This window comes from Pogoniulus pusillus, chromosome 13, assembly GCF_015220805.1.
Source record: "Pogoniulus pusillus isolate bPogPus1 chromosome 13, bPogPus1.pri, whole genome shotgun sequence".
NCBI classification, from domain to species: Eukaryota; Metazoa; Chordata; class Aves; order Piciformes; family Lybiidae; genus Pogoniulus; species Pogoniulus pusillus.
The window spans coordinates 4,439,160-4,545,642 of record NC_087276.1 but is presented as its reverse complement, the minus strand read 5'-3'; the positions used below and the strand labels follow the sequence as shown (position 1 = coordinate 4,545,642).

Genomic DNA, 106,483 nt, shown 5'->3' with positions numbered 1-106,483 from the left:
CTGATCAATGTCTATAAATGTCTGAGGGGTAGCTATTGAGTGGAGGGAGTCAAGCTGTTTTTAGTGGTACACAGTAATAACACAAGGAACAATGGATACAGGCTTGAACCTAGAAGGTTTCACTTCAACATGAGGAGCAGCTTCTTTGCAGTGAGGGTAACAGAGCACTGGAGCAGCCTGCCCAGAGAGGTTGTGGAGTCTCCTTCTCTGGAGACTTTCAAAACCCAACTGGATGCATTCCTGTGCAGCCTATCCTAGGTGATCCTGCTTTTGGCAGGGGGGTTGGATTTGATTTCTGGAGCTCCCTTCCAACCTCTTAAGATTCTATGATTTACTACTGTTACCTAGAGTTGAAATGGTGGAACAAGCTCAAACTGTGATACTACTTCATTAAAACAGTAACCTCAGAAGGCCCCACAGCCTTTTGGTGTGTTATTTGTGTGCATTAATGAGCGAAACCAGCTGCTGACTTCCATAATCATGCCTCACTTTGCCTAAATGTTAGGGGGGAGGGGGTGAAATAAGTAGAAATTGCTGATACTTCTTCTAGGACTTTACCAATTCTCTTTTCTGTTACATATCTTAATGCATGTATTAAGTCAAGTATTAGGTAGCTACTTCTTTGAGTAGATGGAAAAATACATAGGAAGGTTAGCAAGTTATCTGAAGCAGTGTGATTCTCTTTTCATATGCACTGGCCTGTAGCACAGCACTCTCCAAACCCCAAGTGTGTTGCAGACAATTACAAGGTGTGTTCTTTCTTAGTGAGGAGAGAGATAGAATGAATGATAGAATCATAGAATCAGTCAGGGTTGGAAGAGACCACAAGGATCATCTAGGTCCAAGCCCACTGCTATGGTCACAGACATCCTACCCTAGAGCAGGCTGCACACAGCCTCACCCAGCCTGGCCCTAAACACCTCCAGCCATGGGGCCTCGACCACCTCCCTGGGCAACCCATTCCAGCCTCTCACCACCCTCATGCTCAACAACTTCCTCCTCACAGCCAGCCTGAACCTACTCACCTCCAGCTTCCATCTAGTCCTGTCACTCCCTGACAGCCTAAAAAGTCCCTTCCCAGCTTTCTTGTAGTTTGTATCAGTAAAAGTCACCAGTGACATCATTTGCAAAGGCCTGTAGTGGAGAGGGACTTCTACAATGGCCAGGAATTAGAGGATGAGTGGCATTGGTTTCAAATGAGGGAAAAGCAGATTTAGGTATGATGTTAGGAACAAGTTCTTTACCAGGAGGGCAGTGGAACACTGGGATGGATTGCCCAGGGAGGTATTCTTGGAGATATTTGATGTGAGGCTTGACAGGGCTTTGGGCAGCCTGATCTGGTTGAGGATGTCCTTGCTTATTGCAGAGGAGGTTGGACTGGATGAACAAGGGGACACAGTCTCAAGTTGTGCCAGGGTAGGTCTAGACTGGATATTAGGAAGAAGTTCTTCACAGAGAGAGTGATTGGCATTGGAATGGGCTGCCCAGGGAGGTGGTGGAGGCACCGTCCCTGGGGGTCTTCAAGAAAAGACTGGATGAGGCACTTGGTGCCATGGTCTGGTTGACTGGCTAGGGCTGGGTGCTAGGTTGGACTGGATGATCTTGGAGGTCTCTTCCAACCTGGTTGATTCTATGATTCTATGATTCTATGATAGAGGTCCCTTCCAACTGAACCCATTCTATGATTCTCTGAATTGAGGTATCAGATGCTCCAAATGTCTTTCCCTGCAAGGAAGTGAATCCTTGTGGTGCCTTTGGGCATTCATTGTGCTGAAAAACTTGACAATTTCTCTGAAAACAAATGTGCTGTTGCCTGTGGGTGATCACAAACTATTCACTTCCTTCCTTTCATACACTTGGAAGTAGTATAATTGGTGTACCCGGTGTAATTAGAAGCATAGGATCAGTCAGGATTGGAAGGGACCATAAGGATCATCCAGTTCCAACCCCCCTGCCATGGGCAGGGTCACCCTACCCTAGAGCAGGCTGCCCACAGCCTCAGCCAACCTGGCCTTAAACACCTCCAGCCATGGGGCCTCAACCACCTCCCTGGGCAACCCATTCCAGCCTCTCACCACTCTCATGCTCAACAACTTCCTCCTCACCTCCAGCCTGAATCTCCCCATCTCCAGCTTTGCTCCATTCCCCCCACTCCTGACACTCCCTCACAGCCTAAAAGGTCCCTCCCCAGCTTTTTTGTAGCCCCCTTCAGATCCTGGAAGGCCACAAGAAGGTCACCTGGGAGCCTCCTCTTCTTCAGACTGCACAGCCCCAACTCTTTCAGTCTGTGCTCACAGCAGAGCTGCTGCAGCCCTCTGAGCATCCTCCTGGCCCTGCTCTGGACACACTCCAGCATCGCCACAGCCCTCTTGTCCCAGGGGCTCCAGAACTGGATGCAGTACTCCAGGTGGGGTCTCAGCAGAGCACAGTAGAGAGGGAGAATCCCCTCCCTGGCCCTGCTGGCCACACTGCTCCTGAATCAGCCCACGCTCTGCTTGGCTCTCTGGGCTGCAGGTGCACACTTCTGGCTCCTTTTGAGCTTCTTGTCCAGCAGCACCCCCAAGTCCCTCTCCTCAGGGCCAGTCACTGCCCAGCTACCTTTCACTTTTGTAAGTAGTAGACTTTGTTTGTTGTGTCACCAGAATCGGTTGGTAAGGAGCTTAAAGAAATATTTCAGCTGGCAAACTGTTTCTAGTGAACAGATTGTCTCCTGATGCAAAAGGGAAGCCAAGTGGAGATCTTTTGTTTGTTTTTCTGCAGAAGGATGCAGCCTCTCCACACATTCTGTCCTGATTTTCAGGCAGATTTGAACAAACCCTACTGAAAAGCATAGAGAAGCCTCAGCTTATCAACAGAAATGGGGCACTAACCTGCCAAGTACAGGGAGATGAATAAAAGGGAGAACAATAAAAGTCAGTAAAGTGAGAAATCTCCTGCAGTGTGAATGATTTCCTATGTAGCATAAGCAAAATTTTCTGCTGTTTATTTCACACAGCTACACTAAGGAGGCATAAATTTTTGTCACTGAAGCAGTTATGAAGAGCAAGCAAACTCCAGAGATCACACTGGCTAATGGATGGAATTGCTATTTTGAGAGGAAGAAAGTCAGTTTTCCTGTAATTCCCGTTCACATCCTCCCTATGTGAGATGACAATTTAGTGCAGGCTTAGGCAATGAAAATGTTTGCTTTCCAGGTGCACTAAAGAGGTGCTGAAATTAGCAAAGGTGAAGCTAGGTGGAATTTCTCACTGCACAGCGAGAGTCAGCAAGATGGCACTGTGAAATATCCTCCGAAACACTCAGTTAGTCTGCAGGGGATGAGGTCAGAGAAAGGTTAGCAGCTGACATCAGATCAGAAGCCAGCTGTGCTGACCCTTAATCACAGGCTTTTTTGGGCTGCAATTCAGCATAACATTATTGGATTCACCTTTAGATTAAGCTGGTCGGCTTTGACACATCTAAAGCCATATGCAAGTTAATGGCTGTCACCACTTCATTATGCAAGCTCTGATGGCAAATCAGCAAGGTGATTACAGCAAGCTCTGCTTCTCAAGGGCCTTCACTATTTGCATTTGTTGTGGTAGGCCTAACAGGCCCAAAATAGGCTTACACATGTCCTGCCTTGCCTAGGCATGTTTTTCTGCTCCATCAGAGAGGCAGGCGTGGGAAATGGACACAAAAGAACCTGGAGCCACTGAGTCTGGCTTGCCCAGGGCCCTGTGGTGTAAGGTACACACACTTGGCTTGTGCCTGCCTAGTGCAAGGCCTGAGCTTTGCCCAAATTAGGGAAAAGTGAGCCTGTGGCTTTGCCTAATATTATAAAGTTTGGCTAACTGCCATCCTGACTGGCTACTCTTGTGTCCAAAGGGCAATTAACCTCAGCCCACACTGATAAAAGCAGATATGCAGGTGAACAACCTGCTTTGCTTCCCTGCTGTGCTCCCCTGCTCTTTGCCTGCTCTCTCTGCTGTGCCCAGCCCTGCTGCTGTTGCACTCTGCCTTACTGCTGCCTGCTAAACTCCACTGCTGCCAGTTACCAGGAGCAGACCCTGGATGCCTGCACATGATCAGCCTGTGTGCCCAGCTGACATCCTGCTGAGAAGTCCTGGATATGGATTGTCCACAAGAAGGCAACAGACAAAGTCAGAGATTGTCTGCATCCTTTCCCCAGAAAATATCCTGGGAAGAATTAAATCTCAACGTCTGACAAGACAGAGTTCCCTGAAAGCATTTGGGCACTGTCTGGACTGTGGCTAAGCCCCATGAGTGGGTAATAGTAATTTGTGAGTAAATGCTTAAATGCCTCTTTGTAATTCTCCACTGCCTTCTGCCATAAGCAGAAAGAGCTCCTTGAGTCCAGGAGGTTATTCTGCCCCTGTACTCTGCACTGGTTAGACCACACCTTGAGTACTGTGTTCAGTTCTGGGCCCCCCCAGTTTAGGAGGGACATTGAGATGCTTGAGCGTGTCCAGAGAAGGGCAACGAGGCTGGGGAGAGGCCTTGAGCACAGCCCTACGAGGAGAGGCTGAGGGAGCTGGGATTGGTTAGCCTGGAGAAGAGGAGGCTCAGGGGAGACCTTATTGCTGTCTGCAACTACCTGAGGGGAGGTTGTGGCCAGGAGGAGGTTGCTCTCTTCTCTCAGGTGGCCAGCACCAGAACAAGAGGACACAGCCTCAGGCTGTGCCAGGGGAAATTTAGGCTGGAGGTGAGGAGAAAGTTCTTCCCTGAGAGAGTCATTGGACACTGGAATGGGCTGCCCGGGGAGGTGGTGGAGTCGCTGTCCCTGGAGCTGTTCAAGGCAGGATTGGACGTGGCACTTGGTGCCATGGTCTGGCCTTGAGCTCTGTGGTAAAGGGTTGGACTTGATGATCTGTGAGGTCTCTTCCAACCTTGGTGATAACTGTGATACTGTGATTAGAGCTATTTAATGCAGCACTGTTACGATAAAAGTCATCCGCAAGTCATTTGCATCTGGTGCAAGATCTTTGGCTTCCCACTCCAAGAAGTGGAACCTTTCCCACTTTCATAGACCCAGGGCATGATCAGAATTTTTTTGAGGGATTGTGGAAATGCAGAATGCAGAAGAGTTGTGGGGTGCAGGTGTAGGAGAGCTGTGGGAACGGGGTGAAGAGAGGTGACAACAGGCAGATCCTTGTAATAACAGACCTTGGGTCTCACATGCAGCTGGCCACCTTATCTCAGAAGGGGTAGATAATGGACCTTCACTAACGAGAATAACAAGGTGTGTCTGTTTGCAGATGTGGTTGGAAGAGACCTCCAAGCTCATCCAATCCAACCTAGCACCCAGCTGTATCCATTCAATAGACCATGGCACTAAGTGCCTCATTCAGGCTTTGCTTCAACACCTCCAGGAACGGCAACTCCACCACCTCTCTGGGCAGCCCATTCCGATGCCAATCACTCTCTCTGCCAACAACTTCCTCCTAACATCCAGCCTAGACCTCCCCTGGCACAACTTGAGACTGTGTCCACTTCTTCTGTTGCTGGTTGCCTGGCAGAAGAGACCAACCCCACCTGGCTACAACCTCCCTTCAGGTAGTTATAGACAGCAATGAGGTCTGCCCTGAGCCTCTTCTTCTGCAGGCTGCACACCCCCAGCTCCTTCCGCCTTTTCTCATAGGGTTTGTGTTCCAGGCCCCTCACCAGCTTTGTTGCCCTTCTCTGGACACATTCCAGCACCTCAACAACTCTCTTAGATTGAGGAGCCCAGAACTGGACACAGGACTCAAGGTGTGGCCTGCCCACTGCTGAGTACAGGAGCAGAAGAACCTCCCTTGTCCTACTGGCCACACTGCTCCTGAGCCAGTAGTGTGCTTCCACAGTGCAAGACTGTTGTGGGGTTCCATAAATGACCTGGAAACCCACACACAACATTACAATCCCAGCTATAAGCATGGTTTCCAAGTTCTCAGCTACTGAAACCACAGAACTCAGTGCTCTGATCAGCTCTGCTCATAGGGTGAGGGCAGGCATAGGAATGCATCAGGTTTTTCCATGGCGAGCTTCAGAGTCTTCTATTTCATTTTTGTATTCTATCCTTTGTTCCTACTAACTGTTGCTGTGGGAAAGCACAGTTAAATCATTCTAACATTTAAACCTGCTCCTTCTGAATTCATCTGGGTAAGTAGTTTAAACCCAACAAGCTTTGGTGGCCTTGTCTTCTGCTCTAAGGAGTTGTCACTTCATTTCTGAAGAATGCAGCTATGGCAGGTAACTTCCCTCACAAATTAAAACTGAGTCTTTGCTTTGTAAGGCTGCTGCCACACAGCCAACTGCAGTTCTCCAATTCCCATGACAGGCCTCTGCTTTTTGGTGAAAGCTTCACACTTCTAAACAGATTTCACCTGCAAGTCATAAAACATCCAAGCATATATCTATTTGATAGAAGTGCACTTTCTCTTTCAAGTCTCATGGGCAACAGTGATAGATAAAAACAGAGGGGCTAGAGACCATAGGATAGGCACTCATATTGTGGTTCTTCTCTGCTGGGGTAAGAAGCTCTGTGCAGATCTACAAATTGATGGCAGAAGAAGATGTTGCAATCCAGTTCACCAGCTCTGATCCTTGTGAACAGGGCACCTATGGAGCAACTGATGGGTCTGTTCTCATTCTGAAGTGACTGGAAGGCCACTCTAAGGTCTCCTCAAATCCTTCTCTTCTCCAGACTGAAGAGCCCCAACTCTTGTAGCCTGTCCTCATAGCAGAGCTGCTGCAGCCCTGAGCATCTTTGTGGCCCTTCTCTGGACTGGCTCCAACAGTTCCATGTCCCTCTTGCGTTGGGGGCTCCAGAACTGCACACAGGACTCCAGGTTGTGTCTAGGGTTTTCTCCAGGCTAAACAATTTCAAATTCCTTAGCTGCTCCTCACAAGACCTTTTCTCCAGGCCCTTCACCAGCCTTCTTGCCTCCCTTCTCTGAACCCACTCCAGCATCTCAATGTCTTTCTTGCAGTGAGGACCCCAATACTGGACCACTGGGTGCAGCCTCACCAGTGTGAGTACAGGATGAGAGCCACTGCCCTGGTCCTGCTGGTATAACAATAAATAATGTAGCTATAAACCATCAGGTTTCCAGGTCCAGCTGGGAGGGAGGGCATAGATAATACCTCTTCATACCTGGGTTTTACAGGAGTAAAATAAAGGTAGTGAGGGTGATTCCTACTCAGTCTAGAACGAGACCATGGCTGGTTGATATCATGCTCTACTGTAGCATGTGGACATAGAACTCGAGGCACATATGCTGAGGACCTGGGCCTATGGTTTCTTCCAGATTTGTTACAGCACTCTTACTGTAAAAAGAACCTACAGCAGCTTAATCAAAGTTAAAATAAGGCATTTGCAGTTGGTTAAATAGGAAAGTCTCATAGTAAAAATGAATTCCTCTGGGATACTATATTTTTATTACTTTTCCCACCACATGGACAGTTTTGGACTGGAGGTTAAGAACAAAAGCTTGATGCTTCTGCTGAAATTCTCCCTATAGAAATAATTACTGAGGGCAACATCTTAGCTTATCTTTCAATTCCAGACTTGACAACCCTTTTAGATGGCTGGGGAGAAGCAGACCTCTCCATTAAATGCTTTCAGGTTGTTCTACAGACTCCAGAAGATATTTATCCTCTGTTCATGTATTTAAGTTGATCTTTGTCTTTGTGTGGCCAGAAACATCTGTTTTAAACAGAAGCTGAGATTATTAATCACTATTCTATAGGAAGGAATTAATTCAGTGAAGAACTGTGTAGCTATAGAATCATGCAATTATTGGAGCTTTGCTGATAGCACGGATAAAACGAGGCTTTCATTGTGTGGAGATGTCAGTCTTGCATCTGTCATTACTGCTAAATAATTTTTAAAGGCTTAAAAAGCTCAAGAGGTATCCTGTCCTCATCTGAAATGCAAAATTCATTTGTTCTTGTCTCCTAGGTGCTGTGTTTAGAAATAGCAGGAGAAACAGGCAAATCGGTCTAGAAATTACAGTCATGTTTATAGTTTAATCCTTTGACAGGGGGAAGAAGTAAGGGAATTGTCATCTGCAGAAATCAGCATATCCTCAGGAGTGTGTTCTTGGTAAGAATATTCAGATTGGACTATTATGCTATCCTTAAAGATTTCTGCCTGAGACATAAAACAGGGGACACAGAAGGACTGTCTGGAGGCAGCTCTGTGAACACTGACAGGGAAATGATAGGGTGCAAACCAGACTGAATAAAGTCAAATACTTTACTTCACAGTATTTACATTGGTTTTGTACTTGTGACATGAAACAATAAATACACAAGTGATACAAACAGCAGATAAATCTAACTGGTGCAAACTTTGAGGTCTGGAGTGAGAAAATAAGTGGAAGTGCTCTATATTTACTTGAAATCTGGTCCTTGAAGTAAGAGCCCCCAAAGAAAAGGAAAACCAAGATAGGATTCCTGCAGGGAATTTATTATGGGGGAAAAAAAAAGTATAGAATGAGGAAATCTCAGCTTTAAGTTCTGCAGCTCAGAGTTTTAGACCTTTAGCTTTGGCTTTCTTCAGATATAAGATGTGAAGTGAAAAGTGCTGCCCTGCCTGTCTGCACTGGGCTGAACAGCACATCTGAGCATGCAGTGGTTACATGAAAGGCAGACTGAAAATCAAATATAATCAATCTATTTACCACTTGCTCCCCCTCACTTTACAATCCAGATTTCCCCACATTGGGCTCTCCTGACTTCTTTCAGTCTGCCTAAATTCATCAGTTGTTAAATGACAGTTTCTTCCTGTCTATATGAGAGAAAAAAAATCAGATGCTACCCGTGTTGAGACCCTCTTGTCCAGAGGTGTTTTCATGTCATGGATGAAAAGCAGCTGACTGCTGTACTTACAGTTGTGAACAGCAGCATGTGCATCTGTACAAGGAGACATGGAAACAGGATACTCTTCTTCTGGACTGTATGGCAGGGGCAATGTTTTCTGAGCATGTGAGAGTCACCCAGAGAGCCCCTAAGGTGATTAAGGGGCTGGAACGTCTGCCTTACAAAGGAAAAAGGCTGAGAGGGTTGGATCTGTGTAGCCTGAAGAGGTTAGTGTGGGGCAGAATCTCCTTAATACTTTTCAATATGTGAAGCATGTCAGGTGCATGGAGCCAGACTCTTCCCAGTGGTGTCCAGTAACAGGACAAGAAACAATTAACACAAACTGGATCATAGGAAATGCCATGTAAACATATGGAAAACTTTCTTTGAGGGTGACAGAGCACTGTAACATGCTGCCCAGAAAGGTTAGAATAGAGTCATAGAATCAACCAGGTTGGAAGAGACCTCCAAGCTCATCCAGTCCAACCTAGCACCCAGCCCTAGACAATGAACCAAACCATGGCACCAAGTGCCTCAGCCAGGCTTTTCTCGAACACTTCCAGGGACAGTGACTCCACCACCTCCCTGGGCAGCCCATTCCAATGCCAATCACTCTCTCTGACAACAACTTCCTCCTAACATCCAGCCTAGACTTCCCCGGCACAACTTGGAACTGTGTCCCCTTGTTCTGTTGCTGGTTGCCTGGGAGAAGAGGCCAAACCCATCTGGCTACAGCCTCCCTTTAGGTAGTTGTAGACAGCAATGAGGTCTGCCCTGAGCCTCCTCCTCTGCAGGCTGCACACCCCCAGCTCCCTCAGCCTCTCCTCACAGGGCTGTGCTCCAGGTCCCTCACCAGGTCCCTTCTGTGGACACCTTCCAGCACCTCAACATCTCTCTTGAATTGAGGAGCCCAGAACTGGACACAGCACTCAAGGTGTGGCCTGACCAGTGCTGAGTACAGGGGCAGAAGAACCTCCCTTGTCCTACTGGCCACACTGCTCCTGAGCCAGGAATGAAACAACACAAACTGGAACCTGGGAGATTCCATGTAAACATAAGGTAAAACTTCTTCACTTTGAGGGTGGCAGAGCACTGTAACATGCTGACCTGAAAGCCTGGGAAGTCTCTGGAGGCATTCCAAACCTGCCTGGATGTATTCCTGTGTGGTGCTCCTGTTCTAGCAGGAGGGTTAGACTAGTTGATCTTCAGAGGCCACTTCCAACCCCTGTAACTCTGTGATTCTGAATTAGTTGCCTGGGTTTCTGTAAAGATCTGTCTTTTGGTGTTCAACAAAACATGGTCTTTTGCCATAAATGGATTTGTCAGCTCAGTTTTTAATTTAAGTGCTAGGAGGTGGAAACTCTGCTCTGTTACCTACATCGCACTAAGCAGAGCATCAGGGCAGCAAGCAGTGTTCTGTAATATTAGCATACACACCAAGGCTTTGAGCAAATGCCACTTAGGTCATTTTTGAGGAAGACAATTGCTGTGACAATGACAGCAGATAGTCAGAATGTGTTTATTTATAATGATAGCTGTAGGGTTTGAGATGCAGGTTCTGGCTTACTGTAGATCCTGGCTGAGAAACAGGAGAAGGGAAGAGCCTAAGAAGTCACTAAGGCTCTGGCCAGCCTGCTCTAGGGTAGGGTGTCCCTGCCCAGGGCAAGGGGGTTGGAACTAGATGTTCCTTGTGGTCCCTTCCAACCCTGACTGATTCTATGATTCTAAGTCCTCTAGAAAAACAGCTGAGCCTCTTCACCTTGGCTGTGCTCTGGAAATGGGCCATACATGCCATACATCTTCTATGAGACCTATCAGAACTGAAGACATTACACTATGAAGCAAATGCTTGATCTGTAACATTTGTCTTGCAGTTAGTGGTCTCTTTGTTTCATTCTGCTCAATGAGATTTTCCTTAATTCAATAATACAGATAAACACATGTGCAGAAATTAGTATTTCCTTTCCTTTTTATCCTGCAGTTTCATTCTGCTGGAATCCTTTCACTGCAGACAGAAAAAGTTTACCTTGGCCCTGGAATGAACAGGAACTTGGATCTCTTCAGTTTACTAACGAAACAGAGTTGGAACTGATATACAAAAAAATTACAATTTTAATACTAAAAATGAGCTAAATAATAGTTTTATGGTTAGCTCAGCACTGTGCTTGGATGGCAGGCTGTTTCCTGTCTTCTTGTTTCTGATATTCAGGGCAGGGAGAGGGGAGAGAAAAAAAAAAGGCTATGTATTTATTATTAAGCTCCCCACAATCTCCAAAGATTGTTTCTGGAAGGAAGTTCCAGTTTCTGTTAAATACCAGTATCTGTTAAATACCAATTTGTCAAAGTACGTGCTAGAAACAAAAGATTTATGGCACTGTTTGCCCAGGTGGGCAGCAGAGCCAATGGCATCCTGGGCTGGCTCAGGAGCAGTGTGGCCAGCAGGACAAGGGAGGTTCTTCTGCCCCTGTACTCAGCACTGCTCAGGCCACACCTTGAGTGCTGTGTCCAGTTCTGGGCTCCTCAATTCAAGAGAGATGTTGAGGTGCTGGAAGGTGTCCACAGAAGGGCGACGAAGCTGGTGAGGGACCTGGAACACAAATTGTATGAGGAGAGGCTGAGGGAGCTGGGGTTGTTTAGCCTAGAAAAGAGGAGGCTCAGGGCAGAGCTCATTGCTGTCTACAACTACCTAAAGGGAGGCTGTAGCCAGGTGGGGTTGGTCTCTTCTGCCAGGCAACCAGCAATAGAACAAGGGGACACAGTCTCAAGCTGTGGCAGGGGAGGTCTAGGCTGGATGTTAGGAGGAAGTTCTTCACAGAGAGAGTGATTTGCCACTGGAATGGGCTGCCCAGGGAGGTGGTGGAGGCACCGTCCCTGGAGGTGTTTGAAGAAAAGCCTGGATGAGGCACTTAGTGCCATGGTTTGGTTCATTGGCTAGGGCTGGGTGCCAGGTTGGACTGGATGATCTTGGAGGTCTCTTCCAACCTGGTTGATTCTGTGATTCTGTTTGATAGGTTGATTTAGGGGTAGAGCTACATTCTCGCTCGGTAAACAGCTCTTAGTTGCACACAATCAAGTTGCCTGCTTTGCTCATGAAATAAAAAACCTGGACTTTTTTAATGCTAGTCCTAAGATTGTCTCTAATTCAAACCACCTCAGGTGGAGGACTGAAGACAAAAATCAAACCCCATTATTTTATCACATTCTATCTTAAACGTGGTAGATCTTAGACACATCAGAAACCAGCTCCAAGTACTACAGTAATTTAATCTGTGTAGAATTCTGCAGTAAGTGAAAACAACCTTAGGTATTTTACCCTATAGAGCAGAACTGCTGGATTCATGTGACTAGTGTCTGATTTGTTTGCTCAAATCTAAACCATCTGACATACTAAGACTAATGAAATCATGTTTAAAGCAGGCAGATAACGTTTCTCTCCATTTGATTTTCTTACCCATCTGTATTTCAACCCAAAAGGTTGCTATGACCATTACTAAATCCTCCACCAGTTTCCATTGGTGTGTTTCTGGATTGTCTGAGATCAGCCATGAAAATGTTGAGTGATAAAAAGAGGAAGAAAATCAAATAATGTGAAAATAGGATTTAAATCCTTCCCCTGCTTTCCAGCAGTGTGCCCAGGTGGCCAAGAGAGCCAGTGGCATCCTGGCCTGCATCAGGAATGGTGTGGTCAGCAGGAGCAGGGAGGTCATTCTGCCTCTGTACTCTGCACTGTTTAGACCACACCTTGAGTGCTGTGTTCAGTTCTGGGCCCCCCAGTTTAGGAGGGACATTGAGATGCTTGAGCATGTCCAGAGAAGGGCGACGAGGCTGGGGAGAGGCCTTGAGCACAGCCCTACGAGGAGAGGCTGAGGGAGCTGGGATTGGTTAGCCTGGAGAAGAGGAGGCTCAGGGGTGACCTTATTGCTGTCTACAACTACCTGAGGGGAGGTTGTGGCCAGGAGGAGGTTGCTCTCTTCTCTCAGGTGGCCAGCACCAGAACAAGAGGACACAGCCTCAGGCTGTGTCAGGGGAAATTTAGGCTGGAGGTGAGGAGAAAGTTCTTCCCTGAGAGAGTCATTGGACACTGGAATGGGCTGCCCGGGGAGGTGGTGGAGTCGCCGTCCCTGGAGCTGTTCAAGGCAGGATTGGACGTGGCACTTGGTGCCATGGTCTGGCCTTGAGCTCTGTGGTAAAGGGTTGGAGTTGATGATCTGTGAGGTCTCTTCCAACCCTGGTGATACTGTGATACTATAATACTGTGATCACACACCAGCAGCACATCTTGCCTGGAAGTAATCAGCCCAGAGTCAAGAAGAAGCAGTGAAGGCTGCGTCCTTGCAACTCAGTGAAGGATCTCTGACTATGCTGCACACTTCCCATGCAGCTTCTGGCCTCTGGACCCCAAAGCACAGTTAAACCCCCCATTAGCATGTGGTAGGAGCAGATTGGGCAGCACAGCCTGGGTCTTTTCTCTCCAGCAGAGTGAACCTCAGAAGGCTCTCACCCATGGGATCAGCACCTTGTCTGCTTTATTTTTGTGACTGCTAAATACCACTGATATGCATGCTGCTCTCTGCTTTGTCTGTCATTCATGGTTCAACGTGGTGGCAGCTAAAAGATGAAAGAAAGCTGACACTGAGCAAGGCCACAGCTTGCTGCTATCACCAAGTAACTACAGGCAAAGCCTTCCATTTGGCTTTCATTTTCATACCTCTGTGGACTTTGCCACAACAGTAAAACTAAAACCAAACCCTGTGGACTTAAAAAACTCCTTCCTCAGTCAAATCTGTCTGAGACCATTGCTTTAAGCCATGCTCAGACAAAAGTTATTAGAGATTGGATAAAGATTCTGTAACTTCTCTTTTGAAAGTTATGCTCCAGGCAATTGTCTGTGCCGAAAGAGACAGAATTAAAGGGGGAAAAAAGCATCTGTGAAGTGTCAAACCTTTTCTGAACATATCACTGTCTAAACGTAGTAGCTGCAGAGCTGAAAGTTGATCAGTGTAGCCTGGGAATTACCTAAAAAGCACTGCTTAGCTCCTGTTGGTTTAGTGGTGCTGCAGGAGAATATCCACATTCCCTGGTGGAAAGCAGTGGAATACTCCTTTCTTTTCTGGCCTCTTTAAATAGAGATAAATGAAGACACATAGGGAGGCAGGGAAAAAAAAAAGAAAACAATGATCTGTATGAATTAATAGTGTGAATTTCAAAGTGAAAGCTGATCACTATAACTATTTCATAGCATTCATTTTAAAGTGAAACCTGATCACAAACTATTTCATAGCATTCATTTTAAAGTGAAAGCTGATCATTGTAACTATTTTGTATCATTAATGTCTGTGGTCTAAATGCTGAGGTAGAACCTGAAGGGAGGCTGTAGCCAGGTGGGGGTCGGTCTCTTCTCTTAGGCAAGCAGCAACAGAAGAAGGGGACACAGTCTCAAGCTGTGCCAGGGGAGGTCTAGGCTGGATGTTAGGAGGAAGTTGTTGGCAGAGAGAGTGATTGGCATTGGAATGGGCTGCCCAGGGAGGTGGTGGAGTCGCTGTCCCTGGAGGTGTTTGAAGCAAAGCCTGGATGAGGCACTTAGTGCCATGGTCTGGTTGACTGGCTAGGGCTGGGTGCTAGGTTGGATTGGACAAACTTGGAGGTATTTTCCAACTTGCTTGATTCTATGATACCAGTAAAACTTTTCCCACACAAACTGGAGAGGTCATTATGGAAAAAAAATCCTAGTGACATGTGGAAATGGTGACTTAAGGCTTTTCCAGGTTGTGTTAGTGTATTAAAGTGGAGTAGATCTGCTAACAAATACATCTGGAGATTCCAGTTAGTCATTCCATGTGTGGTTTTGCTTTGCCTCAGAGATGGAGCCAAAGTCAAAGATGTAAGAGCTGTTGCTTTGTGTGTCCACTGCAATCATACTACTGCCATTGCTTTAATGGAGAAATCAAACAAGTTGTTTACTTAAGTAATGGTTTAACTAGAATCAACTGCACTATTTCTGGAGCAGGAGTTACACCGGTTTCATCCTTACTGTTGAAGGTAGAAAAGTAAATACTACAAATAAGCTTAAGTAAATAAAACATGCAATCAGATCAACCTTGGAATGAGAGCCAGAACATAGCTGCGTGGATGTGCTGGGAGGGACAGAGAGCCCGGGGCTCTCGCCTGGGGACAAAGGGGAGTAGGCACAAGCCAAAGTACTGGGCATCGTGTTTAAACGCAATGTCATGCCTCAACGGTGGTCAAAAACGAGCCCAGGGAGGCCGTGGGATCTGTATCTGTGGAGATATTAAACACTGCTGGACAAGGATCTCAGGAGCTCGCTGCGTTGCAAGGGAGATCTGGAGTAAAGAGACGATAGGGGTAAAAAACGCCGTAGAGTCGAACCCGAGCGCAGGTCCCTCCTAAATGCGGGAGACCACCTGGCCCTGTTCGGAGCTGTCCTGGAGATGGCAGCATCGAGCAACGTAAGTCAGCTTTGGCTTCCCGCAGCAGTCCCGCCGCCTCCCGAGCTGCGCGCACGGTACGCTGCGCTCCGCACGGTACGCTGCGCTCCGCACGGCAGCAGACCGCGGCGAACGGTCCGTGTAATTCAGCGTATCGTGCCGCGGCAAACACCGTGGGCTGCACGGTATCTCTCACGGGGACCCTGCCCCACCGCCCGCTCTGAAGGCCCTGCACAGCCCGCGCGGCTCGCCCGGGACGCGCCGATTCGCGGCACGTCTCAGCCCGAAGCGAGCCCCGAGCGCACGGGGAGAGGGGACAGCACAGCGATCCCCTCGGCCCGGGAACCTCCTCGAACGGCGGCAGCCGTCAGAGAGGAGCAGCGATTAATGGCGGCGGCTCCTCCGCGCTAGGGCCTGCCCCACCGTGCAGGGCTGGCGAAAACGACTGTGGGAGAGCGGACGGGAGCAGGCTGCCCCCCGGGCCACGCAGCGGATGCCAGCACCAAGGCCAAACAAGGCGCCGCTCAATGGCGGCTGTGCCGCCTCTCGCTACGAGGGCCCAGCCGGGCACCGCCCCCCGCCGCCCTGACGGACAGGCGGCGGCGCCAATGGGGGCGCGTCCCTCGGCGGGCGGTGCGCTGCGGCGGGGCCGGGCCCAGCGGCGGTGGCCCCCACGGCCGCGCTGAGGGAGGGCGGGGAGCGGTGGGGCGGGCTCGGGCTGCTGCGCTGGGCTGGCCGGGAGCCCGGCGGCGGCTCCGGGGATGGTCCACGCTCTGTCGCCGTCACGTGTTTTTCTCCTTGGAGCGAACCGGAGCGGCGGCGGGTGGAGGGGGCTGGAGTGGCGAGCGCGGTCCCCGCCGCTTGCTTCGGTTGCGAGGCGTCGGGAAACTCCGTGAAGAAGCCGGCGGAGAAGGAGTCGGCGCTGCCCTGCCGCGCTGGGGCACGGGAGGGGGCCGCGCCGCCGGCCGCTGAGGCGCTGCCGCCTGGAATGAAGAGGAGGAGGAGAAGAGGATGTTCCTTCGGCGCCCGGGCTGCCTCCGCTCCCCTCCGCTGCCCTCCCCTCCGCCGCTGCTGGGTTGCGCCGTGTCGGGAGACGGCACTTTCTCCGCCTAACGAGATGGGACTGAATGGGGTCGCCAGCCTCCTCCGCATGGCCGAGTGGGAGCAGCAGCCGCAAGCCCGGCACTGATATTTGGGGAAGGGAGGAGGGGGTCGTGTTGCGGGCGGCTTTTTGGGGGATTTTTTCTGAAGAAGGAGAGAAAGCAGCGTGTGTTTTTGGGGGCAAACCCTGGACTTTGCAAAACAACCTCCGCCCCCACGAGGATATTTAATCAGCAGCAGGAATCGCTTCTCGCCGAGGCGAATTCGGGACGGGGAAGGGGCGCGGGGAGCCGGGGAAGGAGGAACCCCCAGTCCCGGTCCCGGCCCGGCAAAGCCTGACCCCGGAGGGAGGAAAGAAGGGAAAGATGCGATTTTATTTTGCGGCGGCTGCTCTTGGGACGGGACTTTGGTTTGGACTGATCGGAACTGGAGTTTTTAAGGACGTGCTTCCCCACCTAAGGGCGATTTGGGCATAAACAGCCAAGCAAAGTCTGATTCGGTGCTGGAAGCTGCCTCTGAACAGCTGCTCTCACCCTGCTTGTGGCCATCCCCCGTCCCACACTCAAACGGATCCTGAGCTATTTTGCTTCATTTTTTTTTTTTCCTTCTTTGAATTGCTGTTGCATGAATTTTATTTTAGGTGGCTGTCTTTTTCGGCTGGCTTGGCTGCAGTGGGGTCTCCCGGACTGCTGGCTGTAGTAACAGCTCCACCGCCTCTCACCATGGCCAGCCCCACGGATAATAACGAGGGCTTCTTCTCGGATGTCAGAAAGGTGGGTTACTTGCGCAAACCCAAGAGCATGCACAAACGCTTTTTCGTGCTGAGGGCAGCCAGCGAGTCTGGACCCGCCCGGCTGGAGTATTATGAGAATGAGAAGAAATGGAGACACAAGTCGGGGGCCCCCAAGCGCTCCATCCCACTGGAAAACTGCTTCAACATCAACAAACGGGCTGACTCCAAGAACAAGCACCTGGTGGCCCTCTACACCAAGGACGAGCACTTTGCCATTGCAGCTGACAGTGAGCCTGAACAGGAGAGCTGGTACCAAGCACTGCTGCAGTTGCACAACAGGGCCAAGGGCCACCACCACCTCCATCACCATCACCACCACCACCACAGTGATGTCACCTTTGGAGGCAGCAATGCTGGGCTGGGGGAAGCAGGGGAGGACACCTATGGTGAGGTAGCCCCTGGCCCAGCTTTTAAGGAAGTTTGGCAAGTAATTCTGAAGCCTAAGGGCCTAGGCCAGACAAAGAACCTGATTGGCATCTACCGCCTGTGCCTGACTAACAAGACCATCAGCTTTGTGAAGCTGAACTCGGATGCGGCTGCTGTGGTGCTGCAGCTGCTCAATATCCGCCGCTGTGGTCACTCTGAGAACTTCTTCTTTATTGAGGTGGGGCGCTCAGCCGTCACTGGGCCCGGCGAGTTCTGGATGCAAGTGGATGACTCTGTGGTGGCACAGAACATGCACGAAACCATCCTGGAGGCTATGCGAGCCATGAGTGAGGAGTTCCGGCCCCGCAGCAAGAGCCAGTCCTCCTCAAACTGTTCCAACCCCATCTCTGTGCCCCTTCGCAGCAGGCACCATGTCAACAACCCTCCACCCAGCCAAGTGGGGCTTAGCCGCCGGTCCAGAACTGAGAGTGTCACTGCCACCTCTCCTGCTGGAGGTGGAGGAACAGGTGGCAAACCAAGCTCTTTTCGGGTGCGAGCATCGAGCGATGGGGAAGGCACAATGTCAAGGCCTGCCTCTGTGGATGGTAGCCCTGTAAGTCCCAGTGCCAACCGGACCCATTCACATAGGCACCGTGGAAACTCCAGGCTCCATCCTCCGCTCAACCACAGCCGGTCCATCCCTATGCCCTCCTCACGCTGCTCTCCTTCAGCCACCAGCCCGGTCAGCCTGTCCTCCAGCAGCACAAGTGGCCACGGTTCCACCTCCGACTGCCTGTTTCCACGAAGATCCAGTGCATCAGTTTCTGGCTCCCCTAGCGATGGTGGATTTATTTCTTCTGATGAATATGGTTCCAGCCCATGTGACTTTCGTAGCTCTTTTCGCAGTGTGACCCCAGATTCATTGGGACACACCCCGCCAGCTCGGGGTGATGAAGAGCTCAACTACATCTGCATGGGGGGCAAGGCCACCTCCTCATGCAGCAGCCTGGCTGCCCCCAATGGCCACTTCATCCCACGCACCTGCCACCCACAGCAGCAGCCCCGTTACCCTAGTACACCGTGCTGCCCTCGAGGTGGTGGTGAGGAGGTGGCCGATCTGGAGAAGGCATTCAGGAAGCGGACTCACTCTGCAGGCACTTCGCCCACCATCTCCCACCAAAAGACACCCTCACAGTCTTCAGTAGCCTCCATTGAGGAGTACACAGAGATGTTACCTTCTTACCCCTGTGGGAGCAACCGTCTGCCCTCCTACCGGCACTCAGCCTTTGTGCCCACGCACTCCTACCCAGAGGAGTGTCTGGAGATGCACCACCTGGACAGTGGTCATCATCGAACCAACTCTGCACCACACACGGATGATGGCTACATGCCGATGTCACCTGGTGTCGCCCCTGTGCCCAGTGGTGGGGAGCCCCCCAAGGGCGGTGACTACATGCCCATGAGCCCTAAGAGCGTGTCAGCCCCACAACAGATCATCAACCCGGGCAGGGGGGGCCGCCACCCTCCAGCCACGGTGGACTCTAATGGCTACATGATGATGTCCCCCAGTGGCAGCTACTCCCCTGACAGCGGCTCGGCAGGCTATGGCAAGATCTGGACGAACGGTGGTGGTCACCACCCCAAACTCTCAGTGGAGAGCAACGAAGGGAAGCTCCCTTGCAGCAGCAGCGACTACATAAACATGTCCCCAGCCAGCGGCTCCACCACCAGCACGCCACCTGACTGCTACTTTGGGGGTGCAGGCCAGCCAGGCGTCGAGGAGGCCACCGCCACCCACCACAAACCCATCTACTCCTACTTCTCGCTGCCGCGCTCCTTCAAGCACGTGCACCGGCGAGGCGGCGGCGGCGGCGCAGCGCTGGCAGGGGAGGAGGGCAGCCCGCAGCCCCGCACGGCGCTCGGATCCAGCCGCCTTCTCTACGCGGCCGAGGACTCATCCTCGTCGACCAGCAGTGACAGCCTGGGTGGCGGTGGCGGCGGCAGCGGTGGTGGCACCGATGTTTGCCCCTTGCCACACTCGCAGCCCCCGCGCAGGGTGGACACGGCCGTGCAGACCAAGGGCCGGCTGGCACGACCGACGCGGCTGTCGCTGGGCGGCCCCAAGGCCAGCACCTTGCCTCGGGCCCGGGAGCAGCCCCCGCTTCTCTTGCCCCCGGAGCCCAAGAGTCCCGGCGAGTACATCAACATCGAGTTCATCGCCGGCGAGAAGCCGGCCTTCCCCTCAGCCGCCCTGGGGCTGGGCAGCGAGGCCGCTGAGGAGTACATGAACATGGAGCTGGGCCCCCCGCGGGCCGCCGGCTCCTCGACGCGGCCCGGCCGCGGTGCAGCTCCTAGTTCGAGAGACTACGTGGCGATGCAGCTGGGGGCGGCCGGTGGCTCCTGCCCGGATTGCGCCGGTAGTGCTTCTCCTTGCTCGCCCGCCCTCCTGCTCGGCTACGCCGACAAGCCCCCGCCGGCAGCCGCGACTACGGCGGTGGCTTCCCCGGAGATTCCGCGGCCGCCGGCCGAACTATCGGCGGCCCCGCCGCGCTCCTCCTCCCTGTTGGGGGGCCCCGGCGCGGGCAGCGCCTTCACCCGCGTCAGTCTTAGCCCCGGCCGCAACCAGAGCGCTAAGGTGGTGCGGGCCGACCCTCAGGGCGGGCGCCGCCGGCACAGTTCCGAAACCTTCTCGTCCACGCCGAGCTCCGCTCGTGGTCCGGCAGCCAGCGGCGGCGGGGGGACCGGGACTGCTTTGCCGTGCGGCGGCGCGGGGGGAGTCGAGGAGGTGAAGCGACACAGCTCGGCCTCTTTCGAGAACGTCTGGCTGCGCCCCGCCGCGGGGGAGGCGGCCCGGCGGGAGCAGCCCGCCCTGGAGAACGGCCTCAACTACATTGACCTGGACCTGGTGAAGGACTTCAGCCACCGCCGCCATCGCCATCTCCACCCGCCCGCCGAGGCCGGCGGGAAGCAGCCAGCCAAGCCCCCGGGGCAGCCCCGTGGGAACGGCCATGCCGGCGACGACCTGAGTGCTTACGCCAGCATCAGCTTCCAGCAGCGGGACGAAGTGTAGGAACCCGCCGGGGAAGGTGAGCCGGGGCTGGGCTGGGAAGACCTCTGGAGATGCCTCAGTCCAAACTGTGGCATCTCAGGTGTGTTTCCCTAATACCTGCAGCACGTTCAGGTGGGAGAAGCAGCCAGGAGCGCAGCTACCTTGCGGGGATCCCAGCTGCTGCCTCTCACCTGCATGTCCCAGGGATGTTGCTAAAGCACTCCCGAAAGCCCCTGTCGAGGTGGGGATGTGATTGTGTGGTTACCGTGTCGCCACATCTCACTCTGAGAAATGCAGAGAAGTGTGTATGGGAGGTGAAGCCAAAGTGAGTTAGCTGTAGTGTTGGACTGGCAGTGGGACACTCTCGTTGTAATCCTCGTTTTGCCAGGAATCACTCTTCTGGCCAAGAGTGGAGTAGTCAAGCATGCCAGATCGTGCTCTCCCGTGTGCAGAACACAGCTAAGGGCACCTGCCTCACTGGGCTGTGATTAAGTGTGCTTTCAATTTGAAAACGGACTTCAGAGTCCTCAGAATGTTCTGTTACTTGTGTTTCAGATGGTACCCAGAGTCCCTTACTCGGATCAGTTACAAACTGTGTGAGAAACGGGCTGTATGAATTGTAGCTTTAGCCTTGACTGGTGTGTTCCCTTTTTCCTTGGAATTTTTAGTTTTAGATTTGGGGAAAACTTAATGCTAGGCCGTTGCAGGTTGGTTACAGATGTGTAAGGTAAGAGCACTGCTGCAGACAAGGTGATGTTTCTGCTATGTGAGAACTTTGTGCAGCACGTAACAAATGCAGGTTGTGTAGAGCTCACAACTTTGTGAGCTCTCTCGTGGAAGTTGAGGACCATTCTGATCAGTTTAGAGCAGCTCTCTACACCCTTGAGCAGCAGCGGTCACAGTCCTTTATGTAGTTGCTATGAACATGAACAATGTTGTTAGGAGACGAGTCTCATACTATAGTTTACATTGTCAGTGTAAAGAAACTTACTGCTTGTGTCTGCTACCCAAGGGAGTGGTGATGGCCTGGGATCATATGTTCACCATTTTTATACCTTTTTCCATTCTAATAACCCGAGCAAAAGCAAAACAATCTTCACATTTGCTGCTTGCCACTTGCTGCTGTTCCCTGTTAGAGCAGTGCAGTATTAGGTGTTACTCTGGTGTGACCTGGGAATACCCAGGCTCTTGTCAAAGTCCTGGTGAGGTTTAAGATCGGTGCAGGTGTTGCTGGTGTGATTTGAATTATGGCTGGTAGGAAACGGTTATTTTTGTGGGTATCTAACCAGAGTGTGCTGGCTGTCACAGTTCCTGCTCTGTGACCAGATAGGCTGCCACACCCATTCGCTGCTCTGGGATGTGCTTGCAAGAGCCTGTCTGGACTGTCCTCGAGATGCTTCTTGCGACCTCGGGAATCCACTCTGCCCAAGGCAGCTTTGCGTTCTGAACTTCTCAGAGGGGACTTTGGCCAGTGGGTACAGTGTGTTGTGCTAGTAGCCACACTGATGGGAACACCACCTTTTTTCCTCCCTGTGGTGTGCTAAGATTGAGGGAGCAAATGTGGAGGAAACCCCCTGTCAACACGTGGGTAAATAGTCAATGTGTCTGAGGGCAGAAGAATGCAGATCTGGAGTATCACAGTATCACCAAGGTTGGAAGAGACCTCACAGATCATCAAGGCCAACCCTTTACCACAGTGCCCAAGGCTAGACCATGGCACCAAGTGCCACATCCAACCTTGCCTTGAACTGCCCCAGGGACGACGACTCCACCACCTCCCCAGGCAGCCCATTCCAGTGCCCAATGACTCTCTCAGTGAAGAACTTTCTCCTCACCTCGAGCCGAAATTTCCCCTGGCGCAGCCTGAGGCTGTGTCCTCTCGTTCTGGTGCTGGCCACCTGAGAGAAGAGAGCAACCTCCTCCTGGCCACAACCACTCTTCAGGTAGTTGTAGACAGCAATAAGGTCACCCCTGAGCCTCCTCTTCTCCAGGCTAAACAACCCCAGCTCCCTCAGCCTCTCCTCGTAGGGCTTGTGTCATAACTGTTCATAAACACAGAGTAGTTCAAAATGCAGTTTCCTATTCCTATAGACAGCTTCTCCAGTTGGTCGATCCTCTGTGTCACCTTTGGCGTAGAAGTTCTGGCAATGTTCTCCATCGTGGTGGTAGGTAGGTACCTGCTGTGAGTGTGCTGCTCAGGATCAGCATGTGGAAGACCTGATGCAGGAACATGCTGAAAATGTTATGCAGATGTTTTTCAGGGCAGTGTTGTGAAAGGTGGTGTCTAGCGGAGTGATTGCTGTTTGAAGTCAGTTCTTACTTCCCCAAATTAGGATTGGACTGAGCAAACACAGCTTCTACTGGGAGGCAGAAGAGGCAGGCTGTAATTATATGGGGAGTGTGTAGCCATGGCTGTTCCTTTTTCCTTCCCACTATAAAGCTCTGTTAGTTGCTTGTAGTTTTCTCAGGGATTAACCCTTCAGACTCCTAGTTCCCAGGCTGGATTTCTCACCATCAGCTAAAACTTCCCTGGCAGAATTCAGCCCAACTATCTTGTCTGCTGTTGAGTGTGTTAAGGTTGAAAAACAGCAACAATTTGTCCATGTTACACCATTTTTTAGGTTGTGGGTTTTTTTGAGGTGTCCTCATACCTTCTTTGCTTTGGAGGTGGAACTGAGCTTTGGCAGGGCAGTTGGCCCGTGTAGGTTGTACCTTAAGACATGTTTGAGAAGATCTGCCTGGAGGTGAGTGATTTATGGGCCTGCAAATGTCTGTTTGCACATGCCTGAAAAAGCTGTTGAGCACCTTCAGCTAAACTGTTCTCCTGAAGGCTCCCTGTGCAGTGAGGGTGATGCAGCTTCCTGAAGCTATGCATGCCCTTCCCAACAAGCAGCTGAGCAGGCTGTGTGGCCTCAGCCTTGGCCAGCTTTCCCCTGTTCCTCCTGGCAGTGAGGCTTTTTAGGCTCTGCTTGCCGTGGTTGTTTCTCCTGCTGATGTCACAGCAGCGTGAAAGATGGAGAAACCTCTTGGTATGTTTTCAAGTACTGCAGAGAGGAGAGAGCATTGGGACCTGGGAAGGGAGAGGTGAAGCTGCATCTGTCAGAACAAGGGAGGGGGAGGCTGTATTGAGTACCCTTTCTTTGCTCCTCATCTCTTTCCTGGGCTATTATTTACAGTTTTAGTCTCTGAAGTGGCAAAGGCAGTTTTGTTGTTTTTTTCCTCTCCAAAGAGCAATCTTCTACCCCAAAGGCCCAAATTATGTGGATAATTCTTGTTTTATCCATTCTGGAATTTTCTGCTGTTCCAGACTACGAGACAAGGACCCCCAAATGTTTGTCTCCTAATGGGTAAAATGATTGTTGCTGCAAGCTAGCTAACTCCTCTTCTCTTCCCTGTTTCCCTGGCCTCCCTTCAGCCACTTCCAGGTTGCTCAGGCATTACTCTGTGAAGTGCTTTTTACTTCTTTCAAGTGTAGCTATTTCTCCTAACATTAAAGATCTTGGCTGAAGTAACCACATTGTTTTCCAGATTTTATTTAAAGCCATTTCTCTTACACCCTCAGCATTCCTTTGTGCTCTCCAATCTCACTGCCTTCCCTGTCGATGTTCTTGGCTGTCTCCTGGCCCTGCCTTTCTGCCTCTCTTCTCCCCTCCTGTTAGAAGTGCAGCAGTTGCAGTGCAGTCGTGTGTGCTCCCCTGCCCAAGTGCTCCCCTCTTCTTCAGGGAGCTGGGTGCTGCTGTGTGTGCCTGGCCTAGCTGGCAACTCTGGTGCTTGGTGCCTCTGATGAGTGGACTTCTGTGCTCTAACTAGGAGGTCAGGTCGCAACAGGTGCCAAATAATGCTGGGAAACCCCAGCCTAAGACATGGAGAAGGTGAGGTGAGCTAGGGAGGGGAAGAGCAGTGCTGCTGTGAGGCATTTCCTCCCACTTAGAGTCTTGAATGCACTCATGTAGTGGGTTGAGCCTGGCTGGATGCTGGTGCCTATCAGAGCTGCTGTGTTGCTGTCCTCAGCTGGACAAGGGAGAGAAAATAGAATGAAATGCTTGTGGGTTGAGATAAGGACAGAGAAAGATCACTTGTTAATTACCTTCATGGGTGAAACAGACTCTACTTGGGGAAATCAATTTATTACTAATCAAATCAAAGTAGGATAATGAGAAATAAAACCAAATCTTAAAACACCTTCTCCCCACCCCTCTGTCCTTCCTGAGCTCAGCATCACCCTCAAATCCTGTACCTGCTCCCCACCAGTGCAGCACAGGTGGGTGGGGGAATGGTTGTGGTCAGTTCATCATGCTACTTTTTTCTCAAGGGGAGGACTCCTCACTACCTTCTCCTGCTCCAGCATGGGATCCTTTATCATTGAGTCCACCAGTCCTGCCTGGAGCCTGCCTCAGTGTGTGCTTCCCATGGGGCCATGGTCATAACCTCCTTTGGATGTGTCCATCTGTTCTGCTGTGGACCTCCATGGGTTGCAGGGGGACAGCCTGCCTTAATATTGTCTTCACCACAGTTTCAGGGAAATCTCTGAAATCTGGAGCACCTCCTCTCCCTCCTTCTTCTCTGGCCTTGGCGTCTGCAGTGTTGTCTCATGTATTTTCACTCCTTTCTCTGGACGAAGTTGCTTGGGTATTTCCCCTCCCCCCCTTCTTAAATATGTTGTCCCAGAGGTGCATTCACTGTCATTGATGGGCTTGGGCTTGGCTGGTGATAGGTCCATCGTGGAGCTGGCTGGCATTGGCTCTGCTGGAAGCTCCTGTCAGCTTCTCACAGAAGCCACCCCTGTATCAAACCTTTTCCATGCAAACACAGTACAACAGGTGAGCAGAAATTGTGGCTATGCTGTGGATTATGCTTTTGGGACTGTTGTGAGGAGAGAAGGCTCCTAGAATGAGCAGGACTTATGAAGATGGATTGCTAGTGACTTGTTCTGAGTATATAACCAAAATACTCCAGAAAGGAAACTATTAGCTCTTGGCTCCAGGTAATCAGGAGAAGCTGTAGTAGGATAGCTGCATGAATCCAGATACGTGGCTTTGATCTTGGAAGCTTCAAAGTGAAGCCATTACTCCCCTGCCTCACTTTCATTTGGTTGATGAGCTTGAGAACTCTTGAAAGCCAGCACTAATAACACTGACTAGAATATGTGGAATGGGACCAAGATGTAGCTTGCCACACTCACAGCCTTAATGATCCTGACTTACCCAGAGCAGGGCTGTTTGGGGCTTTTTTGTTGATGTAGGAAGACACAACACAGTACAGTGGGAATCAGTGCAATGGCATCTGCCCTCTTGCTATGACTTGTGTCTGATTCTAGAGCAAAGCACTAAGAGCTGACCCTTTGGATGTGATGAAAATACACGACTGTAAGCAGAAAATGCCTTCTGTAGTTCTTGTGTAATACACCTGGCTGAGGTTTTTTGTTGTTTGGGTTTTTTTTGGTGATGCAAGAAGACACAACACAGTACAGTGGGAATCAGTGCAATGGGAATGGGTGCAATGGCATCTGCCCTCTTGCTATACCTTGTGTCTGATTCTAGAGCAAAGCACTAAGAGCTGACCCTTTGGATGTGATGAAAATACACGACTGTAAGCAGAAAATGCCTTCTGTAGTTCTTGTGTAATACACCTGGCTGAGGTTTTTTGTTGTTGTTTGGGGTTTTTTTGGATGTTGGTTGCTCTTTTTCTTTCTCTAATAGCTTTCAATGTTTCATTTCCTCAATTTAACCAATGGAACAACTGAAACAGCAAATGCCAACGTGAGATGTTGTGATGGTTTGGGTGTTCCATGCCCTCTCCCTCCCCCCGACTTTGTAAATCACCCAGACTAGACTCTGGAAATTGTATGCAGTTTTATATTTACAACCTAGCACAATATACAAGCAGGTATTTATAATATATAGAATCATAGAATCAAGCAGGTTGGAAGAGATCTCAAAGATCATCCAGCCCAACCTAGCACCCAGCCCTAGCCAGTCAACTAGACCATGGCACTAAGTGCCTCAGCCAGGCTTTTCTTGAACACCTCCAGGGACGGTGCCTCCACCACCTCCCTGGGCAGCCCATTCCAATGGGAAATCACTCTGTCTGTGAAGAACTTCCTCCTAACATCCAGCCTGTACTTCCCCTGGCACAACTTGAGACTGTGTCCCCTTGTTCTACTGGTCGTTGCCTGGGAGTTATATACAGAGATATACAAGGTAAAAGGTAATGCAGAAACACAGCAGCCCTCCCAGAAACCTGAGTCCTCAGGAGGGGCTCTCAACCACCCTTCCACCTTCTTCCCACCCCTCTACCTTACCCTAGTTCTTTGCCTTATGCCCAAGGTAGATTGGAGGGTCCTCCAGGGGGGTTAGGAAGCAAGTGAAATAGTCACAGAGATGGCAGGTTAGGTTAGAGAGAGAGAAGTGCAGCCCACAGAGCTCAGAAAGCAACTCTTATCTGTATTTATGTTGTTCTTCTTCTCCATCTCAGCAAGCCTATGAGTGCAGTAGCCATCACCATTGTTGCCTTTTCACAGCCTGTAATCTAATTCTTCTCACCAAAACAGTCTAGCTAGGCTCAAACTAGCACAGATGTGTACCATTAAATCAAGGTTTTTGGGGGGAGGTTGTTTCCAGAACTGAAAGAACAGAAGTTTGTGTAGTTTAGGGTGAGCATCTGGGCAAACAGCAGAAAGTTCTACAAGGTGTCTGTGTTTTATGGGTATGACTGCAGACAAAGCAGCAGATTTCCTACTCCACACACACCCATACCTAATGATTTTGCCAAAATTGAGCCTGTGTCTCCATATACCTGTGTATTTGCAGTTCTCTTTAACAAGACCACAAGCTTATAATTAATGGGTTTTAGGGTTTATGAGGGTTCGTTGGCTTTCTTTTGCTACTTCACCCAGTGGATCAGTTCCTTTTAATCTAGCTACACTAAATTGTGTTATTGATTATTTCCCTGCCTTGATTTTAATGATAGGTTTCTTGGGATTTTTTGTTATTCTGGCATGAAATTGGAACTGCATGATTCAGGGATGAATTCAGTTGATTATGAGGTATTGTCTGGACTTCTATAGCACAAAGGTTTCATATTTAGTGAGTGTTTACTTTCTGAATGTGGTTTACATTTGAAAAGGAAAGGGCAGTGATGATGCTCAGTTTTCACTAGGAACTGCAAAGAGATCATTGTCATCCTGGGATAACATTGGTAAATAGGGAATTACAGCTCTTAAATGCAATACAGCAAGCAGCTGTGAAGTGGGAATATTATTTGATCAATATCTTCAGGATGTTGTTTTGGGAATGCTTTATAGTAGCTGAAGTTGTTGGTAGTTGACAGAAATACAGTTTTAGTCACTGTAAATATATGATTTCAAGTAATGCAAGCAAAATATATTGAATATTCTTTTGAAGATGTTGCAGTAACTGTAGAACAAGTTGTGTGTGAGGAAACTGGGGTGGCTTTGGTGCCCACAGATGGGGAAGAGAAATAGATATTCTTTTCCCAAGTTGATCTGGTACTAGATTTAACCTCTGCACCAAGTTTCATTGAAAACCAGTTAGTGCAGCTGATTGACAGAGTTCTGAAATACAGCAGCCATAAAGATAGGAGAGAAAAGAGGGAGGATGCTGTTCATGGACCTGGGTTGTGGCTAGAGGAGAGACTGGGAATACTGAGGTAGATAACAGAGAATTAGGGGAACAGGTTGAGGCACAGTTGTAGAAGCTGGTATGGGAAGGAGATGGAAATGAGAGACAACAATTCTTTGGGGGACACAGAAACTGTGGTATGGTGGTGTGAGTGAGGGAGTGGCAAGATGTGTGTGATCTGAAGTGAGCTGGGATGTGGTTTGTGCAAGTATGAGGGCAAGTACAGGAGAGCAGCCAGGAAGAAAGGGATCTAGTCTGAACATGAGCCAGCAGTGTGCTTAGGTGGCCAAGAGATCCAGTGGTATCCTGGGCTGGCTCAGGAGCAGTGTGGGCAGCAGGACAAGGGAGGTTCTTCTGCCCCTGTGCTCAGCACTGCTCAGGCCACACCTTGAGTGCTGTGTCCAGTTCTGGGCTCCTCAATTCAAGAGAGATGTTGAGGTGCTGGAAGGTGTCCAGAGAAGGGCAACAAAGCTGGTGAGGGGCCTGGAGCAGAGCCCTATGAGGAGAGGCTGAGGGAGCTGGGGGTGTGCAAACTGCAGAAGGGGAGGCTCAGGGCATTCCTGTCTACAACTCCCTGAAAGGAGGCTGTAGCCAGGTGGGGTTGGTCTCTTCTCCCAGGCAACCAGCAACAAAAGAAGGTGACACAGTCTCAAGTTGTGCCAGGGGAGGACTAGGCTGGATGTTAGGAGGAAGTTGTTGGCAGAGAGAGTGGCACTGGAATGAGCTGCCCAGGGAGGTGGTGAAGTCACCATCCCTGGAGGTGTTCAAGAGAAGCCTGACTCAGGCAATTAGTGCCATGGTGTAGTTGATTGTCTAGGGCTGGGTGCTAGGTCAGACTGGATGATCTTGGAGGTCTCTTCCAACCTTCTTGATTCTATTGTGAATGAGGAGAGCCTGGGTGTACACAGAGGGTGTATTTAGAAAATACTCATTCTGTGTGAGACTGCAGTTTTCTGCAAGTATTTTTACTTTTGTATTTTACTTTTGCTCTTTATTGCTGGGATAGATGTTCTGTTTAGAAAGCATGTGTGTTCCTTACTTGATATTTGGATGTTCTGCTGAGCTTCAGAGGGTGATGTGCATAGTAAGATAAGCAGACCTTGCCGCTGGCTCTTCCCTGAATCCTTTGTCTTCTGGCATCTCTATTGCAACCACAGCAGTAAAGCCCAGGTAGGAATCTGAATTCAGTGAAAGATCAATGAGAACAAGTGAGTCTCAATATTAGAACCACTTGGGTTTGTAAAATACATATTATGAAAGGAGATCCATACTCTCACAGGATTTTTAACAGCAATATTTTGTTCTTTATACTCTACAGGTATAAATTTGATTAAAAATTATGGTCATTAGTTTCACTGTTTGTCTTAAGAATTAGTAGTTATAGATTTCCTTAAAACCATTTAATTGTAGAATAGCTTGTAAAAGGAAATTTCAGATGGCAAAATTATTGTGGCTTGGTGCAGCAGGTCTTATGTTTTTCATTTTGTGGTAAGAGCTGCAACACAAAGAAATAAACATTAACAAATACACCTGAATGTACAATTTGCCAGCATGCTAAAAGCTGACATTTGGTCATCTGTGCAGTCTGATGTGTTAGGGTGCCTGCCTGGGATGGTTTGGGTGTTCCCCCCCCCCCCCCCCCACTGAAGTAAAATCACCCTGACTAGGCTCAGTTGATCTGGAAATTGATTGCAGCTTTATATTCACAGCTTAGCACAATATACAAGCAGAGATTTACAATAGATACAGAAATATACAAGTTAAAAAGGTAATAGAGAAACACAGCAGCCCTCCCAGAAACCTGAGTCCCCAGGAGGGGCTCCCAACCACCCTTCCACCTTCTCCCCACCCCTCTACCTTACCCCAGACTTTGCCTTACACTCACAGTGAGTTTGGAGGATCAGCCAGGGGGATTAGTCAGACAGCAAGTTAGGTTAGAGAAGTTCATGCAGCCCCAGAGACAGAGAGCAGCTCCGTTTTCTATGTTTGTGTTCTTGTTCTTGTTGATCTCAGCAAGCCTATGAGTGCAGCAGACATCAGCATTATTTCCTTTTCACAGCCTAGCATCTAATTCTTCTCACCAAAACATCCCATCTAGGCTCAAACTAGCACACTGCCCATGGAAGTGAGTAGCATTGCTCTCTTTTAACATCATTCTGAGGGTTTGATTAATGGTGATGATGATGATTATTGTTTTGGTGGATACATAAGAAGGAGGTAGTAAAGACAGGATGTATGTAACTTTAAGAGTCTCAAATGTAACAGCTTCACTCTGCTTGCAGAAATGATGGAAGATAGAACAAAAGCCAAGGTGTGAACAGATAAAGGGGAATTTAAATAAGCCTGGCACTCTTAACTAACTAAAAGATGCCTTGAAACATATCTCTCTGATCATGTTTGACATATCTAGGTCATGTTCTGTGAAGACTGTTATTAGTGATTTAACCTTGGGTAATTGTAAAGTGTATTTTCTTCAGAGCAGTTTTTGATCAGGTGAGTGAGACAGTGAAAGTTTGTTTATGTTCAACTGCTTGTAATAATTTGGGAGCCTTAGTTAGAAGATGTGGTGTCAGGCACCTGAGCTGTCAGGTGAAATGTGCCATTCCCATGGTGTGTGACAGAAGATTTACCTCTCTACCTTTTGTCAGCTGTTGTAGAAGTCTGGGGTTTTTGGAAGCTGTGAAGAAATGACCTGTTAAATTTCCAAATGAGATATGCTTGAGGAAGAATGGGATTACATTGTGCACTCCACAGCTAGTAGAGCTGTTGATGTGTGTGTTTGAGCTGTGATATGGGTTATAAAATGCAGGAATGTCAGTCTGGGAGCACATACAGCTTTAATAGGTTGTATTTCTTCCCTCTCCTGCCCCCAGTCTGTGTAGGTCAGGTATATGTAATCCACTACCACACCTGAGCATTGGATGAGCCTTCTTTGAAATACAGAATCAGTGTGAACAGAAAAAAGAATGCAGGTTGTCTGTCAGCCTTGCTTATTGTCCAGTATAGCAGTCTGGCTTCCAGAACCGTGCACAAATATTTGTTAAGACATAAATATGGGGCAGGAACTCCATAAGCTGGATTTGCCAGTCAATAAAATATGTAACTGGTCTCTGCACAGGAGCTTTCCTTTGCTGGCATTGTTCCCTGAAGGAGTAGAAACCTCAAACATGTGGAGTGGAGGAGACTAAGCCAGTTATTGTAGGAGTTCCTCCTGCCCCAGCCTGTGTCAGTTGGCTGCTTGTAACTCACTGCCCTTACTCCTCTGATTTGTAGAGTGAAGAAAAATACCAAACAAACCCAAGCCGATCCCTTCCTTCATTCTCCTGGCAAGAGACTGGCCATTTGGATGACACTAATAATGTTCATGTTTAAACCCTGTGCCCAGAGCTATGGAGAAGACATGTGTCTTGATGGAGACAGTAAAAGAACTTGAGGAAGTGCAGAAAGGAGGTAGAAGATTGAGTGCATTGCTCCTCTTACTGCATATCTCAGCTGGAGTCTTGCTCTTTGTCAGTGTGTAAGTGACAGCAGAGAAGTGGAAGGGAGGTGGGGAGCTCCAGATGCTGTGGCTGAAGCTGTGACTTGCTTGGGTTCGGAGTCGAACTTCCCATGGCCTGTGTTGCCTATGAGAGATGCACAAAGACATCTAGAGTGACAGCTGATGTGTATCAGTGAGGGAATCTTGGAGATTAAAGCATGGCATGGTAATTCATCTTCAACAGAGCTGGCCTTCATTTTGTGGAGAAGATTGCAACGGTAGAGAAGGAAATGTTAACCCTTGGAGAGCAGGGAACAAGTGACAGGGGAGACTTCTCAGCTTTGAGACAAACCCAGGGCTTGGCAGCCCTCTGTGTGCACTGCACACCAGAGCTGTGCTGGTGCCCAGGTGTAAATAACCTTAATGTGCTTTGCTGATGCACCCTGACAATCACTAGAGCAAGGAGCCACTGTGGTCTTCCTCTAACTCCCCAGTTTAGTTTGCTGATTGCTATGCAAGTAAAGGACAAGGTGTTCAGGCATCGGTGTCAGCAGTGAGGCATGTGGTGTGCCTTCACAGCAATACTGAGAAAGGGAACTACAAGTCCTCTCTTTCCTGGAGAAGATCTGGGTGCCACAGAACTGCTCTGCTGTGCCTGCACCTACTGCATCAGCAGGCTTGTAGAGTCTGCTTCCCGGCAAGGCACAAGCTGCTTTTTTGTGGTGCTTGTTTTGTAGTGGAAGTACCTAGAGAAATAAAAGTCTGTTCTTTGTGCTGAAATGACAGCTGCCTGTCCATTTCTGACTCCTGCACGTCCAGAGAAGGGCAACAAGGCTGGTGAAGGGCTTGGAGCACAAACCCTATGAGGGAGCTGGGGGTGTGCAGCCTGGAGAAGAGGAGGCTCAGGGCAGACCTCATTGCTGTCTACAACTCCCTGAAGAGAGGCGGTAGCCAGGTGGAGTTGGTCTCTTCTGCCAAGCAAGCAGCAACAGAAGACGGGGACACAGTCTCAAGCTGTGCCAGAGGAATTATAGGCTGGATGTTAGGAGGAAGTTGTTGTCAGAGAGAGTGATTGGCATTGGAATGGGCTGCCCAGGGAGGTGGTGGAGTCACCATCCCTGGAGGTGTTCAAGAAAAGACTGGCTGAGGCACTTAGTGCCATGGTCTAGCTGGCTGGCTGGGTTGGACTGGATGACCTTGGAGGTCTCTTCCAACCTGCCTGATTCTATGAAATTCTGTGATGTGTGCATCTGTGCACTGAGCACGGACGCTGGCATTTAAACACATAAATGGGGAGATTGTCCTTCAATGAATTCACATAGCTGGTCAATTTATATGCAAGACAGCCTCGAATGCTTGAAACAATTTAAGAGCTCTTAAAAATAAACCAAAGCTCTTACTTCTTTCCTGTAAGAAACTTTTTTTCCCCTGGCAAGCTCCGATAGAAGGGAAAAGCCCTTCTGAAGGTGTGCAGACATGTAGCTAGGGCATGTTTTTTCAGGCGTTTGAACTGGGTTAGGAATGTGTCTCAAGCTGGAAGCATGAATAATTACTTGGTGCTTTTAGCCTCCGGGCTTGAAACTGGCGAGAGGAATGTTATTGTGTCTTCAAAGCCTGTTTCACACAAGCCTTTGTTGAGCAGGAACTCGGAGAGCCTTTGTATTATCATGCACACAACAAAAACATCCAGCCACCCAATTTGATCTAGTTGGGCGGCGATGGTGAGCTGTTGCTTCTGTCGGAAAGCTCTGGAAAACGGGGTGCCCGTTTGTCATGAGGAAATACTCTTCAAAGCAAGGGATTGCCTGCCCCAGTGTTTCCAGCTTGCTAAAGCTCTCTAACGGCACCCATGGGTTCCTCCATCTGCACATCCCTGCTTTCCCCCTCCTCTGTGCTGAGTGCTTTCCCAGCAAGACAGCAAATATTTGCAGTATCACAGTATTGTCAAGGTTGGAAGAGACCTCACAGATCATCAAGTCCAACCCTTTACCACAGAGCTCAAGGCCAGACCATGGCACCAAGTGCCACGTCCAGTCCTGCCTTGAACAGCTCCAGGGACGGCGACTCCACCACCTCCCCGGGCAGCCCATTCCAGTGTCCAATGACTCTCTCAGGGAAGAACTTTCTCCTCACCTCCAGCCTAAATTTCCCCTGGCACAGCTTGAGGCTGTGTCCTCTCGTTCTGGTGCTGGCCACCTGAGAGAAGAGAGCAACCTCCTCCTGGCCACAACCACCCCTCAGGTAGCTGTAGACAGCAATAAGGTCTCCCCTGAGCCTCCTCTTCTCCAGGCTAACCAATCCCAGCTCCCTCAGCCTCTCCTCGTAGGGCTGTGCTCAAGGCCTCTCCCCAGCCTCGTCGCCCTTCTCTGGACACGCTCAAGCATCTCAATGTCCCTCCTAAACTGGGGGGCCCAGAACTGAACACAGCACTCAAGGTGAGGTTTAACCAGTGCAGAGTCCAGGGGCAGAATGACCTCCCTGCTCCTGCTGACCACACCATTCCTGAAGCAGGCCAGGATGCCACTGGCTCTCTTGGCCACCTGGGCACACTGCTGGCTCGTGTTCAGGTGGGTATCAATCAGCACCCCAATGTCCTTTAAATTCTGCTGTGACCCTGAGGTGCTGGTAGCAGATCCCTGGAGAAGGCAGGCTGAGAAAATGGGGGAGAGGTTCAGGTTCAGTCATTTTTGTTATGCTTGCTCAAAAAAGAAATGTCTTTTCAGGACTAGATATGCTCTAATAGCCTAATAGTACCTAAATTAAGACAGACCTTTCAATCAGCATAATTTTCAGGAGTCTAGAGGAAGTGAAATAATTTCTCTAATGAACACAGTTGGTGGAGTATCTGGAATGGGGGGGGGGGGGGGGGCGGTTTGAGGTGTTAAAATCTTGTTTTTTGAGAACAAGAGCTTGGGTAGATATCCAGAGAAACTGATTTCCATTTTGGAATGTGAGTAGACTAATTACATGGCTATTCAAAGCTATGTGAGATCAACTGAAAGGATAGGAAAGCAGATTTGCTTACTAAAGTTACTTTGTGTTTAAAAGAAAAGGCAAACGTGACCTCTACTAAATCCCAGGTTTTGAAGTCTGCAGCAGCCAAGCCCACCCAATTTCACTTATTAATAAAGAAGAGGCTTCTAAAAAAGAAGGAATTGCCTTCAAATGCAATGTTTGTTTTGTTAAGCAGCTTCTCTGTGTTGAGGCTAGTTTGTTAGTTTTCAGTTAAGTGATAACTAGGTAAAGACTTGGTTTACAACTCATCTTGAGCTTCAGGCACAGCTTAAAAAGTTGTAAGATAAGTGATAACTAAGTAAAAGCTTGGTTTACAACTCATTTTGAGCTTCAAACACAGCTTAAAAAGTTGTAAGATTAAGTGATAACTAAGTAAAAGCTTGGTTTACATCTCATCTTGAGCTTCAGGCACAGCTTAAAAAGTTGTAAAGTAAGATAAGTGATAACTAAGTAAAGATTTGGTTTACAACTCATCTTGAGCTTCAGACACAGCTTAAAAAGTTGTAAAGTGAGATCATATTATAGAATCATAGAATCAGTCAGGGTTGGAAGGGACCACAAGGATCATCTAGTTCCAACCCCCCTGCCATGGGCAGGGACACCCTACTACTCTAGATGAGATGTAACCAGATAGTAAATAGTGAACTGTATTGGTCATTAATTATATGTCAAGAATTAATGTACATTAAAGTCTACATTAATGGTATTGTCTAACTAGGGCTATATGAAATACTAAACCAAAAGGTTGTTTTGTAGATCAACATGATTGAGTGGTTATCATCCTTGGACTGTTAAGAGCTTAAGAAGATAAATTTCCTCCTTTGCTAATCTAAATTTGATTATTTTAATCACTTTAGTTTTTAATCCACCGTGAAACCAAGTGTCGCTATATACATGATAGTTAAATATGTTTGAGTGGGTGTGATCATGTGGAAATAAAGTGTAGGTACAAAGGAAACCTGGTTTCCTGGGCTGCATCAAGAGAAGTGTGGCCAGCAGGTCAAGGGAGGTGATTCTCCCCCTCTGCTCCACTCTGGTGAGACCCCACCTGGAGTACTGCATCCAGTTCTGGAGCCCCTGGGACAAGAGGGATGTGGAGATGCTGGAGTGTGTCCAGAGCAGGGCCAGGAGGATGCTCAGAGGGCTGCAGCAGCTCTGCTGTGAGCACAGACTGAAAGAGTTGGGGCTGTGCAGGCTGGAGAAGAGAAGGCTCCCAGGTGACCTTCTTGTGGCCTTTCAGGATCTGAAGAGGGCCTAGAAAAAAGCTGGGGAGGGACTTTTTAGGCTGTCAGGGAGTGACAGGACTGGGGGGAATGGAGCAAAGCTGGAGGTGGGGAGAGTCAGCCTGGCCGTGAGGAGGAAGTTGTTGAGCATGAGAGTGGTGAGAGGCTGCAATGGGTTGCCCCAGGGAGGTGGTTGAGGCCCCACGGCAGGAGGTGTTTGAGGCCAGGCTGGCTGAGGCTGTGTGCAGCCTGCTCTAGGGTAGGGTGTCCCTGGGCATGGCAGGGGGGTTGGAACTGGCTGCTCCTTGTGGTCCCTTCCAGCCCTGACTGATTCTACGATTCTATGGTTACTGTACCTTGTGTGGTCAGAGGAGGAGCAGGCAATGAGTAAGATGATGGAAGGTTGGGAGGGTGAGAGGGAAGGACAGAATCCCAAGGACAAAAAAATGGTGGTGAGATGCATGGACTGATGAGAGCGAGAGGCTGTGTGAATCAACTGTGTCATGTGTAAGAGAAGTTTCCTCAGGTTAGAGAGTCTGAGCAGCAGGAGAAGCTGGAATGAGGCTGAGAAGCTCATATTTCAGTTGGTGTAATTGGGCTTTAATGGTTTGGATGATTCATAATCTCTTAGTTTGCTAGGTTGTTAGAGAATGTTAAACTTAGGTGCGAACAAACTTACCCACGCTGATAATGTCGTGGGAGTGGCAAGGAGCATCCATGTGCCAGGAACTTGGGAGTAGGGGGGAATGTGTAAAGATGTTGGTAACACTTGTGTAAACATATTGTGGAGGAAGGTTTAACTGATGATCACATGCTCACAGGATGTTAGGGTTTGGAAGGGACCCAAGGAGATCATTGAGTCCACCCCCCCTGCCAGAGCAGGACAATTCTATCCAACACAAATCACACAGGAACACATCCAGGCAGGCCTTGAAAGTCTCCAGAGAAGGAGACTCCACAACCTCTCTGGGGAGCCTGTGCCAGTGCTCTGTGACCCTTAACAGCAAAGAAGTTCCCCCTTGTGTTGAGGTGGAACCTCCTGTACTGCAGCTTACACCCGTTGCTCCTTGCCCTACCTCAGGGAACAGTGAGCAGAACCTGTCCCCCCTTCCTAGCAGCCTTCAGATACTTATAAACATTTATCAAACCCCCTCTCAGTCTTCTCTTCTCCAGACTAAGCAGCCCCAGGTCCCTCAGCCTCTCCTCATCAGCCATGCCCTCCAGTCCCCTCATCATCCTCGTAGCCCTCCACTGGACTGCAGGAGTGTGCTATGAAGATGTCTCATGTTGCTAGGGAAGAGGAGGAATCTTCATCTCATCTAAGTGGCTGTACCTGCCTGCAGTCGATGGGTCTAGGGCAGCTGCCTGTTTACAATGTGTCCCTTCACAATATTTTTTCTCTTTTTCAGTAAGCTGTTACTACACTGTTCTGTTTGAATTAATAGCAAGACCCCATTAATTTTAATTAGCTATAGTAATGACTTAGTTCTCAAGTGCTACAAAGTGATCTGTAATTCAGTGTCTAATTTATCTCCTGCTTTGGGTATTTCATATTTTCCAAAAATGCCTCTCCTGCAGGTTACTGTTATGTTTGATCTGCCTTGAGTCAAGCTTGTTTATTGCTCTGTTAGAGTAGCTGATCAGCTTTTATTCCTTTATCAAACAACTCCTATGATGTTAATTGTGCTGCTTGGATTTGGGTCACGTTTCAGCGTTTGCATTTGGGTTGAAAGAACAGGTGGAAGCAAAAGGCTGTTAGCAGGATTGTGTCATGCTTAGAATAAGCAGGGCTGCAGAGTACTGACAATCTGTATGGCAGTAGGACTCCTCATGTTCATTCCTGGAGCTTTGCAACCCTCTTTGTGTTTAATTGATCATAGAATCATAGAACGGTTTGGGTTGAAAGAGAACTTCAGAGGTCATCTAGTCCAACCCCTCTGCAGTGAACAGGAACATCTTCCCCTAGATCAGGTTACTCAGAGCCTTGACCTTGAATCCAATGGGATGGTGTTCAATAGCTCCAAGTGCTGGGTGCTGCACTTTGGCCACAACAACCCCATGCAGAGATACAGGCTGGGGTCGGAGTGGCTGGAGAGCAGCCAGACAGAGAGGGATCTGGGGGTGCTGATTGATACCCACCTGAACATGAGCCAGCAGTGTGCCCAGGTGGCCAAGAGAGCCAGTGGCAACCTGGCCTGCATCAGGAATGGTGTGGCCAGCAGGAGCAGGGAGGTCATTCTGCCCCTGTACTCTGCACTGCTTAGACCACACCTTGAGTCCTGTGTTCAGTTCTGGGCCCCCCAGTTTAGGAGGGACATTGAGATGCTTGAGCGTGTCCAGAGAAGGGCGACGAGGCTGGGGAGAGGCCTTGAGCACAGCCCTACGAGGAGAGGCTGAGGGAGCTGGGATTGGTTAGCCTGGAGAAGAGGAGGCTCAGGGGAGACCTTATTGCTGTCTACAGCTACCTGAGGGGTGGTTGTGGCCAGGGGGAGGTTGCTCTCTTCTCTCAGGTGGCCAGCACCAGAACAAGAGGACACAGCCTCAAGCTGTGCCAGGGGAGATTTAGGCTGGAGGTGAGGAGAAAGTTCTTCCCTGAGAGAGTCATTGGACACTGGAATGGGCTGCCCGGGGAGGTGGTGGAGTCGCCGTCCCTGGAGCTGTTCAAGGCAGGACTGGACGTGGCACTTGGTGCCATGGTCTGGCCTTGAGCTCTGTGGTAAAGGGTTGGACTTGATGATCTATGAGGTCTCTTCCAACCTTGGTGATACTGTGAGACTGTGAATATCTCCAGGGATGGGGCCTCAGCTGCTAACCTTGGGTAACTTGTTGCAGTGTTCCACCACCCTCATGGTAAAGAACTTGTTCTTAACATCTAATCTAAATCCACTCTTCTCTAATTTCAAACCTCTGTCCCTCATCCTATCCCTGCAGGCCTTTGTAAACAGTCCCTCTTCAGCTTTCTTGCAGGTGCTCTTCAGGTGCTGGAAGGCTGCTATTGGTTCTCCTTGGAGCCTTCTCTTCTCCAGGGTGAGCAACCCCAGCTCCCTCAGCCTGTCCCCACAGGGGAGGTCTTCCAGCCCCCTGATCATTTTGTGGTGCTCTGGACCCACTCCATCAGGTCTGTGTCCTTCTTGTGTGGAGAACTCCAGAGCTGGATGCAGTACTCCAGCTGAAGTCTCACCAGAGCAAGCAGAGTGGCGGAGTTGTCTCTCTGGATCTGCTGCACCTGCTTCTTTTGATGCAGTCTAGGATGTGATTTGCCTTCTGAGCTGCAAGCACACTGTCTGCTCGTGTCCAGCATACTCAAGTCCTTTTCTGCAGGATACCCTCTTAGAGTGTCTCACTAATCTTCACTAACTTTTGGAAAGTTACTGTTTTGATTTTGTGAAGTCAAGAGTGACACAAACCACATTCTGGAATTTGTTTTCATGTGTCTAGCTGCAGCTGCATTTTGGGACATTCTCTGCTTGGAGTCTTTAGGTTCAGTTCATGCAGGTTGATGTGACAGTTCTAAGGTCAGAAGAGAGTTGTGGTAAGTATAGGTAATCCTTCCACTTCAGAAGCAGAATGCAGGGCGCAGCTTTGCCATCAGCTCAAAACAGTTGAAGGTCACCCTGTTGTTGCTGTCTCCTTGATCATGTTTCCCTGGAGAATTGGTTTGGAGCATCATCCACAATTGCTCACAGGGAATGGTGCAGGGGAGCACTTAGAAATGTCTTGGGGAGGGAATGCCAGACCATTTCTCCAGGCAGCACCTCGCTCTCCATTTGGTTAAAACCAACTGTGGAATCTCATCCAAATACTCTTTCAGGAAGCATATGAATTTCTTTTTTACCTCAGTGTGCACTTGGGTTATTTAAAAGTAGTAAACTTTATCAGAGGGAAGCCATCTTTTACTGGCAAACCTGCACCTGCTCCTTTAGTAGCCATACTCGTTTAGCTGTCTGTGTTAGTCAACTTCTCAAACAATCCTTTACCACCAAACTCTAAATCCACAAGGACAAATTAGCCTTTCTAGATAAGGTCATATGTCTGCGGAAAACATTTCCAGGTGAGAATGACAAATACTTGTAATGGCCTCAGACAGCTGTTTCTCAGACCTTCTGATACAGTTATTCCAGATGCCATCTGAGGTACAAGTAGGGCTCTTACCTTCCTACCCTCATTTCTCCTTCAAATCTAGTGGTTACAGGAGGATTCAGTAAGTAACTGGCTCTGGTAGAAGGAAACGTCAGTTTCTCTGAGACATTTCCTATTGATCTCATGGCAACTCAGATGAATCTGTGGAAGAACATTTCTCTTCTTTTATTATCTTTTCCACATTGTCCCCTGTGGTGATACAAAACTGAATGTGTTGTCCAGGAGATGCATGACTGCAAAAACAAACCTTGCTTTTAACTCTTTGTTGACCTGACGTTATGAAGAAACCTGTTAAAGATCACTCTGCCTCTTGGCTGCTCTGTGCAGCGTTTCCAGATGCATTGGAGCACAGCTGGAGGATTAAAATGATCCAAGAGCATTTACTGTCATAAATAGCTTGATGTTTTCTTTTCTTTGCCTCAGTTTTCTGTAGATTTCTGGTTTAAGTCAAATTCATTAAGAAGTGTTATTGCCTTCTAATTCTTCAAATACAGTCTCATTTACTTGGCAGGACAGAGGGAAGGTTAAAGTTCCTCCTTACCTCCTCCCCCTCTCTCCAGTGACATTTTTGATTGTTCTGCTTAATGAGTCATGTTCTCTGCAGCTGAAGTTAATTTTGTGGTTCATTCAAACAATGAGTATTTTCTGAGCAGGAAATGAGGGAACTTTAGTTCTTTCCCCCCTTTTTTTTATAAAGCAAAGGTATGTCTTGGGTGTTTCAAAAAGTGGAAGAAAACTTAGAGACAGGTTTCTTGCACCTTGGGATCAAGAACTTTAAATCTTGTGGTGTGTGAGCTTTACTGTGATGTCTTCCTCCTCTTCACAGACTAATGGAAACCTTGCAGTCCAGATGGATGAATGGTTTTCTTCCACCTTAAGTATCACTGGCAGTGCAGATGTTCTTCTAGTGGATCTGCTTCTCTGTTAGAGACAGGATTCTCCCAAGCTCATTGTGCTTCAACCACTGAAGGTCACACAGTTCCCTCTTCTCAGTTGTCATGTGGCAGTTTATTGTTAGCAAAGGCATGGAAACCAGAAATAAGAAAAGCTAGACCAAAACATTCAGTTTATTGCACCAGATGTTCAGTGCAAGCTCAGTTCTACAACGTGTGTTGGCATCTCCTTTCCAAGTGCCATCCAGCCATTTGTTGTCTGAAGCAGTTCTAACTACTGCTTGAGGTGCATCTCCCCAGAGTTCCTTCCACGTATCCACAACTGCCTTTGAACCTGTCTGCAGTTTGAATTGCCATAGCATAGGAAAATAGGCTAAGGTTTTATCCCTTTGTAGCAGTTAGATTTCCTTTGTACCATTATCTTGAAGTGAGCTGGAAGAGATGGGTTAGTGAATGTGTGCACACTGATGGAGTTGCCTTCTTTAGGAACTGGGAGCACAATGCCTCTTGGTTTGACTGGAGCAGAATTTCCTCAGTAGCAGAGATATGGGTCACTGATATGGGCCAAGAACTTGCTGGAGGGCCAGGCCCAGAGAGTGGTGGTGAATGGTGCCACATCCAGCTGGCAGCTGTCACTAGTGGTGTGCCCCAGGGATCGGTGCTGGGCACAGACCTGTTCAATATCTTTATTGATGATCTGGAGCAGGGGATTGAGTCCAGCATCAGTAAGTTTGCAAATGACACCAAGCTAGGAGCAGGTCTGGAGCTGTTGGAAGGTAGGAGAGCCCTGCAGAGGGACCTAGCCAGGCTGGATGGGTGGGCAGAGGCCAGTGGGATCAGATTGAACAAGGCCAAGGGCAGGGTTCTGCACTTTGGCCACAACAACCCCAAGCAGGCTACAGGCTGAGGACAGAGTGGCTGAGAGCAGCCAGGCAGAGAGGGACCTGGGAGTACTGGTAGAGAGTATTTGAAGATGAGGCAGCAGTGTGCCTAGATGGGCAGGAGAGCCAATGGCATCCTGGGCTGGCTCAGGAGCAGTGTGGGCAGCAGGACAAGGGAGGTTCTTCTGCCCCTGTGCTCAGCACTGCTCAGGCCACACCTTGAGTGCTGTGTCCAGTTCTGGGCTCCTCAATTCAAGAGAGATGTTGAGGTGCTGGAAGGTGTCCAGAGAAGGGTGACAAAGCTGGTGAGGGGCCTGGAGCATAACCCTATGAGGCGAGGCTGAGGGAGCTGGGGGTGTGCAGCCAGGAAAAGAGGAGGCTCAGGAGTGACCTCATTGCTGTCTACAACTCCCTGAAGGGAGGCTGTAGCCAGGTGGGGTTGGTCTCTTCTGCCAGGCAAGCAGCAACAGAACAAGGAGACAGTGTCTCAAGTTGTGCAGGGGGAGGTGTGGGCTGGATGTTAGGAGGAAGCTGTTGCCAGAGAGTGATTGGCATTGGAATGGGCTGCCCAGGGAGGTGGTCAAGTTGCTGTCCCTGGAGGTGTTGAAGAAAAGCCTGGCTGGGGCACTCAGTACCATGGTCTGGTTGACTGGCTGGGGCTGGGTGCTAGGTTGGACTGGATGATCTTGAAGGTCTCTTCTGACATGGTTGATTCTATGAAAGAGCAGATGGAGGGAGGTAAAGTTTGCGGTGCTGTATGTTCTGAAATGCTCTTTTTCCAAGGGTTCCTTATCAGTTTGAAAACTGATAGTGAATGCCATTGAACTCTTATCTGCTCCTGCTCTTTCTTTCCTGCTGGAATGTGTGCGTGCATTAGCGAGAGGTGTGTGCTTTGCGCCGCTCCAGCCAGTCTGCCAAGGAGCAATGCAAGGGTTGGCATCGAGCTCCCTTGTGCAATATTTCTGACGTGTCTGTCATAGATTTGTCAAATCTATTTTAGACTTCTGTTTGCTGAGCATTGGGTGTTCTGATTTGGCTGAGGCTTTGATTAAGCAACAAACAACTGCTATGAGATTAAAGTCTGGCCTACCTACAGACTTGCAAGGAGAAACAAACAGTATGAACTAAGAAAAGTAGAGTTTTCATACAAGTCTTAGTATACCATGCATAATAGTGACTGCATAATAGTGACTGGTCTGGGCAAAAGAAAATGATGGCATAAAGTGAAAGATGCATTTACAGCTTTGGAGAAGGCACAGGGATGTTTTGTTAGCAGTTCAGTGGTTTTGTTTGGTCTGCTGGTTTTGTCACTTGGTTTGGTTTTGGGTTTTTTAACAACTAGGTTAACCTGGCTAAGTTCAGTGAGTTTGTTCACCTAGGTGGACCACAGGTATGAATGGCTATTCAAGGTTCAGCAGTCATCTCAAGTTCCATTGGACTGAAGCAGATTTTCCCCTCTCCCCATGAGCCCTTTGTGTTTTCACTCACAGTGTATGATGTGATATTGGTGAGTAAGGCTACAGAGCTGAACATGCTGTGTGATTTGGATCTCTTTTTTTCCCAGGAAGGAATAGTTTCCTGGAGCAGGTACAGTTAACAGATCCATCTCTGAACAACCTCTGGATAAGGCAGAGTTTGTGCCGTGTCAGTTCATGCCATGGATTTAACTCTACAGAGGACCCACTGGAACCTCTGGGTGTGACTGTATGCCATCTTTCCACTACTGCCTTTTAGACTGTCATTGCTTACTCCTGCTCCCACACTTGCCACCTCCTTCATCTGAGTACAAGTATGCCTGCTCCTGAGCAAGTAGCTATACCTACTCCAGGCTCAAAGTCACCTGGCCTGGAGAGGGGAGAAATTAATGTTTAATTTGGATACAGTTCATCGTGCAGCCCTGGCCAATAAGGGGGGATGGTGTGTTGGTGGGGCTGTGTAAAGAGAGGGAAGCAGCTCAGGCAACAGTAGAATGGCTCCAAGTAGGCATGAGGCTGTGATCATCTTTTCCTTTGTAATGTTTTCATTCATTTTTCACTGGCTGGACTGTAACTGTGCCTTGAGGCATTGTACTGCTGGTGGGAGGCAGAAGGAGCTTGGTCTTTTCCTGCGTTAGGATCATAGAGTCTTTTTAAGTCTAATGGCCAGGACTGAGCCTTATGCACAAAGGTTCTTTTGTTTTGTTTTTGTATAAACCCATTTGATATTAATCTCATCCTTCTGATTAGTCTAGAGAACTTTATTGCTCCTGGGTTTCCTGTTTAACTTTCAGCAGGGTATGCATCTTGTGTCCTCAGGAGACAGAACTTGTACATGGCAGGAATATTGACCAAAATGGCACTGGGTGCTCCTGGTTAGAAACCTGCATTTTTGCTTAGAGGTGTTAATTTAGTGATTTTCTTTCTTTCAGCTGTGGAGAGTTCTGTGTGTGGATTTTTGTTGTTAACAGAAATTCCAGTTGCTGATAGGACTGGGAGTGATTGTGCTAAATTATGCAGTGATGTGAGGGGGATTGCTCTCATTCTGTGTCACCCCTAAGCCTCCTCTTCTCCAGGCTAAACAACCCCAGCTTCCTCAGCCTCTCCTCATAGGGCTTGTGTTCCAGGCCTTGAAAATTGTGCTAAGCTGTAAATATAGCTTCATTCCTTAACCTCCAGCCAGCTGAGTCTAGTCTGGGTGATTTCACTGTGTGTGGGGGGTGGGTAACTCCCAAACCATCACAAGGGCAAGCAATCGTACATGGCTTCCCAGTTTCCATTCCTTTGTAGTTTATCATAAACCTCTTCAGTCTTTCCTTAGGCTGAGTTTGGAAGAGAGAATCTCTTGTCCTCTCTAACCATTTATTACAGCCCTAGGTGTTACTTCACTGTGATTGCTGTATATGGAGTGCTAAGTCTGTTCTTCCTGTCCAGGAGCTGGTGACCAAGCACACTATGAAAGAGGATTCAAAGTGCACCTTTCTTAAGTATCAGTTTAACTTATCATTTCAATATATCATTCTGAGTATGGTAAAAGTTAGTAGTGTTCTCCCAGAAAAAACAGCTGTGTATATGAACTGCTGTTCAATCTAAACAGAACAGTCAGTGTGGGAGGTGGTGGAGTCACCATCCCTGGAGGTGTTCAAGAAAAGACTGGATGGGCACTTGGTGCCATGGTCTGGATGCCTGGATAGGGCTGGGTGCTAGGTTGGACTGGCTGAGCTTGGAGTCTGTTCCAGCCTGGTTGATTCTATGATTCTCTTGCACTTTCTTGTGGCCTCTTCTTGCTCTTTGGGACGTGTGTCACATAAACTCTTGGTAACAGCTAATAGAACAAATCCACTGTTTGTGGTTGTTTTGTAGGCCTGTCATTATCAACAACAGATGAGCTGGTGGTTTTACCTTGCCCAGCATACAGCTTTGGCATGCAGTGAGTAGATCAGTAATTTCCTTGGCCGTTAAGCACTGGAAGGCCACATGCTGTTTTGTGCCAGAAGGCAAGTTTTGTTCCTCAGATCTATAACCAAGTATTTTGATTTGGATTTCTTACCATCATACTCGTTTTAGAGTTAGGAACAGATGTATTGATTAATTGTGTTTGTGACAAGGCTTAAATAGTTCAAGGTGTTCTTTAGAAATTATTTTTGCTCGTGCTTCAGAAAGACTCAGAAAGGAAAAGATAATGAACTGCAAAGAAGAACCTGACAGATCTTTTCAGGAAGTGCCAAATAGGTCTCAAAGACTGAAATTAATTAATGAAATTGTTGCTTTAAAGGAGAAACTTGGAAATTCACATCTGGGATAGCTGAAGGGTCATCTCTGCAGTGGGCTCAGCGAGCTGAGTTAGGAAGTTATAACCATATCATCTAAGGCTGAGACCATGAAGGAATTCATAGCAGCCATGCCTCTGTAACCCATTGCTGGCCATTATCTGTGGTTATCACTTCAGTTCCTGCACTGGGTGTAATATTTTGCTGCTGCTGAATCATAGAATCAACCAGGTTGGAAGAGACCTCCAAGATCATCCAGTCCAACTTAGCACCCAGCCCTAGCCAATCAACCAGACCATGGCACTAAGTGCCTCAGCCAGGCTTTTCTTCAACACCTCCAGGGATGTTGACTCCATCACCTCCCTGAGCAGCCCATTCGAATGCCAATCACTCTCTCTGACAACAACTTTCTCCTAACATCCAGCCTATAATTCCCCCAGCACAACTTGAGACTGTGTCCTCTTGTTCTGTTGTTGCTTGCCTGGCAGAAGCAACCAACCCCACCTGGCTACAGCCTCCCTTCAGGGAGTTGTAGACAGCAATGAGCTCTGCCCTGAGCCTCCTCTTCTCTAGGCTGCACACCCCCAGCTCCCTCAGCCTCTCCTCATAGGGTTTGTGTTCCAGGCCTTTCACCATCTTTGTCGCCCTTCTCTGGACACGTTCCAGTACCTCAACATCTCTCTTGAATTGAGGAGCCCAGAACTGGACACAGCACTCAAAGTGTGGCTTGAGCAGTGCTGAGCACAGGGGCAGAATAACCTCCCTTGTCCTGCTGGCCACACTGCTCCTGAGCCAGTCCAGGATGCCATTGGCTCTCCTGCCCACCTGGGCACACTGCTGCCTCATCTTCAGCCTACTATCTACCAGTACCCCCAGGTCCCTTTCCTCCTGGCTGCTTTCCAGCCACTCTGTCCCCAGCCTGTAACGTTGCCTGTGTTTGTTGTGGCCAAAGTGTAGAACCCTGCACTTGGCCATGTTAAGCTGAGATTCACCGACTTCCTAATCCTCAAATCGATAAGCCTCGCCTTGCTCACAAAAGTTGTCAGGCTTTCCCTCCTCCTCCTGAGAGCTGTTTCTGCTGAACCTTGACCAGAAGTGCTAGCAGTGGGATGTTTCTCAAGCCTACACCCTGAAGGTTGTGGCCGGGAGTATGATAGGTCTGCCACTTCCACCTCCTCTGCACTGAGCTTTCAATCGTGCGTGTGTGTGATGGCTTTCCTTGCCCTGTCGTCTGTCCTGCTGATTGGTATTTAAGGATAACAACAGTCTTCCATGAAAGGCACATCTTTCATTATTAAATAAGAAATGAATCCTCTGTAACACCAAGTAATACTTTGTCACAAAGCAAATGACAGATAATCTGCCTTTTTTTTTCCTCTCCGCCGTGGCTGTGTGATGTGCTCCTTATGTCTTCTGTGAGCTACACCTAAAACTGCTTCTCAGCGCAGCAGATCTGGGACAGAGCTGGTGGCTTCCTGCAAAGCAACCTGGAACTGTTGCATTTTGAAGAAAGGGAAAAAGTTTCTAACTCTTTATGCCCACAGTCATCCAAATTAAGCTCTTCAGTGACTTCAGACAATCGGATCGCTCGAAAGGTTCCTTTCGAGGGGCACTAAGAGAGAGCACCAGCAAGACAACTGGTGCAGATGAGAAAGAGGCATGGAAAGGCACAGCACAGGCTCTTAGGGAGAGCTAAATTTAACAGATATGAGTGCTAATAATGAGCCTTCAAAGAGAGCACACCCTTTCCTTCCACAGCTGTGCTCTCCACACACAGAGACAGGGGACCGTTCCAGTGGAAGTCTACTTCGTGTCTTTGCCTTGGGGAAGAAGTTCAGAGCTCTGAAATTAGCTTAGAATTTCAGAAAGGCAAAAGGGAGAGAGAAGATCCAAGGGTAATTAGGAATTTTGGTGCCAAACCCATCTTTCTGAAACAGAAGAGGTTTTTTATTCCATTTTGTACTTCAGGGGATAAAAAGGTTTGGATTTCCCCCCCCCCCCCCTCTGTTTTTCCTTTTACTATGAATTTTCAGTAGCTTTTTTCACCCACTGCCAGTAAAAGATCCCCTCTGTTTCTTGCTGCAAGCTGTTTGCTTCGTTCTATTGAAGCACAAATAAACAGTTGGACTATCTTTTGGACAAAACATTCCCAGTCCTTTCATAACTGAAGCCTTTTCCATAAGGTAAGGTAGTGCTTTGATTCTGTTTATTTTCGAGTGGTTTTTCCCCTCGCAGATGAAGCCATAAACTGTAAAGGGAACTTGATATACTTGTACTGTATTTGCAATTTAGATTGTAGAGAGTGTTTTGGAGTGCACGTTTGGCTGCCAGTGAAACCACTGGCTGTGAGTCAGGAGGCATCGAACGCTGTTTTCAAACGTGTCCTTAAGGATGAGGTCATGTGGATGGTGGAAAAATATTTCAGAGTGTTCTGAGAAGCAGTAGAAGGCTATTTCAGATGCTATGAGTGGTGACCTAGGGGGCTGGAGGGTATGTGTCAGCTTTCCTTGCCTACATCAGCCTGATTAGATTCCCTGTTATTTCCTCTAAACCAGTTAAACTTCTCTGGGCAAGGCATTAACTCAGGCTCCATTTTCTAGGCACCTTTCCTTTTTCTTTCTCTCTTTTTTTAAAGTTAATTAAACTATTTCTACATCAAACTTAACAAATTTTAAAGTTTTCTTTTGTGATTTGGAAATAGGGAAGTGTTTTCGTTGTTGTTGTTGTTGTGGCTTTAGAGGCTTTTAATTGCCTCGTCAAGAACTGCAGGGTGGCAGGGTAGGAAGCACAGCAAAGTTGTTAAATGAGGTTTATTTGCTGCCCAGCTTGGCTTTTTCCTTCACAGATGTATTTGATGAAAGGGCTAAGGTGGCTGTGATGGTTTGGGTGTTCTCTGCTCCCCCCGCCCCATATTAGAGAATCACCCAGACTAGACTCAGCCAGCTCTGGAAATATGAATGAAGCTTATTATTTACAGCTGGTACAATATACAAGCAGAGATGTACAGTATAGACAGTTAGAGATAAACAAGGTAAAAGGTAACACAGAAACACAACAGCCCTCCCAGAAACCTGAGTCCCCAGGAGGGGCTCTCAGCCACCCCTTCACCTTCCCCCTATCCCTCTCAACCTTACCCCAGTCCCAAGGAAGAATGGAGGTTTGGCCAGGGGGTTAGGAAGCAAAGTGGATTAGTCAAAGAAATGGCAGAGAGAGGCTAGAGAGTGATGCAGCTCAGCCAGCAGCCCCAGTGAGAGTGGTGCCGAGTGCGATATCTATGTTCTGACTTATGTTTTTATCCATCTCAGCAAGCCTATGAGTGCAGCAGACATCACCATTGTTTCCCTTTCACAGCCTGCAATCTAGTTCTCACCAAAACATTCTAGCCTGCTTCAAACTAGCACAGTGGCTTACTGAGGGGCAGAACAAACATCTTTTTTTTAGTGCTACCTACTCTGCTGGTTTGGATCCTAAGCTAGAAATGCATCACTTCGATGTGTTAAAGGTTAAGAAGGTTCCCCATTGCCTTTGAGGATGGGGACTGTTTTGTTGCTGCCACCTCCCTGGAGCTGGATCACAACTTCTGCTCTCAAGCTGGCTCTCCAAGGTGTATGCTGTCAGCATTTTAAGTTACTATCATTTAAAAAACTTTATTAGATGCTAAAGCTGGCTGCCAAGACAACTGACAGCTTTGGGTTTGGCTGCTGCTGGAGAGGCCAAAAGAGTTTTGAATGAGTAGGAGGAACCAGCTGTTGGAGGAGAACCTGTTCCATGGCTAACCAGGGGATTGCATTCTCCTGAGTCAGCACAGGCTGGAGCAAGCACACTGCTCCTGAGCTCTGAATTACCTCTTTTTGTTCGAAGTGCATGTGCAGTGTTGGGTTTAATTGTCACTGGCAGGATATGTACTGTTTCTGTTGCAACTTGGCAATTTGTTTTACATTGCAGTTCTCTTCAGACTTAGTACTGGAATTCCTGTCCCAGGCTACAATGTGCCACTTCTTTAGACTACTGTATCTTGTTTTGTGCAAACCACATGTCTGGTATTTCATTAGAGCAAGTGGCAGGCTTGTCTGTGATAGGACACTGCAGCACTCCACCTCTGTAAACATAACTCACAGCAGGATCCATGCCACTTGCATGTGTGGTCCAAGCTGTGCCTGCAGTGCTAATGTCTTGTGTTGTCTCAGGCAGAAGTGTCTTTTGAGCAACATATATTGGCACATCTCTTATTATACAGTCTCTCTAAAGGCTTTATATGTTCCTGAGGCTTGGCCCCAAGCTTGTACTGATTTACCAGCAGAACTCTTTGTCATATACTTAAGAGATACTCTGAGTAGATAGGCAGAATGGTGCAGTTTGGTCTTGCTGGGAGTTCTTGGATGAAACTGTTCAAGTTTACTCCTCTAGACTGTGTCTGTTACCTTGTAGCTGAGCATGACCAATTCATACAAGCTGTAGGATAATAGATAATCATCTTAGATTCACTAACCTGTCATCATCATGTGCTTCATCCTCTGTAATAACTTAATACCTTAATAGATGACAGTCCCAGCCCAGGGAACCTCAGGTCAATGATTAGAGCAAATGGAGTAGAAGAGGTAGAAGTGAAAATGATTAAGCACTATTGATCAGGTGAGGATCAATACATCTTCCATTCTGATGTCCAGGCTGTGGTTTGAGATTAGACTGACTGCTATGAAGTGCCCTCTGAAGATAGCAGAATGGACTGTGTTCAGCTCAGACGTTCCTGGGGCAGCATCTTGGAGCCTCTGAACTGAGTGTTTCTTTGCCACCGTGGATTGAAGGAAGAAGTATCCATGATAGGAGTGCAGCCTTAAGGCAGCATCTTAATTTTGTTTGTCAGCAATTCAGTTTTCTCTTATTAAGTAGTGTATGTTTTAAAGGGAGATGAATGGTTTTATGGCAAATCAAGATCAGAGAGATGGAAAGATGTGATCTGATGACTAGAGCAGGGAATTGCAAAGATACCTGAAACGTTTGACGCATAGACTTTGCCTGTCTTAGATTACAAACAATGTTATGTATTGCCTCTGACTTAAGTGTGCCCAGGTGGCCAAGAGAGCCAATGGCATCCTGACCTGGCATCAGGAACAGTGTGGCCAGCAGGACAAGGGAGGTTCTTCTGCCCCTGGACTCAGCACTGCTCAGGCCACACCTTGAGTGCTGTGTCCAGTTCTGGGCTCCTCAATTCAAGAGAGATGTTGAGGTGCTGGAAGGTGTCCAGAGAAGGGCAATGAAGCTGGTGAGGGGCCTGGAGCACAGCCCTGTGAGGAGAGGCTGAGGGAGCTGGGGGTGTGCAGCCTGCACAAGAGGAGGCTCAGGGCTGACCTCATTGCTGTCTACAACTGCCTGAAGGGAGTTTGTAGCCGGGTGGGGTTGGTCTCTTCTCCCAGACAAGCAACAATAGAACAAGGGGACACAGTCTTAAGTTGTGCCAGGGGAGGTCTAGGCTGGATGTTAGGAGGAAGTTGTTGGCAGAGAGAGTGATTGGCATTGGAATGGGCTGCCCAGGGAGGTGGTGGAGTTGCTGTGTCTGGAGGTGTTGAAGCCAAGCCTGGCTGGGGCACTTAGTGCCATGGTCTGGTTGATTAGCTAGGGCTAGGTTGGACTGGATGAGCTTGGAGATCTTTTCCAACCTGGTTGATTGTATGATTCTACAAGTGGGGCAGACTGTTTTTAGGTGAGGTCTGTGCTGAGGTAAATGTGGTATCAGTACTCTTTTGTGCATTACTAAGTTACACAGGCTGGGGATGTGCAGGGTAAAGACCCAGAAACCCAGATTAGCACTTGCTGCTGTCACAAGAGTGTGTACACTGGCAACTTGCTGGCTAACGAGTTCTTGTTGCATATACAGGTTTCAAGATGTTTTGAAAATAGATTCTCTGGACTAAAGCTGTAAGGAAAACAAAACCTGAAACACTTAAATGGGAACTGTGTCAGTGTTAAAAAGTAGAAACTTGTCTCTTCAGACTTCAGCTGTTCATCAGGAAAAGGCAGTGGGCATCATATGAAGTTAGCTTGGGAACTGCAGTGTTTTCTTCAGTCTGTGAAATTGCATCTAATATTTTCTGATGTCTTCTGTGATCCAAGTGCACAGAACACCTGGAGTTGAGCAAGACAGGAAAGGATTTGTACGGTGAAAGGAACAACATTTGAGAATAGCTTCATTTCCATGAACTGTTTACACCTTTGGTTAAAAATATGGAAACAGACTTCATCTGGGCACAAAGCTTCTGTGAATTGCTTGGGAAGTAGAAGATAGACATTTTATATAGGTAGGAGTGTTTGGAGTTTTTAAAAATGGCTTTCCTTAAATGTTAAGGTAAGCACCATTCCCTGTTGTGAGTTGGAAACCAATCCACATTATGAGAAGAAGCAGTGCTGCAGCTGAATTAGTCTTTCCTGACAGTCACCAGAGGAATTTGGAGCTGCTGATTCTGCAGTAAAGACTGAGAGGCTCCAGTACACAGCACCATGCAGTTTAATGCTTTGAGCTGTTCTCCCTTAAGTAGGCTCTGCCATAGCATTGAAATCCACTTTGTAAAATTCCATATTCAACAGATCCTGCCTTTGTTTTCTTCTTCCACAAACTTTCTGATGCTTTCCACGTTTGATAGCTTTAATTTGCTCCTGTTCTGAACTGTTCTGCTCCTTCCACAGGCAGGTTTGCCTTTTTCATCTGCCTGGAAATTGAAAGGCAGCTCTGACTTCTTCAGACCAATCCTCTGACCACTGCTGCTGGTGGTGGAGGAGGAGAGAAGCTGAAACATAATTCCAAGCAGAACAGCACTGGATAAGAGGTTTTTTCTTCTTCTGTGGAAGTAGGTTATTAATAGCAAAGTCCCTTATTACTTTAAGAGTGGAAGCATGTTTTAGTTTTCTTTCTTTCTCCTGGAGTGTTTTTTATCATCCAGATGACAGATGTGTGAGGCATGTGCTGAGTAGTCATGGTCAAGTAGCAAAATGGTCATGATTATGGTGAAGTGTGACTTTATTGCTCTCTACAACTCCCTGAAGGGAGGCTGTAGGCAGGTGGGGTTGATCTCTCCTGCCAGGCAACCAGCAACAGAACAAGGGGACACAGTCTCAAGTTGTGCCAAGGGAGGTGTGGGCTGGATCAGGAACAGTGTAGCCAGCAGGACAAGGGAGGTTCTTGTGCCCCAGTGCTCAGCACTGCTCAGGCCACACCTTGAGTGCTGTGTCCAGTTCTGGGCCCCTCAATTCAAGAGAGATGTTGAGGTGCTGGAAGGTGTCCAGAGAAGGGCGACAAAGCTGGTGAGGGGCCTGGAGCACAGCCCTGTGAGGAGAGGCTGAGGGAGCTGCAGCCTGGAGAAGAGGAGGCTCAGGGCAGAGCTCACTGCTGTCTACAACTCCCTGAAGGGAGGCTGTAGCCAGGTGGGGTTGGGCTCTTCTGCCAGGCAAGCAGGAACAGAAGAAGGGGACACAGTCTCAAGTTGTGGCAGGGGAGGTGTAGGCTGGATGTTAGGAGGAAGTTGTTGTCAGAGAGAGTGATTGGCATTGGAATGGGCTGCCCAGGGAGGTGGTGGAGTTGCTGTCCCTGGAGGTGTTGAAGAAAGGCCTGGATAAGGCAGTTAGTGCCATGGTCTGGTTGACTGGCTAGGGCTGGGTGCTAGGTTGGACTGGATGATCTTGGAGGTCTCTTCCAACCTGGTTGATTCTATGATTCCATGTACCTATATCTAGGAACAGTCTACAGCTCTATGACTGATTTGTTGCAGGTGTTGTACTGTTCTCTATCATCAGACATAGAGGTGTGATGTGTGGGTTTTTCTTTCACTTTGGTTAAATCCTGCCTTTGATTTCTATCCTGCTTAAGTCTCCTCTTTTGAGTGATTTTTCCCACAATGATAAAACCAGCTCTTGTAGACTTAGTGGATCTGAGGTGCCTTCCCTCTGGCTTCTAGACATCACATAGATCAACAGCTTGATTTGTTAACTCACACCATCCTCAAAATGGTTCCAGTTCTGGTGAGATGCTTTGTCAGTGCTGATCAGTTCCAGAAGGCCATCTCCAACTAAGTCACCAAACCCACAGTAGGCAGATGTCACTGTAGGTAAACGTGGGGGTTTAATCATACTTTTTTTTCCACTAAGGAAAAAAATATACTAAACCACACCTGTGTGATGCTGAACTCAGAACTGAGGGTTGCACCTTGGGAAAGAGCCATGTGGATGTCAGTAACCTTTCTCCAGAGTCACTGTCTAGACTATGAAGCAGCAGCAGCAACCCCCTCCCCCCCAGAAAAGCCAAAAAGCCAGAAAAGCATAGGCAGTGCCTTTTAGGCATCATCAGAAAAGGGCAGTAAGGATAGGAAAAAGGTGTCATTTTGTTGGTGTTTAAAATACTGCCTTGAAAATCACATTTTGAACACAGAGCACAGGCTCTAAGTTCAGTTAGTACAGTGTAGGGAACGTACAGAGGGACAATCCACAGGTGTGGTATCACAGTATCACCAAGGTTGGAAGAGACCTCACAGATCATCAAATCCAGCTCTTTACCACAGAGCCTAAGGCTGGACCATGGCACCAAGTGCCACATCCAGTCCTGCCTTGAACCAGCTCCAGGGACGGCGACTCCACCACCTCCCCGGGCAGCCCATTCCAGTGTCCAATGACTCTCTCAGTGAAGAACTTTCTCCTCACCTCCAGCCTAAATCTCCCCTGGTGCAGCTTGAGGCTGTGTCCTCTTGTTCTGGTGCTGGCCACCTGAGAGAAGAGAGCAACCTCCTCCTGGCCACAACCTTCCTTCAGGTAGTTGTAGACAGCAATAAGGTCACCCCTGAGCCTCCTCTTCTCCAGGCTAACCAATCCCGGCTCCCTCAGCCTCTCCTCGTAGGGCTGTGCTCAAGGCCTCTCCCCAGCCTCGTCGCCCTTCTCTGGACATGCTCAAGCATCTCAATGTCCCTCCTAAACTGGGGGGCCCAGAACTGAACACAGCACTCAAGGTGTGGTCTGAGCAGTGCAGAGTCCAGGGGCAGAATGACCTCCCTGCTCCTGCTGACCACACCATTCCTGATGCAGGCCAGGATGCCACTGGCTCTCTTGGCCACCTGGGCACACTGCTGGCTCATGTTCAGGTGGGTATCAATCAGCACCCCCAGATCCCTCTCTGTCTGGCTGCTCTCCAGCCACTCCGACCCCAGCCTGTATCTCTGCATGGGGTTGTTGTGGCCAAAGTGCAGCACCCGTCACTGTTGCTGCCTTTCGTGGTGTCATCATTTAAAAGGCTTGATTTAGGAGATGTGAGGCTGAGAGGGACAAAGTAATCAAGGGTTACAAAACCCTGACGTTGGTGGGTAAGGTGAATGCAGAACTTGTTGACAGAAACCTTGCAGGACCAGAATTACAGGACACCTGATGAAACTGGTTGGGAATGGGTTTCAGACAGATTAAAGACAGTGTTTGTTTACACAGCAGGTAGTGAATTTATGCAACTTGCAGCCCGAGGATGTTTTGAAAACAAGCAGTGTAGGCAGGTTCAGAGCAGGGTTAGGAGAGTTCATGGTCAGCAGGTAGAACATGAGGGCAGCGGACCACAGGATATGGTTGATGAGGTCTCCCTAAATAGCATTTTTTGTGCTCTGTTGAGACACATTCTACACCATATGAACCATTGATCTGACCCAGTTGGCAATTTCATGTATTCCTGAGCTCTTGGGCTTTATGGGAGCTTTTTGTCATTGACTCAGAATTCTGTTCTCATGCATTGAAGGGTTATATGAGAGGCAAGAAGCTTCTCTTTCTGGGTGATGCATTTAGTGCCATGGTCTAGATGACTGGATAGGGCTCGGGATAGGTTGGACTGGATGATGGAGGTCTCTTCCAATCTGGTTGATTCCATGATTCAGGAAGTTGCACCTCTGAGGGAGACCCTTTGTCTACTTAAATTCAGTGGTGCTGCATGCTGAGATGGCTGTTGCTTCATAGTGAGCTGAATAAGTTATCCTTAGAGTTAACCAAGTTGGAAGAGACTTCCAAGCTCATCCAGTCCAACCTATCCCCCAGCCCTATCCAGTCAACTAGACCATGGCACTAAGTGCCAGATCCAGGCTTTTCCTGAACACCTCCAGGGATGGTGATTCCTTCATTCCAGCCAGGGAAGAAAGTACTGAGAAGTCTATCTGGGAATGTGATTCTTCTGGCTCACACTCTTAGTTTTTCTGTCAGGTTACAACACAGAGGTTCAGAATGGTGCTCAGCTACTAGTGTTAACATTTTACTTAGACTTGGCTGTCCTCAGTGTGTGGTGACAAGCAGGTTTATGCAACAGGGCTCCAAACACCCTTCTTACCACTCCATCGACGTGATGTGTTTCTTGGTGTGTGTCGAAAAATGTGAGTTCTTCATGCTCTGCCTCATCCCAGTGCTGAGATTAGTGAGCAAGAGTAAAACCCACAGCTAGGAGGCATTGGCTTATATCTGAAGAACAGGAGTAGTCATTGTGCCAGAGTCTGGGGTAGTATCTTACACTGTCTTCAAGAAAAGAGTACTAAATCCTCACAAAATTAGTTTCAGCCTAGCAGTGGTGTGTCGGATGGTAACCATGGGTAATTGGAAGACAGTGAGCCCAGTGCTGTTAGTGGTTTTCTTTGTTATATTTTTAGAATTAATTTGAGTGGAAATCGTCTAAAAGACAGATTAATAATGAGAACTTGGAGCTTTTTCCTGATTTTCAGACTGGAGAGACTGCAAGAGTGAAAAATAGCAAATTCGAGCAAGCTAAAAATGGCCTAATGAGGAAAAAAGGAAAAATGAGGAGGGCATTCCTTTCAAAGTGCTGGAGTTTGGTTTATTTTTAGCTTCAGTTTCTTACAACAGTGAAACAAGTGGCCTATTTTTAATCTAGTGTTCTATATTGCAGGAAGAAGTTCATTAATGAAAAGAGTTGGGTTATATCTAAAGCTGGACAGAGTCAAGTTTTGTGTTAGTCCAGCGTTGAGCTGCTCTGGAATCTGTCACCAGCAAGGCTCTGCTAGCAGTGGTCATTGTTCATGTGGATGTATTCATCTGAATTTCATTGCTGGGACATAGTTGTTTTGGAAGAACAGAGAGTATGAGCCCCGTGAGAGCTTCTGCTTTCTTCCTGCCTTCCCTATCCCCTCTTGCTCTTTCTGTAACCGTGCAATGCAATTTGATAGCTCCAAGTGTAAATCGATCTGAAGTTACATAAAGGTCTTTCCTTGAAAGAAACCACAGATATCCACAATACACTTCTACTCCCAAGAACACAGGAAAAAAAGTGGCTGTTTGGGGAAAGAGGAGAAGGGCATTGATTTTCTTTTACTTTAAATGTTGAATAGAAGTGTGTAAGTAAAGCTTGCTCAACAATTTCAGACCAACCAACCAGTATAAAAGCCAAACCAGCTTTTCTTCTTTTAGTCTTTCTTAATAAATTGTGAGGTACTTACATCAAAATTGTCAATATTTACTATTCTGTGAACACTTAGGTACTGTTTGAGGCAGCTCTGTGCCTTTTTTTGTCCAGTTTTGAGTGTCTGTTGTTCACACCTGATGCAATGAAAACACCCTTGAAATGTCAATCTGTATTTAGTGATTAAAAGAATCTTTTAATTTGCATTAAACAAGTTTGATGAGGCAATCTGCAAACTGCTATTAGTGGGTGAAAAAGAAAGCCCTAGAAGAATACAGAGTTGCTGATGATTCAGAGTGCACTGGCACTGAATGCCTGAGCTTACAAGTATTAGGATTTGGGTTGGTTTGTTGCCAGGCATGGCATGCAACAAGAAAAAACAGCAGGCAGAAGACCTCTCTTGCTGCTTCTCTCTCTCTGGGGTGCACCTGCTCAAGTGACTGGAGGACTGACTTTCCCCACTTACATGTTAATGCTCTAGTAAGCAAGATGATGGTTATGCAGGTTGTTTGTGGCCAGGAGGAGGTTGCTCTCTTCTCTCAGGTGGCCAGCACCAGAACAAGAGGACACAGCCTCAAGCTACGCCAGGGGAAATTTAGGCTGGAGGTGAGGAGAAAGTTCTTCCCTGAGAGAGTCATTGGACACTGGAATGGGCTGCCCGGGGAGGTGGTGGAGTCGCCGTCCCTGGAGCTGTTCAAGGCAGGATTAGACGTGGCACTTGGTGCCATGGTCTGGCCTTGAGCTCTGTGGTAAAGGGTTGGACTTGATGATCTGTGAGGTCTCTTCCAACCCTGATGATACTGTGATACTGTGATATATCAGCTATAAAGAGTGAAGGAAGGTGGAGGGGGAATGAAGTCTTCCTCAAACCTGTTCAGCCTTTTATGAAAGGCCACAGTATAAAGCTCTGTAGGGAGAGTCCTGGTGACAGGAGGCCAAACTCTGAGGATGACACAGAGCCAACTTCTGTGTGCAGGGGGCCACCTGAGCCTGTGCATTGCATGCAAGTACGCAGGGGTATGTGTCTACATCTTTCAGTCAGGGGGAGGTGAAGGTGCAGGTCAGAGTGTGCTGAGAGAGCATTTAACAAATGCAGCAGGAGAGGAAGTGTAAGATGCTGAGGCCATGTAAAGTTGTAAAGTGCATGCCAGCAGTGGTAAATTCAGTGCTGTCAGTATCTATTCAACTGGCCTTGCTACTAAAAGCATAGGTGTGAAGGATGCTTACAGAGAATGTTGGAGCCTGCTTACTACTAGAAGAAGAGAGCTGGAGCTCACAGCCTACACAATGGTAGCAACTATGCTCAGATTCTCTGTTTCTATGGAAGTTGGTTTTTTCCCACCACTGTATTTGTGTAATTGAATTCCAGCCCAACCTCCCTATATGTTTGTGTTCTTAGTGGTAACTGGATTGGAGGCTATGCTTGGTTATTTAGCTTTGAGAGGCTGGCAAAAGGTGTCCAAAATACTCTTCTCTAACTGACCGTAGTCTAGCATGTCAGTAAGGCTTTTTGGGCAGCTGCATCCCAGGAGCAGCCAGAGGCATGGGAGAGGCACTAGAAACTGCACAGCTCCAAACCAGCCAGAATGAGGGCACAGACTATCCACAGCTGCTGCAGGCTGCTGGACAGTACCACAGACTGAAAAGGGACAGTGTGGTTGAATCAAATGGAGAAGGAGCCTGTTAGAAAGGGAGCAAACTACCTTTAAGCTGTCAAATAAGGTGTTAGACTGCCATGCCCACACTAGCTAGAACTCCTATCAGCTGCATTCCAGGGTAGAATGGAACAATTACTGTAATAAAAAAGGTCAATTCCTGAAGGCTGAAAGCCTCTGGGTGCCAGTCCTCTCTCTGTATCAGTTTGCTGGTGCTGCAGAACACCAAACAGGGTGGTATTCCCATGGCAGCCTTGCTGACTGAACTTTGCAGTGAGGAGTGACCAGTCACATGTGGAGATTATTAGAGCCATTAGCTAGCTAAAGTCTTGCTGTTGATACTTTGCCCAGTCAGGTTCTCATCCCTTAAGTTCTGTGAGCAGAAAATTCCTTGTTTTACTCTGTGAAAAATATGTGAAGTATCCACATAATCTCATCAGCCTCTCTGTTCCCACAAGTCACAGGGTGCCTTGATGGGCATGGTTGTTCTTTCCTGGGTGTTCTGCAGTGATGTAGTCACTTTGAGAAGGCCAACGTCTTGCTGTCTGGTTTCAGAGTTAGCTTTAACACCTCCTTGGAAGTTACTGCAAGCTGTGAGATTTGTGTCTTCTTATATGTAGCTCAAATTGTCTGCTATAACTGGCGTTTAGACTAGTTACAGACGGGTAGCTGGCCCCCTGTGAAGTCTCCTTGTATCTCCTGTTACTTGCAAACATGCATCTGTCCCTTTGTCATTTCAAAATCAGTGTCAGATTTATTGGCTTAACTCTTTAATTTACTTTCTTTATTTCCATGCTTGAGTGAGAATGAGCTCAGGCTCTTCTGGTGGCTTCTTGCTTGGTTGCATACTCGAGCTGGGATTGTTTAGCCTGGAGAAGAGGAGGCTCAGGGGTGACCTTATTGCTGTCTACAACTACCTGAGGGGTGGTTGTGGCCAGGAGGAGGTTGCTCTCTTCTCTCAGGTGGCCAGCACCAGAAAGAGAGGACACAGCCTCAGGCTGCGCCAGGGGAAATTTAGGCTGGAGGTGAGGAGAAAGTTCTTCCCTGAGAGAGTCATTGGACACTGGAATGGGCTGCCCGGGGAGGTGGTGGAGTCGCCGTCCCTGGAGCTGTTCAAGGCAGGACTGGACGTGGCACTTGGTGCCATGGTCTGGCCTTGAGCTCTGTGGTAAAGGGTTGGACTTGATGATCTGTGAGATGTCTTCCAACCCTGACGATACTGTGATACTGTGTGATACCATCCCATGATGTTGCTCGGCTTGGTTTCTAGTATGACATCTGCAGCCGCCCATGGATCTCAGAGGGTCAGCTCTGCAGAGGGACCTAGACAGGCTGGATGAGTGGGCAGGGGCCAATGGGATGAGATTGAACAAGACCAAGTGCAGGGTTCTGCATTTTGGCCACAACAACCCCAAGCAGTGCTACAGGCTGGGGACAGAGTGGCTGAGAGCAGCCAGGAAGAAAAGGACCTGGTAGATGTTAGTTGAAGATGAGGCAGCAGTGTGCCCAGGTGGCCAGGAGAGCCAATGGCATCCTGGCCTGGCATCAGGAACAGTGTGGCCAGCAGGACAAGGGAGGTTCTTCTGCCCCTGTACTCAGCACTGGTCAGGCCACATCTTGAGTGCTGTGTCCAGTTCTGGGCCCCTCAATTCAAGAGAGATGTTGAGGTGCTGGAAGGTGTCCAGAGAAGGGCGACGAAGCTGGTGAGGGACCTGGAGCACAGCCCTGTGAGGAGAGGCTGAGGGAGCTGGGGGTGTGCAGCCTGGAGAAGAGGAGGCTCAGGGCTGACCTCATTGCTGTCTACAACTCCCTGAAGGGAGGCTGTAGCCAGGTGGGGTTGGGCTCTTCTCTTAGGCAAGCAGCAACAGAAGAAGGGGACACAGTCTCAAGTTGTGCCAGGGGAATATAGGCTGGATGTTAGGAGGAAGTTCTTCACAGAGAGAGTGATTGGCATTGGAATGGGCTGCCCAGGGAGGTGATGGAGTCACTGTCCAAGAAAAGGCTGAGGCACTTAGTGCCATGGTCTGGTTGACTGGACAGGGCTGGGTGCTAGGTTGGACTGGATGATCTTGGAGGTCTCTTCCAACCTGGTTAATTCTATGATTCTGTGTGAGAATACAGCTGCACTGTGGCAGTATGCCCTGTAATTAGAGATGAAGGCAAAATCAGTTGCAAGTAGAAAAAACAAAGTTGCAAGAAAAAAGCAAAGTTGGAAGAATAGAAGTTAGCTGCCAGAAGAAGGCAAAGTTAGTTGCTTGGCTTGGAGTTTTTAAGAAATGTGAATCTATCTGTACAATTATGGCTGTAATTGTTACTGAGCTGGAGGGCTCAGTTCCACTCCTTGTTCAACTGCAGTCTGAGAATAATTGTTAGTGCACACCAGAACTCAGTGGAGGTGCAGCAAGGTTCTGCATTGGATCTGCTGCAGCTGCTGTGCCATGGTTGCCACGTCCAGGTGTTTGCCAGGTGCTGAAGGGTACACATTGACACATGGCACAGGCAGCTGCATTCCCTTAGTGTGCTGCCTGGGGTTTAGTGCTCCTTCTGTGCTTCAAACCCCAGAATCTGTGTGTCCAGAAGGAAGGTGTGTGTGAAATGATATGAAAAAAGTTCCTGGAGGTGCTGAAGCAAAGCCTGGATGAGGCACTTAGTGCCATGGTCTGTTTGACTGGCTAGGGCTGGGTGCTAGGTTGGACTGGCTGATCTTGGAAGTCTCTTCCAACCTGGTTGATTCTATGATTTTGGCCACAACAACCCCAAGCAGTGCTACAGGCTGCAGACAGAGTGGCTGAGAGCAGCCAGGCAGAAAAGGACCTGGTAGATATTAGTTGAAGATGAGGCAGCAGTGTGCCCAGGTGGGCAGCAGAGCCAATGGCATCCTGGCCTGCATCAGGAGCAGTGTGGCCAGTAGGACGAGGGAGGTTATTCTGCCCCTGTACTCAGCACTGCTCAGGCCACACCTTGAGTGCTGTGTCCAGTTCTGGGCTCCTCAATTCAAGAGAGATGTTGAGGTGCTGGAAGGTGTCCTGAGAAGGGCGACAAAGCTGGTGAGGGGCCTGGAACACAAACCCTATGAGGAGAGGCTGAGGGAGCTGGGGGTGTGCAGCCTGCAGAAGAGGAGGCTCAGGTGTGACCTCATTGCTGTCTACAACTGCCTGAAGGGAGGCTGTAGCCAGGTGGGGTTGGTCTTTTCTGCCAGGCAAGCAGCAACAGAAGAAGGGGACACAGTCTCAAGTTGTGCCAGGGGAGGTCTAGGCTGGATGTTAGGAGTCATTCTGTGCTGTGTCTGGGACGTGTTTAATAATTGCCTTCCAAAAGCACAGCCAGTGTTTGTCACAGGTCATAAACCAAGTAATTCATTCCAGCATTTCTTAGGTTGCAGCACTCAACTGATGTTTTACAATTGAAAAGCTTGCTGTAGATGGACCTGCCTGTCTGTGGTGGGGCAGGAGAGCAGTGAGTTTCCTGAGCTTAAATGGGACTGAATCCACCAAACATGAAGAGAGACTGGTGGGGCCTCTCTGCTGAAAGTAAATCCTGAGAAGAGATGAATTCTTTTCAAAATCAAAGCAACAAATGGGTTTCCTTCTGGTTCTACTGATGTCTGAATGGCTGCTGGGTTTGTGTCAGCTCTACAGCCTGTACATAAGGGAACTTAACATTTTATTTTCCTCTTGATGCTGTGATGGTTTGGGTGTTCCCTGCCCCCCCCACTTAAGGAAATCACCCAGACTAGACTCAGCTGAGCTGGAAATTAAGAATGAAGCTTTATATTTACAGCTTAGCACAATACACAAGCAGAGATTTACAATAGATACAGAACTAGACAAGTAAAAAAGGTAATACAGAAACACAACAGCTCTCCCAGAAACCACAGTCCCCAGGAGGGGCTCTCAGCCACCCTTCCATCTCCTCTCCCCACCCCTCTACCTTACCCCAGACTTTGCCTTATGTTCACAGTGAGCTGGAGGGTTGGCCAGGGAGGTTAGGAAGCAGATGGATTAGTCACACAGACAGCATGTTAGGTTAGAGAGAAGTGCAGCCTCAAAGAGACAGAGAGCAACTCTGTTATCTATATTTATGTTCTTGTTCTTATCCATCTCAGCAATCCTATGAGTGCAGCAGACATCAGCATTGTTTCCTTTTCACAGCCTGTAGTTTAACTCTTCTCATCAAAATATCCCATCTAAGCTCAAACTAGCACAGATATTTTCTCAGTAGAGACCTGAGAACCTTTTTGCAATAAGATTTGCCTTAAGAAGTCATGTGAAAGCCTGCATTGTCTATGTTTTGGATGGTGAAAGAGCAGAACATCTAATTTGCTTGTATTTTTTGACAGCTCTCAGGCTAAAATTTCCCATGCTTGTTACCAGTCCCCTCCTTTTGAAATGCATTGGAAAGCTTTTTATTTGAAAGAATTTAACCCCTCTCAATGAGAACACTGTTTCTTTCTCATCTCTTCCAACCAACACTTTGGACAGCTTTGGTGTTTCACAGATTCTGCAGTGACCTTGAAGTTCGGAGGGCAGTAATTGCTACATTTCAGGTGCTGGCTTTGTTTGCAAGCCATGCCTTGTTATGTCAATACTCCAAGGAACTGAAGAATGCCAACTTGTGTTTGGAGTAGAAGTTACTACAGTTTTCAGTTGATATTTATACAAGCTGTGGTTCCTGACAGGGATGTTTCACAAGCCCTCATATGTCTTAGAATCATAGAATCAACCAGGTTGGAAGAGACCTCCAAGCTCATCCAGTTCAACCTAGCACCCAGCCCTAGCCAGCCAACCAGACCATGGCACTAAGTGCCTCAGCCAGGCTTTGCTTGGATACCTCCAGGGACAGTGACTTCACCACCTCCCTGAGCAGCCCATTCCAATGCCAATCACTCTCTCTGCCAACAACTTCCTCCTAGCATCCACCCTAGACCTCCCCTGGCACAACTTGAGACTGTGTCCCCTTGTTCTGTTGCAGGTTGCCTGGGAGAAGAGCCCAACCCCACCTGGCTGCAGCCTCCCTTCAGGGAGTTGTAGCCTTCTTCTAGAAACCAGGACTTTAAGCTAGGAGAGAATCAGAGGCAGAAAATCTAAAAGGGATTTTACCTAGCTGAAATACTGGCAGAAAGAAAAGGTTCCTGTGGAGATAGGTAGGTTCAAACTGGACGTGAGGAGGAAGTTGTTGAGCATGAGAGTGGTGAGAGGCTGCAATGGGTTGCCCAGGGAGGTGGTTGAGGTCCCATGGCTGGAGGTGTTTAAGGCCAGGCTGGCTGAGGCTGTGTGCAGCCTGCTCTAGGGTAGGGTGTCCCTGGGCATAGCAGGGGGGTTGGAACTAGATGATCTTTGTGGTCTCTTCCAACCCTGACTGTTTCTATGTTTCTATGTATTCCATCATAGTGGCTCTGTAGAACAAGATGCCCACAGAGGTACAGAAACTCTGGCTATTAATTGTTGTGATTCTTAATTGCAATTAACCTTTGCAGTGAGCATTATTCGTAACTGGTAAGTTGGAAGGGATGTTTTTGACAAGATGAATAGGCAATGATTAAAACAGAAGAAAATGTAATAGGAAACAGTGTAAATATGGGATGTGTTATCTACAGAAATTCAATGCTCTTTGTTCTGCATTCTCCTCCTGAGGGGAAAAAATGAGTGTTCTTTTTTCTGAATCCTGTGAATCATAAAGTGTGTCTGATAGTATGGAGGATTGCAGTGCGTGTTGGGCTGGGTTTGGGTTGGGTTCTGAACTCAGCCCTGGGTCATGGAGGGAGGGAATTAACGTGGCAGAGTCAGGAATTATACAAAAATAGAATGATTTTAGCTTCCTGGAACCCCACCCCCACACTACTTACAAGAATTGTTTGGTTTAATTAACAGATTCAGTTCGCTCAGGAGTTTCTTCCAAAGGCTGTTCTAGAGAAATTTAGATGTTTAGGAAGTCAGGAAATGGCAAAGGCTAAGCTATAAACACAGCTTTACCCCACTATCAGTCTGGCTGAGCAGAAGATTAAGGGAGCAGCTTACTCACCGAGGTGAGATTGGCATTCAGCAATGATCCCTTACTGAGTTCCTCTGCAGCAGCAGCCTTCTGATCCTGCAGGCAATATCCAGTCATAGAGATCCACGCCACAGACGCCCTTAGGCGAGTGGCAGAGCTGCCAGACTCAGAAATGTCTCAAGCACTTCTTCCTGAGTGGGATGGTCATGGAACGATGCTGCCTTCACAGTGACAGGGGAGAGCCAAAACCACTAGGGTCCCCAGTCTGGGAGCAGCCAGGAAGTTGGCTACTGATAGGGTCTGCAAGGAGGCCATCCAGATGCCACCAGCTTTCTCTCAAAGGACCCCAGGGCTTGCCAAGCCTGCAGGTTTGCACAGAATGGTGCAAAAGTGAGTGGAATCATCCAAAAGCAGGGATGGGATAGAACCAAGAGCCATACAAAAGGTAGGAGCCGTCCCAAAGCGTGGACAGTCCAGTCATGGCAGGAACCTGTCCTTCACAGTGGCAGGGGACTCTCAAGGTGGCAGCTCTCAAGATGGGAACTCTCAAGGTGGGAACCCTTTCTGTATTTATCCTTTTTCTAGACAAAGTGTCCACTTACCATTTATAGAGGGCATGAAAACCCAGCCAACCACCAGCCCAATTCCAGCATGGGCTTCCACACAGGTCAGCCCACGTGCAGTAAGGCTGCCCTGCTTCGAGTCTGCAGGGCGGGGGGGAGGAAAGCAGTTTTCACACTGCCTTCTCCCATTCAAACCTGCAGAGTAGGAGGGAGAAGAAATGAATTTGGTGTACCCTGGACATCCTGGTTCTGGGTTTTTCACAGAATCAATCAGGTTGGAAAAGACCTTTTGTTTGGTTAGGGTTGTTGCTGTTTCGCTAGGTCATGTGATGGAAGTGGCTTTTCTTCCATGCTACTTTAGCCTGCTTTTTGTGTGTGTGTTAATAGAATCATAGAATCAACCAGGTTGGAAGAGACCTCCAAGATCATCCAGTCCAACCTATCACCCAGCCCTAACCAATCAACTAGACCATGGCACTAAGTGCCTCATCCAGGCTTTTCTTCTTACACTTAGTGATGTTATGCTCTTATCTTTTGTACAGTGCTTGTGACAAGTAGAGAATTGATGTGCAGGAAAGTGTGCTAAGCCTATGCCTTCTGATAAAGTTCTAAACTGCAAAGTATGTTACAATGCAGTTGGAAAGTTGTTTTGTTTTGTCCCTTATGTGGTTTTTAAATGAAGAAATGTACCTTAAAAATAGAATCACAGAATCAACCAGGTTGGAAGAGACCTCCAAGATCATCCAGTCCAACCTAGCACCCAGCCCCATCCAGTCAACTAGACCATGGCACTGAGTGCCTCATTCAGTAGCTTCCTAACAATGTGAAAAATCTGATGTTCTTGGAAAACAGAGGGATAAAGTAGTGTACACTGAGAGCTCTTTGGTTGCTGTGCTGTGAATGTTTGTTTTTTTCCCAAAGGATTGTGAACATGGAATTTTTATAACAAAAAGACTGACTTTATCTTAATTAAAGTCTTCATTTAAGAGAACTGGAGCTAAAATTAGACTTAGAATATTTTTGGCTCTGACCCATAGGCACGGATGGAAAGTAGAAGCCAAGATACCTTCTGCCATTCTTCATGTGCTCTCCTTCCTGTAGCAAGGACATTCAGAGTCCTGCCACTGGAGCTGCAGGGAGTTTCCAAACATAGGCAAGAGCTTCAGAAACAGATGCAATGTTCTGGTGGATGAGGGGAGGGATACAAGGGGAATTTCTTATAGATAGTTAATGAAGGCAGAAGAGGCTTTAAAAACAACCCTGGGAAGCACTTGTTTTGTATGTGGTGTAGTGCCAGGTACCATCAGTGGGACAGCTGCTTGGAGGCAGACTTGCTGTGCTTTGGCTTACCTTTGTAATGAATGTCAGAGTAATGAGCACTTCCTTCATAATTGCATTGTTGCTGGTCACAACCATTGACTGTTTTGTTGTACTTTATTACTTCTCTCTGCTTTCCAAGCTGCCTTCTCCTATCTCAGGCATGTGTTCGAGCTGCACTTGCTTTTTGAAGTGTAATGCAAGCTTCTGGGTTTTAAGTTGTGTCTATGAGGCTGAATGGAACACTGGCCTCCTTGTTTGACCTCCCACATGTGATACACAATCCATTAAATCTCATGTAATATTTAAGAATTGAATACATTCTTTGCATAACATCACAGTAAGATGACAAGCCACTGCTCCAAGCACAGCTGCTCACACAAACAAGTGGCCTGTGAGTGGTGGGACTAACCTGTTTCCTTGAGGGTTTTTCTATATGAACTGCCCCTTCCATGCCTGCAGCCCTCCCCACAGCTGCTTCTCCTCAGCAGTATCTGCCAGTGTAGGGCTCTTAAGAAGGTGGCTGCAGGGGCTGATGGTGGGTGCTGCTCCTCATGGAATACTGTGCCTTAGTAAAACAGCCCTTTACTCAGCTGTGGGTTTTTACAAGTGGTCCAGCAACTCAGTGTATCTGAAATTTAAGTCTTTGCCAAAGTTAAACTGGAGTTTACACCTCGTTCAGCAGCTCTGTTCTATCAATTGCCTAAGCTCCATTGCTTCAGGAAACAAGACCAACAAAAGGTTTCTTGACTGTGGCCTGAAGTAAGTGTTTTGTCTTCCTGGTGACTGTGCTACTTGTACTGCCCATCCAGTGCCATTGTCTAGACTGGCTAGGGCTGGGGGGATAGGTTGGACTGGATGATCTTGGAGGTCTCTTCCAACCTGGTTGATTCTATGATTGTCTTTGGTGTCCATGCTGACTGCATTTCTGCTTTGCAGCAGACAGACATCTTTGCCTCTCATCTGGCTTGTGTTTGGCTGCCAGCTGGGCAATCTACTCAGCAGTCACTCTGAAGGAAAAGAAAGTATTGATTTGCATGGAGTAGTTATTTTCAGGGTGTTTTAGTCAATGGCTTTTCAGTGATATGGATGAACCATAACATAGACCTCAGTAGTTGGAACAGCTGATGGTGAAAGAAAGCACGCAGTGATGTTTGATTCAGGAATTTGTCTTGAGGACCTTTACTTGTGTGTGCCAAAGTTCAGCCTTCTCCCTAATCCTGCTCCTGTCTCCTTCCAGCACACTGTAGATTTGGAGCTGCCAAATACCAAAAATGTGCCTAGTTTGGGACATCAAAAGAACTCTGTGCCACCATCAACGCTCACTTACGCAGTACTGGTCAGTAAGACTGGCAGTTGCAATGACTCCCTGTTGGATACCTGGCAAACCACTTCTAAAACTCTTACTGGTGCTTAACTGCTACGATAGTAAACTAATTCCTCTCTCACTAGGAGACCTTGTCCTGTGTAATGTGTGATTTGAGTAAATCTTTGAATTAACCTGATATTAAAGGATGATTAATATATTGTGGGAAGGTACTTAGATGTAGCATCGTTTACATTGGTAACCAGTGTGACTATCAGCAGGCTGAGACAGTTACCAGTTCCTCTCTTGGTTAAGAGTAGTTGTCTGATGGTGTAAGTTCTTAGGGTGGGTTATTCAAGAGAGATGTTGAGGTGCTGGAATGTGTCCAGAGAAGGGCAACAAGGCTGGTGAGGGGCCTGGAGCAGAGCCCTGTGAGGAGAGGCTGAGGGAGCTGGGGATGTGCAGCCTGGAGAAGAGGAGGCTCAGGGCAGAGCTCATTGCTGTCTACAACTACCTGAAGGGAGGTTGTAGCCAGGTGGGGTTGGTCTCTTCTCCCAGACAAGCAGCAATAGAACAAGGGGACACAGTCTTAAGTTGTGCCAGGGGAAGTATAGGCTGGATGCTAGGAGGAAGTTGTTGTCAGAGAGAGTGATTGGCATTGGAATGGGCTGCCCAGGGAGGTGGTGGAGTTGCTGTCCCTGGAGGTGTTGAAGAAAGGCCTGGATAAGACACTTAGTGCCATGGTTTGGTTGACTGGCTAGGACTGGGTGCTAGGTTGGACTGGCTGACCTTGGAGGTCACTTCCAACCTGGCTGATTCTATGAGGGCACTGAGAATTTTCCATGCTTTGAAATTGTACAGTGTGGTCATACAGTCTAATAAGGCTGATTTTTTTAACCCCATGTTTTATCAAGATTTATGTTTAGTGGATGTGTTTTCAGCCATTGATTAACCAAGACATCTTAATGACATGTGATCTCATGTACAGATCCTTCCATGTACATGGAATCATAGAATCAAGCAGGTTGGAACAGACCTCCAAGATCATCCAGTCCAACCTATTGGCTAAGGAGTGACCTCATTGCTGTCTACAACTACCTGAGGGGAGGTTGTAGCCAGGTGGGGGTTGGTCTCTTCTCCCAGACAACCAGCAATAGAACAAGGGGACACAGTCTCAAGTTGTGCCAGAGGAGGTCTAGGCTGGATGTGAGGAGGAAGTTGTTGGCAGAGAGTATGATTGGCATTGGAATGGGCTGCCCAGGGAGGTGGTGGAGTCGCCGTCCCTGGAGGTGTTCAAGGAAAGCCTGGATGGGGCACTTGGTGCCATGCTAAGCCTTTAATCTGTATTACTATATGCTTTTAATTTTCAATTGACTTAGACTAATAGCTTCTGCAGGTTTATCCTTAGTACCAGGTGTGACAGCTGATGGAAGATAGATGTGTCACAATAATACAGTATCTACCATACAGTGAGGTTCTCATGCATGCTATTGTCAACAGCTTCCATTGTATGGGAAACAGTTCCCCAAGGCATGTTCTTTAAAATGAATTTAAGGAAGAATTGTTGAATTAAAACACCTGACTGCAGATGCTGAGATGAGACAAACTTGTACCTGCTTTGACTTTTGCGTGTGTAATTGCACAGTTTGATAATGCTAGATTGGCATTACAATTATATCAGATAATTAATGGGACTTGATTGGTTTCTCTCTGAAATCATGGCAACTGAGTAAGTGAAGATTAGTCCATGCAAGGTACTAGTGACTTTGTAATAGTAGAAGTCACTCAAGCTTTGGGGATTTCACTGAATGAAACTCTAAAGAAACAGCAATAACAGACTTGGTTTCTGTGCTTGGCCTTTGTCTTTTGGGTTTAATTCACAGCTTCCCATTCCCAGGAGTCTGCTAGGTGCTGCGACCTTTGTCCATACACCTCAAGCTGGAGGTAGCTTCTTGGTACTGAGTCAGAATCCTTTCTGCCATTTCATTATCCTGTATTTGTGATTCTCTTGTTACTGGGGTTTATGGAAACAAACTGGGTGGCAATTGTTTGGAAGACCTAATCTATATACAAATGAGTATTTTGCTGTCTAAGTGAATAATTTAGCCTTAAACCACCTTGGAACTCATTAAAGCTCTTAGCATTGCTTTTGAGGTTAGTCTCATTGCAGTCCAGACTATCTCAACTGCTAAACCAGTGAGAGTAGAAGGGCAGAGTTCTTGCTCTACCAGTAAAGGCTTATCTTCTCATACTGAAGTTTTGTTTATTCTTCTAGATAAAAATTCTATTTGCATGTAGACTTGACTTTATTTTCAGTGTGGAACACTGACTGGTAGTGTATACAGGCACAACATTCTTAAATGTTATTTATTTTCTTAAGCTCTGCTGCTTTGCCCTTACTCTCCTGCATATGCATTCTTGTAGCCTAAGACCACATGGCAAAAAACTACTATTTCCCACATGTGCCATATTCTTCTTCAGTTTGCAGTCAATGTTCAGGGAGTGAGGCCTTTTTTTTCAGTTCTTTTTATTCTCATCAGTGTCTGGCTTGATGCTTTATTTATAGCACTTTGTCCAGATGCTGCCCTGCATCTGTCAGCATGTGGGCACTGGCAAGACACTCACCACCCTGCTGTCTGGCCTCTGGCACCATCTGAACTCTGTCAGGTAGCAGTTCGTCTCACTGTCAGGATGCTGAGATACAGGAGGATTAAGGCACAAACCTAATTCCCCAGATGTCACAGTGGTTGTGTATTTGAGACATCATGGCTTCCTCCTCTTCACATGTCAGGTAGGAAAGAGGAGGCAGATGCTTTGTCTGTTTTATGCAACACAAAGACTAACTTGGGTAGAACTCTATAGCAGATCAAAGCAAGACACAGAACTGGGTTTCAGATTCTGCATTCAGCTCTGTAGATTCTGCATTCAGCTCTGTGCTTTGCCCACCTGCCTCTAGATGCTATACCACAGATGCAGCACTGGGTTGCTGAAGAGCTTTTGAACATGGCTGATGCTTGGTCTTCCCATTTTTAGCTACAGTGGCAAAGGATTCTGAACATTGGGTTTGACATTTGGAGGGGAGGAAAATACCATAGGACTCCAACCATGGAAGTTCTGCTATTTATGGTGGAGAGAGACAAGGTAGAGAAGTCAGGTCAAAGGAATCATAGAATCAAGCAGGTTGGAAGAGACCTCCAGGATCATCCAGTCCAACCTAGCACCCAGCCCTAGCCAGTCAACCAGACCATGGCACTAAGTGCCCCAGCCAGGCTTTGCTTCAACACCTCCAGGGACAGCGACTCCACCACCTCCCTGGGCAGCCCATTCCAATGCCAATCACTCTCTCTGCCAATAACTTCCTCCTAACATCCAGCCTAGACCTCCCCTGGCACAGCTTGAGCCTGTGTCCCCTTCTTCTGTTGCTGCTTGCCTGGCAGAAGAGACCAACCCCACCTGGCTACAGCCTCCCTTCAGATAGTTGTAGACAGCAAGGCTGGTGAAGGGCCTGGAACACAAACCCTATGAGGAGAGGCTGAGGGAGCTGGGGGTGTGCAGCCTGCAGAAGAGGAGGCTCAGGGCAGAGCTCATTGCTGTGTACAGCTACCTGAAGGGAGGCTGTAGCCAGGTGGGGTTGGTCTCTTCTGCCAGGCAAGCAGCAGTAGAACAAGGGGACACAGTCTTAAGTTGTGACAGGGGGAGTATAGGCTGGATGTTAGGAGGAAGTTGTTGGCAGAGAGAGTGATTGGCATTGGAATGGGCTGCCCAGGGAGGTGGTGGAGTCACTGTCCCTGGAGGTGTTGAAGCAAAGCCTGGATGAGGCACTTAGTGCCATGGTCTGGTGGACTGGCTAGGGCTGGGTGCTAGATTGGACTGGATGATGTTGGAGGTCTCTTCCAACCTGGTTGATTCTATGATTTGATGTCAGACTGATGATGGCATCTTGGTGAAAAGCTAGATCTGTGATCAAATAATTGTCTTCTAGTCTAGCAAACTTTGCTGCTGCTTTTTGCCTTTTACCAAGAGCCTTCCTCTTTTCCTTTATTAAAGCACTCCCTCTAATTTGTCTTCAGCTGGTTTGTGCTGTGTGCTGCAGTTTCTGTGTTAAGGCACAGCAAGCAGTGTCAAAATAACGGATGCTTTGCTTCTACCTTGGCTTTTCATACTCCTTGTTACCATTCTGTCAACTTTATGACATTTCATTTGTTGTCATCACCTCCTCTATTTTCTTGACCTGTTTTTCAGAGTCTGTTTTCCAGCACCTCTTTATTATCCTTTTTTGATATTTAACACACTATTGTTGGAAATTGAGGAAGTGTTTCATCCCAGATCACTGCAGAACTTCCTCCTCATGCTGCTGCCAGAGCTGCTGCAGACTAGCTACTTAATTTGCACTGGCAGGATTTCAAAGGGAAGGTCAGCTGGCCAGGTTATCCCTCCACGGGGCTCCTCTATGTCTTCCTTTCAAAGACCATTTTTATTCTGTCTGTTCAGTGTTTCCCCCTTGCTTGTCCCTTCCTTTTCCCTTGGGAGGGAAATGGCACCAGCTAAGCTGAATGGTGTGAATCTTTGCTTGAAGTTTAGCATACATGGTGAAATTCTTATATCAGGTTGACTCACTGTGAAGCTGAAGTCAATTACCTGAACTGTTTGCTGGGCAGAAGCTGATCCAAAGAAGATGTATGATTTAGATTGTGTTTTCCCAGTGTGGTGGGAAAAATGTGGTGGGGAGTGGCCTCTTCTCCCAGGCAAGCAGCAACAGAACAAGGGAACACAGTCTGAAGTTGTGCCGGGGGAGGTCTAGGCTGGATGTTAGGAGGAAGTTGTTGGCAGAGAGAGTGATTGGCATTGGAATGGGCTGCCCAGGGAGGTGGTGGAGTCACCATCCCTGGAGGTGTTGAAGCAAAGCCTGGCTGAGGCACTTAGTGCCATGGTCTGGTTGCTTGGACAGGGCTGGGTGCTAGGTTGGACTGGGTGATCTTGGAGGTCTCTTCCAACCTGGTTGATTCTATGATTGTACTTCCACTTCAGGATATAGGTTCTGCAATGCAAGAACCTGGCTATGGTCATCATCTAAGTTTAGAAGTCTCTTAGTCTGCCTATTTTTTCCCACCTTTTCTTTCTGGGAAGGATAACTTTTTTTTTTTGAGTGCCATACAGGAAGGGAGTGAATGTTGTCTGAACCCATAGCAGAAACACTGAACTGTTACTGGTCCATAGGTTCTTCTATCAATGAATGTTTACCTATATGAAGAGGGAAAAAAGGGATGAAAACACTAAATCAAATTACTTGGCCTGACATGAAAGGACTTAGTGAAACTCAATCCTCAGGAATTCCCTCCTTATTACATTAAGGTGAGATATATATTTTGGGGTACAAGGAAGAAAAGCTTATCTCATCTTATTAAATGAAGATTATAGCCTGTCAAGTTAACTAGCAATGTTGTAATGACTTTGTTTAGCTCTATTTTGAATTCCTTCTGTTAGTTCTCAGGCTGCAATTGCCATACTGCACCAACTTTTGTTTCTTCCTGCATTCTTGTGCTCTTTCATGCCTCTCTGTGAGGTTGGGGAAACAGTACAGCATATTTGCATCCCTTTGAAAAGAAGTTATTTGAGCTCTTTTAAATTTGGGTTGCTGTTTTTAATTTGGCTGATTGGGATCCTTCCCATGGATGTGCTTAGGTTAGGGATGCCAAGAAAAACGTAAACACTCCTTGCTTGTCGTCATTGCTGTGGAGAACACAAGGACATATGGATGAACTCAGAGTTTAAGTAGGTGTGCAGCTTTTGACTAGAATTAGGTGATGGCTCATGCAAATGTCACTGAGACAAAAGCTGTAAAGGAACTTCTAAGGACTACTTACTGTATTCACTTTGTGTGGGACTTCTCAAGATGCTTGGTTATACCTGCACAGTGGACAGTGCCCATAGAATCAACCAGGTTGGAAGAGACCTCCAAGCTCATCCAGTCCAACCTAGCACCCAGCCCTAGCCAGTCAACCAGACCATGGCACTAAGTGCCTCAGCCAGGCTTTTCTCAAAAACCTCCAGGGATGGTGACTCCACCACCTCCCTGGGCAGCCCATTCCAATGCCAATCACTCTCTCTGCCAACAACTTCCTCCTAACATCCAGCCTAGACCTCCCCTGCCACAACTTGAGACTCTGTCCCCTTCTTCTGTTGCTGCTTGCCTGGCAGAAGAGACCAACCCCACCTGGGTACAGCCTCCCTTCAGGGAGTTGTAGACAGCAATGAGGTCACCCCTGAGCCTCCTCTTCTCCAGGATAAACAACCTCAGCTCCCTCAGCCTCTCCTCATAGGGTTTGTGTTCCAGGCTGGATACACTGATTCATCTGCTGCTGTGTTTCCATAAGCCTGTCTTTTTGTTTTGAACTGTTGTTCCTGAGGTTTTACTATTAGGCAGATGTATTTATTGTGCAGCAAAGCACTGTTTAATCTACACAGAACAGGGCACTCGATAGGATCCTAAAGTAAACAACAAATAACATTTACTTGTAAAACGTAGCCAGTGATTTGACAAGGAGTTTTCAGCCAATCTCTGGTGTTTGTTTTGGAGCCTGGAGAAGAGGAGGCTCAGGGCAGAGCTCATTGCTGTTTACAGCTACCTAAAGGGAGGTTGTAGCCAGGTGGGGTTGGTCTCTTCTGCCAGGCACACAGCAACAGAACAAGGGGACACAGTCTCAAGTTGTGCTGGGGAAGGTCTAGGCTGGATGTTAGGAGGAAGTTGTTGTCAGAGAGAGTGATTGGCATTGGAATGGGCTGCCCAGGGAGGTGGTGGAGTCACTGTCCCTGGAGGTGTTCAAGAAAAGCCTGGATGAGGCACTTAGTGCCATGGTCTGGTTGACTGGCTAGGGCTGGGTGCTAGGTTGGACTGGATGATCTTGGAGGTCTCTTCCAGCCTGGTTGATTCTATGATTCAGCTGCAATCAGAAGCACAGCTTGCTGTGTCAGATTCTGCCTGGGCTAATAGGTTTGAGGGGAAGGCCTGCCAGCTGGAACGGGCAGGAGCATTATCTGCCTGTGTGCTGCAACAGATGTTGAGCAGAGGCTACTTGTCAGAGGTACCTTGTAGTAACTTTTAAAGATGCTCGTTTGTTTTGGAACATTTTTCTTGCCTCACTAATTTTTTCCATAAAGCCAACCACAAGCTGCATTATTAGAGATTCCAGCTGAAACTTGTGGTGAATAGGAAATAGATTAAACACAGGTTTTCCCTTTTCTCTGCTTGCCAGCAGTGATGTCAGGTTTTAATGAGCCTTACCTCAACTTGCTGTGCTCCCAGCACTCTCTATGAAAACACTCCTCTGCTGCTCTGTTCTTATATGTTGTTAAGGAAATGCTGATGCCTGTTGATAAGAAACAATGAGGTGTCCAGCTGATGACTCCACTTCCCAGTTAGGTGCCTCTTTCAGCATTGAAACATACTGAGAAAGTTCACTTGGGAGAGGTGGATTGTTTCATCAGGAATTTCACAGAGACTCTTCAGCCCAGCAGAGAGAATTTGTTTGCTGAAAGAGAGGATGGGGCTTTTGGCTCTAAGTCATCTGCAAACCAGAATTCCATGGATCTGAGTCAACACAGGTTGAGTGTGTTTCCAGTGACTGTGGAGGAGCAACTTTTGCTCTTGGAGTGACTGTTTCTAGTTGTCTTTATGTGTTCAGCCAGAACAGGCACTGCTGCCTGTAACAGCAGCACAGGAAGTTATTCTCAGTTACACAAGTTTTGTTTTGTGGAAGGAGGTTTGTCAGAGGAGTTGGGATGTGAAAACAAATAATTGCACTCAGTAATATCAGACAGTCTGTGGCAAAGAGTCTTTGCAAAGCTAGAAGAGAGCTAAAGCTTCTGATATGATGAATTTCCATGTTGTCCCACTGAGGGTCCTGGAGGTGTAACTACAGGCACTGATAGCCTGCATCCTGTCATACCAGCAGCTGAAGTCTGTATGAAATGCAAACTGTTGTTGCTTTGTGTCCTGCATGCTTCTGGCTCTTCATCCCAGTCTCAAACTCGTGGAATTTACAGCCTGACTTGATGATCTGTAAGGTCTCTTCCAACCCTGATGATACTCTCTGTGTGTGTGTGTGTGTGTTTTCACTCTTTTTACACATGTTACAGAACTTTAATATGCAATATGTGTGTTTTCTTGGTATTGTGTTGTTAGTGAAGTCATCTGGGAAACCTTTTATTTCTGAAATAGACTTGTTACTCTTTCTTCCTTTGCTCTCCTGATTTCTGAGTCCAGTGAATGCCTGATACCAGCAGTTGCAATGACTTGTAGGCCATATTGGTTGAATTGGTAAGGAATTGGCTTGGACGTGCCATTCTGTTCAATGAGCAGTGTATTTGAGTTTAGATGATGTTAATACTAGTGAAGAAATGTAAAACTTGGTCCTAAGCACAGCCTTATTTATGTATAGAATCATAGAATCAAGCAGGTTGGAAGAGACCTCCAAGATCATCCAGTCCAACCTAGCACCCAGCCCTAGCCAGTCAACCAGACCATGGCACTAAGTGCCTCAGCCAGGCTTTGCTTCAACACCTCCAGGGACAGTGCCTCCACCACCTCCCTGGGCAGCCCATTCCAATGCCAATCACTCTCTCTGCTAACAACTTCCTCCTCACATCCAGCTTAACTGCTATGATAGTAAACTAATTCCTCTCTCACTAGGAGACCTTGTCCTGTGTAATGTGTGAATTGAGTAAATCTTCGAATTAACCTGATATTGAAGGATGATTAATATATTGTGGGAAGGTACTTAGATGTTACATCGTTTACATTGGTAACCAGTGTGACTATCAGCAGGCTGAGACAGTTACCAGCTCCTCTCTTGGTTAAGAGTAGTTGGCTGATGGTGTAAGTTCTTAGGGTGGGTTATTCAAGAGAGATGTTGAGGTGCTGGAATGTGTCCAGAGAAGGGCAACAAGGCTGGTGAAGGGCCTGGAACACAAACCCTATGAGGAGAGGCTGAGGGAGCTGGGGGGTGTGCAGCCTGGAGAAGAGGAGGCTCAGGGCAGAGCTCATTGCTGTCTGCAACTACCTGAAGGGAGGCTGTAGCCAGGTGGGGTTGGTCTCTTCTGCCAAGCAACCAGCAGTAGAACAAGGGGACACAGTCTCAAGTTGTGCTGGGGGAGGTCTAGACTAGATGCTAGGAGGAAGTTGTTGTCAGAGAGAGTGATTGGCATTGGAATGGGCTGCCCAGGGAGGTGGTGGAGTCACCATCCCTGGAAGTGTTGAAGCAAAGCCTGGCTGAGGCACTTAGTGCCATGGTCTGGTTGACTGGATAGGGCTGTGTGCTAGGTTGGACTGGATGATCTTGGAGGTCTCTTCCAACCTGCTTGATTCTGTGATTCCTTTGTCCCTTATCTTTATTAACAGAGTGTGACATTACTGGCTAATTCTATGTCCACCATAGCTGGAAGCTGCAAAACTCTGTCAGGCTGTATATAGACATTTGGGCAGGAGCGTTCCAGGAGATCGCAATGTGAGCACAGAAAAAAGTTGAAAGTACATAAGAGATCTGTGAGAGAATTCCCCAGGGAGCTCTGGCAACATACCACACATCAGTTGCAGGGATAGGCTTTCCTTTCACTTGAAGGACCACACAAAGTAAATTCTGTTTCTTGGGCAATTAAAGAATGCAGGACAGGAGGTCTTTTTCCCCCCCCCACTTCGTCGTGTCTATGGGAAGCCTGAGGAACATTCACTGTTTCCCTGTGTTCCCAGGAATGTAGTTAATATCAAATATAGAAATAGACATGCTTTTATGTAAAATCTGAGTCTTGCTTAATCAGATTTTAGGGGAAGACTCCCAAGCTGTAACTGATGGTGTTCCTCTAGCCCCAGCAGTTAAAACAAGATCAGTATTCATTTCACTGCTGTGTCGTTCAGTCCCTGGTGGGTACGGCTGCGGTCCGCAGTGGCCGGGGGATTGCACAGTAACAGTTGCATCATAGACTGGACTGGGGAGACTGGAGCCAGAAGATGAGGAAGTCTGGTGGGGCTTGGTAAAAGGCAATTCCTGACACTCATTTCCACTAGGTTTGTGCTGGGCATTGTTAGGGTTACAGGACCTTGTTGCTTACCCAGGCCCCTCTCAGAGAGAGAAGCAGAGTGTAGAGGAGTGTAGGCATCTCAACAAAGTTTTCTCCATGCAGCTTTTTTGTCTGTGTGTATGTCAGTAGGGAATGGTGATGCTGCATTCCCAATGCCCCATTCCTTGGTTGTCCTTGAGCAAGCCATGCCTATGTGCAGGTGGCCAGGAAGCCCTGCAGTGAGGCCTGATAGTGGAATCTTTCTTGTAGTGGGTGAAAACACCAACAGCAGGTGAGCGGTTTGAGCTTTGCTTTCTTTCAGTACTGGAGCTTGTCAGAGTTAATCTGTATGGACACTTAAATTGTTTCTGCTTAGGTGAATCTCTTGCAAGTTTTAGATGTATTTCTGACTGCTTTAACTTTCATTGCCAACATCTGTTTGAAATGCTTTTGGGATTCACGTGCTTGAGTACAGTTCAACCGTGCGTGTCGTGATTTTTTGAGGTGCTTAACGTTTCCAGTTTGGATGAGAACTCCTAAAGGAGAAAACAAAAGGAGGAGGAGTTTTTAAAGTGCCCCTGGTGCTAACTTTCTTCCTCTTTTCCATTTCAGAATGATGACCTCTACAACCTCAGCAAATCCTTCGTTTTAACTCATGGGTATCAAGACTATAAATGTTTCATGCTATCACAACTAGGACCTCACCTCCTTCTCCTCCTCTTCCTCTGTAAATGGGTACGAAGCATCCAGTTCAGTTTGTTTACTTTACACAAACCTCAGGAGTTAGTTGACTGAGCTGCACATCCTGTGTTGTGCCAAGCAGAAGCACTGTGACACCTGGACAACGAGTCTCTCTTACTTCATCCTCCACCACAAGGACTTAGCTGGCCACCATGAACTGCTGTGCCCACCACTACGTCATGGTGAGAATGGGTATTTTACTAGCACATTTACACAACTTCATTGCTGCTGAAAACCTGTATGACAAATCATCCTTGTAAATTATTGCATACCAGACTTAATGTTGGTTGAAGAGTATTAAATATTTAACATAGGTTTTGATTTCTACATGTACTTTTTTTTTTTTTTTTTTAATTCAAATGTAACTTTTCCTACAGCACATCTTTTTTTGATGTGGAACTGAGGTATACTATATTCTGTTGTAAACAGAGTGGGAAACCTGCTTAAAACAAGGCTTCTGAGAATAGAGTTAGGGTACTATTCTTGTTTTAAGATTGTAATTCAGAAAATAATATAATATGAGTCATTGGTCCCTGGGCCTTGATTGTACAGTCATATTTACTGATGCTATCAGTTGTAAGATAACCCTGATGTCGAGCTCAGTTCTTTCCAAAAGAAGAAGTAATTTTTGTACTCCTTGTAAAATAGTAGCCTGTATGAACTACAACGAAGACAAACGTTGCTGTACGTGGTATTTACCAGTCTCACCTTGAATCAATTGCACAGGAACTGGCAAAAAAAGAAAAAAAAAAACCAAGAAAAAAATTGGGAAAAAAAAATAAATCAAAGTCTTCCATTGTATATATTGTAAAAAAAAACAAAAACCAACCAAACCACCACCAAACCAAACCTGAACCAACAGAAAAACCACGAAGCGAAATGAAAACAGTAAGGAAAAAAAATAGGGTGAACTTTTCAAATTGACTCTTTCCCTGGAATGAAAATGTGGGTGTTTGTAAATTCTGGAAATCTCTTTCTATATGTAATAAACTAGATACTGTTTTATCTGCTGGAGTGTTTTGTGTGGGGTTTTTTGGTTTCTTAGTGAGCTGTATTGGATGGCTCAAGCTGTCCCGCCAGGTCTCTGTGGTGTAGCATTCAGAATGGCTTTGGATCACCAGAGGGTAAGAACAGAATCTGGTGTCATTAGGTGTAGCAGGAACTATGTTTCTTTATGTTGTTTTGCTGAAGCTCTTGTTTCAGGGTTCTGGAGAATCTTCAGGGTACAGCCCTCCTTCCACTGAAGCTGGTGGAAGAGTTTGCATCAGGAACAGTGTGGCCAGTAGGACAAGGGAGGTTATTCTTCCCCTGTACTCAGCACTGGTCAGACCACACCTTGAGTGCTGTGTCCAGTTCTGGGCTCCTCAGTTCAAGAAAGATATTGAGGTGCTGGAACATGACAGTTCACCTTAACATCCTGGTTTTGGGGGTTTGTTTTAGGCTGGGTTTTTATTAATGGAGTTGAGTTGCAGTGAACAGTTGCATATCTTCTGAAGTAGGAACATAAAACCAGCTCACCCCCAAGCTCTTTGCCCACAGCCTTCTCCAGTTTAATGAATCAACATGAACTTTTTGCTGAGGTGATTTTGTTGCTAAATATTAGCTGGTGCTGCTCTTTCAGTGCCTCTGACAGAAGTGTTTATGCTCATTGTGCTTTGCAGTGTTTCAGCTAATTTGCATGCTGTAGTAATTACTGAAATAATAGGTTTGTAGGTACTAGGAGCTGCTGTGAAGTTTTAAGAGGCCTTAGTGAGTGCATTCAATTCTGGTAGAACTTGAGGACAGAGTGGCTGCAGAGCAGCCAGGAATAAAGAGACCTGGGAGAGCTGGTATAGTAGTCTGAACATAAGGCAGCAGAGTGCCCAGGTGGGCAGCAGAGCCAATGGCATCCTGGCCTGGATCAGGAACTGTGTGGCCAGCAGGACAAGGGAGGTTCTTCTGCCCCTGTGCTCAGCACTGCTCAGGCCACACCTTGAGTACTGTGTCCAGTTCTGGGCTCCTCTATTGCAGAGAGATGTTGAGGTACTGGAAGGTGTCCAGAGAAGGGCAACAAAGCTGGTGAGGGTCCTGGAGCAGAGCCCTGTGAGGAGAGGCTGAGGGAGCTGGGGGTATGCAGCCTGCAGAAGAGGAGGCTCAGGGCAGAGCTCATTGCTGTCTGCTGCTACCTGAAGGGAGGCTGTAGCCAGGTGGGGTTGGTCTCTTCTGCCAGGCAAGCAGCAACAGAACAAGGGAGCACAGTCTCAAGTTGTGCAATCAGGGGAGGTCTAGGCTGGATGTTAGGAGGAAGTTGTTGGCAGAGAGAGTGATTGGCATTGGAATGGGCTGCCCAGGGAGGTGGTGGAGGCACTGTCCCTGGAGGTGTTGAAGCAAAGCCTGGCTGGGGCACTTAGTGCCATGGTCTGGTTGACTGGCTAGGGCTGGGTGCTAGGTTGGACTGGATGATCTTGGAGATCTCTTCCAACCTGGCTGATTCTATGAACTTCACAGTGCTGTATCTATGGGCAAATTTTGTTCATAAAATAAGAGTTTCAGCAAATTGGCAGTGGTCTTTGCCGAAGAGAAGAGTGGGAGATGGATGCTGCTGATCTGGTGGGTTTCCACATATGGCAATAGGAACATAACAGCCAGAGAAGCAGCTTGTTAATGATATTAACAGGCACTGGGTTTGTGTTAATCAATGCTTTTTTTTTTCCCTAGTACAATGAAACATGCCTGTTTAGTAAATGTTTTGAAAGGCTTTTGAAGTGCAAGGCATTCCTAATCAAACCTAATTCTTCTCTTGCATAGATTTCTTTTATTGCAAATTGCAAACTTTAATAAATAAACCATTATGAATTGAGCTCTTTTTCACTGAAACATAAATCCCTCAAATATGTGGTGCTCTGCAATCAGTTTTCTGTGAATCATAGAATCATAGAATCAGCCAGGTTGGAAGAGACCTCCAAGATCATCCAGTCCAACCTAGCACCCAGCCCTAGCCAATCAACCAGACCATGGCACTAAATGTCCCATGCAGGCTTTTCTTGAACACCTCCAGGGATGGTGACTCCACCACCTCCCTGGGCAGCCCATTCCAATGCCAATCACTCTCTGGCAACAACTTTCTCCTAACATCCAGCCTCTACTTCCCCCGGCACATCTTGAGGCTGTGTCCCCTTGATTCTGTTGCTGGTTGCCTCAGCCAATAGACCAACCCCACCTGGCTACAACCTCCCTTCAGGTAGTTGTAGACAGCATTGAGGTTTGCTCTGAGCCTCTTTCTACTCCAGGCTGCACACCCCCAGCTCCCTCAACCTCTCCTCACAGGGAGGGCTACAACTGTTTTGTTCTGCCTGCCACAGAACAGATTATCATTCCTCCAAGTTTAAAAACCAGCAAATGGGATCAGTCCTTTATCAGCTACTAAAACTGAGATGCTCAGGAGCTGATTTTCTTTTGAGTTGTTTTTTTTAAGTGGAGGTTTCTGGTTATTTTGAGTTCCTTTCTGGCTTCACCACTGGGACAGCTTCAGTTTTCATAAGCTCTGTGCTGAATTGCATTTCTTTGTGCTATTGGCTGAAAGTGAATGGGGTTGTAAAAGCCATTGGAAACAGTCTCCAGGAACAACACTCACACGCTTGAGTTTTTGCAGGGGTTGTTTTGTTCAAGCTTCATTTGGTGCTGAGTTGATGTGTTTGTTGTGGAACCCAAAATAAATGTTGATCCTCTTGATGGTTGATATTAACCTCTTTAGTTAGTAGTTGAAATGTCTTGGCTTTCTTAATAGTGCTTATTAACTCTTCTTTTTCCTCCCAGCAGAAGTACAAACTGCGGAAGCCGAACGGAAACGCAGGTCATGTTCATGAGTGTAGTCTTAACTCTTGGCATATTTAAGAGCTAAGCATCCATGTCCATCTTGTCACCAGCTGACTTTTAGCTGAAGCTATTACTCATGCCCTCTATTACACTCCAGGGCTGAGTAATGAGGAGTGTGTGCTTAAATGGCTTTGATCAACTTGGTGCGCACCGTTACATAGCTCTGCTTGAGTGCTGTGTCCAGTTCTGGGCCCCTCAATTCAAGAGAGATGTTGAGGTGCTGGAAGTTGTCCAGAGAAGGGCAACAAAGCTGGTGAGGGGCCTGGAGCACAGCCCTGTGAGGAGAGGCTGAGGGAGCTGGGGGTGTGCAGCCTGCAGAAGAGGAGGCTCAGGGCAGACCTCATTGCTGCCTGCAACTCCCTGAAGGGAGGCTGTAGGCAGGTGGGGTTGGGCTCTTCTGCCAGGTAAGAAGGAACAGAAGAAGGGGACACAGTCTCAAGTTGTGCCATGGGAGGTCTAGGCTGGATGTTAGGAGGAAGTTGTTGGCAGAGAGAGTGATTGGCATTGGAATGGGCTGCCCAGGGAGGTGGTGGAGTCGCTGTCGCTGGAGGTGTTGAAGCAAAGCCTGGCTGAGGCACTTAGTGCCATGGTCTGGTTGACTGGCTAGGGCTGTGGGCTAGGTTGGACTGGATGAGCTTGGAGGTCTCTTCCAACCTGGTTGATTCTTTGATTCTGATTATGCTCTACAGCAGCAGATTAATACAGTGATAGGAGGAGCCTTCATGTTGGCTTCAGATGGACTTAAGTACGAGTTGAAGCTTGTACCTAAGCACAGCATGTCAACCATTGACTGAATCAACCTGGAATGCTTTTCTCAGCCACCCTAAGTTAGCTTTGTTTAAAGAAGCAGTACTTAAAATAATGAAGTTAAGGCAAATCTTTTGTCCATCTACCGTGTGACCTCCCAACCCATGGTTGGGGTTTTCAGTTTGCTTTCATCCTGCAGCCTCCAGGTTACATCCCTGGTTTAAAGTGGTGGTGTTCACCTCTGTCCAGTTCACCCTGCATTTACTTGCTTCTGGGCACTTTTGTTAAGTTGTAGCTGTGAAGGTACCATAAACTGTGAACTGTGAGGTTCTTTGGTGGGTATCCTCTGTCTCAGAGGATCCCCAAAATTCATTTCTGCTATATTCAGATACTTGACAGTTATATTTAGGGATGTACAATAGGAGAATGAAAGAAAACCTATATGCTTACTGTAAATTAAACCACTTAGCAACAGAACAAGGGGACACAGTCTCAAGCTGTGCCAGGGGAGGTCTAGGCTGGATGTTGGGAGGAAGTTGTTGTCAGAGAGAGTGATTGGCATTGGAATGGGCTGCCCAGGGAGGTGGTGGAGTCGCTGTCCCTGGAGGTGTTGAAGCAAAGCCTGGATGAGGCACTTAGTGCCATGGTCTGGTTGACTGGCCAGGGCTGGGTGCTAGGTTGGACTGGATGAGCTTGGAGGTCTCTTCCAACCTGGTTGATTCTATGATTCCATGAAAAAGTTTCTTTGGCCTTTAACTACAAATATGGCAGACTTGAGAGGCAAAAGGGTGTCCTCTACAGACCTGTAGAGACTCCTGTGCTATCAATGAATAGAATTTGACCCTATTTTTTCCAGAGCAACCTGAAGGCCTTGTGCACTGAACCTGCCTGCTTTCACCTCCTCAGAGGAGGATGCCATCACTGCTCTGCCCTGTCTGCCATTGTACCACACCACCTGCCTTTCCTCAGCTACTTGGCAGAGTAACCCAGCTCATACCATTGGAGTGCCTTTATCTACAGCACCTTCTGCATTCATTTCAGCTTCTTCACAGCACACCCGTGGCTGCCATAATGCAGTGTGTGCTGGGAGTTCTTTGCCAGCTTCCTTTCATCCAGGCCACCTCCACCACCCACCCTGTTGATGCCACCTCTCCAGGATCCCACAGGAGAAGGTAAGCAGAAATATTCTTCCCTGGGCAAACTGGAAGCAGTTTGCCTGGGCTTCTCCCTTGTCAGGCTTTCTCTGTGTGAAGTGGCCAGCTAATCTCTTGGCTCATCAGCAGTCTCCCAGTCATGTGCCTAATCCAAAAGGTTATCATCCAAGGTGAAAAATAAGGGAAGAGGCTGCAAGTGACACATGTATGTGGAAATAGGACTGGTTTGCCACACTATGGAATTGTTTGGTTTTAAAAGGCTCTCTGGGACCTTTGGCTGGAAATGATGGGATACTGAGTGGCTTTACCTTGCTGCTTAACTTTGTTCCTGAGGGGGCATTGGGAGTGATTTGGCATTTTTCTTAACAGTGATGTTGTTTAAGCAACGTGTTATTGAATGTAATAGTGATGTCAATTGGTACTGAGACCATGTGAGTGACATCTTGATGATTGGACTCAATCACAGGATGTTAGGGGTTGGAAGGGACCCAAGGAGATGATCCAGTCCAACCCCCCCTGCCAGAGCAGGACCACACAATCTAACACAGATCACAGAGGAACACATCCAGACAGGCCTTGAAAGTCTCCAGAGAAGGAGACTCCACAACCTCTCTGGGCAGCCTGTGCCAGGGCTCTGGGACCCTTACAGGAAAGAAGTTCCCTCTTGTGTAGAGGTGGAACCTCCTGTGCTGCAACTTACACCCATTGCTCCTTGTCCTATCCCAGGCAGCAGTGAGCAGAGCCTGTCCCCTGCCTCCTGACCCCCAGCCCTCAGATACTTACAAACATTTATTAAATCCCCTCTCAGTCTTCTCCAGACTAAGCAGCCCCAGGTCCCTCAGCCTCTCCTCATCAGCCATGCCCTCCAGTCCCCTCACCATCCTTGTAGCCCTCCGCTGGACCTTCTCCAGCAGATCCCTGTCCCTCTTCAACTGAGGAGCCCAAAACTGAACACAGTATTCAAGATGAGGTCTCAGCAGGGCAGAGCAGAGGGCAAGGAGAACCTCCCTTGATCTGCTGGACACACTTTTCCTAATACACCCCAGGATCCCATTGGCCTTCTTGGCCACCAGGGCACATTGCTGTGCCATGGGTAACTTGTTAGCCACCAGGACCCCCAGGTCCCTCTCCACAGGGCTGCTCTCCAGCAGTCACCTCCCAGCCTGTACTGCTGCAGTTTGTTATTCCTCCCCAGGTGCAGAACTCTACATAATGATCTCCTTTGGCCCTGTGATCTCTAAGAGTTTAGTACCTTTTGAGGTGTTTTTATTTGGAGTCTTTTTTACTCTTTATTACGTTTGCATGAGTACAGAATACCAAACCCATTCAGAAGCTTGCCAGTGCAGAATCACTGACTGCTGGCATTGCAGTAGATGTTCAGATAAATGCTTTCTAATAATTTTATGTGTTTGTGTGGACACTTCCAAGTGTCACTTTGCAGCCATCAGCAGCTCGTGTAGCTCCAGTGATTGCCAGAAGTTATATTGGGAGTTTACAGGAAGTGGATGCTCAGTCTGAAAATAGCTAAGGCCAATTCTTTGGAGAGGAATTAAGCCATGAATGACTTACAACTCCCAGAGATAACTCTCACTATGTTATAATACTCCCCTAAAAAATGAATTTCAGTAGCTATAATGAGGAGGAAGCAAGAAATGGAGCTCAAAGGAAATAAATTACAAGTTCAGTCTGCTCATGTTCTCCCTTTCTCATCTTTGTGTATTTTGTTGTTCTCAGTATTTCTGCGTTACCTCTGTAAAAGATTAACCTCTCATGCCTGTCGCTTACCTTCTTCGGTTTAATCTCCATAGAGAGGAGCTGAAGATGAGGCAGCAGTGTGCCCAGGTGGGCAGCAGAGCCAATGGCATCCTGGGCTGGCTCAGGAGCAGTGTGGCCAGCAGGACAAGGGAGGTTCTTCTGCCCCTGTGCTCAGCACTGCTCAGGCCACACCTTGAGTGTTGTGTCCAGTTCTGGGCTCCTCCATTGCAGAGAGATGTTGAGGTGCTGGAAGGTGTCCAGAGAAGGGCAACGAAGCTGGTGAGGGGCCTGGAGCACAGCCCTGTGAGGAGAGGCTGAGGGAGCTGGGGGTGTGCAGCCTGCAGAAGAGGAGGCTCAGGGCAGAGCTCATTGCTGTCTACAACTCCCTGAAGGGAGGCTGTAGCCAGGTGGGGTTGGTCTCTTCTCCCAGGCAAGCAGCAACAGAACCAGGGGACACAGTCTCAAGTTGTGCCAGGGGAGGTCTAGGCTGGATGTTAGGAGGAAGTTGTTGGCAGAGAGAGTGATTGGCATTGGAATGGGCTGCCCAGGGAGGTGGTGGAGTCACTGTCCCTGGAGGTGTTGAAGCAAAGCCTGGCTGAGGCACTTAGTGCCATGGACTGGTTGACTGGCTAGGGCTGGGTGCTAAGTTGCAGTGGATGATGTTGGAGGTCTCTTCCAACCTGGCTGATTCTCTGATTCTATTGTTTTCCAAGATTGACAGAAATAAATTTAGATTAACTTTTTGCTTTAACAGCCTTAATGTTCTCCTCTAATTCCACTTCTGGTGTACCTGTTTGATGTATTGCAGTGCTGTGGTCTCTCTACTTGCAACACTGCATTCATTTTAATTTATTATGATGGGAAAACAATTCAAAAACACAATTGTGAGAACTCCTAAGGCTGTGCCTTCTGAAACAGTTTTTACCTCCTGTGCCTCTTTCCCAGGGAATGGAAGGTCAGGAGAGTTAAAACAGGAGTGCTGATTTTGCTGCAGTAAAATAGAGTGCTTCTGTGTGATCATAATTTTAAATTACCTCTCCAGCTTTCTCACTGCCAAAATTAATCAGGGTAATGCATGGCAGAGTGCACTGAAATACACAAACACAGCAATGGATCCTGACTTCCTAGAAGAAGAGGGCAGGCAAAAAAGAAAGGCATCTTCATTTCTGAGAGGGAGCCAAATTAGGAGAATGTCATTCTCTGCCACATGGAGCAGTCCCTATGATACTGCTGTGTTGGTTTGTGTTGTGTTTGGCTTAAATAGTGAGCCTTAAAATGAGGCTGCTTCAAGGAAAAGTAAGTTCAACATCCTCCTGAAGGGAGGCTGTAGCCAGGGTGGGTTGGTCTCTTCTCCCAGGCAAGCAGCAACAGAACAAGGGGACACAGTCTCAAGTTGTGCCAGGGGAGGTCTAGGCTGGATGTTAGGCAGAAGTTGTTGGCAGAGAGAGTGATTGGCATTGGAATGGGCTGCCCAGGGAGGTGGTGGAGTCACTGTGCCTGGAGGTGTTGAAGCAAAGCCTGGCTGAGGCACTTAGTGCCATGGTCTGGTTGACTGGCTAGAGCTGGGTGCTAGGTTGGACTGGATGATCTTGGAGGTCTCTTCCAACCTGGTTGATTCTATGATTCTCTAAGAATTCTTTGTTGTTTAGAGGTGAGGGGGAGAAAAGTCGTAGCTCTCCGCCAGCTGTTTTCTTATATCTTCCTGAGAACACTGGTTGGAGTGGGAGTGTGCTCTGCCCAGGCTTCGTGAGGCACACAGCAAGTAAAGACATCCCAGATTAAAATGATTATTCTAGGGCCAGTTTGTTTAGAGAGTGGAGAGTTAGAGGTAACCCAGCACAGTCTGGATGATTCGAATGCTGGGCGATTGGATGCAGCTGGGACGTGTCTTCGTGCAGGGCAGCACTGGGTTAAAAGTTACAGACAACAAAGATTGGGAAAAGCCTGACAAAATCCACAGCTGTGGTCTTTGCCCATGGAAACACAAGATCAAAGGAGAGCCAGGATGCTGAAGCTAACCCCAATCACAACAGAAGGATGATCCTCTCCTGACTGGCCTTACCTGACCTCCCCTGGGCAAAAGTGACCTCAGGGACGAGGTGCGCTCAGCTGGTAGTCAGTGCTGCCTGTGGCTGCCGTTGGCACAGAAGGATGATCCTCTCCTGACTGGCCTTACCTGACCTCCCCTGGGCAAAAGTGACCTCAGGGACGAGGTGTACTCAGCTGGTGGCCTCCTTGTGGAGCACATGTGGTTGGAAGGATACCCTGGCCCTGACCGTGGCACCGTGGCTGCGCTCAGCGCCTCGCTGCTGGGAATCCATCCGAGTGCTGTTCATGGCACATCCCCAACACATGGAGTTGGGGGTCACCCTTCAGGTGTCCCAGGGCAGCAAACCTCCTAGACACAACTGGCAATTGAGCTGCAAGCTTCTGAATGCCTGCCTTGGTTGCAGAAGCAGGCAGAACGTGTCTTGACTAAGTAACTGCCTGCAGCCCACACAGCCTAAGTGATCCTTTTTGGGCTTTCTAATTTATGAATACGTTGCTGGGAATAAACACAGAGCTTGTGTGCTCCAGGCAGCGTTTAAAGCTCTATCTTACTCTGCATTGCATAACACAGATGGCAGTCAGGCCTGAGACAAAGCTTGTAATGAAGGGCTGTTGATACTGTTTTAACAAGTACAGTTAGATTTTGGTAAATATTTCTTTGTCCCTACCTCCTTGTGTGCAGTTATCCCCACATCCTCTGCACCTGCCTGGAAAGTCAGCTGCTGCTGCTGCTCCTAGACTGGCGTGACCTAGATTTTAAAGGAAAAACTCAGCCCAAGAGCTGTTCAGCTGTGGGCTTATGTTCCACTGCAACTGAACCTTCCCAAAAGTACACTGGCCTTGGCTGAGGTCTGGAAGGGGTGAGCTGAGAAGGGAATTCTTGCAACTCAAGCCTGACTTTCAGATCCAACTAGCGTAATTATAGTTTAGCTACTGGCCAGTAGTCCTGCTCTGCAGAGCATCAAAGCATTCCTGTAAAGCCTTCAGAACTCCTCCCAGTGACCACTTCTGTGGTCAGTGTATAGTAACCTCTGAGCACAACACCAACTGCACCTTGTCCAAGGAATTGTGTGGCTTCTGTGTGCAGACTCCAGCACGGATCTGCGTGAAGTACCCATCCACCAGCAAGCTCTGTTGTAGGGACTGGGTAATTTGACTGCCTGGGCATTGTGACATCTGTTGCACAACTGCACTTCAAACGCTGTCTGGAGTCTGTGGCAGCTTCCCAGGCAGGAGCTGTTGTACCAGCCAATGCATCCAGAATGGGCTGTGTCGAAAGCATTGGCAAATCAATGCCTGCAGAAAGGTAATTTGATTTGTAGTACATTTGATTGTTAGAGAGAAAGGGGGAAATGGAGAGAAAAGCTCTGAGAGTAGAGAAAGGAAAACATTAATTTGTAGGTAGCTGATTAATTTGGGGGTTTTTAAGATGCTTTCTTTCAGTCTTTTGGTGGAGTGCAGCTTGTTTAGACACTGACTTGCTGAAGCCCTACGAGGAGAGGCTGAGGGAGCTGGGATTGGTTAGCCTGGAGAAGAGGAGGCTCAGGGGAGACCTCATTGCTGTCTACAACTACCTGAGGGGAGGTTGTGGCCAGGAGGAGGTTGCTCTCTTCTCTCAGGTGGCCAGCACCAGAACAAGAGGACACAGCCTCAAGCTGTGCCAGGGGAGATTTAGGCTGGAGGTGAGGAGAAAGTTCTTCCCTGAGAGAGTCATTGGACACTGGAATGGGCTGCCCGGGGAGGTGGTGGAGTCGCCGTCCCTGGAGCTGTTCAAGGCAGGATTGGACGTGGCACTTGGTGCCATGGTCTGGCCTTGAGCTCTGTGGTAAAGGGTTGGGCTTGATGATCTGTGAGGTCTCTTCCAACCTTGGTGATACTGTGAGACTGTGAAAAGTTAGTGTAAATTACTTAGTTTCATTTTCTTCCCTCTCTAAGCACTTAACATACACTAAGGTTATTAAACCAAAAAAAAGAAGGAAAAGGGGAATTAGGTGGAACTGTAGAAGATAAGGGAAAAGAGGAAGTGGGAAAAGCATCAGAAAGTGCCTGTGTCTAATAAAGTATGTCTGCAAAGCCAACAAATGCTCCAGCAGCACTGCCTACAAGTTAACCAACAGTCACAAACTGCCCTTGAGAACTCAGTAGTCTTTATTCATTGTTAATTACACAAAGTGATGCTTTTTCTGTGGAGTTCAGGTTGTGTTTTGCTTCATGTTGGTGTAGTTGTGGAGTACATGTTTTAGGGCAAGTATTTGGAAGTGACTAGGAGGTACTGAGGAGATGTTTGAGGGTTATCTGTTCTGGAGAAGAGGAATACAGATGGATCTGCCTGCCCATTCAGATGATCTGTGAAGGATGTCTGTGAAATTAAGAGGGCAAATATTTACACTTAACTACAGCCACTGCTTGTTAATTCCTGTTCCTATTTATAGTTCATAGTTCATAGAATCAACCAGGTTGGAAGAGACCTCCAAGATCATCCAGTCCAACCTATCATGATGCTGTGTGCAATGAGAGGGATTAAATCATGAGATTTCCTATAGAAGTGTGTCAGATTCTCACAGTATCACCACAGTAGCACCAAGGTTGGAAGAGACCTCACAGATCATCAAGTCCAACCCTTTACCACAGAGCTCAAGGCCAGACCATGGCACCAAGTGCCACGTCCAGTCCTGCCTTGAACAGCTCCAGGGACGGCGACTCCACCACCTCCCCGGGCAGCCCATTCCAGTGTCCAATGACTCTCTCAGGGAAGAACTTTCTCCTCACCTCCAGCCTAAATCTCCCCTGGTGCAGCTTGAGGCTGTGTCCTCTTGTTCTGGTGCTGGCCACCTGAGAGAAGAGAGCAACCTCCTCCTGGCCACAACCACCCTTCAGGTAGTTGTAGACAGCAATAAGGTCACCCCTGAGCCTCCTCCCTGCTCTGATAACATTGAATCTGAGCACTCATTTTCAGATGCTCTCCCCTGCCTGGTTTTCTGTCAGCTTGCTGGTGCCATTCTTAACTCCTGAGCAGTAACTGTTTGGGCTGGAAGAAGATAAAAAGGACAACTGAAAACCTGGAGAGGTGACTGAGTGTTTGTGGGAGAGCTGTCTGAATACAAATCAGAAAGAAGCACGAGGAGTTTTCTGTTTATGGCTTTTAAACCAGGTGAGAAGTTTATCAAGTAATTAGGAATTGTTTCATGCAGCAGACGTAGAAAGTGGCTTTGGTTTTTTATTTCCAGCATTTAGATTTGCCCTGATTTTAACAATGCAAGGCAGTGGCAGATGCTCTCCTTTACACTGGGCTCTGAGAGGATGGTGCATTCTGAGGGCCCAGCCATTCGCTGCTGCTTCCAAATGTCATTACTTAAGGTACTCTGGGCTAAAAAAATGTGACTTATATTGTTCCAGGATACTGTGAATTATTTAGGGGGAAAAAAACCAAACCAAACAAACTATTTTCAGGAAAAATACAACAATTCTTCCACCAGCATTAAAGAGTAACAGACATTAAAAAAGGAGGAATCACACCTCTGTGAGCAGTCTTGCATCATTTAGGGATTTAAATGTGACCCTTTGTAGTTCATCACAAATTGCAGTGCTTTTTATCTTGCCAGGCTGGATGGGTGGGCAGAGGCCAGTGGGAGGAGATTTAACAAGGCCAAGTGCAGGGTCCTACACTTGGGCCACAACAACCCCAAGCAGTGCTACAGGCTGGGGACAGAGTGGCTTCCAACCAGGTTGGAAGAGACCTCCAAGATCATCCAGTCCAACCTAGCACCCAGCCCTAGCCAGTCAACCAGACCATGGCACTAAGTGCCTCAGCCAGGCTTTGCTTCAACATCTCCAGGAACAGTGACTCCACCACCTCCCTGGGCAGCCCATTCCAATGCCAATCACTCTCTCTGCCAACAACTTCCTCCTAACATCCAGCCTAGACCTCCCCTGCCACAACTTCAGACTCTGTCCCCTTGTTCTATTGCTGCTTGCCTGGCAGAAGAGACCAACCCCACCTGGCTACAGCCTCCCTTCAGGCAGTTGTAGACAGCAATGAGCTCTGCCCTGAGCCTCCTCTTCTGCAGGCTGCACACCCCCAGCTCCCTCAGCCTCTCCTCACAGGGCTGTGCTCCAGGCCCCTCACCAGCTTTGTTGCCCTTCTCTGGACACTTTCCAGCACCTCAACATCTCTCTTGAATTGAGGGGCCCAGAACTGGACACAGCACTCAAGGTGTGGCCTGAGCAGTGCTGAGCACAGGGACAGAAGAACCTCCCTTGTCCTGCTGGCCACACTGCTCCTGAGCCATCCCAGGATGCCATTGGCTCTCCTGGCCACCTGGGCACACTGCTGCCTCATCTTCAGCTACTCTCTACCAGTACCCCCAGGTCCCTTTCCTCCTGGCTTCTTTCCAGCCACTCAGTGCATGGCTTGACCCTAATGCCTATCTCTGAATTGGGGTGGGAATGGTTTCATGGGAAAAGGTTTGCTCCATAGTATACAAACCCTACATTTGGAGAAGATGCCACATCTCTAATTTAAATGAGTTTAAACTGCAGCCAGCACTGTGGTCTGTGGCTGGACTTTATTACCTGCCATCTTCTCAGCTGTATACTTTTAGTTTTCAAATGTTACCTTTAAATATATATATATATATATATATATAAAAATGGCAACTTGTTTGCCCATTGCTGCTTTTGGGTACTCCTTAGAGAAAGCAAACTGTAGTTCCACTAGGGCTTCTTCTTTCATACTTCTACCTTTGAATGCTGTGACTGTAGGATGCCTCACAGAACACACAGGTGAATCCTGACCTTGCAGAGTTTGGAGCTTGAAGCACCACAGCAGCATTTGGAGTTAGGAGAAAAATAAGGGTCACAGGATAAGATTAAAGGAGAGGAAAGGGGAGAGAGGGACTGGATGTTTGGCTTATCAGCTTTGCATTCTGTACTGGAGTCAGATGCCCAAATTTAGTAGCATCACCTAAGAACAGCTCATACCTTTTAAGTGGCTTAAAGGCTGAGGCTCTGAGAGGCATTCCCCACACTTTTCATAAGCTAGGTGAAGTTTGTTGATAGAGCTATTTCAGTCCTGGGTGGGAACAACAGAGCTGGGCAGATACTTCAGCCTCCAAACCTTGCCCAGCCTCACAGAAGGAAACCAACACAGGCTGATAAAGCTAATAGAGGTGAAAAGTCCTTTCCCTTCATCTCTCTGAATGTGAGGAGGAGGTGCCAATGTGTGCACAGTTTGTCACCCAGAAATGGGACTGCAGGAGTGCAGGTGCAAAGTGCCATGTCAATAGGATAAATGGGGATTAAGTAATCTGGCTAAGTTCCTTTCCCTGATAAACTCCTGGAAACTTTGCTGCTGTTTCACTTGTTCTTTAACAAGGGATTAAACAGCAGCCCTGAGATTGTTTCTGCCTTGTATGGAGTTTATTCCAGTGGGTCCTACGAGGGAGCAAGAACGGTGAAGCATCAGGTGCTGTGCTTTCAGCTGGCCTTGCCTTTCCTTCCCCTCAGCATTTCCATCAAGGACCATCCAAACACATGCCATCTTGCCTCCTGGAAGTGTCTAGGGTTTCATTGTGTCCTCGGTTCAAATTCCCAAGTGGTTTGTGGTGGGTTTTTTTTCCAAGCATCCACTCAGCTCATGTTTTGTTCTTCCCATAGTTTCCATCGCGCTCTGACAAATTCTGACTACCCTTTCACCAGCATTGTTGCCACTTGTCTCTGTATTACAGCTTGTCAGTTAATAACTGGAATACTGGGACATAGAAGAACATGGGAAATGACATATATCCCCCAGTTGTCATGTTTGGAATTGCAGCAGCTCTGTTGCACATGATACAGTTGTAAATGAAAGTTTTTCCATTGACCTGGAGCTTAGAGAAGTATTCTCAGAACAGGATCTGCTTAGTCAGTTCTGCTGCTCTTGATATATTTATATCTGGAGGGGGTGTGTGGGGTGTGTTATACTCCAATTTCTTACTTCATTCTGCCATTCCTAGTAAAAATCCACTTTGCCTTTACAGGTGGTGAGGTTTGCAGCCACTCCAGATTGGGTGAAAGGTTTTCATTGTAACCTGATTGCAAAAAGGCCACAAAATCTTACGTGTTTTATCTATGCAGGAAAGCTGTGGAAGTTGATTTTTCTGAGTATTGAAGGAGGAAACTATCTCTTTTAAGATGGTTGTTGTGATGGTTTGGGTGTTAGCTGCACACCCCCCCACACACACACTTAAGAAAATCACCCAGACTGGACTCAGTTGATCTGGAAATTGAAGAATGAAGCTTTATATTTACAGCTTAGCACGATATACAAGCAGAGATGTACAACATAGACAGCTATAGACAGAGATAGACAAGTTAAAAAGTGTGATGGTTTGGGTGTTCCCAACCCCCCCATACTTTGGAAAATCACCAGACTAGACTCAGCTGATCTGGAAATGGAAGAATGAAACTTTATATTTACAGCTGAGCACAATACACAAGGAGGTATTTACAACATATACAGCTTGATACAGGAATAGACAAGTTAAAAAGTGTGATGGTTTGGGTGTTCCCAACCCCCCCATACTTTGGAAAATCACCAGACTAGACTCAGCTGATCTGGAAATTGAATAGTGGAGCTTTATATTTACAGCTTAGCACAATACACAAGCAGAGATTTACAACAGATAGACAGAAATAGACAAATTAAAAAGTAATACAGAAACACAGCAGCTGTAAATAATAAGCTTAACTGAATTGCCAGAGCCGGCTGCGTCTAGTCTGGGTGATATCCACAGCGTGGGGGAACACGCAAACCATCCCCAGTATCAATCCGGCTGAGCAGAAAGTCACCTCTCAACCGCGCAAGGCGGAGAGAAAGGGCAGCCCAGGTGCTCGGCAGCTCTCCTTCAAAGGACACCTGCGGCTCGTTTAGGCTTATTGAGCTTGCACAAAGGGTGCTTGCGGTGGGAAGTGTCCGAAGCAGGGAGGGTCCTGTCCTTCAGGAGCTTGTCCTTCGCAGCGCCAGGGGACTCTCTGCAGGAACTATCCAGGCGGGGGAGGACTCTAAGGCAGGCAGCACCCCAAGGCGGGCAGCACCCCAGTGTTTATCCCCTTCCTAGACACAGAGCAGAGTTAGCAGTGCCTGGGCACGAAGAGCACAGCCGATGCCCAGCCCGATGGCAGTGCAGGCACTGCGCGGGCACCCCTGGTGCCGGCAGGGGCCTTTGCTGCTCCCCTTCACACCTGCAGGGCAGGAGAGGGGAACAGGGGTTTGTGCCTTTCCAGCCACGGAGGGAGAGGGACTTTGGGTACCCAGGACTCCAGGACAGTAACACTTGTAGTAACTAAAAAGCTTGTCAAAAGCGCCTGCTTTGCACCAGGACTAACGCATCGAAGCCAGCGACAGGATTTGAATCCGACCTGTCTTTGACTTGGTGACAGGCTAAGATCGCTGCGAAGATGCTGCCAGCTGAAATGCTTTCCCATTTGCTTCAGACTTTGCAGGTAAGCGCTGCCTTGGCACAAGGTGTTGGCATTCCGGACGCGTCGGTGTTGCTTTGCTGAAGCTGCGAGGGTCTGTGTCGGAGTCACAGCTCGGGCAGGGCAGGGCTCGGGCTACTGTCCGCAGAGCCAAGCCAGAGATGCTTCCCGAGCGCTTTGAAGCTGTGCCAGCCTCCTGGCAGGGCTGTGAAACCTGAGAGCTCTGCTTTTAAGCTGCTGGGGGAAGTACCAGCTGGAGTACTTGTGGAATTCATTCACCGACTTCCAAACTTGAGTCTGGCCTGGGAACCAGGAGAAAAAGAGTTTGAGGAGAACAAAAAAGGAGGGGAAGGGAAGGGAAGGGGAGGGAGGAGAGTAAAGTAGTTAGCTATCAGCTCTGGCATCTCTTCAGATTTGCGGCTTCGTGCTTTCTAGAGATAAACTGTGACTTGTCCCTGCGGATGGGAGGATTTGGTTCTCTTTGCACTGGAGCTCGGAGGGTTGTGCTGCTGCCGGAGCTGAGCGGAGTGCAGCGCTGCGAGCAAGGCGCCTGCTGCGCTGCGAGCAAGGCGCCTGCTGCGCTTTCAGGTTGTTCACTTAAGGGTAGAGAAGGTTTCTTGCGTCTTGTCCCCGTTTACATTAGTTTCTCGGTGTATTGGGTGTGTAAAACGGATGAAGGGAACCCTTCTGTCTGCGTTGCCACACTTTGTCCTGTCTCTCACATCCAGAGGAGCCGAAGGTTTTCTGTGGGCTCAGGGCTTCCCTGTGCACACCGTTGTGACGGAGGATCTGGTGTATCGGCAGAGAAGGAGCAGCCGCATCTGCAGTCGAACTGCCACCGTCCTCATCTACAGAGGATAAGGATGGTGGCATTTTCACTAGAGCTGACTGGCCCGTCCAGCTGCACAGCCTAGAGCCCAAGCTAAGGGCATTTGTCAGCTGCTAACGTGGCTGTTCTGTGCTGTAATCCGACCCTACTGTGCCATGCATGGGTGGTTTTGCAGGGCGGCTCACAGATAGTGATGCCAGAGAGAGGGCAGGCAGTGAGAGGTGAGCATGCATGGGTGGTTTTGCAGGGCAGCTCACAGATAGTGATGCCAGAGAGAGGGCAGGCAGTGAGAGGTGAGCATGCATGGGTGGTTTTGCAGGGCAGCTCACAGATAGTGATGCCAGAGAGAGGGCAGGCAGTGAGAGGTGAGCATGCATGGGTGGTTTTGCAGGGCAGCTCACAGATAGTGATGCCAGAGAGAGGGCAGGCAGTGAGAGGTGAGCATGCATGGGTGGTTTTGCAGGGCAGCTCACAGATAGTGATGCCAGAGAGAGGGCAGGCAGTGAGAGGTGAGCATGCATGGGTGGTTTTGCAGGGCAGCTCGCAGATAGTGATGCCAGAGAGAGGGCAGGCAGTGAGAGGTGAGCATGCATGGGTGGTTTTGCAGGGCAGCTCACAGATAGTGATGCCAGAGAGAGGGCAGGCAGTGAGAGGTGAGCATGCATGGGTGGTTTTGCAGGGCAGCTCATAGATAGTGATGCCAGAGAGAGGGCAGGCAGTGAGAGGTGAGCATGCATGGGTGGTTTTGCAGGGCAGCTCGCAGATAGTGATGCCAGAGAGAGGGCAGGCAGTGAGAGGTGAGCATGCATGGGTGGTTTTGCAGGGCGGCTCACAGATAGTGATGCCAGAGAGAGGGCAGGCAGTGAGAGGTGAGCATGCATGGGTGGTTTTGCAGGGCAGCTCATAGATAGTGATGCCAGAGAGAGGGCAGGCAGTGAGAGGTGAGCATGCATGGGTGGTTTTGCAGGGTGGCTTGCAGATAGTGATGCCAGAGAGAGGGCAGGCAGTGAGAGGTGAGCATGCATGGGTGGTTTTGCAGGGCGGCTCACAGATAGTGATGCCAGAGAGAGGGCAGGCAGTGAGAGGTGAGCATGCATGGGTGGTTTTGCAGGGTGGCTTGCAGATAGTGATGCCAGAGAGAGGGCAGGCAGTGAGAGATTAGAACAAGGGGACACAGTCTCAAGTTGTGCCGGGGAAAGTATAAGCTGGATGTTAGGTGGAAGTTCTTCACAGAGTGATTGGCATTGGAATGGGCTGCCCAGGGAGGTGGTGGAGTCACCATCCCTGGAGGTGTTCCAGAAAAGCCTGGCTGAGGCACTTAGTGCCATGGTCTGGTTGCTTGGCCAGGGCTGGGTGCTAGGTTGGACTGGCTGAGCTTGGAGGTCTCTTCCAAGCTGGTTGATTCTATGATTAGCATGCCTTACTTTACTGTGGGGAAAACACGTGGAGAAGGTGCATTTCTACTTGCTGAGTAGAACAGGTGTCCTGGTTTTGCTGGGGCAGAATCACAGGCCAGCCTTGGGCTGCAGGCCATTAGCAGTTCTGAGTCAGCCAGGACCTGAGTTGGCTCCCAGGTGTATCCCATAACATGGGTATCAAACTCAGTATAGAGGAGGAAATTCACTAAAGAGAGGAGTCTCCTGTTAGAGCCTTCTGATTGGGCTCCTTGCTGCTGTACTCCTCTCTTCTGCTCTTGAGGATTCTCTTCCTGGATATTGTGACTGCTGGGTTGAGTATAATTCTATATGTCTTGCACTGACTTTGGTATTAATTTGGCTATTAGATCTAATTTCATTTCAAATTGTGGGTCTTCTTTCCTTCTGATTCCCCCTTCTCTGCTGGGAAGGGGTCATCAGGTGGCTGAGAAACTGTAACTGCTATAGTTTAGCTCCAGATACAGGCTAAGTATAGACAACAAGTTTCATGGACATGGAGGGAGAAGTCAGAAAGCTCAGGCTAAAACTGAGTTGCAACTGCTGAGAAAGGAAATATTTGAATAATCAAGGTGAAGGAGAGTAGAGATTTGTTAATGTGGAAGTGAGTTAATAACAGGGGATCCATTTGATGTCTTCCTTCAACCACCACAGAACAGGTGATTTATGACCAGGTGCTTAAACCAGTTAATTTTAATCAAACCAGGATGAAAAAGGTGTGATGGTTTGGCAGTTACCTGCCCCCCCACTCTTATGAAATCATCCAGACTAGACTCAGCCACTGGAAGTTAAGGAATGAAGCTTTGCATTTACAGCAGGATATACAAGCAGGTATTTACAATCTATACAGCTAAATACAGAAATATGCAAGTTAAAGGTAATAGAGAAACACAGCAGCCCTCCCAGAAACCTGAGTCCCCAGGAGGGGCTCACAACCACCCTTCCACCTTCTTTCCACCCCTCTACCTTGTACCGGAGTTTGCCTTACGTTCAAGGTGAGTTTGGAGGATTGGCCAGGGGGGTTGGAAGCAGAAGGATTTAGTTACACAGAAGCAGACTCCAACAGAGACATACACACACACACACACACACACACACACACTGTCTTGTCTATGTTTTGTGCTCTTGTTCTTATACATCTCAGCAAGCCTATGAGTGCAGTAGACATCATCGTTTCCTTTGTACTGCCTAGCATCTAATTTTTCCCATTAAAATATTCCAGCTAGCCTCAAACCAGCACAAAGGGAACCAGTCAGGTGTACTTCATAGATTAGAGACATTACATGAGCAGGACTTGCTGCAGGATTTGCAAGTGCTGCAGGCTAGGGACAGAGTGGCTGGGGAGCAGCCAGGCAGAGAGGGACTTGGGGGTACTGGTAGATTGTAGCCTGAAGATGAGGCAGCAGTGTGCCCAGGTGGGCAGCAGAGCCAATGGCATCCTGGCCTGCATCAGGAGCAGTGTGGCCAGCAGGACAAGGGAGGTTCTTCTGCCCCTGTACTCAGCACTGGTCAGGCCACACCTTGAGTGCTGTGTCCAGTTCTGGGCTCCTCAGTTCAAGAGAGGTGTTGAGGTGCTGGAAGGTGTCCTGAGAAGGGCAACAAAGCTGGTGAGGAGCCTGGAACACAAACCCTGTGAGGAGAGGCTGAAGGAGCTGGGGGTGTGCAGCCTGCAGAAGAGGAGGCTCAGGGCAGAGCTCATTGCTGTCTACAACTACCTGAAGGGAGGCTGTAGCCAGGTGGGGTTGGTCTCTTCTGCCAGGTAAGAAGGAACAGAAGAAGGGGACACAGCCTCAAGTTGTGCCAGGGGAGGTCTAGGCTGGATGTTATGAGGAAGTTGTTGTCAGAGAGAGTGATTAGCATTGGAATGGGCTGCCCAGGGAGGTGGTGGAGTTGCTGCCCTTAGAGGTGTTGAAGCAAAGCCTGGATGAGGCACTTAGTGCCATGGTCTGGTTGACTGGCTAGGGCTGGGTGCTAGGTCGGACTGGATGAGCTTGGAGATCTCTTCCAACTCTGCTGGTTCTAAGCTGTGACACAGTTGCATGTGGTGTTCTTGTGAGCCTTAGTCTGGTTCTATCTGCAGTGAAAGTGAGGATGCCACTGGCTCAGGCAACCCAGAATGAACGGGCGAATGGGGAGTTGTAATTCCTAAGCTGAGGACTGGCCAGAGATGTCATGATGAGTCTGCTTCTGGAGTCTTCTAAAAACAGTGGAGATATATGGGACTTGGCTGGGCCTCAGAGGTAGGTTATGGACTAGATGATTTCCTGCTGTTCCGTCCGCTTCTCTGTGCCTGTGGCTCTGTGATGTGAGGCTGACTGGGGAGACAGTCACTGAAGTGCAAATAACTCAAGTTAACTGTGCACTGAAGACACAGCCCTCAGCTTAATAGGTGTCATTTGAAAACCTGGCTGGAAAAAATGTGGTTTCATATGTGGTAGTAGTGCCCCAAGAGGACAGCCCAAAATGAATGGCAGAGTCAAGAATGATGTGGAATGGTTGGAGAGGCTCCAAAGTGTGACTGATCAAACCTCTAGGAAACAAACCAGGAAGGTGGTCTGAAATGATCTGGATTGTGTACAGGCTTAGAGGAATTACTACAAGAGTCTTTGGATACAGAAGAGCAATGTGTCCTTTGCAGAGAGCACAGGGTCTGCAGTAGATGGAACAAGAAGGAATAGAACTAAATTGCAGCAGAAAAGATTCAAAGAGGACGTAGAAAGGAGGATTAAAAAAAGGAAAATAAGCCCCAACTCTCCAGAGTAAGCCTAGAAATGCACCTGGGTGATGATGAAATCTGAGATGATCTTAAACAGCAGGTTGAGAAGTACTTCTCAGAAAGGACATGGAGATGGTTGTTCCTAGTGTGGGACACAGGATGGACTGGACATTCTTCCAATGGCCCTACCTGATTTCTTTTTCCATGACTTTTTTCCTCATGAATCTTGAATACTGTGTTCAGTTTTGGGCTCCCCAGTTGAAGAGGGACAGGGATCTGCTAGAGAGGGTCCAGTGGAGAGCTACGAGGATGATAAGGGACTGGAGGGCATGGCTGATGAGGAGAGGCTGAGGGACCTGGGGCTGCTTAGTCTGGAGAAGAGAAGACTGAGAGGGGGTTTGATAAATGTTTGTAAGTATCTGAGGGCTGCCAAGAGAGAGGGGACAGGCTCTGCTCACTGCTCCCTGGGACAGGACAAGCAGCAATGGGTGTAAGTTGCAGCACAAGAGGTTCCACCTCAACACAAGGGGGAACTTCTTTCCTGTAAGGGTCACAGAGCATTGGAACAGGCTCCCCAGAGAGGCTGTGGAGTCTCCTTCTCTGGAGCCTTTCAAGGCCTGTCTGGATGTGTTCCTCTGTGATCTGTGCTAGATTGTGTGGTCCTGCTCTGGCAGGGGGGTTGGACTGGATCATCTCCTTGGGTCCCTTCCAACCCCTAACATCCTGTGAGCCTGGGATGAGGAGGAATGCTTTGCCTTGATAAGTGAGGTGCTTGGGGGTTCAAATTTGTTCATCTACTTCTCAAAATAGAACTGTTATTCTGTTCCTACTAAAATTCTTTGCCTAGCAAGTAGGGAGAGTAGCCAGGGCTACATCTTCTGTTTTTACCTTTCTGCTCCCTGTTTGCCTGTGAGCAGGAATAGATGGAATATAACCTGTCCTGTAGCCCATGGCAGCTTGTGTATGGAGAGAAAGAGGTGCAGTTTCTTTGCAGGAGATGCTGGAGCTGCGAGTGGGTAAGCCACACAGAGCATCCAGATACTGCAAACGGAACTGCTGTATGCAGTTGTCTGTGCACACAAACCACCTAGACTTGCCCTAAGTACACATGGATTCTGCTGCAGGTAATATCCCTCTGGAGCTGGAGATTATGTCTGAATTTTCTTTTGGGAGATGAGGTATCACAGTATCATCAGGGTTGGAAGAGACCTCACAGATCATCAAGTCCAACCCTTTACCACAGAGCTCAAGGCCAGACCATGGCACCAAGTGCCACGTCCAGTCCTGCCTTGAACAGCTCCAGGGACGGCGACTCCACCACCTCCCCGGGCAGCCCATTCCAGTGTCCAATGACTCTCTCAGGGAAGAACTTTCTCCTCACCTCCAGCCTAAATTTCCCCTGGCACAGCCTGAGGCTGTGTCCTCTTGTTCTGGTGCTGGCCACCTGAGAGGAGAGAGCAACCTCCTCCTGGCCACAACCTCCCCTCAGGTAGTTGTAGACAGCAATAAGGTCTCCCCTGAGCCTCCTCTTCTCCAGGCTAACCAATCCCAGCTCCCTCAGCCTCTCCTCGTAGGGCTGTGCTCAAGGCCTCTCCCCAGCCTCGTCGCCCTTCTCTGGACACGCTCAAGCATCTCAATGTCCCTCCTAAACTGGGGGGCCCAGAACTGAACACAGCACTCAAGGTGTGGTCTAATCAGTGCAGAGTACAGGGGCAGAATGACCTCCCTGCTCCTGCTGGCCACACCATTCCTGATGCAGGCCAGGATGCCACTGGCTCTCTTGGCCACCTGGGCACACTGCTGGCTCATGTTCAGGTAGGTATCAATCAGCACCCCCAGATCCCTCTCTGTCTGGCTGCTCTCAGCCACTCCGACCCCAACCTGTATCTCTGCATGGGGTTGTTGTGGCCAAAGTGCAGCACCCTGCACTTGGAGCTATTGAAGCCATCCCATTGGACTCTGCCCATCTGTCCAGGCAGTCAAGGTCCTGCTGCAGAGCCCTTCTGCCTTCCAACTCAGTCACAGGTGTTGGAGATGGTGATGTAAATGAACAAACGAGCAACAAACAAACCAGGCACAAGCCTGGATGTGAAATGTAGCTCACGCTTATGCTGTGCCAGATAAGTTCTCCCTTTAAAAGCTACAGAATTCTCTGTAGTTTCTTTTTAGAAGCTCCGAAGGAAGCAGACAGTTTGGATCAGACAGTAGTCTGCAGCAGTGTGTCCAAAACAAGAGCTTTTGTTCCAAGCTGGGCTGATGCATACCACCAAATATGCAAAGAATGCGGGGCCGTTTGATGTGCTCCTACAGATACCATCATCGAAAGCTAAGCACCCAAATTCCTGCTGAAATACCACCGCGGCTAAGATGAAGGCAACCGAAATGCAACAAATCCAAAGCAGAATCACGGGAGGATGCCATCACTTGCAAGGACACTGATGTTTGATATAAACCAATCTGCTTTTCTTTGATAATCATCATCTGCAGAACTCTTCCTCAAGCGCTGGCCCAGACAATGTGCTGTGAAAGCTTTCAGGGTCAAGGATAGCTCCAAGAGTTTTCCAATTAGCCAGTGTGATTTCAGGGAAAAAAAAATCTAGCTGCATCCCTTTGTATGGGAAAGTCATCATCTGCTATGAGTTAGGAATATTCATTTCTGTATGGATATGAATTTTATTGTTAATATTTTAAAGTTCAGGGAAATTCCCTGAGATTCTTTGGATTTTTGGTCTACTGGAAGCAGCTGCGCAGAATGAAAGAGTTTAAACAATCAGAAGTTGGAAAATAGGAATGTGAAAACAGGAAACATTCTGACTATGCTTAGGGAGTCTTGGCATTTGCTCCAGCAGATGTACTCGGGATGCTTTTTGGTCCCTGAGTAAGTCTCCTGTACCAAAGATGCTTTCAAACTCATGGTAATGATCCTGGGGTAAAATACAGGCAGAAGGAAAGAGAGAAGAGATGCTGCTGCTGCTGAGCTGCTACTGCTAGCTGCATACATGTGACCACCTTATTCCCAGTTAGGGAGCCATGAATGGGGAAAGGCAGAGAGGGACAGTGGAGAAAGGCTGGATTCAGAAAGGATCCTTGCAGAAAGGCAGGTTCTAAATCACCCCCATTAGATACTTCAGTTTGAAAATCAAACTGGCCAACAGGCACTAGCATCATAGAACAAGGGGATGCAGTCTCAAGTTGTGCCAGGGGAGATCTAGGCTGGATGTTAGGAGGAAGTTGTTGGCAGAGAGAGTGATTGGCATTGGAATGGGCTGCCCAGGGAGGTGGTGGAGTCACCATCCCTGGAGGTGTTGAAGCAAAGCCTGGATGGGGCACTTAGTGCCGTGGTCTGGTTGACTGGCTAGAGCTGGGTGCTAGGTTGGACTGGCTGAGCTTGGAGGTCTCTTCCAACCTGGTTGATTCTATGGAAGCAGATTAAACTCCCTCCGAAGTGATCAACTGGTAAAGGTGATAGGTTAGATCCCAACCTGACTACTGATCCATCAAGAGGAGCTGCTGTGGAGGATTTCCCCAGCCTCTGTTTTGATGAAGTTAGATAAGTGGATGTGATGGTTTGGGTGTTACTTTCCCCCCCACACTTAAGAAAATCACACAGACTACCCTCAGCTGATCTAGAAATGGAATGAAGCTTTATATTTACAGCTTAGCACAATATACAAGCAGAGATTTACAATCTATACAGCTATAGACAGAAAGAGGCAAGTTCAAAAAGTAATACAGAAACACAGCAGCCCTCCCAGAAACCTGAGTCCCCAGGAGGGGCTCCCAACCACCTTTCCACCTTCTCCCCAGCCCTCTGCCTTACCCCAGATGTTGCCTTGCATTCAGGTTGAGTTTGAAGGGTCGGCCGGGGGAGTTAGGAAGCAGACTGATTAGTTTGGCAGCAATTTAGAGAGAGAAGTGCGTGCAGCCCAGAGCCCAGAAGTAACTCCCTTGTCTGTGTTTGTGTTCTTGTTCTTATCCATCTCAGCAAGCCTATGAGTGCAGCAGCCATCAGCATTGTTTCCTTTTCACAGCCTGTCATCTAATTCTCTCACCAGAACATCCCAGATAGGCTCAAACTAGCACAGTGGAGTAAACCCACAAACTCTACACAACTGCTATTTTAGTGGTTTTTCACCCAAATAATTTTTCAGTTATAGTTGTTTTCCTTAAGCTCTTCATATCCATGATCTGGATGAGGGCATGGAGTCAGTCATCAGCTAGTTTGCAGATGACACCAAGCTGGGGGCAGATGTGGCTGGGTTGGAGGGCAGAAGGGCTCTTCAGTGGGACCTTGACCGCCTGGATAGATGGGCAGAGTCCAAGGGGATGGCTTCAATAGCTGCAAGTGCAGGGTGCTGCACTTTGGCCACAACAACCCCATGCAGAGATACAGGCTGGGGTCGGAGTGGCTGAGAGCAGCCAGACAGAGAGGGATCTGGGGGTGCTGATTGATACCCACCTGAACATGAGCCAGCAGTGTGCCCAGGTGGCCAAGAGAGCCAGTGGCATCCTGGCCTGCATCAGGAATGGTGTGGCCAGCAGGAGCAGGGAGGTCATTCTGCCCCTGTACTCTGCACTGCTTAGACCACACCTTGAGTGCTGTGTTCAGTTCTGGGCCCCCCAGTTTAGGAGGGACATTGAGATGCTTGAGCATGTCCAGAGAAGGACGACGAGGCTGGGGAGAGGCCTTGAGCACAGCCCTACGAGGAGAGGCTGAGGGAGCTGGGATTGGTTAGCCTGGAGAAGAGGAGGCTCAGGGGAGACCTTATTGCTGTCTACAACTACCTGAGGGGTGGTTGTGGCCAGGGGGAGGTTGCTCTCTTCTCTCAGGTGGCCAGCACCAGAACAAGAGGACACAGCCTCAAGCTGCACCAGGGGAGATTTAGGCTGGAGGTGAGGAGAAAGTTCTTCCCTGAGAGAGTCATTGGACACTGGAATGGGCTGCCCGGGGAGGTGGTGGAGTCGCCGTCCCTGGAGCTGTTCAAGGCAGGACTGGACGTGGCACTTGGTGCCATGGTCTGGCCTTGAGCTCTGTGGTAAAGGGTTGGACTTGATGATCTGTGAGGTCTCTTCCAACCTTGGTGATACTGTGATATGTGTGTCAGGTTAAAAGGTTTTCCTGCCTTTTCAGAAGGAAACTGCTGGTTGACACTAACAAAAACAAAAGAGAAGAGAGATTATTTATTTCTGATGTTTTTTGTGCTCCATCAGTGACAAGGTGGTTAGTAAGATCCTCTCTTTCTTCACGGAGCTGAGGCTAACAGATAGGGCTAGGCAGAGCTAAAAGGACATTTCTCAATACATGTTTTTTGCAGACAAGACTCCCCATGCTAATGAGCAGCCAAATCTGTCTCAGGGAAACAGTTTGTTGCTAAAAATAAATCGCAGCCTAACTGCAACTAAAATCGGATTGCAGAAACCAAGCTCCTCTGATTCCTCATTTCCACTGCAGAAGGAGATGGATCACTTGCACACAGCTCTGATTATTGCATGTTTTCAGATCATACAATCAAGGACCACAAGGAACATCCAGTTCCAACCTTCCTGCCATGGGCACACCCTGCCCTAGATGAGGCTGCCCACAGCCTCAGCAAGCCTGGCCTTAAACACCTCCAGCCATGGGGCCTCAACCACCTCCCTGGGTAACCCATTCCAGCCTCTCACCACTCTCAGGCTCAACAACTTCCTCCTCACCTCCAGCCTGAACCTACCCACCTCCAGCTTTGCTCCATTCCCCCCAGTCCTGTAACTCCCTGACAGCCTCAAAAGTCCCTCCCCAGCTTTTTTCTAAGCCCCCTTCAGATCCTGGAAGGCCACAAGCAGGTCACCTGGGA

General features: G+C 48.1%; 1 protein-coding gene across 3 annotated transcripts; it reads left to right on the top strand.

Annotated features, from left to right (window-relative positions):
* Positions 1 to 17,033: 17,033 nt before the first annotated feature.
* On the top strand, positions 17,034 to 79,658 carry IRS1 (insulin receptor substrate 1). 3 transcript variants are annotated; one of them, XM_064152799.1, is made up of 2 exons: positions 17,034 to 20,636; positions 78,525 to 79,658. In XM_064152799.1, exon 1 carries the CDS (start codon positions 17,114 to 17,116, stop codon positions 20,618 to 20,620), a length of 3,507 nt encoding a protein of 1,168 aa, XP_064008869.1. In that variant the 5' UTR covers positions 17,034 to 17,113; the 3' UTR covers positions 20,621 to 20,636; positions 78,525 to 79,658. The 3 variants fall into 3 exon arrangements, with proteins under 3 accessions (XP_064008869.1, XP_064008871.1, XP_064008870.1); XM_064152801.1 differs by lacking the exon at positions 78,525 to 79,658 and adding an exon at positions 56,518 to 56,562; XM_064152800.1 differs by lacking the exon at positions 78,525 to 79,658 and adding an exon at positions 31,513 to 32,463.
* Positions 79,659 to 106,483: the final 26,825 nt, after the last annotated feature.

What these genes read in the sequence shown, in the direction of transcription:
- IRS1 (XM_064152799.1), top strand. Translation starts at nt 17,114, where the DNA reads ATGGCCAGCCCCACGGATAATAACGAGGGCTTCTTCTCGGATGTCAGA.